The 112,837-nt window shown below is 36.1% G+C and overlaps 6 protein-coding genes across 10 annotated transcripts; 2 read left to right on the forward strand and 4 right to left on the reverse strand.

The window, feature by feature from the left end:
* Positions 1 to 7,832: 7,832 nt before the first annotated feature.
* LOC149078319 (transmembrane protein 47) lies at positions 7,833 to 42,072 on the reverse strand. 3 transcript variants are annotated; one of them, XM_089241967.1, is made up of 5 exons: positions 41,737 to 42,072; positions 37,814 to 37,871; positions 13,247 to 13,433; positions 10,866 to 11,015; positions 7,833 to 8,409 (listed from the first exon to the last, which is right to left on the reverse strand). In XM_089241967.1, exons 2-5 carry the CDS (start codon positions 37,862 to 37,864, stop codon positions 8,183 to 8,185), a joined length of 615 nt encoding a protein of 204 aa, XP_089098093.1. In that variant the 5' UTR covers positions 37,865 to 37,871; positions 41,737 to 42,072; the 3' UTR covers positions 7,833 to 8,182. The 3 variants fall into 3 exon arrangements, with proteins under 3 accessions (XP_089098093.1, XP_089098092.1, XP_089098091.1); XM_089241966.1 differs by having other exon boundaries at positions 41,854 to 42,068; XM_089241965.1 differs by lacking the exons at positions 37,814 to 37,871; positions 41,737 to 42,072 and adding an exon at positions 31,681 to 31,937 and having other exon boundaries at positions 8,063 to 8,409.
* A 3,666-nt stretch (positions 42,073 to 45,738) lies between these two features.
* ND-B16.6 (NADH dehydrogenase (ubiquinone) B16.6 subunit) lies at positions 45,739 to 51,397 on the reverse strand. Its single transcript, XM_089241968.1, has 4 exons — positions 51,160 to 51,397; positions 49,025 to 49,103; positions 47,589 to 47,660; positions 45,739 to 46,084 (listed from the first exon to the last, which is right to left on the reverse strand). Exons 1-4 carry the CDS (start codon positions 51,302 to 51,304, stop codon positions 45,877 to 45,879), a joined length of 504 nt encoding a protein of 167 aa, XP_089098094.1. The 5' UTR covers positions 51,305 to 51,397; the 3' UTR covers positions 45,739 to 45,876.
* Positions 51,398 to 53,812: 2,415 nt separating this feature from the next.
* Positions 53,813 to 79,139, reverse strand: Vps35 (Vacuolar protein sorting 35). 3 transcript variants are annotated; one of them, XM_089241969.1, is made up of 17 exons: positions 78,889 to 79,139; positions 78,598 to 78,646; positions 75,062 to 75,260; positions 74,528 to 74,651; positions 70,975 to 71,157; positions 69,327 to 69,543; positions 68,549 to 68,742; positions 67,511 to 67,607; positions 64,430 to 64,578; positions 63,136 to 63,343; positions 62,084 to 62,242; positions 60,559 to 60,681; positions 60,179 to 60,358; positions 59,828 to 60,067; positions 58,884 to 59,027; positions 54,243 to 54,445; positions 53,813 to 54,039 (listed from the first exon to the last, which is right to left on the reverse strand). In XM_089241969.1, the coding sequence occupies exons 2-16, from the start codon at positions 78,598 to 78,600 to the stop codon at positions 54,266 to 54,268; spliced, it is 2,400 nt and encodes a 799-aa protein (XP_089098095.1). In that variant the 5' UTR covers positions 78,601 to 78,646; positions 78,889 to 79,139; the 3' UTR covers positions 53,813 to 54,039; positions 54,243 to 54,265. The 3 variants fall into 3 exon arrangements, with proteins under 3 accessions (XP_089098095.1, XP_089098097.1, XP_089098096.1); XM_089241971.1 differs by having other exon boundaries at positions 53,813 to 54,058; positions 78,889 to 78,928; XM_089241970.1 differs by having other exon boundaries at positions 78,760 to 78,890.
* Positions 79,140 to 79,172: 33 nt separating this feature from the next.
* AspRS (aspartyl-tRNA synthetase) lies at positions 79,173 to 94,984 on the forward strand. Its single transcript, XM_089241972.1, has 14 exons — positions 79,173 to 79,334; positions 80,538 to 80,631; positions 81,024 to 81,201; positions 82,724 to 82,826; positions 85,009 to 85,111; positions 85,953 to 86,027; positions 86,262 to 86,439; positions 86,987 to 87,121; positions 88,050 to 88,266; positions 90,477 to 90,597; positions 91,329 to 91,409; positions 91,538 to 91,649; positions 92,567 to 92,638; positions 94,711 to 94,984. Exons 1-14 carry the CDS (start codon positions 79,300 to 79,302, stop codon positions 94,800 to 94,802), a joined length of 1,596 nt encoding a protein of 531 aa, XP_089098098.1. The 5' UTR covers positions 79,173 to 79,299; the 3' UTR covers positions 94,803 to 94,984.
* A 4,964-nt stretch (positions 94,985 to 99,948) lies between these two features.
* On the forward strand, positions 99,949 to 104,136 carry LOC149078323 (transmembrane protein 170A). The gene is made up of 3 exons (XM_089241973.1): positions 99,949 to 100,199; positions 102,737 to 102,907; positions 103,595 to 104,136. The coding sequence occupies exons 1-3, from the start codon at positions 100,145 to 100,147 to the stop codon at positions 103,723 to 103,725; spliced, it is 357 nt and encodes a 118-aa protein (XP_089098099.1). The 5' UTR covers positions 99,949 to 100,144; the 3' UTR covers positions 103,726 to 104,136.
* A 1,942-nt stretch (positions 104,137 to 106,078) lies between these two features.
* ND-B22 (NADH dehydrogenase (ubiquinone) B22 subunit) lies at positions 106,079 to 112,373 on the reverse strand. The gene is made up of 5 exons (XM_089241974.1): positions 112,178 to 112,373; positions 109,715 to 109,857; positions 109,549 to 109,604; positions 107,235 to 107,387; positions 106,079 to 106,226 (listed from the first exon to the last, which is right to left on the reverse strand). The coding sequence occupies exons 1-4, from the start codon at positions 112,279 to 112,281 to the stop codon at positions 107,250 to 107,252; spliced, it is 441 nt and encodes a 146-aa protein (XP_089098100.1). The 5' UTR covers positions 112,282 to 112,373; the 3' UTR covers positions 106,079 to 106,226; positions 107,235 to 107,249.
* Between the last annotated feature and the right edge of the window lie 464 nt (positions 112,374 to 112,837).

Consider the following 112,837-nt stretch of genomic DNA (forward strand, 5'->3'; position numbering starts at 1 on the left):
AAGGATCAAGACAAGTTTCAAACAATTCCGATATATCCCTGATCGAAAGTGACTGCTATTTTCTGTGTAAGAAAAGACATTGCAATGTGGTAAATCACTTCACAGTGACAACAACTATGACAATTTTATTAATCAACTGCAATTTTTTGCAACTGATTTAGAAGAGATTTCAACAACAGCATGAATTTGATAGCTCGTAATGATAATTTTGCCTCTCGATAATCCCTCTACAGCGGTGTTTTTTCAAATCTTGTGTGGAATTACCCATAGCACAATGTTATATAATCCTCTTTGATATAACTATATATTTTTCTTGAATAAATTCCTCTAACAATAGGATTTTGAAATCACTACGTTTTTTTTTTTTTTGAATTTCATTCAAAATCGTCTTGAATGTAATTTTAACTTTGTCACTTGTTTATGTTATTCCAGGGCAGAGTTATATCGAGGTTTCACTGTATTTTCTGAGACTTAGAGCCCTTATCCACGCTGATAGACACATTGACATAAATTCAGAAATATTTTGTCGTCTACAGACTCCAATTTCGTCATCATATAAATGTTTAGGAGCGAAAATGAAATTTTTTATACAGCCACCATGGTGCAATGGGATTCGTTAAGTCCTGACTTACAGTATTCACAAACTCCGCTAACATGGAGTGTCTCTTTTACTTTCTAAAATCAATCAGAAAGTAAACCATAAATTTTTTCATAACAGCTGCTCAAAGTGAATTATAGTAGCAGGCAATAATAACTATTCTTTTCAATCATTTAATTAGCCTAGACGTAGGATTCAAAAGGGGCATATAGATTTATTTTGTAGCCCCTAAGACAGGGCAAGATATGCATCCGAAGCCCCGAGAGGCGAAGATGTAAATTTTCACCAATGGGGATCAACTGTATTTTTTGGAGAATAAAAAGCACAAATATCATTGGATCGACTAATATTTTTTGCAGAGAAAGCGAATTAATATTTTGAAGCAAATCTACCGCAACAGGATTGGAGGAACTAAACCTTGCAAAATTTTAGCAGATAGTTATAGCAAACTGTGCATTCACACCCTGAAAATTATAAATCAAAGAAAGTCTCTTACTATGAAATACAATATCATTGTTATGAGTAGTAATAATATTAAAATATTTGATATGTGTCAATTCATCGCTTGAGAATAGGAGAAAAAAAATCGGGAATTTGAGGATACCTTGAAACAGGTGCCTTCAACTGTTGACACAGTGCAGGCCACATTTAACAGTTTAAAGCGAAAGGCCAGCTGGCCTATGTTACAGACGTTACCATAGGGCTTGCAGTCCATGCGATGAAGATCCCTGCCTTAAGGTTTTTAAAATTCAATCTTAAATATAGAAAAAATAGCATCTTGATATAATAAGAGAAAATGTATAGATTGTGAAATCAAGAAAAAAAAAATCGGGTAAAATAACAAAAACAATCAAGCTGAATACAATTTCTTTTTCAGCGTTTCTTCTTTCCGCAGGAACTTAAAATATATTTCAATAAAACGAGCAAAATCAACGACAGCCATATTGCCTAGCAAATTTTGAATTAACAAAATATGCATACTTGCACGAAATGGCCAAGGGTTTCTGGATACCCATCCACAATCGACCTGGCTGCCAATTGGCTCACCTGGTCTACTAACCAGTCTGGCCTGATTCCCCCCACTCCCTTCCAACATGGCATATAGTGCTGAGATCAAAGTGAATATTGGATTGTATATAATGACTGCTAGCTTCAAAGCCGTTTTCTGTGTCAATGAGCTGTTCAAACCGAATATTTACTCCCAGATCAATGTTGGTTTAGGTAATTTTTACTTATAAATTGAATTGCGAGTAAAAGCATTTGTAGCTCCAGATACCATGATATTGGCCAGGGGTGCACAACCTCTGGCCTGCGGGCCAAATGTGCCTCCTTCCTAAGAAGTTTCATCCTGCCTGCAAAAGGTGTTCCAGTGGAAAAGTATTAATACACACATGATAAAAAAGCACAGGCTGACTATATTTTTCCTCATGAAAATTATGGGAAATCGCGATCCATACGGTAAATATATCTGTAATTACCGCAAAAAATTACCAAGGCAAATAAAGTTACTAATTATGGTAAAAAAAAAATATCAAAGGCAAGTTGCCAATTGCAACCAAAAAAAATAGACAAAACCAAGTGACGTTGCCAATTAGAGCCAAAAATATTGTGAAAGTGAGTTAAGTTGACAATTACAGCCAAAAGAAAAGTTGCTAATTAAAGTCAAGAAAACTGTCAAAGACAAGTAAAATTGCTAACTACAGTCAAAAGTTAGCAAAGGCAAGTGAAATTGCTTTGAGGCGAAAATTGCCAATGGCAAAAATGCAATTCATAAAAAAAATTTGTATATTTTGACAAACAAAATGCGAAATGAAAATATTTATGACTATAATTGATTACTATTAGTCATAGTTATAATTTTTATAAGCCATGAACATAATGTCAATTCTTAATTTCAGAAATTCAAATAAACCTTATTGAAAGTAAGGAAAAAACTAGCATTTTATAAAAAAAAAAAAAGTTAACAGCTAAAATCATGGGAATGTCCCATAAAATAAAGGTCATATAGTAACCCTATATACACAAGTTTCTGGCCCATGGAAAGAAAAGATTATGCAACCCTTATATAGTCCGTATGAATTGTTGATTCTTTTGCGACGGGTGTCCAGAAACCTTTGGCTACACAGCCTTTCAGTTAATTTATGTATTATAACATGTTGCATTAATGCATTCTATTATACAATGCACATTCGAATCAACTCTGCTCACTTACATAACTACGCTGGACAAATCCAGACCACACACAAATATATATATATATACTTACTTTGCTTTCTCATAAGACACTGCATCATCATAATCTCTCACAAGCCAACTAGACGGAACGAAACACCTCATATTTCAGTTTCACCTGCGAATGTGGCAATTCTAAACTTTCTACAAAAATGCTATCAACTAGCATACGGTATAAACATCAGTGTTCTCCGCAGAAGTTATTTCACAAGGTAGATCGTCGGAATAGGATTCCATTCACTGAAATGATAAATTGCATTTTTCCTCTATGCAAAGCTTTCACCCAACTAACCATCAGCGAAACAATTCTGTGAAGAACACTAAAATATGCATTCAAATTAAAATAAATACAAATATTCACTACATCAGTTTATTATTTTTTTTCAATCTTCATAAGATTGTGCTCATCGTCTCTCTCTTACAATATGTTCATACTCTATGAACGGAACATACATTAAAAAAAAAAATGCTTCGCTTTGATTTTAAGTAAGGAAAACGGCACCAGACAAACACATACACTAAATAAAAGCATTTAAAACAAAATTCCAATCTTGTCAAATTTATTTTCAGTAGTATTCGATCCCTCACATAATGTTACATAAAAAGATGGTTTTTTGGATTCATACATTGCCAGCAAACTTAAGCATGCAGTGGAGCCTCACAGAGTTCGACATTCAAATTTCTCGGGATCGCACAGTCTTGAAATATTGCTGGATAGAATTACGGTATTTTAACGTGTAAGGAACACCCCCTTTTTAAGAAAAATTGGATCCCAAAATTAGGAGGGGTTTCTTATAAATGGATAGTATTACAAGATATATACACAGGGTGATTATAATTAAAGTTCCCATATTCCGATTAATTTTCCTCAAAAACTGCTTATTCGAATGAGGAAAAATTTTTAGGATATCTTTCCTATAGGAAAAAGGAAAATAAAAATGCCACTTTTTCACCTGGTGGTTGAAAATTGAAATATATATATTTTTTTATTTCATAAATCTCTTTCCCATAATCTGTTAAGATATTCTAAAAATTTGATTTCATTCGGATAAACAGTTATTTTTCCCGTGTACTCAGAGTACCACCCTGTATATCTTTTCAAATTTTTTTCCAAATTTCAATCCCAAAAAATCGGGGGGGGGGGGATTCTTTAAACACATTAAAATACGGTACACAGAAAATACTGTCCTGCAAATTGTAAGGCACCATTGCATTAGAAACCTGTCATTTATATGGGACTGATTATTTTTATCTATCAGGTCGCGTGTTCAATCATGAAACTGAAGTAACTCTGACTTTGACAGCCTTAGCTCTCTACACATCCCAAGATACATATAGCATGATCAATTCACACAAAAATCTCTATTAATCACATTTATAACAAAATGTAAACCAAATGACTAAATCGTAACTTTGAAAATATTGATTCTACATACAGAGGAATGAAATACTCTAATACCCGAAAATAAAGCAATACTTCACAAAAAAAAAAATTTTTTTGATCTTGAATCATACTTAACCCATGAGCACTCATGCCGGCCCTTACAGACCATAGTTGCTTTGAAATATCGCCACTAAAAAAAAAAAGACAACTTTAAAGTGAAATATATCATTTCCAGAGTGGCCAAGTTGAAGGTCATCCTCAATGAAATTAATGGTTTTTTCCGTTCCTTGGGGTAAAAAAATTGATTCCCCAGGTCACATAGACCCAGTGCAAGCATTCACGTTTCATATCAGTACAATTTAGGATTGTTGCTTCTACAGGCAAAATTACTCATAATTCAACTTATGAATAAGCAATAAAACGTTAGCAGACATTACTGGAAGTAGTATCCATTGATGAAAAATTGATTAATAAAGAGGATAAAGCAGAGCTGCTCCCTCCCCCACAAAATACATGAAATTTGGGCAGGGGTGGTCCTGAACATTTCTGGTGCTCTAAAATTGTTGAGACGTATCTGGTAAGAGCAAGAATTATGTTCTGGTTTGGTGGTGGTAAGACTGGCCCTGGGATTAAGAATTTTCCGACAAACAGATCAGCAATCATAACTTGTCATCTAAGGTCAAAATGGAATCTGATCAAGACGAAACTGACTGGGTTTTTTTTTTTAAAAAGATGGGTAGTTTATTCCCCCCGCTTTTGCGAACATGAAAGAACATTTGATTAATGTCTTCATAACCGGCAATCATCAACCCTTGGAAATAATGATTCCTGCATTTAACTGAAGAAAAATTTAATTGGCCTCCCCTGGGCTGGCGAGAGTGCTTTCAGGTTTTTTTATAGAAGCAACCAAAGTAGAAAGTAATAAAGAAAACTGGTTTGATAATTCCTGTCCATAACAGTCCAATTTTTTTTTAAATTTTCTCCCACCCTTGGAAATTAAATAAAAATTTTAGATATCTTGCAGCACCTTTGCCTGATCTCAAGGCACTTTGACCCCCCCCCCCCCAAAGTAGGGTTACCATACTGTTAAATACCCATGGCAAATCATACTTCACTGAGAAATAGTTAGTCATCTCAAATTCGTGCTCATATCATCCAGATTTAAAATAGCACTCTATCATTTTCAAAAAAAATTAAACCACGTATTCCGAATTTCTTTGATCGATAGTGGGTACACATAAATAGTTGAGTGGGTAAGGTTATCTTATCTAAGAAAGGACTCGGAAATAACGGATGTGTCCCAACTCGTGAAAAATAAAAATATTAAAACATAACCGATTTATAATAATCATGAAGAACACTGTGTATGATACACATAAATATATTTTATATATGGACGGATAAAATACTTCCCAAATAATAATCAAAACTGGCCAAAAAAAAAGGAAAAACATTTCATGATGTCATAAACTAAATACCACAATGTCCTAAGATTAACCTCTATCACATAAGTACATCCTCGAGACAACAACTAATTAAAAGTTGGTATCTCCAATATACATGCTGCTTCCAAGTCACAGTTTGATTGCGGGGAAAATATAACAACGCAGGCAAAAATTAAAAGTTTATCAATAAAATAACTCTACAATATCTCGCTTTATAATGGATTATTTTGCACAAACAGAAATAAATAAAAGTTTTATAGGAGGAAAGGGTTTGTTTTTTTTCTTTAACCCTTTAAGTGGCAGAACAGAAATCACTAAAGCCCCCTATAACCTATAAAATGCCATATCTTTTTCAATTAAATAGCCTTTCTTCCGATTATTATTAGATGCAACGAAAGGGGAATAAAGAAAAGTGTTTCATTGAGAAATCAACATTACAAAAAGAGATATCTCGTCAACGCCACTTGAAGGGTTAATGCTAGTTAAACTTTCACAGCACACAACCACATTTTTTCAATCATGAAACATTACAGCAATTTTAGAATGCTTTGATTACACTGGAAAAAAATATAGCTATGCGATATGAATGTTTCGAAAAGCGGCCAGTTTTATAAAATCAGCCCTTTGAATTCACTCATCATACAATTTTCTTTTCAGTGGCTTCATATTACTCATAATTTTTACGCTCACCCCTTTGCCTTTCTAAGACAGAAGTTATATGCCTCACACGTTTCCTTACAAATCCCTCTGCGCTGTCACAGCAACATGTGTTGCATTAACGAAAACTACTAATTCATCCAGTCATCAAAGATCCTCTTGATTTGAAGCAGAAGGGTGACCAAAAACAACTTGTCCTTCCAGTCACTATTTCCAGCTAAATTTTGCACATAATTTCAGTCAGGCGATGAACCCGGCTAGGTCAAATAGATTCTGCAGTCACCTAAAAGACTTTGCAGTTAGAAAGTTGATATTGAATTATGTCTGTCATCATGATTATATTATCAAATTCAAAGACTATTGGGCAGTTAGGAGCAGGAGCGTTCAAACTTTTTTAGAGTTGCAAGCACTATCTATTCACATCGTCAGAAGAACAGCATCCATGTGGGACCTCTCACATCGCTGAAACTCAAATCAATGTGATGCTAGTCCTTTGATGCAACTCAAATGAGATGTTCCAGTTTGTGAGTCTATGGATATCTCCAGCATAGACCCCCCTTCAAGGGTGGAGCTGAGAAGGCTCTAGCCCTGGAGCTAGAGACAATTCTCATCATTTTTTAGTTTTTAACACTTTAAATTCACTATAGATGAAGCCCGTAAAAAGTCTGACCTGGGGGTGTCTGTCAAACACCCCAGCCTAGGGGCCACCATCTCCACAGTATTAAATTGAGCACAACCATTGAACACTCTTGGGTGATTTAGAGAGCAAAGTAGTGCTCGTGAACACGAGATGTAAGATCCCTGGTTTGTGAGAGCAAAAATGTCTTTCTCACCATAGTGACCAGAATCTGAAAAATTGGAAAATGACTTTGCCATTCCAATGTCACTCCATTGCCATTATTATAAGTGTGCCAGTGTCAATAATAACCAAATAAAGCTTAAAAAGAATAACTTTTAACATAATTCAGTCATCTGCACAATTCTTGATGTCCTATACATTTCAGTTGATTTAAAAATATGGGAAAAAAAGCACATAAACTAAGTACACAACAAATGCAATCGTTTCACGGGAAGCTCTAGCAAATAACAAAAAAAAACCCATTAAAAATTTGATTAATAAATAATTAAATAATGCTTCAATATAATTACAATTTCTCCTCCTTAAACAAGTCTTTCCATTCTTGCTTCCAATAAGAAAAGACATAGACGTCCAATGCTAATGATTTCCACACACTACTAAAAATGTAATTAATAAAATCTAATTAGCAATTAAGCTTCTCTAAAATATTTAACATTCAGGTTTGAAAGTTCGCTGTGATAATCAAATAGATTCAAATTGGAATTAAAAACTTCTGAATTAGATAATTTATATTTAAAATAACGAATCCTCACAAAATTGATTCAAGTTTAAATCGAAGAAAGTTTGTATATGGAAAAAAAATCTGCCTAAAAAGCTATAACATCAAAATCACAGCACACATTTAAATTTGTAGACACTAAAATTGTGTTCTAATGCTTTCGAAATCATTGTCGGTATGAAAACACCACAAGTACACATACATACATTCATACTCACAAACACTGAAGCACGATAAGAAGGAAAAAAAACCTAAGAGCTAAAGGAGGTAAAAAACATTCTCAAATAACAATTCGTCTTTTTTTCCCCCGTTAAACTTTTTTTTTGGTGATCCCAGAGTCATTGTAAAGAAAGCTGATGCAAGTGTATACGAACAACGTGAAAATCGACAAAGTTATTTAACAAAGAGTCATCAATCAACATTTTGTGGTAAAGAACAATGATGAAAATGTAGAACTGGACATTTTGGTTCTTGGATGGAAAAAAATGAGTTTTTTTTTCAAATTGATTTATGCTCTTGAGTCATTGCACTCGTGGGTGATGGTCCGCTCTTTATAGTAAATTTCTTCTGTTTCCTTGTCGCATAACAACAGCAGGATGGCACCGAATAAGAAAATGGCGCAACCCCAACCAACACCGTATGCCCAGCCGAATTCCCATAATGAGCGGTTGCTCTTTTCGATTTCTGAAGCAAAACATGCTGGATATATCACCAAGGCAATTAGGATGGACAGCACTAGAACAAAAAAATAGAAATATATATATATAATTTCCATCACTGTTATATCATAACAGCTCAGCAAATTGGGGACTTATAATCTGCAACCAATTTTCTTAAAAAATTTAGCAAATTAAAAATTCTGTTACAATAATCTTTTTTAACCCTGTTCCAACTTATGATGAGTTAAGCTCAGACATGCACATATGTGTTACTGCCAAAGCCCAAAATTGGCCAGTTTGCAACCTAACTGACCAGGCCAATTTCTGGCTTTCGCCAGACCCTGCCTGGCACCAATATATCGATTCCTACGATTCGATGCCATCGCCATGTAGACTTATTTTTTGTGATAATTATGACCATTCATTATTATGGTTATCTATGACAACCCTAACAATTAAAGGAATCGGAATATTAATATCTTAGGAATCAATATATGGGGGGCCTTTTTTATTCCCAAAATGCAGACATTGGCTGGATCAATTGAGACGGCCAGTTTGACTTCAGGGTTTGACATTCTAGCTCATCTAGAGCTAGATTATTATTTCACAGTTCAAAAAATTGATGGTGGCACTGCACAGAAACAAATTTAATGTTAGGTTCACAACATGGACATTCCAACATGTACCAATTCGTTAGAAGTTTTGCAGGGGAATATGGACGAGGTGCATGCATGGTTTAGTAGCTCACCCCTTGAGCAGAGAAATTTTATACTGTTAAGATGTCTTTCCTACACTGTCAAGTATCAGTATTTTACTCACTTTTCAACCTTTCTGGCCAACAGAAAGTAGCACTAAAGATCAGGTACAAACAGAAAAATTTAGGGGCGGCTTAAGCTAGGGTGCAAGGGGGTGCGGTGCATCTGGACGGCAGCTGGGCTTTAATAAAAATTCACAAGATTCACACCAAACGCTGTCACTATTTTCAGCCATACCTTGGCAACAAAGATAATCAAACGTGAGTGAACAGACAAGGCTTTGGGCACAGGTACGAGAAACAAGCCACTGTGTGATCGCGTGATCATAGTGAAGGAGCAGCATTGCAAGGACCCAATTTTGTAACCCATCGATGGCAAAATTTTTGGTTGGCTAAAGTGGGTTTTAAATTTTGAGGAGCGTGAATGTTAACCCATCTCACCATTAAAAAGTTTTGCCACAGAGAGCAAAAAGTCTACAATGGTACAAATATTCAATCATTACACTTCACTCACCTTAAATTCACACACAACACTAGCTATGCACTCACACTGTTAGGCACACATGCACACTTCCGGCACAAGTCATTTGGTAGCAAACTGCCCATGACGATAGACTGAAGTTATTGCTCGGTTTTAAAGAAAGACATACCAGAAACAAGAATGGACTTACATGGGGAAAGTGCATTTTTGTGCTCCACCCAGTAATTTTTCAACAGCAGTCAAAAAAAGACAAAGAATTTGGGTTCTCATTTGACTAGGACCTGAACCTCTCACTCCCCCAGTTTCTACCCTGGGAACCTTGGAGTAGGTATTTTGGCGCTAACAAGATTTCACTCTATACAAAGACTTGAGATTTATTAAAAAATTCAATCACAAAAAGAAGGAGAAAATATTATAGCTCGCCAATAAGAACTGTTTTATGGAAAAAGTTATATGGCATAATTAAGAAAAATGAAATAATGGCCAAAAACAAGGCAGTTTCTTTGTAAGCAGGACCTATGGTCCAGGGCATTTTGTTAGGCAACAATGATGTGAAGTCCGCCTGGCAGTCGAGTGGTTAGGAAACTAGTTTCTCACTGTGCAGGTCTGGGTTCGAATCTCAGTTTAGGCATGGATGTCTACTAACCTAATATTAATGAATTCTGTGGATGGATCATGCTGATCTCTTGGGAATACGTGAAGATCATGTTACTTTTATAATAAGAAAAAGTTCAATCTCAGCTTTCCACTAGGTTGTATTTATGGGTAGCGTATGAGCTTTTGCACCCGGGTGGTGAGCTCTAACTACCCCTGGGTACAAATGACTTTTTTCTTGTAAAAAGTCCAGCTCACTAGCTGGATTTCAGAATCAGGAAACTGTATAAAAAACATGATGAAAGTAAAGCATGTTGCTTAATGTAAAACTGCATACACATTGCACAGTAATTTAATTCAGATCTAATAAATCCAGTACTGCAAACTTTACAGGTGTGAATTTCACTATAATTAACTTAAAAGTTGTTCTCTTCAAATAATTTTTAGAGGAAATTTAGTGCCAATTGCGCATTACTGTGTTAAAAAAAAATGTGTGATCATAAAAATAAACATTAAAATTTATTTGCAATCTACATTTATTAATGTAGTAATAAATGTAAGTATTAACGATATAATCATGAGTAAGGTAATTAAGAATGAGAAGATTCTATGCAACAATCTTTTTGTTTCATCCCTATTCATAAATAAATAGACCTGATATAAGCTAATTGTATGTTTAAAAATACAAATCAATAATACTTACAAGCACCAACCATCACATAGAGAGCAAATCGATAAAGAGCATATTTGCGCACAGGGTCTTTACTGCACAACCCCATTCCAGTCATAACTGTAGCACCAATATCCATCAATATAGTGATAACACAGAGTGCGGCAGCAGCCTGGATATAGCCTGGAAGTACAGAATGATTTAAATTTATTTGCAGGGCAAATGAACAAATCATATGCCTTACATGACATTGAGAGCGCTCTCAGTTCAGTTTGATCACTTTGGTCATGCAACAATCATTTTCTGCACACAATCAGACCAAGATCTATAGTTTATAGCTCATTTGAAACAGCAGCATTCAACTTTTTTTTTTCATGTGGTTCATACGCTAATCCCATTATCAAACTTCCTATGATAGCAATCAGTTCTGCTGTCATCTAGTTACAATTCTGCTCAATGAGTGAGGAACCTGATTGCAGTGGCCAGGTCAATAAGATACTTACCTAAAGTACTAAAAGATATTAAAGATGTTATGAGTTTGATACCTGATCAGAAACTTTCCTGATGAGTAGGTACAACCCAAACGGCAACAACATGACCACAGAAAAAAATTACTACAGCAGGAGGGTACAGAAGGGTAAATGCACCAGTCTCTCGTTGAGTATAAAAAAAAGGTAAAATATCAACAATGCTGCCATTCGGAATCAGAAATAAACATCCTGGTCTAATTAGCCCTCGTGTTCAGAAAATGACCATGGTGCAAAACAAATGATCAGTAAGGAGCCCAAACATTCTTTCATTCTTTGCTTCCCCCCCCCCATCTTTAACACTGATTTTGTATTTTTAGAGCAGTGTTTCTCAACCACCAGGCTCTGGCATCAGCCAAACTGGGCTGTGAGTGTGGTTCACCGTTTCAATTTTACCCATTTCCCATCAGTCATGTGCATGGCCAGGCTTTCCCCTCACAAAAAGAAATTAACTGGGCCATGGGCTTCCAAAAGTTGAGAACCACTGTTTTGGAGGAAATCAATATCTAGAAAAATGAACAGAAATGTAAAAATATTTTACTCATACGAGTATAGTTATTCAAAGTCAAATCCTGTAATAACAAACTTTGAAAGACTAAAAATTTAATTTGCTATATATCCAGAGATTCAATTTAATAAGAAAACGTCCGATGGGAGAGGATCAACAACTTTGTTCATCATATCTGCAGGTTTGTTGTAAACCAAATTGACTTTAGTATGGTTTTTGGCTGTATTTTATTTATATTTATTGTTTAATGCTGTATGCTTAAAATTGCCGTTGACAACAAGACCTCTTGGTTATCTGACGATTTCACTTATCCAAGTACCCCTGGTCCTGTGAGTGTCAGATAGCCTGTAATGTACTACTACTTGACCATTAATGCTCCTGGCACACATTCTTCTACGGAATTTTCTACGAATTGGTACATGCTGAAATGAATGTTCTGAGTGTATGTGTGGCCCCTAATAAAATTATGTTGTCAGAGTTGTGCTTGTTTCATGTTCTTCTGATGCTACTACTACTAAACCACACATGCACCTCATCCAGTTTCCTCTGCAGAACTTCTAATTAATTCATACATGTTGGAATGGGCGTGTATGTGTTGTGAACCTGATGTGAAGTCTGTTTCTATGTAATACTTGTTGTGTAGTCCTGCCACTAATTTTTCTAACTATGAGTGAAGTGTAATGATTGAATAATCGTATCGTTTTAGGCCTTTCTTCTGATGTTGCCATGTCTTCCATGTTTCAAAGTCAAGATGGTAAATCTAATTCTACTACTAAACCACACATACATCTCATCCACATTCCCCTGCACAATTTCTAATGAATTGGTAAATACTGGAATGTGTGTGTACATGATGTGAACCTGATATGAAGTTTGTTACTGTGTATATGCAGTAATACCATCAACTTTGACCATGCATGAAGTGCAATGATTGAGGATTTGTATCATTGTAAGCCTGTTGCTCTCTGTGGGGACATTTTTTCACGGGGAGATCAACTCACATTTGTTACGCGAAGTTGGGAACCACAGAAAACCAACTTCAGCTGCCCACCACTTTGGTGAAGGTGGGGTTCGAACTCAGGGAATTGAAGTGTATGGCAGTTTTGTTTGCAAGAGTAACAAACAAAGCACAGAAATCACTGTTGACTTCACCTTGTTCAAATCTTCCCACAGCTTGAATGCGCCGAATAAGCATTTTCTTCTATGTTGCAAGTTGAAGCATTATTGGTGAATATTTTTTTATCGTAACTTGGGTGCCTTGTAAGTCGAGACATTCAAGTAACTTTAGATACCACTGTACCATTTCATTACGCAACAGAATTTATTAATTCAGACGTATATTCTCATACATATAAATTACTAGTAAATGTTTTGCTTACCAACTTCTCTTGCAGGATAGCATCCCGGTTTCACATTCAATTCGAAAGGTAAAGGTAATTGAGCACCTTCATCTACACACTGTTCCCACAGGCCCTGACGAAATTTTTCTGCCGTCAGCCAGTTGGATGACGCAAGACACAAGATCATTAAAAGAATAACAATGAGACCACATATGAACGCAATCACCTGGAAAAAAATAAGTTGAGAAATTGAATACAGATTTAGAAAATTACCACACTACCCATATCAAAATATTGCATTAACTACACAATAAGCATTAATAACTTGAATAACTGTCTACTCAGAGACTTTGATATTAAAGGACCAGACATATCCTGCTTCCCATCTCAAGGAGATATCGAAGTAGATATATATATACTCGGAGGGAGACTACTAACTCTACTATGAGAAGGCTGGTCTTGCACTCAGAAACCTTGTCTTTCCTTTTATTCTTTAAATCAGAATTTGATTGTTGGTCCTGCCTGGACAGGTACCTAGTTGGAGCCAAGTTGATGGATATGATGCACAATATGCTGACTATTTAAAAAAATGTACCAAACTTGAAGAGGTAGTAGAGAACATACGGAAACAATAGGGTTTTTTTTGTCGTCACAGGATGGATAGTCAGAAATGTCTAATCTGGGATCTAGAGCATGGGTTTCCAACTGATTTTTTGCAGAACCCTAGGGTCTGTGACAGCTTTTCCGGGGTTTTGCATGATCAAATGCCTTGGAACCTTTAAAATTCCGGAACCCAGAAAGCTTTCGAAGAATTTTCTTCTTTGAAAGCTCTCCAGGTTCCAAAAAGAAATTTTTTTAGAAAATTTTTTAAACAGATTTTTTTTAAAAAAATGTAAAAGATTTTTTTTTTCAACGACACTTGATTTCAAATGTTCAATGAGAGAAAGATAGTGCTGTTAAAAGAAAAAAATCATACCACTTTGATGACTAAATAACTTAGAAACAGTAGTTTCACATCATCAGAAGTTTCAGAACTTGATGAATTTCATTTTCCGTTTCATCATAAATATTGAAAAACTTGCTTGTGTTTTGTAGAACAACCTCATTATCATCAAGGTTCCACAAGAAAAATTTTACATTGGAACCCCCCCCCCCCCACTCGAGGGCATAGAAATCACCCATTTTTTAAACATTTTTGCCATTTTTTGCTACACCTTTCCGGAGCCTTTACATTGAATTTCTGATCACGCATGGGGGCGGGGGGGGGGGGGGGGAATGTCCCTATTTAGAAAAGACAGGGCCACCTAAACCAGTGTTGCTCAACCACCGGGCTGGGAGCCAGTACCATTTCCTGACAAATTCATTTTGTTTCATTTTCTCAATTCATCTCCCATTAGTCAGGAGTATGACCAGACCTTCTGCTCACAAAAAGAACTCAATCGGGAAGCAGGCTTACAAAGATTGAGAACCACTGGTTCAAATCCCCCTAGCGAGGGGGGGGGGAGGAAACTGATCGCACCCCAGTTTATGTTTGTTAAGGCCTGATTGGTCCCTGGCAGATTGTTATAAGAAACAATTTACTGCCATTGTCATTAAAGACAGAGAAAAGTAGGAAAATAGACCACACCAAACCCCTTGGTGCAAAAACGGCAGATAACTATTGTTCTATTGTTTTAGGTCATACCAAAATATCAGTTGCCCCCCACCCACCAACATAAATTCCTCGATGCGACTTGCACTGACTGTCTTAACAGCATCAGGGAAAGGAGTAGAGTTATATTCTTGGGCAAAGGTTCACAAATACTTTTATATATATAGTCATGGACCCCCACCCCCCAAAATCTTGGTATCTGTGTCATGGTTCTTCCATTCATAGCAGCAAAAATTACAGCCATCTATCAGCGAGAATGTTCTCGAACAATGGGGAACATTTCATCCAGTACTAGTAAATGAGGGCCATGAACCCCTGGGGATCTAGGCACCTCTAACTGAGAACCGCTGTTCTAGGGGCCTTTTAATTTACTACTACTGAACCACACATGTACCTCATTCATATTCCTCTGCGGAACTTCTAACGAATTAGTACATGTTGAATGTGCGTGTCCGTGTTGTGAAGCTTGTTTCTCTGTGTAATGTTTGTTATAGTGCTGCCATCTACTACGTACATATTTTTCGAACTATGAGTGAAGTGTAATGTTTGAAGCTTTTAATTGACTGAAAGTACCAACTATTTATCCTCTAAAATCAGTGAACAGATGTCATTATTATAAAGCCCCCTTCACTCCTCCGGGAAATTCTCGGGTGGGCCACCTATGCGGCAACGCGGCTCCTTCCCCATTCTGTGGCTGTAGCTTATATATTCGATGGACAATTTTCAAGTTCATCGACTTCCGTAATACTGATCACAGCAGAGCTTCAAAAAGTATTAAAAAAAAAAATTCATAAACCGAAAAATTCGGAAAAGCGATGAGGATGACCATTCACTCTCCCCCTCCATAGAAAAAAAAAAGTGATCCTGATATCAAAAACTTCACCTATAATGATGAAAGGAAAAACAGGCCAATGGTGTTCTCGGAAAGTATGCGTTAAACTATTCGGTCATAAAACGGTAATCGGGCGCCAGGCCGATATATCGCGTCATATTCTTATTTTTCGTATCATAGAAAGAAGGAAAAAGAAAACTTTTCTGCAGTTCTTTCTTTTTAAAGTAAAAAAAAAAATTCCAAATAAGATGAGCAAATATTTGAGAACTTTTTTCTTTTTTACGGGCCGATATTGGGGGGGGGGAAGTTCTTTCCCGATAAATATGCGAAGTTTTAAAATATAAGTTTTATAAAACAAAAATCCTCTAAGAGTAGGTGAAACAATGCGCGAAGCCGCTCACAAATAATTCCGATTAGTACATTATATGAGCTTAAGCAAAGCGCACACTGGTTTAGGCAAGACAAGACAGCTTCAGACAAGCTTAGTTCATTGTTGTTCACGTTGATTTGTGCGGCGCAACGCACACCGATTAGTTAATATAACAAATTGAAACATTGTACCATAGAAATCAATGTGAAAAACAATGACTCAGCTTGTCTAAAGCTGTCTTGTCTGGCTTTTCTAACCGGTGGGTGCGCCCAGCCTTATATCTGATGAGAAGAAAACTTCAAAGAAACTTTAGTCTAGAACAGAGTTCAGCGCACACATGGTCCGCCGACCCAGGGCCTGTTATCCGTAAGTTCGGGCTGAAATGACTTTTTGGGGCCATTTATATCAGTGGTTCTCAACCTTCGAAAGCCCGCTGCCCGGCAAATTTCTTTTGTGTAAGTGAGAGGCCCGGTCATACAATAACGAGAAATTAATGGGAAAAATGAAACTACGAATCACTCAAAGCCCGGTGTGACTAATGTTAGGGCCCGGTACTGAGCCGCGGCCCGGCGGTTAACATAAGCTGATTTATAGTATATAGCATTCCACGCGAGACAGACGTGTATGCAAGCTCACTCACTTAAGCGGTCCACTGCATTTTCATAGATAATTTTAGTGGCCCTTTACACATTTCCCGATTATTTAAGTGACTCGAAGAGCATTTCCGTATCACTTGAATTGCTCGCGGCACATTTCCAGATGTCTCAATTGGCTTGCGACAAGATACAAATACAACGCCACAACAGGCAAAATGCCCAACGAGGCGGCTGATAAAAAGATGCCCATAAAAATATGGATGTCATATATTTCAAAAATACAGCAACCCTATTAAAAATGCAATTAATAAAAATTATAAACAATATATACACGCGATAAAATACTATACAATGCCCATAAAGAATGCTTATGGTTGTCTTATTCTAAGAATGGATAGCTTCTCGATTTACCCCAACATGTTTATCGTATTTCTTTTTAAACGTGTCAATTGTGTTACAATTTACTACCTCCGGGGGTAAGCTGTTCCATTTATTAACTACCTATTACCTTACCCTATTAGAGAAAAATTCTCTGCGACATCATAGCCTTGCATTGTCCCTCACCAATCGATACTGGTGTCCCCTTGTAAAAGCAGTCGATTGGCGGTGTACTAAAAGTTCATGGTCCATCCTATCCATCCCATTGAAAATTTTGAAAACCAATGAAGTGGCCCGCACTCCTCAAAAGGTTGAGCACACTTGACATAAGCAGACACAGTTTCTTCGAACGGGGGAATTCGGAGTGTGCGTAGTTGAATAGAAATGATTTTTTTTATAATTTAAAAGTCGGTTCTCGGTCGGGTTATTTGTGCGGTTATGTTCGCATCCGTCGGTGGAGTGGTTTGGTGTCTTGGTGGTAGGGTGCATCGGATGAAAACTTGGGCGGACAATACGTTTATTCTTTTGAGGGGGGGGGGGGGGTCTCTTCGATTTTTCAGGTCTTTCCACCATGGCTCACTCCCTTTTGGGTATCCAGCTTATATCCCCTATGGGAACAGAACGGGAACCATGGTTGGTGTAGGTATTCACTTATGGAGGTTGAACATGCCTGGTCTAGAAGAGTTTGATATCGCGGACCCTCTGTAGTGAAGGTCAATGCACCGCTGACCAGGGGCGTACGCAGAATCGACCTTTGGGAGGCACAAAAGGTTTGGGGAGGAAGGTACAAAATTTTTCTTCCCGAGAAATTTTGAGTTACCACCATGAAAAAAAAACCATTTAACAGAAAAAAAAATATCTGTATTTTCTATTTTTTAATTTCTTTCACTTTAAACTTTTTTTAATTTTTGGTCGGCTTGGGAAGATGGGGTACACGGGCCTCCTCCTGTGACTACTGCAGTGAAGGTCAATTTCGAGCAGTTCCCCACATCCTGCAGCAGGGCTCCTAGGCTGTAATCTCTGGCAAACTCCCGAACTGATTTTTCATGGGCCTTTCTATAGTGAATTTATAGGGTGGGGAAAAAAAATCGTCCCGGACTCTACCCATGAGGGAACATGCCAGAAACAAGTAATAAATTAAAATTTCACAGGTCTAAACGTGTCATTCATGTAATGGAAGTACGTATCGACGAAAATGATTCCTTAAGGCCCCTACACAAGCTCACGGGGTTCGTGGCCCCACAGGCTAAAAACACTGGTTTAGAATAATATTTCCTAAATGGGAGCATGAGCGGATTGGAGCAATGGTTACTCGCCGCTGCTTTAATCCCCTTCGGAAAAATGAATTTTGGGATTATACCCCAAAAAAATTTTGATATTCTCTAGCAAAAAAAAATACACCGCGCATTTTCGATTCCCTCGATCGGTCTATAGCAGCAGCAGCTTATTTTCCGGAAGGAAAAACAAGAAAAATACAATGGAACATAGTAGAAAATGCACTTCCTGTAAAACCAAATCAAAACATGTCAATTCTTTTCCTCTTCTTCCCCAACGATGGTTGAAAAGATAGCGTTGACGACTCATTGTTTCGACACGAAGGCGCTCATTTTCAAGAAGACTCAACTCAAGCGCTCAACCACAGAATCACCGTCTCGTGGTGGTGGTGGTGAACGCTCTAAAGAGGATAAAAGTCACATTTCCTGAATTCTTGGTAATCAGCCAAAATAAGAGAGAAAAGAGTTTTGTGAGAGAACATTTCTCCTCTCATATTCGTGACGTTATACAGAAACAAAAGCCTGTTTTAGGAAAATACGGCATAATCTCGAACGTCACCGCCCACGCACGCATAAAGTAGTTACTCCTTGACAATTCTGTGTGGGGTGGGTATTAATAAAATCTCCCGATACGCTTTTCTGTTCAACCGTAAATCGATAAGCAATGAGTAGGAATGCATATCAACAACAAAAAATGCCGACTGTACACGGGAAAAGTATAAAAACACATCTACCGCATTCAATGTATGCGTCGGCGAGAAACGCATGAGCACCTTCAGTACTCTTATAACTCAACATTTTTTTCTTTCCCCGAACTTAAGCGTTTTAATGGCTTATACACATTTTTCACGATTAAATAAGTCTTATTCAGCTGTTTCGACGTTCAAGGGATTGCGAAACTGTGTCGTTATAACGAAGGTTGAGGTTTTCGAGACACTGGTATGCACGCCATTTATGAGAAATTTATTACTGGTGGGGGCGACTTTGAAAAAACGGGCATTCAAAGAGGGAGGGGCGAATTCTAAGGCATACGCATTAAGCAAGCAGCAGGCGACACATTTACAGATCACGTAATTAACCTGCAGCACAGTTTCAGAGCATTAAAGCGGCACTAGGTGCAATTCCACATCACATGTTTATGTTACCCACGGTATAGTTCCTGATCACTTAAGCGGTCCGCGAGTAGTAGTGATTGGTGCGTTTCTGCAGTGGTCCGGTTCTATTTTGGTGCGTTTCTGCAGTAAAAACAATGAAATGGCACGCACTTCGATGTTTTCAATCCAATTTTATAACCCAAAAGATTTCGCTGCCCATTCTTGCCGAGAGACCGATGGCCAATCTTATGGCACCTCAGGGAACCGTATTGGGAAATTCTCTGTACTTTCATTCAGTACTCATCTGAGAACCCTTGATCAAACTACAAAGGAATCAAGAACCCTCGTGTGCTGCATCGACCGCCTAGAAATTTCATTCCAATTTACGCTTTATATTTTCCGAGATACTTCTGATTTCCTAAAAACATCTTGCAGTGGTACATGGTCCACCTTCTAGTAACTTCTGACTATGGCTACGTCAGTTGACCTTTGGTGGTCCAGAAATTTAGAGTACCTTCGTTAGTACAGTTCGTACTTTATTGCACCTCCCTCGCCAGGCTCATCATTTAGAGGGGGGCAGGGAGGCCGTTGGCCCCCCCCCCCCGGCTTTTGAAAATACACTAAAAATTGTATATATATACAAATATATGTATATATACATTGAGTACATGTGCTTTGCCCCCCCCCCCCCCGGAAAAAGTTGAAATGACGGCCCTGTACCTCGCGATGAGGAAGGCCACAGGACGTTTGTCCTTTTGCAGTTTTGGTATATAACTTATGAGTTCTGCTAAGAAGCCGAATTCACAGGGCCCTTCCTATTACCGTAATAAGCCGTTGTGACGATGAAGTACATTGTTTCCTCGCCGCAAAAGGTCAAGTGTCCCTGGCCTGTGTTCCTGTATCATGGGGTTTCAGATGAGAATGGTTTCAAAAATTGGTATACAGCTGCGAAATCACTATTGATATTAAAAGGTCACCGCCAGTAAACAGTTTTTTTTCTCTCTCTTTACTGGTGGGCTAAATAGAAAGTCTAGTGGGCTTTTTTGGCCCAATTAGCATATTAAAAAAGGCTTTGCCGGTAAAAAAAGACTATCTGACCCTAATATGAATCCTGCATGAATTAAAAAGTATGAACCAGGCCTCAGGTGAGGTCTTTCTATACAGAAATGCAAAACAGATAATTTAAATCTGAGAATTGATGGTTTAAAAAAAAAAGTTTTCAACCGTATTTCTTGAAAGTAGGTTCTGTGAAGTGAATTCCAGCAATCCCTTTAACCGAAAGACAATGCTTATAAAGATCAAAGCTGCATTAAAGAGTAACCTTTCAAACGGCTTTGATAAAGATGCAAAGCCGTCTCAGCGAGGCCGTCGCGATTGTGGAGGGGAAGGGGCAGACCGTCAAACCGAAAGATACCCAAGCCACATCGCCATATGGCAATATCGGCTCATTGTCCACACGGACTAGATACCTCTGGCAATTTATTCATAAAAAAGCATACATTACAAAATATACATTACAATCATAACAACTATAAAATCATAATCTAAGTATAAAATCAATTGCGAGATCACAAATCTACGTATACAATCGGAGAAATCAAACATATAATCCTATATATTCTATATTAAATCTTAATTCGAATATAAAGTCCTAAATCACTTATTGAAATCAATAATAAATCAGATAAAATTCATAATCGATTTCATCCTCAATTTAAATCGTTCGATTTCCATGACATTATACTAGTCTTGTGCTATCAGTCTTCTTTGTAGTTGATCAGTTTCTGTTTTCTTTGTGAGCGGCGAGGTGGTGCAGTTTGTGCTTGTGCTATAGGCTGATAAGGCGTCCGTGGGATCACTTTGTCTTCTATCCATCTAATTATTTTCTTGACTTTATTTATTCTACTTTTGTTTTTAAAAATCTCTCTGATCCAGAGTGTGGCATTTTCAGCAGCGGGCACAGCCATGTGCTTTAGATGTGCAGTTAATGTAAATGTTGTCAAGTAATGGATGGGAGTGCCGATTTCACCACAAAGGCAATGATCTGTTCCTCGTTTTTTGAAGCGGTGAAGGTAATTTGGAAAAGGAAGGGGACAGACCCCCCAAGTCCCCCCCCGAAATGTGAGGAAATGACCGAAAAAAAGGGGCAATGATAGCCATATTTTGATTCCCCCGAAATGGAAGTGGTCCCCTTCCGAAAAAGAAATTTGTCTCAGCAACATCATTATGTACCCCGTGCAAGGTAACATTGCGTGGCAGGCCGCCCTCACCAGACGCGGGGCCAGAGGCGTCTTAATAATTTTGAGGCCCCTTAGCCCCGATTTTAAATATTCTATGGGAAAGAGGAAAATCGGTACATCAAATAAAAACATTATACATTATAACAAAATATACAGGGATGCTGTAAAATTTCCATGCAAAAAATAGACAAATAAATTTGCTTAACATGAAAATTTAATGAAAATTTTTTACTGGAAAAATTTTAAATTGATGAAAGAAATTTCAAAACCAATTAAAATTGGGATTTAATGAAAGAAATGGTCTGAAAACTAATTAAATTCAGAATCAATGAATCAAAAATGAGAAAAATTATTAACAGAGATAATCTCAGCATCCAGGAAAATTCAGAATAAATGAAAGGAATAATTCCAGATCTAATAAAAATTTAGAGTAAACAGAATAAATGAAAAAAATACTTCCAGAATTGATGAAAATCCAGAATTCCAGAAATGAAAATTCAGAACTCCAGAAATGAAAATTCAGAACTGAATAAAATCCATGATAAACAGAATAAATGAAAGAAATGCTTCTAGAATTGATGAAAATTCAGAATAAATGAAAGGAATAATTCCAGATTTAATGAAAATTTAGAATAAATGAAAGGAATAATTCCAGATTTAATGAAAATTTAGAATAAATGAAAGGAATAATTCCAGATTTAATGAAAATTTAGAATAAACAGAATAAATGAAAAAATACTTCCAGAATTGATGAAATTCAGAAATGAAGAAAATTCAGAATTTCAGAGCTGAATAAAATCCACGATTAACAGAATAAATGAAAGAAATACTTCCACAATTGATGAAAATTCAGAATTCCAAAAATGATGAAAATTCAGAATTCCAGAAATGATGAAAATTCAGAATTCCAGAAATGATGAAAATTCAGAATTCCAGAAATGATGAAAATTCAGAATTCCAGAAATGATGAAAATTCAGAATACACGAAATAAATTATCATTTGTGCGGCGCCCGGTGCGACCACACCTGTCGCACACACGTAACAGCGGCTTTGTTCTGCGGCAGGACGGGAACTAAAAAGGGGCAAAGGTAGCAACTCCCTCGGGCGACTAACTTTAAGGAGTAGCAAAGTTTTGCAGAGAACAAAAATATATAATAAAATCATTGAATTTCAAAGTGGTGGGAGAGAAAAATCATGTTTGCCCTCCCCCTCACAAGAATTCAAGTCATGGCCCTGTTCCGGGGTCACCCTTCTTTTTGGCTAGAAATACCAGCCTACCAAAATTTAAATACTTATAAAAATCATAGCACCAGATCTCATCGTCATGGAGGCCCCGAGCCTTGCCCGCATGTGTCGTTCTGTTAAGACGGCCCGGGTGGAAACAGAACAACGATTCATTGCAAGAAACCATGTAAAAAGAATCCTATTTTTATCTCCATAGTTGACAGAAAAGGCCAAAAGTTTCATCAATGTGTTGAGAGAGAATTCTAAGAAATTCTTGAAAAACACCACATGAGCAAAAGTGTTGAAGAAAATTGTTGCTATATCCGAGGTCGTTGCATTTCGTTGACGTCAAAAGCGGGAGGAGAAAAATTCGTTGCGAGGAGACGGCAGTTCAACCAAGAAAGCCTGTAAATTTTTCTTTCAAAAACTCATCTTCACGTCATAACCGGATGCAAGCTGCTAGTCGAACGAAGGGTTTCCTTGAGGGTGTATAGTGAACGGGAGAGAGGGGCGAATTTGTCCACCTAAACCCGCCCGCCTATTCCAATACCACAACACAGTTTGTTAATAAACGGGAGGAATCCCCCCGTATTCGCCTATGCTCTCTACACTGTATCCAGTTATACACTTTGCATAATAGTGGAGTGTGCAATTTTCTCTTTAAACATGCATACGACGTCATGTGGCCAATGTCATAATGAGCTGTCAGCTGAGTAGCATCAAATTGTCCACTGCGCGGTCCCGTTCAACTTATACAGTATACATTTCAAGAAAGGAAAGGATTAGTGTCTCTGCAGCCTAGTGCATTTCGTTGCACACTCACCCACACTCGAACCTAAAGCGGATAGGATACAGGCTCCTCGAACGGGGCGGGGGAGACGATCAGTGCCGTCTTAACGCGTGGGCTTACCCTGGCACGGCCAAGGGAGCCTCAAGAGAAGAGGAGAACTCCCAAAAATGGTTTGGACCTGTAAATTTTTCTTTCAAAAATTCATCTCCACGTTGTATCCAGCTTTGTCAAAAGCGAACTGTATTGACATAATCGGCCGAGACGAACGTTTATTGGCGTTATAGGTGAGGTTTCATGATAGCGCGTGCCTTTATAATCGAGTTTAACTGCAGGCTCCAAGTTCGCTAGAAAGAACCGAATAAATCTGTAGAGGAAGAGTAGGCGAAAATTAAAATATGCATTTAGATTGAAACACTCCCACTTGATCAATTATTCAGAAACACTTGTGAATAAGTATGATTTTCCTTTAAGATAACAGGGAAACCCGTTCTTTCTAAAAGACTCAGTTTGCTCAAACGTATGATTAATATTTTTATTCAATTTGTCCTCGTTCCGAATTTATTTTTCCTAAATAACGCTTTTTGTGAGGACTTCGTCACTCACACAGAAACTTCGCAAACATCACACATACTTGATCGATGACAAATCGCATCAAATGCTTTCGACTGTAAAGTAACTAAACGTCCCCACCCATCGACTCAAGCTACCACAAGTACATGCTCTTTTTCCAATGATGATTTTTAACAATAAACTGCCTTTTCTCTCGCAAGCACGCCCACGCATTAATCCCGATGCATAATTCATGACATGTCCGATTGATGTCGATGACTAGCATTATTCCGAAAATAATGGAAGCGTGGATGGAACGGACACGTAAATAGATGTCGTATGTAACATTTTCTATTAATTCATAAATAAGTATTGTAAGTACACGCAAAAATATAATGAAAATGTACGTGTATATAAGTTACAGGGTGTAAGCTAATGCCGCAAATTACTGGCGAACCGTTGATCCTAGATGCATACTTCCAATGATAAAAAGTATCCAAATAACGTGCACACTTCAGATACGTCATTCATAGTGCGAGGGATTGTGTAGTTATTAAAATAAAAAGAATATTAATATTTTATACGGACATCCTGTCCTCAAACACGCAATCAGAAAGTTGTTTTGTCGCTCCTGAGGCACAAATCCCCTCCCTCCCCAAAATCCATGTTTCGAAGTGCAATATTCAAAGTACAGAAAATTTGGGAAAGACTAGCGTAATCTAACGGACAATGCTTTTCCCTTCTCGTTAACGCTGTACTTTCCCACATTTCCTCATGTTTTGAATTCAAATATCTCAGCGACCATTGCACTTGGAAATGTTCTTTTTTGTTGGCCGTGATAACATCGATGTATTGCATCACATGATCACCGAAAATGTTCATCAAGCTGTTGGAATTGCCCCTTTCTCTGTAAGACACACTTGAATACGGTAAATTTCTTTACAGGGGCGATGCATTTCGTTAATCAACTAATTAGTTTTTCGAGACGAATACTTTAAAGAGAGCATTTTGCAATGGTAACAACAAAGCAGATTTAGAAAAGATACCAACAGCATAAATTTGATGGCACTTGATGACAATGTAGCCTCTAGATGCAACGATAATCCCTCAACAACGGTATTTTGCCTAGTCCACGAAATATCGTTATATCGAGGTTTCACTGTATTTCTTTTGAACGTTTGTGCCGATGAATAAAACAAGCAGTTTTATATACAGGGTGCATGGCATTTTACTGGCGAACCGTTGATCCTAGAGGCATACTTTCCAATCATAAAAAGTATCCAAATAACGTGTAGACTTCAGATACGTCATTCATAGTGCGAGGGGGTGTATAGTTATGAAAATAAAAAAATAACTTTTTATACCGCCTAAAGGGGGGGGGGGATTTAACCCGTAGAGGCCCCCCCCCCACAAAAAGTGAGGTTGACAGGACTTTCGCCCAAGGGTTCTGGCGATCAATCTTATTTCTATAATTTTTGTACAATATAAATTATCCAAGAAACAAGGTCAAGATACAGAAAGGGTCTTCCACCTTCTTGTGGGAAGGAGTGTTAAGGGGCCGTTCAAGTATTACGTAAGCAAACTTTTAGCCATTTTTTACCCCCCCCCCCCCGTCCACCTTGTCAGCAAAATTTCGTCATCAGTACTGCCCCTCTGAATCCTAACGCATATTGGTGGGATAAGAGACGTACACGGGGGGGGGGGGCCCACGATCAAAAATTTATTTTTTTAATGCAAAAAAAATAATTTTTTTAAAATTGAAATTTCTGAAGAAAATACCTTTAAATGTTATTATAATCAATTTCTGTTAATTTCAATGCTATTTGAAGGCAATGAACTCAAAATTTATCTTTAATAAATTCATTGCGACTCACCCTCTATAAGCCATATAATGATAAATCACATAAAGGTCCTTGGCCCGCGGACCAAATATGGCCATGGGGGTTATCTGATGCGACCTGCCCTCTTCAAACCTAATTTTATAAAAATGAACTAAGCGGCACATTTACGGATTGCTTAAGTGTCCCGTGGTAGAACATTTAAGCGGCCCGTGGCACATTTTCAGATCACTTAAATGACCCGGGACACGGTTCCAGAACACTTAAGCGATCCGTGACACATTTAGAGATCCCTTGAGTGGTATGTGACGTAGTTTTAGAGCACTTAAGTGGCTCCCCCCCCCCCCAGTGCGGTTCTACATCACTCAAACTACCCGCGGTACATTCTCAGATTATTTAAGTGATGCGCGTGGCACAGTTCCAGAGCACTTAAGCGGCCCGGACACATTTCCAGATCACTTGGATCAGCGAAAAATTTAGAGATCACTAAAGTGGCTCTGTGTAGGGCACTTATCAATGGGAGGGGGATGTTACTTCAAATGCCCACAAACTATCGAAAGGTTTTTCTCGTTTTTGGCGCGCCGAGTAAGATGTCATTAAAAATATTTCATATTTTCATAAAGGGTGGTTGATGACGTAAGCATTATCGGAACCTTCCTTCGATGATGGCGTAATACTTGAACGGCCCCTAAGATTGTGTGATGGTATCTAAAAATGCATTCACTATATACATATAATACGATTTGGATAAGGTACATGGCACTCTTAGAAAATTGTTAGAATCGACATCGAATTATTTCTGCAGCAACAGGTTCTCGGAAGTTAAACGACGAATTAGTTCAAGCATTAGGGGGGCGCTAAAAATAAACCCCATCTTCTGACGAGTATGTCAAGAATTACTTTCTCTAGTTGATTGGATTACATCCCGATATCTCCGGAACTAAATTCTTTCATGATGGGCAAATTAAGTAAAAGAGAGGGAGGAGGGCGGAGAATTTCCTAGAGACAGGGGGGGGGGGGTTGAGTGCAAAACTACTACGTACTCCTTGACGCGGGGAAGCGAAGTGTTAATGCCATATTGAGAATTCCGATCCACATCCCTTAGCAACACACACACGTAGACTCTCACGCACAAAGGGAAAAAAATACACTGTACATATTATCGCGGATGGAGATAGTCTGTGTGTGGATACTGTGTACGTCCATCACAGCCTTCGACTCTTTTTTCACCGAGAAAATTCCTCCAAATTCAATTTTGCCGGTTTCCGTATTTTCAAAGATCCGGAAATGGAAGTTTTTCAATTATAAAGATACACAAAACTGGCGCCAGACGCGTACAAAAAAATTCTACCAATAGTTGACACGAAAGCACAATCTTTGAAGCTATTTGTATTGAATGTATCTCTAACCAGAATATATACAGTATAATATATAGTAAAATCTCTCCTTTGCGGACACCGGCGAGACAAAAAAATTCGTCCGTAAAAGAGATGTGACCGTTAATGAGGGGTTTGAAATGCATACTTTTAATATACAAAGAAAATTATTATTTGACTGTAAAAAAAAGTCTGACCTTATCTGGGGGGGTGTCCGTTAATAGGGGGTTTCACTGCATTTTCATAAATACACTGCTCAAAACAATTAGGGGAGCACATGGTTTTAACAAAATTACGCAAAGATGTATACCGATAAGTAACATAAAATGAATCATCCATAATTTAAAGCCTAGCAGGAAACGGAAGAAGAAAACTTCATATGCAAATCAAAGTTCATGACGTCAAAAACCAGAAAAAGGAGATAAGGGCAGAAATCGGGATGTTGCAGAAACGTCTGTTTTACTGCCGTAACTGTGAAATTCGATTGCGCAGTATTTTTTTTTTGAGACAAGGTGACTTGAGGATGTCTCAACAACGTGATTTACCGGAATCCACGGCATGGCGTGTTATAGGCAGACTGGAATCCGGGCAAACACAACGTAGTGTCGCGGACGCTGTTGGAGTCGCCAGAAGTGTTGTTGCAAGGCTGTGGAATCGATTCCAGGAAATGTTAGACGTCGACCAGGGCAAGGTCGGCTACGCGCCACTACAGCAACTGATGACCGGTATGTACGGTTAACAGCCCGTCGAAACAGAACAAAGAATGCTACGCAGCTGCAAAGACGGTTGCTCTTGGCAACAGGACGAAGGGTGTCCAGTCAAACAGTACGTAATCGGCTTCATGAGGGAGGGCTCTATGCACGTAGGCCAATGGTCTGCATTCCGTTGACCCCACGCCACCGTGCGGCCAGAAGAAGATGGGCTGCTGAACATCGAGATTGGGAGCAACATGATTGGAGCCAAGTGCTGTTTACAGACGAGTCCCGATTCAGTCTGGAATGTGACACCCGACGTGTTCTGGTATGGAGGGACAGGGGCACTCGAAATAACCCCGCATTCGTTCGTGAAAGGTCACAATACAGACGAGCTGGTTGGATGGTATGGGGTGGAATCAGCATAGGCGGAAGTACGGACCTGTATATCATTCGGAATGGCACTTTGACGGCCCGAAGGTATGCAGACGAGATACTGCGACCTCATGTCATCCCTTACGCTGGAGCCATTGGAGATTCCTTTGTTTTCCAGGATGATAATGCCCGACCGCATAGAGCTCGTCTGGTGGAGAACATGCTTGAAGCTGAAACAATACAGCGTATGGAATGGCCAGCGTGCTCTCCTGACCTGAATCCAATCGAGCATGTTTGGGACATGCTCGGACGACGCATTGCTGCACGACCAAGGCCGCCTGTTACTGTTCGAGACTTGCAGATTGCACTTCTTGAGGAATGGAACAGTATTCCCCAAAGTCTGATCGATAACCTCATCGCATCCATGGCAAACAGGTGTGCAGCAGTCTCAGCTGTTCGAGGAGACCACACGTCCTATTAAAACTTGTGCATCATGTCTAAACAGTACTTTTTTTATCGTTTACATGTAACCAAATTGTTGCCCTAAATCATCTTTTCATGTTTTTTCCATATTTTCAAAGAATTAAAGCTTAATTCCAAATTTTTTTTACGTTTTTTTTCTGTATTGCGCATTGATACGCGTGTACTATCCATTGTATGCCAATACGTGGCTGTCTCGCACGGTTTTCTTCACTTTTTTGCTTGCTCCCCTAATTGTTTTGAGCAGTGTACTAGATATCCTGTAGATAAGAGGTAAAAAACGTAACTTTATGATTTTTTCTACAAAATCAAATTGTCGCTAAAATCTGTAAACGTCAATTCCGAATTTTCGTCGAATATCCACTTCGAGGAACGCCGATTTCAGCGATGTATTATAAACAAAAGGCTACATTTCTCCTGAAGTAGATCATCGATAGGGTTTGTTTATTGTGGGTTCTTTCGAAAGCGGGTGCAATGGACAGGTTTTTTTGGTAAATTTGACCGATTGTACAGTCGAATCCCGTTATAACGAACTCTAAGAGACCAGAGAAATTACTTCGTTAAAACGAAATTTCATTATAAAGGAATTCCAACTGTTCGCTAAACGAGATTTTCGCAATAACAGTATTCGTTAAAACGGAATTCAACTGTAGTTATAAGGATGTTAGCGGAAATTTTGGCGAAATTCGATTTCGAACTTTGCCAATCTTTCAGCGCTTGTAGCTCGCCATTGAATCCAGATATTTCAATGAAATTGGTGTCACCTCTTATAGGATTTTTTCCCGTTCTTTCCAAATATGTGTTTAATTTGCGTGTAGGCCGTTCAAAATCCTCACAAATTCGGGTTTTTTTTGACTAGACAAATTTTTTTTTCATAATTAATTATTCACCATAACTCGAAAACGGTTCGAGACAGAACGGGTTGGTAGGGTGTTTCACGTTCCACTCGGGCTCGTCTATCACCTCCCACCTCCCTTTCGTTTAGCAGAAAGGTCACATTCACCCTGCATTTTTGATCGTTTCGTTACTGGAAATCATAAATTAGCGTCATCTATCAAAACAAGTTGCAAAAACTGTTTTTTGCAATTTATGATGTTTTATGTTAAATAGATACCTAACAAACTCATTTCAATGCCTAAAAACTTTGTGCTACTCCATAAATCCTTATGGTCCTGAAAGGGTTAAGAGTTTAGTGTCTCTGAAATAATTATTTGAAGCTCATTGGTATACAAAAAATGATGTGATAAATTTCGATACGTATATGAAATACGCAGTGGCGTCCCTTCATCGTATAAACCGCACCGGTAAAATTACAAAACTTGCAGCTGTGTTCTCAGCTAGATGGAATGCATTAAAAATTACAGTTTTCACTGCAAATCATTCCATCCAAAACACATTCTTAAGGCCGGCATCACACTATAAAAGTTTGGCAAAAGTTCTTTTATACAACTTGAAGAATGCAACCAATAGGCGTATCGGTTATATTTGAGTGAATGTAACCAAAAGGTTTATTAATTGTTTCCTCCAAGTTGTGTAAAAGATCTTCTACCAAACTTTTATAGTGTAATCCCGGCCTAACTAGAATTTTTACAAAACATTTTTTTCTAAATTTTTCAGCAGTTGTTTTTTAATTACGAATAATTGGTGTACCCTCCTATAGCGGCACCCCATGACGGTGGTTATAAAAGTATATATATATATATTATTATTACGGATATGTAAGATACTTGCACATACTTGTATACCTACAAGAATTTTTAAAACAAAATAGAGCTAAAGGAAGTGGGGTAAAAAATGCTTGCGTTTCGGTGCCAACGAGCTCGTCTAGACGGCTTAAACCAGAAATTCTTTAACACGGGTACACACGGACCCTCTTGGAAAGGCTTCGGGGGTGCATGAGCTTGAATTAGAAAGCAATGAACCATAACGGTAGCCAGAAATTTGTTTCGGGGGGGGGGGGAGGAGGCGCAAAGTGATAGAGCAATAGATAAGATCATATTATTACACACATTTTGACTCCTTTACTGCATTCCGGGGGGTGTTTTAGCCTCTTTACGTACAGGATTTTCACAACAAATTTGGTCGACGTGCAGTTAAACTAGCGGAGATAAATCTCCAAAACTGGTATTATTGTTGACACATTGGAATGAAAGGAAAATAAAGGATGCGGAGCAGGTTTTCAATTCTTTCTCTCTCTCATCCTTCCTTTGTTTCGCATTTTGAACCCTCTTATACAACATTAAACATTTCAATGAATAAAGGGGATGATTCCTCAATAGAATTAGCAGAATTTCGCTAACAAAAGCCAAGGGTCCGCAAGCCCATATCACAAGACAATTATGTAATTAAGTGAGGAAAATAACAATTTTTTCAGATTCTGTCGACAGAAAATTATTTGTATGCAGCATAACAAAACTTATATAGTACACATAAATATTGGTCAGGGTGCAAATTTTGGCCTCTAGCCTATAGACCCCATGCAGATTTTCTACTACAATATTTTCTTCCTACCAGCGAGATTTTCAACGCAAAAGTCGCTACTTTAGCAAACTCCATTGTGGATCGCTTCGCAGAGTTCAGAGACTTTTGAAAGCACCAATTGCGTCAAATAAGAAGAACCACGTCGACGTATAAGCGCTACTACTCTACTAAGAATGCAAACACTCGCGAGTGCTAAAAGTGCGTGATCAGAATAAAGGTTAAAATCTGATACCTGCACACAATGTTGTCGATCGTAAACTTCATTGACGGGGCTGCTGGACCAAGACCTAACCACGTCAACGTGGTGGTGGTGGTGCGGCGGCTGCTGCTGTTGTTGTTGCTGTCCACCGTAACGGCACGGAGCACTGACCACGGCAGTCGCTCTACTGTCGGGACCATAAAGCCGAACATCCATGCCGTGGTTCATATTCGAAAGAAAGATCCCTGATCTTGTCTCATCAATTCTAAAATGATTCTTCTCATTCAATGCGGAGAAACGCAGATGTAAATATATTCAGTTACTTGGGGTGTTCGAAATCTTGCTGACAGTAAACTTCGTGATCAAGCATCATCAGATGTCCAAACAAACACGACGGAATAAAAACGTGAAGCGGAATACGAGACCCCATCGCCACCAATACATCTTGATAAATAATTTATTAACAAACACAACATAAAACGAGCGGGAAAAAGCTGGAACAGCACCAGCAGGGATCATAAAAGAGAGAGAAATGTCAGCGCCGGCGCACACATTTTCATTACTTCGTTCCGTCGTTTACCCCTTTCCGCTCCTTATCCGAGGATATTTTTCTAGAAGTTATGAGGGATTATTGCTCCTCCTCCATCTCTTTTAATAACATAGCTATTCCATTTTTTTTAATCAACATCGAAAGCAAGTTTCTGCTGATTGAGGCGGTCTTTTGAGCACCAAACGGGAGTTCATACCAAGATCATAGATGGCGAAAATGTTTTTATTAAAATTTCAAAGTGGGAACGATCCTAACGGAAATAAAATTAAGGCACCTAAGCTTTCTTTTCCTCATCAAGGATTTTTAAAAGCGAATTTATGAAAAAGAAAAAACTCCACGACAATTTCCAATGGACTGAAAACCATGTAGTGATCACAAAAAAACCCACCAAACAATTTCTACCTTATCTATGCACTGATTGGTATGAATCAGCTTTGTGTTTTATATGTGTGAATGTAATTTTAATTTTTTATCAGATCTTCCCCCATCCCTCTTAGCGACGGTCATTTCATGCCCACGAATTCCAGGTGCCCACTCTACAATTAAAAGTCTATTCTAAGCAAACGCGGATCCAGGTCTATGTGTCGCGAGCGGGGCAAATTATGTAAATTCTTTGAATCATCCCGTATTTTACGGGACACACAGAAAAACTCTTATATTATTCGGCTGTTGGGAGGGGCGATCGTTCCCACTCCCACTGGATCCGCGCCTGAGCAAAGGCAGCCATCTTCAGGTGCGATTATAGCGGAAGCAGACATCTTCAGCTGCGAATGGAGCGAAGGCAGGCGGATCCAGGGTGATGTGTCGGAAAATCGACTTATTGTGTACGTGCATTATATCATCCTATATTTTACGCAACAAACAAATTAATCCCAAATTATTCGGCTCTTGGTAAGGACGATCGCCACCATCGCAACCCTTTGGAACCGCGTTTGATTCCGAAAGGAAATACTTTAACTCACGCCCCTCTCAGGAATTTGAACACAACTGGAGTATGTTCAAAAACATCGCTTTGTTGTTTTCTTTTTTGCAGGGAGTTTAAAATTTTTAATAATTTTCGCATCTGAATCTAAACAGAAAACCAAATAACACCACTTGAGCAGGGGAAAAAATAGATAAACAACCTCTACCTAAGAAAATCCTGTATTGCTTGTGGCACGACTTGACAAACCCCCCCCCCCCCCCAAGAGCCAGTTCGCCAAGGCAACTTTAAAATTGGTATTGGCGACTAAAATTTCTTATATTTGATTGCTAAATCAGTCTCAGAATAACACAAAATTTTCTGATTTCATAATGATGTACCTTCCAACATGAAAAGGGGTCATGAAAAGGACCTAAAGTGATATTTAATACTTGAAGTGTGTCTGTGATTGTCTTTATTTCGGAAAAAAAATGGCTCTACTGTGTTATGTACAATATTACATTACCAATGCCTTCAAAAGCTTTGGCATTTATTCTGCAGTCTGAAGGAGTGCAAAATAAATGCATTGTTACTCCCAAAGTAACTACACTGAGAAGCTATGGCTACACTGTGTTAAGCTATTGAAAATATTTTAGGGGAAGGATCAGGATATACAGGGTGCATAGACAACAGGACAGCATACACAGCATTTTACTGAATCATTGATATGCTACAGGAATACTTCCAACTAGAAAAAGTATCCAAATAACATGTGGAACTTGGAACTCAGATACATCATTCATACTGCAAGGAGTTGCATAGTTATTAAATTATTTAAAAAATTAACTTTTTATACAGGCACTCTGTGCCCTAAAACCCAATTATAAAGTTATTGCCTTGTCTCCCCGATGCCAACCAAAAAAATCCATGTTTCTAAGTACAATATCTTCTGAGATATTCAAATTCAAAAAACATAAGGAAAGCTGGAGAAAAAAAAACAGCATTAAATTTAGGGTAAACCATTTTCCCCCACTTATCTGTTTCTATGTTGCAATGCCATTTGTTGTAACATATGTAAGAAACATAGCTGAAAATGCATGCACATGTCCATGAAAAAGTCTAGGGATTTCTGGTAACCCTACTTTAATGCTCTCTCTCGCATATTGAGCCAGAAAATAACAAATAATATTGTCACATTGGAATTCACATTATTTATGAGCTTTAAAAAATGGCTATTTATGAAATATAAAAAAATACTAATATTAGTCCCACCCCAGCAGAACACAAGGACCTCATTTGCATAACCCCCCCCCCTCCCATCATGAATTTATAATGTGAAAAACAAAAAATTATGAGAATCATACCGACTGTCCAGGTGGAGCCCTGCCAGGCCCCCCCCCTCCTCCTCCTGGGAGAGCCATGCAGGGATCTCAGTTGAATAGGAGGTTCCATTCAGCACAATGATTTATGACAAAAAATGTTTATATTAAGAGGTGGTGCCTAAGCCCTTTTAAATTTTGCCCTTGGGATTTGCTGTTGAAATGGAACAGGGACACACTTTTTTTGGATAAATATTCAAAAATTTGGTTGAGTTCCATGGAACAGCCTCATTATCCTCAAGAGTTAGGCGAGAATTTTTAGGGTGGAAACCCTTGCTTTAGAGCCACACATACCCCCCCCCCCAGAACATGCATTGCAACATATACCAATATATGAGAAATATTCCAGAAGAATTTTCACAAGGTGCATGGCATGTATGGTTACGTAGTTAATTGCCATATATGCTGGAACTACGTTTGGTTGAACACAGAACAGTGGTTTTCAAAATGTGCACCAAGGCTCCTTAGGGCGTCATGGTGAGCTGTCCTTCAATTAATGGTGTGTGCCAATTCAATACCACGAAGCGGGTTTTTGTTAGACTATTCTGGGAAGCTGCTGATAGGGCAAGGGAGCTGTGGGAGACAAAAGTTTGAGAACCAATAAATATGAAGAATTAAAACAGTATTGGACACATGCTTTAGACATCTTATATCCATAAGCAGTTATATAGGCTCTTTGAATAAAGATAGGTTGAATCACTGAGGGTGTGTATCGTGAACAGTAGGGGACACAATCGTCTGTCTCCACCATCCTGCCTTTTCATAAACAAGTGGAAACTCACCCCACCCTCTCTGTAGCCACCTTAGCTTATGTGGCAGTGTAATTAATACAATTGCTAATATCATCACAATAAAAAACACTATAGTCTGTCGCAAAAGTTTAAGCACAAAAGGAATATGAAAAATACAAAGAAATTAATAACAAATAAACTTTTGATGTTTTTGCTAATTAGGTACCTTAATATTGTGCCTATAATTTGGATGAAAAGTCACAAGTAATCATTCATTCAATCATGATTTTTGATGCAAAAAACAGTTGGATATTTAAATGTCTCAAAAGTTTTAAGCACAACACAAAAAAAAACCTGGTATAACACGCAATCTCAAAATTATGTATCACTAATGGTTTTTGTTCCTGCATCATTTTGGAAATAAAATGTGCTCCCATTGCAAAGCTGTAGTGGGGGGGAGGGGGGGGGGAGACTTGAGGATCTGTGTCTCCCCCCCCCCCCCCGAAAATGACCAAAAAAGAAAAAGGGCCAAATCTATTATTTTATCACTTTGCCCCTCCCCACAAAATGAAAGTGGGCCCCCTCCGAATAAAATTTCTGGCTACGGGCTTGTCCCATTGATCATATGTTGAAGGATTTCTGGCTTCAGAAAATGCAAGCATTCTTAATAGCAATAAGTCCTTCTAGAAGATTTTTTTCACTCTCCATGCTTATTTATTAATCTTATGCATAAGAATGCGACAAAGATTCTTCATCAGGTTTAGACCCAGATTTCATGTTGACCAATTTGAAACTAACAAAATTCATTGTGAGAGCTACTGTTTTGTGCATGTTGAAGTAGGAATGAAAGAATTTTGTCATGCTGAAACTCTCACTCAGATTCACAAGAAGCTCACCAAATGGTAGCAAATGTAGCATGAGTGCTTCCTGATTCGTCTTGATTTCCCTCAAGAATTAAAATAAAAGTCTGACCATTCAAACCAAAAATCCTCTCCAAATCATCAGTGATTCCCCATCTTTTCATAAAAAGAGGACAGTCCTTGGCTCTTACTAAAAGTCATGCCAGTAAGTGTTCAGGTCATCATGGCCATCTGAATTTCCCTTTTTCTCCTCACTGAATATTACTTTTCAGCCATTGTCTCCATGAGACATACACTTTCCAGTCTCACTCCATTCTCATCTTTCGTGACATTTTTTAGACATGGTATACATACCATTTCTTTTTCAGTTTAATGTAGTTGCAGTCCCTTATATATCTATGTACTGTATTTTTAGACATATTCAGCCACAGACTATTTTTCACATTTTTTATTTTGCACAAACACATGTTTTGAGTTGACATCATTCTCTGGACCAGTCTGTCAGATCTGTTTTTCCATCAAAAACATTCTCTTCAGCAATAACTTGACATACACCATGATGTTACAATTGGTAAAGAACATTAGACATTTGTCCAAGCTTCCGATTTGCACTCGATGATTCGAGGCAACTCCTCCCTCATGAACTGTGATGAATTAGGTGTTTTGATGCACTGGCAAAAACTTTCCCTCTCCTTCATTCCGCTCTAAAAACCACATCAATTTAGCCGGAACAACACGTCCTCTTTAAAATTGGCATAAAGCGCTTAAACTTTTCAGACAGTGATTTCCCCACCAAAAATAAAATTATATATTATTCTAACTGATGATCAATGTTGTATTCAATAAAATACATTTATTTTAATGGATTTGTTTTGGCCTTCAATTATATGCCTATGAATATTATTTTGAATTTGTGTTTTTGATTTTTATCACAATATTTTTATTTTGTGCTTAAACTTTTGGGACGGACTATATCAGTGATACAAAGAAAAAATAAAAAGTTAATAGTAAGCCATTTTGAAGTTTAAAAATATATACATATTTCATCTCATCATTTTACTGTCAAATGTAATAGTAGAAATGGAAAGGGGGAAAAATAGCAGTAGCAACTAATAATTCTATTTCCAACAAGCATTTCAGCATTCACATTCTAAGGAACACAGAAACAGCTTCTGTTCCAAACAGATGGCAACACTATTACAAGCATAACACAGAAACAAAACTTCTCGTTAGGTTCACAACACATACACTCACATTTTCTAGCACGGCCCAGGTCTTGTTCGACCACCTGCTTGTATCGCTTCACTGAGACAAAGTGGCGGGCCATGATCTGGTTAGGAGAAGGAGGTAGAAAACGTGGTCAGAATGAAAGAGCAACTGCTGAGCCAGAAAAAAGTTTTTCTTGACTTATATCGTCAGTCTTGGAACAATGTAAGTAAGGGTATTACTGTATTAGCTACTGCTATTATGTTTTTTTCCCATTTCTAGTCTGAGGAAAAGTTATAGATTTAAACATGTAATGTGTGCAACTGTAATGCATAAACATATAATGCATATAAAGTGTGTAACATGTAATGCGTGTGAAGTTTTGAATAAATATGTGACTTTGCTTAGAAAGAAATGTGAGGTTTTTCAAGTGATTTTGTTAACCAGGTATATAAACAAACATTTTATTTCTCCTTGTTTAGATTTTTTGGGTTTTTTTTTATATATAATATTTAGCGTTGGAAGAATTCTCGACTTACCTTGAGTGGTCTGACAACAGTCACAGTCTCAATAGTCGTTGTAGGTGCCATATCCTCCCTACCAATGGTGAAAACAGGTTAAAACATGAATGAAGACAATATTTATGAATGAGAATATAGTTCCAAATAATTTATGCAAAAGGAGGATTGGACCAGGGCAGAAACTTAAAAATAAAATTCTTCAATATATTTTTACATGCAAATTGATTATGGCAATAATTAACCTGTGATAAATTTTCTAGTATATGCTTTAAAAAAATTTCAGTCATTTTATGTGATAAAGGGGGTACCTAGACTTGGAGTTCCTTGTGATACCAGGCTGACTCATCCACCATCTTTAAGCAAAAGTGTGACATCGTCAGTATTAATGGTATGGCTAGTCATTGTTCCTGATACTATTTTATTAACGATTAGACATCACCGGACATCAGTTTTTTCTTCAAAAATGGGCAGACAACGAATCTGCTCCCTTTTTATAGACATTTTACCTAGTATTAGAAGGACTGTAAATATATTTATGGGCCAACCATAAATATATTTTATGGGCATCGTATAATATTTTATCATGTAGGCCTATATATATATATTGTTTCTAGTTTTTGTAATTGCATTTTGAATCGGGGGTTGCTACTACTACACCAGACATGCACCTCGTTCCATATTCCTTTGCTGAACCTCGAACGAATTGATACATGTTAGAATGAGAGTGTATGTATAGTGAACCTTCTGTGAAGTTTGTTTCTGTGTAATGCTTGTTATGTGTAGTGCTATGATCTGCGAGCAATTTTTTTTAAACTATGGGTTTTTCTTGAACTCATAGAGCGTGAAGTGTAATCAATAAAGAATGGTATGGCTATTGCATTATTTTTTAAATATATGACATCCATATTTGTTATAAGCAGCCACCTCGTTGGGCAGCCACCTTTCTCAGCCACCTCGTTGGGCATTTTGCCTGTTGTGGTCTTGTATTAGTATTAATCTAGGTAGGTCACCTTAAAATGCACGCTCATGATATAAGTTATATTATAATTTTAAAAAGCATGCAAATTGATTGGTAGGCTGATTTTTTTTTTTTTTTTTTTTGCCAGGTGTACAGGACCTTCAGAACATCACTTTGATCAAAACAGATGATATTCAACCTTTAGATTGAAGAATATCCAATTAAATCAGGGCTTGAAAATTAAAAGAAAAAATTATGTGCCAGTTTCCAAATACATAAAAAAATAGACCTTTTTGAATTTACTGGAGAATATTCTTATTGAAAACAATAAGAATTTTGATTTTCTGTGTGCCTGTCTGTGTGTGTGTTCTCTATACAAATCTACAATTTTTGATCGATCGTCACCAAATTTTACATATATACCAAATGGGACCCGACTTGAACGATAGGCTACTTTAAAATTTCACAGAGCAGGGCAAGTGCTCCAAATGGACAAAAAACTGTCGGGCAACAATGGTTTTGGGTCTCAACAATCACTTCCGAACGTTTACTTTGGTTACCGTGGTTCCCTAGCGATGCGTTTCAGATATGTATATGCCTTTACAACGGTTTGTTACTTCTTTAACGATGCCAGTATATGTATAATAGTTTATGCCTTTATAATGGTTTGCCACTTTTTCAATCCTCCCAGTAATGAGGCTTTTTGAATAGACGTCAATCATCATCAGCATCGCTTTGAGGGCCAGGAAAAGGGTGATCCTCATAGAAATCAGTGTTAAAATTGCCGATTTTACTGTAGAAATGCTGAAATTTGGTGGGGTTTTCTGCCCCATCAATAATTTTAAAAATTGTATAGAATTCTCGATTTTTGAAATAGTGAGTTCACTTAGAGATATGCGAAGCCCAGGATATTAATTATGAAGTAATTTGCCGGACCTTCTTTTGAGATGGATATTCGTGCAATAACATTGATTTCAACCTTTTATTTATATTGTCTCAAGCATGAAAATTAATGTCTCCGATATTTATTGTCTTTTGATATTTATTTGCATAAATTCATGTGGGTTAGGATATTTTAAAATTAATTATGGGTCCATAAAAAGTGCATTGAAAAAATTCCACAGCTTTAATTAAGCATTTTTGAAAGTTGAAACAGGCAGATGGGTAACTTGAAGTTCAGGGGGGTTATTGAAATACCTAGCGCCCCTTAAAAAAATGAAAAATATTTATTCATTTCTACGTTTCTGTAAATCTAGATTTGTTTATTTCATGAATCGTGCAGGAAGTCGCCATATTGGTTAACTTGGACACGGTTTGTATGTCCGTCAAGAAAAATAGAGGGAGATATCACGTGATCCACAAAAGCCTCATTGAAGGAAACCCGGGCAGCGCCGGGTATTATAGCTAGATATTGAATAATATAGTCCCTCAATATTGATCATTTATATGAGAATATTCTCAAGTTTTGTATGGAGATTATTTATTATAATACATGTTATTACAAATATTCTTGAGGATATTCTCATAAAGTCATGTATAGAGATTATTTATTACAATACAGAGGAGTATTGATTATCAGAAACATTTGGAGATGGTGGATGTTTGGATAACTGATCATTCACGGAAAAAATTATACCAATGTCATAGGAGCAATATGAAACAAAGAAACAGTGATATTAAACACGAAACTGTATTTTGTATCAAATCTTACAAATAACACGGGGAACTGACACTAACCTAATTTGACAAGTTGAAAATGGTCATTAAAGTAGGCCTAGGCTTATAGTTTAGGAAAAGAAGTTCAAAATTTTCTTTTGTTTCACTAAAAGCACTAAATGGTCCCAGCGAAACTTCTACATAGAGTGAAAATTTTAATTCGCCAACTGGAACGCTTTCAGTGAACCAATGTTTCAATTGATCAGTATTCAGATAATTGATGCTCTACTGAACATGTTATAACAAATATTCTTGAGAATAGTCTTATAGAGCGAGGAAGTACTAAGTTCATACTGTTCATATTTGTTTGAGTTCCATGTGAACTAAAGCATTACAAACCTCCATCTACATTTCAAAGTCAGCTATATCATTTGTGTGAAACAAACCATGGCAAGACATTTCTTCGAACAAAACATCATACAAAAATATCATGTTTCATAAAAAGTCAAATGCATGATCAAGACTATAATTAATTCTCTACTCCCATTCACTTCAGGTAAGTATATCACAGTGCACAGTCAAATAACTTCAATTAATTTATCATAAAAATTTATTAACCAATAAATGTATTTGTATGACGAGTATAAACTATAGAAAATTTTAGGTATCAATACTGATTTTCTACTTGACCTGGCCCCTGGGATTTGTAAAGCCCTGTATATCAGGAAATATTCATGGTTGTTTGGGTGCATGGGAGTCTCCTAATCATTAAGAGTTCCATGTCCACTAAAGTGTATATAATTTTTTAAATTTAGCTATTCCATTCACGTTGAAAAAAAAATATCATGGCAAGACATTTCCGAACAAACATCATACAAAAATATCATGTTGTACAACATCAAATGCATGATCAAGACTATAATTTTAATTCTCTACTCCCATTCACTTCAGGTAAGTATATCACAGTGCATTGCCAATTAACTTATCTCAAAAAAAAAGAAAGATTAACTATCAAATATATATATATAGAGTGCAATTAGAATTTTATTGGTCTTTATCAGCTAATCACAGTCAAAAAAAAAAGTAGTCACGAGTGCAGTGCCGCACGGCGAAAGTGGACTATTCTTATCTTAATCATTGAAAGGAATAAAGAGAAGCTGTACGATTGCAACAAAAAAATACGTGAAGCCATAGATTTTTACGTTAAAATCGGGCCATAAACTAGGGCTTCACTAAAACAGTACGCAAAGTAAAAAAAAAGAGATCAAAGAGAGAGAGAGAGGCGGCTATTTTTATGTCCTTTTAACCCCCTTTCCCCAATACATACCTGAAGTGTAGGGCAGAAACCAGGCCACTATAAACAGCTCTAAAGAAAAAAAAAAGATCTATCGAAAAAAAAAAAGGTAACACAATATTCTCTTCTTAAAAATTATGAATCACATACATCATGTTTGTTTGGATGGAATGACTCGATATGCCCTTTAGGGGGGAACAACAACAAAAAAACTGGAAGAAAGTTTTCGCTGTCAAAAATATCTTCTTTTTTTTCACATCGCTGCTCTGAAAAGATATCTTTCGTCGTATCTTCGTTTAAAAAGCACTTCGGTCAATCGGTAAAAATTTCACACACACACACAAACATAAAAACACATCCCGTTTACGCATGCGTGCTGTTCCAAGAGATTACGATTTTGCCGTCATCGTCGCCTGAAAACCCGCTTCTCCCTCCTTCTCTTTCCTCTCTTCTAGAAATTTCGTAAAATTCTCTCAAACTGCGTCTTTTTTTTTTTTTGTTATTTTAAAGATTTTTGATTTTACATTTTTGGAAAAATTTGTAGACTGATTTTTCTTGTTTGGTGTTCGCACTTTAAAGAAAAAGACCATCATCTTCTCTTTCTCTCAAGCATCTCAGCAGATGTGTTTCGCTTGAAAATGTGATTTTGCCCAACACGCTTGAAGAATTAAAATATTTTTTAGCATTGTATTGTAAAAAAATTGTCTGTTGCGCCCGATTATCTTGGTGATTCGATACGATTGAAATTCGTTGAAGAAATTCAAGCTGATCATTTTTAAAAAGGTGATTGCGGTTACGAAAACCGTTGTTCACACCGTTGAGCAAAAGGAGAAGTTTGTTATCCGACATTGGAAAGAGCATCTTTTTTAGAGCAGTACATCTTAAACGTATGGGCCGCAATCCAAACTTGAATCGCAGTGGCTTCTGAGAAGAGTCGTACGAATTTACTTTCAGCTAAGGGCTCGTGAGCTATGGGGAACGACCCAAACTTGATTCGGGATGGGAGGGGGGCTTCCGAGAAAGGCGAACAAATCCACTAACAGCCAGGGATTCTTGAGCTATGGGACGTGACCCAAACTTGGATAGCAAGCAGGACCCCCCCCCCCAAGGGTGGGGCTGACAGGGCTCCAACCCTGTGGCCCGGGATGATTCTCGTCATTTTTTATGCAAGCTATACATTAGCAAAAGAGGGGCTCGTGAATAGAGCCGCAACGGGGAGCAAACGGGTCTGGTGCCCCGGGCGCCGTACTAGAAGGGGCACAAATTTTACGCTTTAGTCTTTCTTTCAACATAACAAGGGGGGCACCAAAATCTGTGCTTGCCCCGGCTGACCAAGCATCTAGTTGCGGCCCTGCCCATGAAGTTTAACCTGGGGGCACGCCAAAGATTTCACCCTAAAAAAATGTACTCTGCTCCAGTATGTGGGCATGATCGTAGGGGCATTCGAAAAGAGTTGTACAAATCTACTCACACTCAGATTCCCCTACGAGCTCCGAGTCTCAACCCAAACTTGATTCGTGGGGCTTTCGAGAAAAGGGTCATATAAATCCACTTACAGCCAGGAACTCTTGAGCTATGGGTCACCACTCAAACTTAATTCGCAGGGTCTTCCTAGATAAGTCATTTGAATCCACGTCTGCTATACTGTAGATGCACTTATATTGCGTCACTGGTTTTACTAATAGCGATGAACACGTTCCATGATGATGATGTCTCATGGGTCGCAAAGCTGATCTTATTGCTGCTTTTGGATCGCGGCTGATAAAGGTTAAGAACCCATGTTCTAGAGCAGCAGTTCCCAACCTGCGCTCCGCGGCTACCCCAGGACACGGCCTCCGCATCCGGCAGCAGGGCCACTAGAGACTAGGATCTTTGTCGGATCCCATTGCAGTGAATTTGTAGAGTAAAAGCACATAAAATGAAAAGAATTGTCCCGGGCCCACACGCTGGAGCGCTGTCAGTTCCACTCTTATGGGAGCATGCTCCCGAAAAATAAAAGAATTTAGTAAATAAACAAAAGAAGAGGCCAGGGGAGCGCCTTCACAGAATGATTCTAAAAAGGGCTTCTCTTGAGTCAAAAGGTTGAGAATCGCAGTTCTAGAAGAACGTGCCCCACCCATCATCATAAGAGTAAGGCCCATGGCATCCTTGGCAGGCTCCTAGGCCTGGATTTTTCAATAATAATGATGGGATTCATTCCCAAGCTGGAGCACTGTCAACCCTCCCCTATGTAGGGGACCATGTACAGTGTCGTATTTACTGGTGGCCCCGTGGGCTATTGCCCCAGGTAAGCAAGTTCGGTGGACAAATTATAGTGCGTAATTGGTGATCATGAACATTAAATTAGAACCAATAGAAGGGCGGCAAAACAATGAATCCACCTCTGACCATGAAACACTGTACATAAACTTAATAACGCATGCTCCCTCATCCCATAAGGATGGGGCTGAGAAGGCTGTAGACTAGAGAGATTCTCGAACTATTTTTTTTTTGTTTTCACACTCTGTCAAGCCTATACTGGTGGAAAGGCCATTTTAAAAGCATCATGTCCCCACCCCCTTCCCCCCAAGGCAGTGTGATTTTTCTGAGACCTATATCTGACTAAAAATGCTTTTCCACCAATCACATGCTCTCAAAATTTTTAACCAGATCTTATTTTTTTTTTAAAATAAGGCCCCTCCCTCCCTTACGATCCTGGGCCTATCCATGAATTAAGATGACACTGTCTGGGGCCCACTAAAGATCCCAGCCTAGGGGCTCCACTGTAGGATGTGGGAAGGGGAAAAAAAGCAAATGAAAGAGTAAAACAATATAACATAAGTTGATCATGAATGTAAGTACAAAGTAGATTTCTCTTTTCATCCGCACCCCCATCTATTCTCTTTCACTCTTATATGTATATAGTAGAAAGATACATTATACATGGGAAAAATCACTATCAGGGTATAGAAAAAACGAAAAGGGAAAAAATTATAGGATTAAAACAAAGCTTTACGAGGAGAGAGGAAAGAAAACAGAGAGAACTTGCTTGAATTTATTTCACTGCCAATACAATACTGCGTTCTTGATCGTAAAGTGGTTAATGCATGGGACCTACCAAATACGACCTGAGAGAGCCCTAGGTGCATATGGGTGTGAAAATGAGAGCTGGTATAATTTTTGTGGGGGGGGGGGGGGCATCCACAGGCAGTAACGGGAGGGCAATTGGAGCAATCACCTTAAGGTTCCCCCTGCAGAAAGGAAATCACTGAGCTGCACCACATCAATACCGAAAAATATAAACTTGGTCAATAAACTACTACTACTAAACCATACATGTACCTAGTCCATATTCTTCTAACGAATTGGTACATGTTGGTATGTGCGTGTCCATGTTATGGACCCTAACATTAAACTTGTTTCTGTGTAATGCTGGTTATAGTGTTGCCATCTACCACTAATTTTTCGAACTATGAGTGAAGTGTAATGTTTCTACTGTTGTAGGCCTGTTGCTCTCTGCGGCGAGATTTTTAATGGGGATATCGGCTTGCATTTGCACCTTGAAGTTGGGAACCACAGAAAACCAACTTCAGCTGACTACCACTGCGGCGATGGTGGGGTTCGAACCCGGGACCTCACGATGAGAGTCCGTCACTATGACCACTGGACCACCACAGCGGCAGGCCTTCAATGACTAGAGGATGAGAAATTTTTTTTTTTCATTAAGAAACTTCAAAGTGTGTGTGATTAGTACAGATTCTCTGATGGATTGATTCCCAGTAGTTAGTAAAACAAAGAATTTTTGTTCATACAATAAGTAATCGTTTGAAATAGTTTAGACTGCATCAACATGTCTCATTATCATATTATTTTACTAAACCTAATGTTATCTGAGATAAGAATGAACAATTTTTTTAGTACATATTTTTCATTTTATAGGGCATATTCAGTTTTTTAAGAGCATATATGCATTTTTGTAGAGCATTTTTTAGAAGTTTTCAGGGCATAAAAAACCTAGCCATAGCAATTACCATATCAAAAATTACAGTCCAGATATATTTTTGAAATAATTTTAATGAAACAAAGTTACTTAGAAAACAATGCAATTGCTAAGAAGTACATTAAATGTTTATCTTTTCTCTGAACATATGAATACTCCCAATAAACTGCAATCAGAAGAAAACAAACTATATCCTAATATGAAGCTTCATAGTACATAGAATAGTATTTCCATAAAGGATTAGAATGAGCGAAATATTCTTCCTTCGTAGGATGCATCAAGCTATCTTGGCCAATTGTTTTATACACCGGTTCACCATAATATGTTCCTACAATCCATCCAGGAACATTCTTCATGAGCTCACCTTCCTCCTCCCGATTTTTACGCAGTTGATTCAGGTACCTGCACAGAAAAAGAAAAATGTTTGGAAAAAAACAAACCAACAAGAAAAGATGAATTGCCAAAAAAGACGCAGATAAAAAAAATTGATTTCATTATAGACGTTTTTCCCCAGAAAGACAATACTGAATCAGCAAGTGGAAATAACCACGGGCAGAGCCATTTTTTTTTCATTAGCACAGATTTATTTGCCAACAACTATGGAATTTCCGTAGTCTCTACAGATTTCTACAATAAAATACGGAACTACAGCAAATTGTGAAAAACTACAGAAGTCCATTTTTTAATGAACTTCTTTGGTTCAAAAGGATTCCTTTGAATTCCATTATTCTATTGAGTACAAAATTACATCATGCAAATACCGCATTTCAAAAGAATAAATATCAAGCCAAGAATAAACATAAAATTAATAACAGGTCAACCAATTGACATAAAAAGGTGCGGTTTACACTAAGATAACTTATCATAGCCTGGAGTTCTTTTGATGTAAAAGAAAAAGTTCAAATTTCACTCACAGATGGCACTATAAAAGGAAAAACTCAACATCTATAAATATAATTTATTTTCTGTTTCGATCGGTGACGTTGATTATGTTGTAAAATGTTGATAAATATGAAGAAAGCATTACAATGCTGATAATAATTCATGCATTTTTATCCTCATAACACTTATTTCCATTTAGTTTTTATGGCGAAATATGTGTAGTGCACCCATCACGTATGGGAGAAACTGATAAGTGGTTGAATTTAAGGAATATTTCTGCATGATTTCTTTCACATTTATCATAATCACCAACTTCAATCAGGAATCATGCATAATCACCCATAAAGAACATAAATGAAGGAATAATATACCAAACTTACTGAGACGATTGGTAACTACGCATAATTACTTATTTATCTCACATTTACTGTATATCAATATGATATGTATGATATGTCAATATGATATGTATATAAGTATGAATATTGTATCACATATTTATAAAATTAATAGTTTTTTTTGTAAAATTTGATTTAATCCACTGTGATTTGCAGTAGTGTTTCATTCCCCGCCATTGGCAATTTTCTGCTGATTTTAGCAATAATTGGAAACTTCGCTTACTTTTGCATCATATTTGGCAACGATTGCCGATTTAATGCACTTAAAATCCTAATTTCCCACATTTCTATGAGATGGCCATTGCCAGCCTGGCCTGGGATTGCAAGGACAGAAAGCATTATCTTTCACAAATCACATAGTGAGCACAATGGGATAACTACTTTTGTTTCATTATTTTCAAAAGATATGGCAAGCCAGAGATGTGACTTAATCAAATCTGCCATACATCGAATAAACGTCTGTTGTTATGTGTCATTAAAAGATCCGACAAGAAGCATTTCTTCTTTCAGCAAGTCTTCTGTTGCAATCAAATGAACGTCCAAAACTCTATACGTATCCTCTGCCAAAAAAAACCCTTAATGAAATATTCAATCATAATTATTCAAAGGATCAGAAGATTACTTACATTCTATCTCTTTCGGCAATGAGTAAAGGTTCCAAAGCAACATTCACATCATCATCTTCTCGTTTCCAATATCTATGATAAATTATGAAAATTATCAAAATAAGTCAAATAAAATTTTAACATAAATTTGTAAAAAAAAAGGACACTGAATGTCATGTAATGTGACCCCCCCCCCCATATCCCAGGCAGGAAGGTCCTGGTTATTCATTTATAGTCACTATTTTTTGTGAAGAAATACCTTTAAGTTCCGCTTATGATCAGGTTCTGATGATCGCATATTAGTGATTGCTGCCAATCTGAGTGAACTGTTGCCACCTTGAGACATTGTTTATTTAATTTGAACTACTGTGATTGTAAACTAATTCACATTTTCTATCATGACGTATTTATCCGATCCATAGATGGAGTTAACAAGTAGTCCATCTGGACCAGAAGCAAAATTGGTGTTCTCTTGTATAAATAGTGTGTTCAGTCAATATTTTATTCCTCATTTGAAACCCAGTTCTTTACCTAAAATGAGTTAGTTGTTTGAACGATTGGGCACTGGTTGAACTGGTGGTTGTTTGAACTGGTGGCAACCGGTTCACGTTGTTTCAAAAATTTAATCACTAATTTTATCTCCAAAGCCTATTGCAGAGACATGACTTGGATATACTAAGGTGTGTGACTTGTCTAAGGTTCGATGATCGGCATGATGTCATGATACACAATACGCTATGACTTCGATCGGAGAATTATTGATGTCGTGTAACTTCACATTTGATGCTCGACATTTCTATCAGGATGATTTATAATCAGAAGATTCCCATAAATTGTATTGCCTACTTGATGTCAGTTTGCCTACTGTGTGACGAACATTGTCGATAATTCCAGTTGGGAACTATCAAAATAAGCCATAGTGACTTCCCTGGACGAAATATTGTTGTGAAAGGTGAGATGATGAACGTTGGTGAAAGAAGTCTATTTGTTTTCTTGTTCAGAAAATATTTCGGCAAATTTTTCTAAAAGAATACGTTAATCAATGTGCAAATTTGATAAAAGATTGTAAAGTGTAAAAAAAATAACTTATTAAAGATAAACAAACTGCTCATGGTATAGAAAGGTTTTATTTGTTGGGTTTTTATAGGTTGTTTTATTTCATTATGTTGTCTGTTTAAATGAAAAACATGCAGGAAATGCAAATAAAATGTTGCAATAGAACATAGTTTCCCAACCTTTTTTGTCCCATCGCTTCCTTCTTCAGAAATTATTTTCTCCCATCGTCCCCAACACAATCTAACCCATAGGATCCTATGTTGTACCCGTAGCTTCTACCCCCCCCCCTGGAACTTTCCATCACCCCCAAGGGGGCGTTAATGCTAATGTTGGGAATCACTGCAATAGAACAAAATTAATGTTAAAAAATAAATAAAATTAATGCTATGAAAATCTCTTACACAACTAGCTTTCGATTTTGATAGTAGACACAGAAACTGGCCACAGTAACAACGGCCCAGATGGTAAATATCTTGTAGCCTATAAAAGAAAGGACAACGATCTAAATGTGAGATTATGTTCAACGAAAACAAGAATAGATTATAGCACCAGAAACCAGGATATGTAGCCAATTCTTGCACTAAGTATTATTTAGGATTGGCTCACATAATATCTTCTCCCAAGATTATTCAAAAATTAACTGATATATACCTGGTCTATCTAATATTGTTAGCCTCAGGGCCGCAACTAGGGGAAGCAGGTGGGTCTCATGCCCTGGGTGCTAGACCCGGGGGGGGGGTACAAATTTCATTCTGAAACCTCTCCTTCAACATCACAAGGGGCATCAAAATGCATGCTTGCCCCAGGTAACCAAGCACCTAGTTGCGGCCCCGGTTAGCCTACATAAAAACAGGCTACACCAGCAATCTCCAACCTGTTGCTCATGAGCAAACCACAGTGCTTTCTGGAACACCAAGAGTGCTCAATTGCTCACAAGCACTTGATCAACATTTCAACTAAAGGCCATGTAAAAATAGCATTCAAAGATTACAATTAGGCAGATTTCATGTAGGCTCATGTAAAAAATTGTGGTGGCATGGAGTTCAGATACCCTTTCAGAAAGTTGCCAAACAGGACACCTTGATTAAGTTTGTTTATTTTCTCTTGCCTACTCCCACTGGATTTTACTGTCTTGTTTGTCTACCAGGGCTTTAAACCTGTTTATTAAAACAATAATAGCACCATCGTTATAATAATAATACTGATGTGATAGCAAAACAATAACGGTTTTTCTAGTTTAATCTGAATGTGGTTGAGGTGTATCAAGTTGACCATGATAACGGCTAGTGAAGCTAGTGCCTAGCGAAGCTGTGTCCTGCTATCATTTATTGATTCATAAATGTTTAAATACCTTTTGCATTGTGATAACGCACTGCATTTCTTATTCATTTTTTGTTATTTATGATCAAAGGCGATTGGTCATTGAAAACAAAATCACATCTACGGTGCTGTAACGATTTTACTATACTCTCTCTCAATGTCTCATATTTACATACAGGTATGTTAGCTATCGGACGAAACGTTTACTGCACTATTGCATTGTTGAATTTTACATCATTTCACTTTCATTGCACGGTGGTTCTCTGTTCCTGTATATTCTGCTCTCAGTTACGTTTCAGGGCAAACCCCCCCGTCACAGCATTAAACTGTTTCTGTTCTGAGGAGGCTTTGCCAGGGCCGTCTTAAGAGCATCATGGGCCCCGGGCCAAATGATTTTTTTTTTGAGGCCCCAGCTGACAAATTTTCGAAAATTTCGACCGGTTCTAATTTCCCTGAGGCTACTCTTCTCTTGAGCCATGCGTTACGATGGCGCTGGGCTTCACAACAACTTCAAACCCTGCAGAATTTTTTTTTGGTGAATGTGATTTTGCATTCTCTTGTTTTTTTAAAATTCAGTAGTGCCAGTGTACCATGTGTTCAATTCTGTGAGTGCCCTTTGGATTATTCCGATTTCTAACGCCATGGGGAAAGGAGGATAAAATAAGAAGGAAAAAAAGGTGAACTGTAAAAAAAAACTTTTTTATTTCCCTATGTTTTGCGGCGGGTTGCACTAGGGGTCTTAGCGCCCATAGGGATAATTAATTAAACTCTGTTTTTAACAAAGACCCCTGAGCACTATCTAGAAGAACCAGAGTAATCACAGTATAGACAGGGCAAAGGAGCCAAAACACCAAACTAAACTGTTATCGGGGGGGGGGGGGAGAGAATACTCCAACCTAGCTTTCGAAATCGTAGTCCAGGCAGGGCCGTCATTTGATGGGGGAGTTGACGATTCCTTCCCCCCCCCCTACGACTTTATACAAAAGAAGCATATATATATATATAAAAGCAAATGGTAATATATAAATATACATACATTGAATATGTGTTCTTTGCTCCCTCCCCCACCCCCGGAAAAAGTTGAAATGACGGCCCAGGGACCCCATCACAGGATGAAGGAGCGAGGGTATAATGCACACTAAAAATATGAAATTCACGAGAATTCATAAAATAAACATGATAGCAAAAACCACGTGAATGTGAATAGGAAACAAACCACTCCATTTTTGCTTCAATCGGATCCGATCGTATGCAATGTTTGCATAACCACCGCTAGGAGGCAAATCTTGACGAAACGCCGTGCTCGCCATACGCATTGGCACCCGAAGCGTGCTTGCAATTAATTTGCTAAAGATGGCCATTTTTTGAAAACCCCGGTTAAAATATTACACACTAAAGATGCTACTATGTTTACGACATTTTAAAGGTCAACAAAACTTTAAAACAATTTTTGGGTGTACAAGTCTGCTTTGGTCAACCCGTCAGAAATGGAGGGAATCAGATCTTTATGAGATGACCATATTTTGTGAGGACAGATATAAAACATATCTGATTGTTGCTTAAATATTTATTAGTAATGCCTACAATTGTCAAAATTTGTTTAACATTGTGAATAAGTCGTTGATTAGTGGGAAATTTTGTGCTTCATCACATTTTGAATTCAAACAGTGAAATCATGAATACGGGTCATATGGTCATGATGATTTTCGAGTATCAAATAATTTGTGCTGTCATCTGTTGATCAAAAACAAACTTCGTGACCAACCATAGGCAAGCGAAACACATGCCCAGGGCCCACAAATTTTTGGGACCCATTCGTATGCCAAAACTGACATTTCTTTTTTAAAGATATTTTAATTTTTTGCTAAAATTAAATCCTTTCTGCCCCCCCCCCTACGTACGCTTTTGACTCCAAGAATGTTATATATGAAGGGGCCCCAAATGATCGTATTTGCCTAGCCCCCGATTTAAAACCACGGAATTTGATGCACCAGCGTGTTAATTCAGGGCCCTTCGGGGTAGTCCAACCAAAGGGCCCATACCTGTGCGACAAGTATGGTGATATCCCTCGCTTAGAATGGCCCAGCATTCTTGGTAATAGTGATGATAAACATATGGCAGCAATTACATGCTTGGTCAGTCGGGGCAAGCATGCCTTTTGGTGCCCCTTGTGATGTGGAAGGAGAGGTTGAAGAATGAAATTCACGCCCGCACTAGTCCGGCACCCGAGACACCAGACCCGCCTGTCCTCTCCCCTCCCTCTAGTTATAGCCCTGATAATAAATACATCATTTTCTGTAACAATGCCACTTGAACTATGAAAATGTTTGAGAATCTAACTATAGGAATAAAAGAAAAAAAAAAATTCTCGCGTCTGGTAAGACGTTACAGCCAGGGCCGCAACCATCAATGAGGAACAGAGGCACGGTCGCAACTAGAAAAACAAGATTCGTTCTGCCACCCAGGATTATAATATAACGCCCCTCACCCGTAATTTTTAACGAGGAAAAACAGCAAAGTCAGCACCCTGTCCTGATGATCCAGCGAACCCCGGCCTTCCCTATAGTTGCACCATCGAAGGGAGGGTCTAATCGTTTTTCCAAACGAAACCATTTCTTTCCTCAGCAGATGTTTTGGAAATTTTTGATTAAAATTTAATTTTTTCCCATTAAACTATTAATGATTTTGAAAGGAGGATTTCGGTTTAAAGCATATAATATCATTTTTAGTGTTATTAGGTAAGGCATTGGCTTATTTCAAAGAGGAAAATAGTATGTGTATGCAGAGAGATGGTCACATTCTTTACCCCTGGAAAAAAATCTGGCCTTTCTTTCTACCATTAAAGAATAACAGGGCTATATTTATCGAAGAAAAACACATGCTTTATCAAACGAAAAGGGGCACCGTAAAAGAAATCTACCATAAAAAAGAAAGCACCATAAAAAAATGCAGATGTCTAAAAAATCTGCAATACAGCAACCTCCCAAATAAAAGAGAAATTATGAGAAACTATGATAATTAAAAAAAATATGTTTTATGCACTGCCTCCAAAAAAACAATTATAGTTGTTTAAGGATGGGTGCATACTGGTTAGACAAGATAAAACAGCTTTACACAAGCTTAGTCATATTTAGAGATAGATGGCTTTTTCCTCAGCCTCACATGTCAAGGAAACAGATATTTTCTCGATTTTATGCCGAGGTTCCTCAGCAAAAGCACAGAAATAAATAATTTCTACAACTTAGTACTATGTATCATATCTATAAAACATGCATAGTCATTAGCAAACTGTTTCTTGGTGTGAAATGGATATAAAGTCTGAGAGTATTGTTTGTATTCAGAGAGAGAGAGAGAGAGAGAGAGAGTTTCCCTTAAAGAAAGAGCCGGTCCCTACCTTGTGAGAGGCAGTAATAAAAATGGGGTATTTTTTTTGTTATAATTGATTCAGCAATGAAAATTTTTAATTGAGAAATTTTACTATTCTATCTCCTGAAAATAATTTACTGAAGTAGATTTTGGGTACACTCTGCTGTCGATAAAAAAATCCCTGAGGATAAATTGTTAGAAATTTACATGAAGAAAAACAAGTAATTCACATGTGATGTCATTCATTCTCCCATCTCTCAGAAATAAGCAAATTTTTTTACACGAAAAGCAAACGAGAGGGCAGAAACGATAAATTAATATGAAATGAAAAATTTCTGGGCCCTGCTTAGGTGAACCTATTGTTAAGATAATCCTGAGTAACATGAACATTTGACTACATTTGTTGAAGTATGCAGTTATTTAAATATCAAATTTAAAACACTCATAGCTTATTAATGAAAAATTATTGTTCCAGAACAGAAGAAAAAAAAACAAAATTCAAGTATAATTTAGGACATTTATTCTATATTTTTTCTTATCACTTATTAACATGTATATATGCAAACAAACAATCAAACTAAACAGTAACAAAACAATAAACAAAACAAAATTTTCTCTTCATAGGCAGCAATTTTATATTTACAGTTCCTTTCATATGGAATGGCTTCTCGAGACATTTTTCAAATTAACAGCATGTATGAAGAATCTCTCTCTCTTGGACACAATGCTCCTAAAACACAGATTCAACACTACACAATAATTTATGTAATGAATTTTAGAACCAAAAAAATAATAATAAATAAATAAAGACAAATTATTACATGACATCACACGTCATATAGTGCTCATGATAATGATCACTTTAAAAGAATCCTCAAGAAAGGAAAAATATAATATGAATGCAACTGAGACAGGCAATAGATTTTAACTTACCGATTTGAACGGCAGGAAAAAAACTATAGCGATAATCCATCATATATGCGACCTTCACTCTCAGGTGCTTCGCTTCTCATCTTCAAATGTTCAACAGTATTCTGAAAATATTTTGTTACGTGCTCCGTTTCTCCACTGGTTTCCAAAGATGGCAACAGCTCTTTGATTTTTCCAAGGAGCTGGTTGATTATCTGCACAGTCACCTAATGTTTAAAAAAAATGAATGAAAGTCTAAAAAACCTGACCCTCTTAAGTATCAAAATATGTATAATATTTCAAGATTAGTTGTTGTTTTGGACTCAAGCAGAATACCGCTTGATTGGGCAATATTGTTCTAATTACTGTATTTTAATGTGTATAAAAAGAACCTCTTTTTTGCCAAAAAATTGGGTCCCAAAAAAACGGGGGGTTCTTATACATGGATATTATTATAAATATGTTGTTTTCAACTTTTTTACAAATTTTAAGCCCAAAATATCAGGGCGTTTCTTACTACTACATGTTAAAGTATGGTAGATTCCTGTCTTGATACTAAAATACTACAGAAAGAAATTTCTTAATTTCAGTCATGAAATCAAAATAAAATACAAGGTGAGCAAAAAATTCATGACACAATCTAAAAACTAATGACAAATCAACCTTTTGACATAAAAAGTGTGGTTTGTACTAAAATATTTATCCTGGCACGTAGAGTTTTTTCTTTCTGTTAAATTAAGAAAGTTAAGAATTTCACTCCCAGATGGCACTGTATCACATAAAAACTCGATACAATGCATAAAATACACTATGAAAAGCATGTGAATGGCTCAAGAGATCAATCAGAAATTCTCCAGCCAATGGATTGGATGAGATGAGCCCTGTTATAATCACCTTGGTCTCCAAATTTAACTCTCCTTGATTTCTTCTTGTGGGGATACGTACGTAGGTGGAGATAAACTTAAAAGTCTGGGAGGCACGATGATGTCAATTCATATATACATATATACATTAGATCAGTCGACTCCACCTTTAACGCTGGGGGGCAGTGCCCCCCCCCCCCACAGTATCTCTGCCCATGAATATGTAAAAGACAAAGTTCACTCCTCAAGTGTTACCAACACCAAGGAACTGAAGACAAGAATCACGGAAGTGATTGATATTCTTTTAAAATCAATGTTAGCAAAAAAAACACTGGTTGAAATTAGGTACTGCTTAGACGTAGCCCAAGCTACAGAGGGTGCTCATATTGAAAAGTGGCATTTTTATGTAACAGAAATCGTAATAAACATTAATTATGTATTGTTTGTGTCACATTTGGTATGTTAAGCAGAGTTTTTCATGATACAATGCATGCCATCTGTGCATGAGGAAACCTTTTTAATTTATCAAAAAAAACCTCTGAACATAATAAGTACAGTCAACCGCTAAAAGGACTAAGCCATAATCTCCCCACACTGTCTCATTCTTCCATTGATGCATCCATACACAGAAAACCACCTTCTCGTAAATGTCACATTCACAGTCTTGAAAATTGATTTTCAAAAAATATTAAATTAATTTATATTGTTTACCTTTATTAATCCTGTCATTAAAAATCATGAAATATTATAAAAGCTAAAGATGAGGTCTCATCATTTCCCATATGATGAGCACTCATTATTACATCTCAGTTAAATTCATCTATCTATTTCATTGCCACAGATAATTATTTTTTTCCATTGTTCTCTATGGACCATTAGAAACCAGCAACAAAGTGCTCACTGTATCAGTGTTTGATTAACAAACACTTTACAGTGAAACCTCGATAAGTCATCACCCAAGTTATTGAGAAACTATGACGCTTAAGCGAAGTGCCATCAGTTTTAATGAGCAATGTTGTGAAAATTGTTTGAATTTAATCTAATACAACATTTACAGGGCCCCCACTTGAAAAATAAAAAAGAGTAGGATGGTGGGAGGTCCCCCCTCAGACAACATAATCATAGCATAATTTAAAAAAATCCCTGAAATGAAGAAAAAAATTTTTTTTGAAAAATATATAATTTTTTTTATGGCACTATTTCAGTATCCTGTAAGATTGACTTGAACCAAAGCAAAATGACAAAAATGATTTGGTTACAAAAACAATTTTTGGCCAAGATAGGGTGTATTAGCAACCACACATATAATTCTTTTGTCTCTCCTCACAATATATATTACATACTTTTTTTGGAGCCTTCCACAGTCCAGTCTCAACTCTCTTCGACAATGCACACATCAAATTATGAAGACATGTAAGTTTTTTAAGAATGACGCTCTTTCTAGACCACTTCCAAAATAACAGTGCAAAATGTGTAAATTACAAGGTCTGATATAATTCTGAGTCAAGGTGAACCAGATGGTTTTACCGCATCGTCCATCCCTTTTTTTTTAAAGGATTTGTTTGAATTTTAGTACTCAATGCCAGTAAGCGCTCTTTGTTGAGCATTGTAAATTGTTTGAATGCCTCTGCATGCCCTAAAAATACAGAAAACAACTGAATGCTAGTGGGTATCATCAGAGTCACAAAACCTAGAATAAGCCTATGTATCCAACTGCTTTGAAATGCAAACTGTTGTTTCACCTATACACCAAATGTGCACCACAATTTTGAATGATGAATGTTAGTTACTGTACAAGACCATGAAGTAATAAATACAAAATAACCTTTTTTTTTCAACCAGGCAGAAGTTTTTAATCACTACTCTACTTGTTGAACCCTCAAACTAAGCAAATGAAAAATTAATAAACCACCAAATGGTCCACATACACCCCCTCCCAAATATATTTAAAAACCATACACTTTCTGCTTTGGCAGAATCATTAATTGCAATCTATTGCAATCTTACATTTGCATTATTTGGCATTATATCAATGATTCCTTCCTCAATTAAAATCAATTATACAAATTTTATTTGATAGGTTTTGGTAGAAAAAGTAGGACAAAAACTAGAAAGTCAGACAAAAATAGGATATTTCACTAAAAAGTATGAAAATTGAGAGCCCTGCATTTATCAAAATATGAATTAAAATTAAATAGGCATTAAAAATATATAAATTACAAAAATGAAAAAAAAATGGAATTTTTGTCTTTTTAAGTTTTTAGTATTTAGCTTTTTAGGGTAAAATACAATACACTTAAGATTTATACCAGTATTTTTTACATATAGACTAATCAGAGCAACTGTTGGAATAGTTGGCATTTCTTCACAACACAATTAATGTACATTAATTTTACATGTACATGCATGATGCATTTAATTTTAGTGCGTTAAATTCTGCATCAATAGTTCATGGGGTAATCTGGAACATAGGGCCAGATTTTGATTTGAGGGGGCCCTGGATAGGGCAAAGCAGACATTAGAAGCCTTAACTTTGTTGAAAAATCCAAACATTTTTTCCCCAAGATATTTTGCTTAAATCTGAAGCTCTAAATTAGAAGGTGTCTTATGCAGAAATCAGGACCAGCTCAACAGTCTCTAAAATTTCAAAACTGTTTTTAGTCAACAAATGAACTCCATCAGTATCACTTTTGTTATTTGAGCTGCTCTATTTTGGTACATAAGGATTGTATGGTCAGTTTTGAACATATAGCAGTGCTGTTTCAAAGGGATTTCTCAGTTTCTTTCTTCAAAGGGAGCCGTAGAAATCATCTGTTCCTCTCACAAACTATGACTTAACCGAAATTAGCAAAGAGTAACCGAGAGTTTAATAACATTTTTATCTATGAAAGCTGAATGGGACTAAAGAAAAATTAAGATTTAACCAAAGTGACAACTTATTAGGGTTACAGAGGGAAGACTTTTTACTGAGGATTTACTGTATTAAGAAACATACCTGCCATAATTTCTTGGCTACAATCTGTGGATCACACATTAAAAAAATCTGAATTTTTTAAAGAGAATTATGAACCACATATTATTGGAAGGTTATTTTTGTCTGAGAGAAGTTAGAATACAAAATATATATAACCATTTTTTCAACAACAAAAAAAAAAAAAAAAAAGAGAAAAGAAAATGTAACCAAACAACCACTTCCATTATTTAAAATTGAATTAGTGGTGATGCAGATATCTACATGAAATTAGCTACAAATGAAGATTATAGGCAGGAAATTTTAAAATGCATTCTATTTTTTCAAAAATTGCTGAAATATGTAAAATACAACAAAAAATTCCTATGTATATTTTGTATTTTTTTCTTATGAACAAACTAATGAAAAAAAAATGTTTTTATACTATTTTTGTAATTTCAAGAAAATTTTATATTTATACATTATTTTGCTACTTACATTTCTTGTTTATTAGTAAATTTTTAGTTAAAATTATTCAAAGTTTCAAAGCAAATGCCATGGTTTGAAAATATATAATGAAGCCCCTCTTTTGCAGACACCGGCAGGACAAGAAAAAATTGTCTTTAAAAGAAGGGGTGACCATTAAAAATTCTTATTGAAGGCTTTTAAATAAAAATTATTATTTGACTATAAATGAGGAGTGACTGTTAAGAGGGGTTTCACTGTATTTCACTTTAAAACTTAGTAAACATAAAATATATTTCACAAAAAATTATTACAGATAAACAGTATCACACATACATCTTCTTAGTTACCCACCTTAGAAAACAGCAAAAATAGAAGTAAACTTACATGTTCATTGCTTTTCTCATAAAAGTAGACATACTGGTTCAATATCTCTACGAAAAGTAACACTTGAGCACTAGAGTCCATACACTGCGCTGCAGTTTTCGTTGCTCTTTTCAAACAATCAACAACAGCCTTTCCATCATGCATCTATGAAGTAAAAATACATGGCATATAAAAACACTCAATAGATGTAATAAAGCCATGCAGATACACAGATGTATATTGAAGCAAAATGTTTGAGGAAAAAAAATTAAAAATAGTGCTCTCTCACTTATGCATTGGTGCAAAGGAAAAAGACAAAAAAAAAAAAAAAGACTCCTAAATGAGAGAGGTGTATAAGTGAATAGTATTATTATGATGCATCTTTGACAGGAAGTGCTGAAAATAGTCCACTACTAAACCAGACATGCACCTCATCCACATTCCTCTGCAGAACTTCTAACAATCGGTGCACATTGGAATGTGTGTGTACATGTTGTGAACCTAACGTGAAGTTTGTTTCTGTGTAATGCCTGTTGTGTGTAGTGCCGCCATCTGCCATCAGTTTTTCTAACTATGAATGAAGTGTAATGATTGAATAATTGTATCATTGTAGGCCTGTTGCTCTTCGCGGCAAGACTTAGCAGGAAGATCAGCCTTCATTCGTGCCTCAAAGTTGGGAACCACAGAAAACCAACTTCAGCCAACCACCACTGTGATGATGGTGGGGTTTTAACCCTGGTCCTTGCAATGTGAGTCCTTCACTATGACCACTTGACCACCACAGTGGCAGAAAATAGTCTTATAACTGAGAGAAAAATATAAGTGTGAGGTGCATAAGTGAGAGATTACTGCATTGGACTTTCTGGAAAGTTGTCAGCCTGCTTGGCAGTAACAAGTTTTATCTGCAAATGAGTTTTTCCTTTGCCATTGAAATTATTTTGAAGTTTAAATTATGAAAAAATAACCTCTTCTCCCTTTGTTGATTGATTTTTGCCGGACCAGAAGAGACGAGAACATGCACTTAGTCCAAGGCACTGGTCTGGTTTTTTCAACAACTTGGCTGCAGCTTTAGCAAATTTTGTTCTGAGAGTTTCGTGGTCTTCTTCACTGAAACAGTGCATCTGCTCAACGGTGCCGACAATCAACGTAATTGCAGCTAGCTGGGCTTTGCTATCTGATATCTCTTCTTCATAAATTGAGAATGCCTACAGAAATAAAGTTACAGATCAGAATGATTTGTTTATAAAAGTGATGAAAGCTGGACGAATAACTAGGTATGTTATAACTGAAATTGAAGTTTCATTCATTAAATTTACCTGTGAAACAAACTCGTAAGCAGTGGTTTCATGACTTTTGTACTCAATCATTCCTGAGGCCAATGCTCCTTGTAAGAACAATCTAAGGGACAACTCAGCCATTTCTGCTTGAACAAGAGTGTTTATAGTCTGCAGACAAAACTGGAAAATTTTATAACACTTTTTCTCCCATTTTTCATCCTATGAATAAGAATGAACTTGAAGTAAGCTTCAAAATCAAGATTCAGCGGTCATTCTGATCATTTTCTTCATCTTAGCAAACAAAAGGCATATGAAGTACTAATTTAAGTAATTTAAATCACTTTATAACAGAAAAAGAGAAATATTAATATTTAATTTCCAAGGCTTGATTTTTTGTGTTTATTTTACAAAGAGCATACCTCTTCACTGCAGTTCTTGTATCTGAAAGCCAATTTATATGCTTGAAAGACCAAAGGTGGGAGAGTATGTTGTATACGTCGATTTCCACCATTAAAGAAGTGCTTTCGTGAAGTGTTCAGCATCTATAAATCACAGGAGAGATTCATTACTTTTACTACAGATTAATCACATCATCACATTTTTGCCCCCCCCCAAAAGAACATAGGGTAAGAATAGAATATCAAATTATTTTATTATAAATAAAAAAATCATGTTACAACAAATGTGCATAAGCAAATGAAAAATATCAAAATATAAAAAAAATTACCCACAAACTAAAGTTCATGACCTCTTCTTAGAGCATTAAAAACAAGACTTTCATGGATCTAAGAAATACCAACAATTTCAATCTTGAATCCAGTGGGTGCAGAAATGCTTATATCCCCATGGGACAGAGACTAGGTCATGTTTGGTCCTACAGTGGGTGTAGGAAAGAGGCCAACAGTAAGTAAAAGATTGAAAAATCAATATAATGGCAGAACCAGTAGAAGAGTTTTCGGAATGCCCGTCTATATAGAAGGTCCATTTTGATGCAAGGTAGATATAAGAATTCTCCTGGGTAGCTAGCATGATGTCTTGGCACAAAATCGGTTTTCATCGCTGAGTTGTTTTTGCGATTCTGTCAGTGCCGCTTTTTGCTCGAAACGTGCTTTTTGAACATCAAATTAAAAAAAAAAATCTTTGTATATTTTGAAAATCGTTAGTTTCTTCTGTAATTTCACTTATATCATTAATAATTTCATTTATTTTATTAATAACTTTTTTTGTAATTTGAATGAACTTTTCCCTGCTTGACCAAATATTACGATTCACACCACAACTGTAAATAAATATTAACCCTTATATGCATATTTTTCTTCGATAAAATATTTAGAAATCACAGCAAATATATTCACAATTAAGATTTTTAAAAAACCTAGACTAGGGAATAAATAAATGCTAGAGTGCTCGAGATTCTTTCTAAGGAATACAGTGAGTATTCTCACGCGAGAACCTGATGTTTAAGTAACAAAAACACTGCGATGAGACGATGTCATTGAGTGTGCTGACCTGGTGTTTTAGTGAAATTTCAAGGACTAAATATCACTAAAGTTACCAAATTAGAAAATACAGAAATAGTTAAGACAATTCTCAATGCGCAGTCCCTTTACCTAAAACAAAAGAATATAATCATCCAACATGCCGTCACCAATCTGCATCTCATGCTTGGAGAACTATACTTACCACCTGCACAAAGCTAAACAGCCCACACAATATATTTTTGTTCTTCTTAACCACTATATAATATCTATTTCAATAAAGATCTACATATAACCCTGTAATTTTTTATTAACGCCATTCAATATTGCATGATTTTTCTTCAAGTAAAATATTCCTTGACATAAAGAAAACAAATTTCACATCATGTACAAGGAACTAAATTACCATAGAATCAGCATCAATTGGTAAAAATTATTTGAAAAAAGAGGCAGAGCGTATATATACCAAGTACTGCTGATCTGGTGATTCAGACTGAAGTAAATTCACAAATCTACCCATCAACCCTTGCTCTTCAGCAAAGTCCTCTGGGTCATCATCACCATCAGAAACCTTATCAGCCTGATCTTGTACAAGAGGAGATACTATATCTAGTATGCTTTCAACCTGTAGGTAATAACCATATAAAATAAGCACGATAACATGTATATAAACGTCTATACAAGTCATTTATACAATTTTTTCCCCATACTGTTCCAACAATGGGTCAAGGCATTAAGTATTAATTATGTTAAATTAAAAATAAATGGAAATAACAATTCCCATTAGCTTATCAACTTATAAACTACAGCAAACAACTTATATACAGCGGAACTTTTGAGAATAAATTTGAACTTGTAAACAGTTAAATTTTATTAGAAAATAATTAACCTCTAAACACACATTTTTTTTATGAGATTAATGGTAAAAAACCATGACTTTCTTCTCATAGAATTATGACCAACTTAGACAAGTTTTGTACACTTTTATCCCGATAGAACAGCACACCTCAAGTATATTTCAAAAGCAGGCTTAAACATTCAAAAATCTGGTGCTGCTCAAATTTTACAGAATGCTAGCTATGACAGGGGGAACAGGGCCAGAACTAGAGGGGGTAACTGCTTCAGGAATGAAACTTTAGAGAGGGGCAGTAAATTTTAGGAGGGAACAAAACTACTGTCATAAATATACATAATCATCAAATTTCACAGTAGTAGGGCATCACAATTATGTCTTCCTCCCCCCACAAAAATACTAGTTATGGCCCGGAGGGGAATATGGTGTTTTTCTTTCAATTTCAATACAGTTATTAAGAATTGTAAGACAAGGAAAGCATGACCAATATCATTTTCCAGAAAATTGTAGATCAAATAATTTCTACCAAACCAATCTCTGAATAATAAGGTTTTTAATTATTTTTTGAATTAAACTAAGATTGGAATAAAACTTAATATAAGACTGCTTTACATAAAAATACACAAAATGATCAAAGTCAACCTTATCAGCTTGAATTAAATTACCTGTTCCTGTGTAGATATGTGCGTTTCATTTTCAAGCGCATTCGTCACCAGAAAACACGACATGGATTTCCGGCTTCTATAATCACAAAATCCCATCAAGCGACCAAAGTGTTCAAGCTTTAACACAGTCAATATGTTGTTGTAATGCTGCACAGGTATCTTCAGCAGCCTCAGTAGCTCTTTCGAAACATTTGTGTTGTAATCAACTCTATAAAAGGAAAAACTAAAAACTTAAAAAACTTAATCTAACAAAAGAAATATGAAATCAATAACACTGTCAAAAAGTTAAATCAAACAATGAGCAACATGAAAATTGTATGCTCAGCTCTGAAGTGAGAGTCAAATCAACTTTAGGTTAATCAATTTATGAAGAGGGTTCACACCAGGGCTATATAGTAAGAGCTGTTTCATCTATTTGATGTTGCTCTTGCCACCTTGGCCCAGTGACTGTGGTCTCAGAGCTGCTCCATGAAGTCTAACGGTCCTGAACTTTTTTCTCACAGACATCAGCTTACAAAACATACTGTATTGAAGAGGATTATTTTAAATTTTAGTTGCTTATAAGTGTGATCTCTCCTTCATGGTGTTGTTTTAGTGTCACTGGTATGCATGGGTGATACATATATATATATATAATTTTTTTTTTTGTGATTCTCGGGTAAATCAGTGATAAACAAATATAGGTTCTTAAGTGATTGCAATATGCAAAAAAAATTCTCGGATGACAAAGAAACTTGGGACTCAAATCACTTATCATACTTTTTCTAAAAACCCAGAGACTTGCAAAATATGGATGTCCAAATGTAAGAAGCTTGATCGAGTAAACTGTAAGTATGCTTATATTTGCTTCCCATGTTTTTGTTATAGTTGTATTGGTAATAACATCTATAGAAAAGAATAATCACCACTTCACTGAAGAAAACAAAACAAAATAGTCTAGGTGGGACGTAACGCTAATAAAGGGTGGAGTGTTGTCCTCTAAAATCAATTACTAAAATTCATTTACTTCTTGCCTGTGATCATTGGCGTACGCAGGAGGGGGGGGGGGGATCCTGACTCCCCTTGAGCCAAGATTATAGTGCTATTTTGCAGGAAAAAAACGTAAAACCCCCCTTAGAAGGGGAAAAATCTGAAAACTCTCTAAGAGAAAATTCTGCGTAAGCCTATGATACATAAAAGTTATACTCTCAATATAGAATATAGAACATTGAGGGGAGTATTATACATCTATATTAATTCAATAGCAGCACATACTCATGAATAAAATGTACCCAAAAAATAACAACAAACATACCTTTCCATCCCCACCTTGTTGAATATATTCACTGTCGATTCCAACACTTTGTCAACATAATCAACCCTGTCTGGATAGCATTTAAGAGCTAGATTTATCAAAGACACTTGCAGGGCTACTGTATCTTCTGCTGGCATACCTAGACGGGACTGGAAAACAAATGAAAAAAATAACATTAAAATAAGTTTAAAAATTTATACATAGGAAAGAGGGGAGAAAGAGATGAGTGAATTTGATCATTCTTTTGTGATTAATCAACTCTCCTTTGAGCACAATTTCCTTCTTCCTCTATTTCTTCCGTGTTATACTGTATATATATATATACATATGAAAGTGTGTGTATATATATATAACAATACAAATATATATATATATATATAACAATATATATATATATACATAAGAACTAGTCAAAAAAAAAATTCCAAACCACACCCTCTAGTTGATGAACAATGATAGTTTATACACAATCCTTTCAAATAGACTTGGACAAGTTAACTCAGCCTTGTAGGGGAAACTGAGATAATTTTTAACTAGATAGCATTACTCAATATGAATCATACATCTATTTATATAAAATTGATTTTCTGTCTGTCTGTGTGTGTGTGTATGTTCTCTATACAAATCTACAATTTTAGATCGATAGTCACCAAATTTTGCATATATACCAAATGGGACCCGACTTGAACGATAGGCTACTTTAAAATTTCGTCAGCCCAGGGCAAATGCCCCAAATGGACAAAAAACAGTCCGGCAACAATGGTTTTTGGGCCTCAACAATCACTTTCCGAACATTTACTTTGGTTACCGTGGTTCCCTAGCAATGCGTTTCAGACGTGTATATGCCTTTACAACGGTTTGTCACTTCTTTAATCCTGTTAGTATATGTATAATAGTTTATGCCTTTATAATGGTTTGCCACATTTTCAATATACTCTCAGTAATGAGGCTTATTGAATAGACGTCATAATCATCATCAGCATCGCTTTGAGAGTCAGGAAAAGGGTGATCCTCATAGAAATCAGTGCTAAAATTGCCGATTTTACTGTAGAAATGCGGAAATTAGTGGGATTTTCCGCCCCATCAATAATTTTAAAAATTGTATTGAATTCTCGATTTTTGAAATATTCAGTTTGCTTAGAGATATACGAAGCCCAGGAGATTAAATATGAAGTAATTAGCCAAACCTATACTTTTGAGTTGGATATTCGAGCAATATCATTGATTTCATTTATATCTTCTCAAGTATGAAAATTAATGTCTCCATATTGTCTCTTTTGATATTTATTTGCATAAATTCATGTGGGTTAGGATATTTTAAAATGAGCCCGTAGTTATGAGCCCGTGAAAAGTGCATCGAAAAAATTCCACAGCTTTAACTAAGGATTTTTGGAAGCTGGAACAGACAGATGGATAACTTGAAGTTCAGGGGGGGGGGGGCGGGATCGAAATGCCTATCGCCCCTTAAAAAAAGAAAAAAATATATTCATTTCTACATTTCTGTGTAAATCTAGATTTGTTTATTTCATGAATCGCACAGGTCGCCATATTGGTTAACTTGGACACGGTTTGTATGTCCCTCAAGAAAAAGAGAGGGAGATATCACGTGATCCAAAAAAGCCTCATTGAAGAAAACCCGGGCAGCGCGGGGTATTATAGCTAGTAATATATAAAGCTGATTTTCTGTCTGTGTGTATGTTCTCTATACAAATCTACAATTTTAGATCTATTGCCGCCAAATTTTGCATATATACCAAACAGGACCTGACTTAAACGATAGGCTACTTTAAAAGTTCATAAGAACTGGGCAAATGCCTGAAATGGACGAAAAACTGTCTGGCAACAATTGTTTTTAGGCCTCAACAATCACTTTCGGAATGTTTACTTTCGTTACCATGGTTCCCAAGCAATGCATTTCAGACATGTATAAGCTTTTACAATGGTCTGTCACTCCTTTAATGATGCCAGTATTATGTATAACAGTTTATTCATTTATAATGATTTATTACTTTTTCAATTCTCTCAGTAATTGAAGAAAATCCAGGAAGTGCCGAGTATTATATCTAGTCATAAATAATTTTCATTCAATAGATTTCGTGCTTGAGACACACTTAACTTTACTGACCGTACGAAGATCTGGTCTTACCACAGAAGAAATTTACTACCACTTTACTGCCAAAAAAAAAGTGATTCTGCACCTGCAGGCAATTGTGTACCTTAATGTAATTTGATGCATGCATGTATTCATGTTCTGCTGCTTATCTTGTATAGGCAAAACTGACAAAATGAAATTAATATTGGTCAGAAATGCGAACTGCAAACTTTTGGAGTCCAGAAATTCTGAGATTCTTCCAGGATGGGGGGGGGGGGGGGAAGGCTGCCATGGCCCCAATCAAAACAATGTTTATTTTTGTGAATTTCTTTTTCAATCGACTGATTAAAAAAAGTGAGAAATTCACGAGCCTGCAAATCGGTTTTTCAACACATCTATAACAATATGGGAAAGAATCAGTTAAGCTAATGCCAGATGAGCGTGATTATCACCATTTGCCGAAGATGACGGAATATCTACAATCAGTTGCAGTCAAGCACTGTTTTCCATAGAGGAATTCATTTCGTAGCAGAAAAAAATGCACGTCCATCAAGAGCTGTGCAATTTTTCTGTACGCAATCATCTGGCAACTCCAGTTTACTCTTCATCCCTCAAAGCATATGCTGAAAATGACATGTGCAGTTAACACTTGCAATTTTTCCACTAAAGTCAAGAGAAAATCTAATTTTTGGCTAAAATCAGGAGAAATTACTAAAAATTCCGGAGAGCCAGGGGAAAGGGTAAAAAATCTGAAGTTTCGTGCTTAAATCCAGAGAGCTGGCAGGTCTGATATTCTTATGAGTACAATTGAAATACTGAAAGGCCAGTTACTTGCATGACAAGGTTTTTTTCAAAGGGATGGGAGTTCACCATGGTGTGCACATGATTGCACAGCTGCAAGATACCTTGCTGATTGAATGAGCAAGCTCAAAGCTTCATTCCCCCCCCCCCACCCAAAAAAAAAATTACAGACTAAAACAAGAGCTTACCTGAATGATTTGGGCCACTTGTTCTGAGAAAATATCAAAAAGCCTGATTTCTGCAGGGATCCCAGTTCCATCATCCTTCGAAGCAAAAACGGCTAACCTAGTAAAATAAGAATAAAAAAGTTAGGTTTGAGATGAATGCCCACAAAAAGAAAAAAAAACTAGAATATTTAAAAATTTATTGGATTCAAACGCAATCAAGTATGGTCAATATTGATCAAGAAACCTCAAAACATCATGACTAAAACAAAAATTGAACCAGTAGCATTAGACTGAACTGATATTAATTTGTGGTGCGCATAAAGTAGTTAAATGAGAAATTAGTTGTGCATGATTATAGTATATAGCTGCAATTCCCCCTCAGGGAGAGTACATTGTGAAACCAATAAGAGGTGCCATGAAAAATTTTGGAGATGAAATTATTTTGCATGGAATGATAGGACTATCACTTTGAAGCAGTGTGCCCTGGCAATAATTTAGGTTACCACTGAAGTGCCTCAAAACCGTCAAGGTTGTGCCACAAGATGTTAAAATTTTTTAAAGATGCAATGAATGTAAAATTTTTAGGAATCTGTGGTAGAGAATATCATCTTAATTGCTCTAAAACTTGTTAACAAATGTTGAGCAGCAATTATGGATTAAAATCAAGGTTTTCGGAGGCAAAAATGTTTCAGAATGTTATGAAGGATAATGTAAAACATATTATAGTGACAATTTTTTTTATTATACTGAATGGTTGCATGATGGGCCTTGTTGAGCATATCAAGAATGACACTATCCAAAATAGTTGAATTTGTTTTCGACTTACTTTTCAAATTACCAAACAGGCAGTAGCAAATTTCTAAATAAACACAATAGATTTTGTCAAATCGAACAAAAATTGGTCAAACAAAACAACTAAAAGTCAGTAGCTCAAAATTAATATATGCCTATTTTTTGTTGAGGAGAAACAGAATAATAGTTCTGCACACACAAATTTAGCTCTTGACCAACTTTGTATGTAGGCTATACTTGATAGTAATAAGTGTACAACATATGCACCTGTCAATCATAGCGATGATGATGTTCTTCACATTCACATTTTGATGTAATTCGGCACAGGCTTTAAGGAAATTATTCAAAGTCTGAAGGTGAAACTCATCTGGAAAAACTTGAATTATGCATTCCATCAGATACTCCTGGGCTATAGCATCTCGACAGCTTACAACTTGCTCCAGAATGCCTGGTAATACTATCTGGAAATAAAAGTAGGAATAGAAATAAAGAAATATATTAATATGTATGTACTATGGCAAATGTGATAAATCTGGTTATTATGCATAATCACTGAGCAAATTTCGGTAAGTTTGATAAATTTCCCTAAATTTCACTTTTACCTGCGATTATGTATAGTACCCAAGCATTGTGTGATTGGGTAAACATGATAAATCATACTATATGATATACTATACATACATGGCAATTGAGACATGTATTATTATATCAGGGTATGATCATAAAATTTGTTATCATTATATCAGGGGCCGACTATTCGTTACACATACTAGACTCATTTGGTTTTTTTTTCATATTTATCAAATTCACCAATTGCACAAGAGTACTATATATAATCACAGATAAAGGCAAAAAATTTCAAGCATTTATCAAATTTACCAATGACACTTGGTTATTGTGTACGTGGGCTCGATTCCCCACGAAGTGACAAATTTTAGGAGGTTGGCAAGCTAAAAACGCAGTTATAAAATTATTTATGCATCAATCATAGATATTTTTTACATATAACTTGAGTCACAGTGAGTAAAGTATGATTTCTACTAACTCTTTTATATTTCTCAATGTCAATTGATTCAAGCTGTGACAATCGCACCAAGTTAGTTCCAACAAGCAGTCTCAAATCTTGTCTTTCCCTCTCTCGTTTTTCTTTATCACGAGAATGGCCTTGATGCTGCATACGAACCCATAATTTATTCATTTCAGCAAAATTCAATAAGATGAAATCTACAGAATCCTTCACAGTGCCTATTGTTTCAGCATTTCTGAAAGAAAAATGAATTGGAAAATAAAATATATACTGAATATAATTCTCGCCTGGCTTTAAGACACATTTATAATCATTTCTACACAGTTTTCATGTTCATTTTTCATTTGAACGAACAAAAATCTCGTTAAAATTTTACGTACAGAATACTTTGCTTGCATTGGGCTTTTTTTATAGAAATGCCACTATTAGTCATGACTTAATGAAAAATATAACTTGTGTGTATATATATATATATATACTTGGTCTATGAGAAGCATAGTGATGTAATTAATGTAAGGCCCACAATTTCGCCAGTGCTTTTGTGAGCATGCGCATCCCCAGACAATTCTGCCCTTAAATTTCAATTGCACAGACATGTCTTTTTAGCTGAGTTTTTGTCTCCTGCTTTTATGATGCACCTGGTAATGGTTCACACTTGTTCAAGTTTGGTTACAGGTCTATTCTAAAATCAGTTGTTGGTAATAAGTGAAAGTATGAGTCACAGAGAAGTGTTTATCGTCCACATGCACAATTAAACCCCACATTCATCTCCTCCGTCATGTTGGAATATGCGCGTTCGTGTTGTGAACCTATCTGTGAAGTTTGTTTAGTGTAATGTTTGTTATAGTGCTGCCATCTTTTTTGAGCTACAAGTGAAGTGTAATGATTGAAGATTTCACCATTTTAGGCCTGTTGCTCTCTATAGTGAGAGTTTTTAAGAGAAAGATCAGCTTGCATAGTGCCTCGAAGGTTAAGAACCACAGAAAACCAACTTTAGCAGACCAACAGTGTGGCAATGGTGGGGTTCGAACACAGTTCCTTGCAATGCTAGTCCGTCACTATGACCACTCAACCACCACAGCGGCAATCCATGTGCACTGTAAAACACAATCAACAGAATCATGTTTCCTTCACGATGTTCTGTTTTTTTAATCAAATATTACATTGAGGACTTGACAGGCAATATCTTGCTCTCTCCCTCACCCAAAACAAAAAAATAAATTGTTACTGACATGTCTTTACAGACCTGTTTTTTACATGTAGATGATGAACACATGCTTTTAAACGTAAAACTGACTCATACTGTCAGTACTCATGAACTGGTTTTTCACATGAACCTGCAACCGAACACAAACCACAATCAGGTACATCACAACAGCAGGGACAAGAACTGGGACTGAAAGACTGTGCCCGTGCAATTGACATTTAAAGGCAGATCATCCAGATGCATAACCCCATGCAAAAATTGAAGAGATTGTGGACAACTTTTCCACTTTTCCTTTTGCTACATGACTGTAGCAAATTCATCACCTATGACTAATAATTTGATTTTTATAAGCAAAAACTTGTGGCCCCAAGAGTGAGTGAGACACCCTATATATCCTAAACAGATCTTTGAAAAAAAAAACTAAATAAGGATGAAAATAAAATGAAAATTGAATCTTACGGATCATTCTCATCGGTGTCTGGTAATATGTTTCTTGTACACTGTAGCAGATAATGCCTTAAAAAGAGTCCTCTCAAAGGATGCTGAACCCCTCTGCACATCTCGACTATATCTTTCAAGATATCTCTCTTTGAATGTTCATTTGTTTTCATGTACACAAGACCGACTGTGATCAATAAGTACCTAATATCCAAAATGCATAAATAATAATTATACAGGAAGAACTATACATGAAACATTGAATGGTATCCAAAAACTCAGATCAACTGTTCATTAAAAAGAATTATTGTGTTGGAAAGTTGCATTTGTGTGAAGTTGAGAGGAAAAATCAATTAAATGGAAAACAACAAAGTGAAATTTCTGCCCAGCTCCTCGTTTAATAGTATTTAATCGAATCTAACTAGCTTTAAAATCAAAAGAATACCATTTTTTCCCCTCAACTGCGAAAATGCATATTCTTTTTCAATACTCGTTATGTCATTGGATCTGATTACGTACATTAAGTACAGCTCCGATAAATAAGTTTAATTTTGAAGGTGACAAAATCTATATTCGGTTTTGAGTACAAATACAGTATTTACTTCAGAGTACATTAAAATATACACAGTAGAAGTTCATTATAGCCACAATTCTGTTATAACAGATACGGAAAGTCCTATATATAAGTGGGACCATTCCATGTTTTTCTTCTAATATGACCGCTTAGTGTTACAATGAACATTAACTGCATATAGTCTTCAATGTTTTAAAAAAATTGTAGCAATTTTCAGTGGGTGACTAATTAATCACAATATATATAAACTTGAGAAGCTCTTATCATACTTGAAATAAATACTTGAAGAACCTTAACCCTTAAATACGTAGCTTTTTTAAAGGATCTTTTCCTGGGTCTTCATCCCATAGCCCGTGGGCCAAATGTGACCCTCTAAGCTTTTTGCTGTGGCTAATGCTGTGCATTTGATACTTTGAATGGGCCACATAATGAATTTGAGGGAACTCTGAGGCGAAACATTTTTTGGAAGCTACAATTTCATATAATTATTTTGAGAGGAAAAGTTTCGTATCCAAAAGATATACAGAATTTACAGAAATGCTGAAAAACACCTTTATGAAAGATTTTTTCATAATTGTGATGAAAATTTGTAATTAATGAAAAAATAGGAAGATAATTACTGAAAGAAATACTGTACTGTAATTGCAGAACTACGAATAGAAATAATTTCCGAATTACTGAGAGTAATTTCAGAATTGTTAAAAGTATATATATAAATACAGTATATATAAATTGATAAAATTCATGAAAAAAAATCATGAATTGGTGAAAAAAATTTCATAATCAATGGAAATTTAAAATTAATACAAAAATAGTTTTGGAATTATTGGGGCAAATTTCAGAATTAATAAAAGAAATAATTAATGAAAAACTGTAATCAGTGAAAAGTTATTTAAAAAAAACAATTTTAATGAAAGAAATAACTTCAGAGTAAATAATTTTTTTAAATAATTTAGGAAATCTGTTTTACAATGGGGAATAAATACGACCCCTGCTTTAGACTATCATTACTAAAGCCAGTTTGAAGATAAAAATCCAAAATGACTTTACATACAAGCTCTTTCCATTTTATGTTTTGAAATTGGCTGGTAGATGTCTCAATTAATGACAACTCTTTGTCTGTTGCAGAGCACATGTGTGGCTGTGATTTCGCTCTCATTTATGAACCCTTTAAGCAGCACAGGAGAAATCCTTAAACCCCCCTGTAAAATGCCACATCTTTTTTTAATGAAGTAGGTATTCTTCTGATTTTCAGCAGGTGTAAAGATAACAGTGTAAGAAAAAGTATTCCATTGAGAAATCAAATTTGCCAAATATCTGGGCTTGTCAATACTAAAATAAGAGGATTTTCAAGCAGGTGAGATATGCCGCTAAAGGGTTTAAATGTTTTGTTAGCATTTCTTTTTTTTTTTTTACTTGAGGTTTGCAACAATCTTTTTTTCTTACTATAGTTCAAATCACAAAGAAGGTAGTTATATATTAAGAATATAATATTACTTCAATGCATTTATTTTAGGGGCACTTTTCTAAGCTCTATATTGCCTCTTTAAGGCCCTGTATAATCAGTACAAATTGAGACAGATTTTTAAAAATCATATATTTTTCAGCTTTCTCTATATCTATATATATAAAATTGATTTTCTGTCTGTCTGTCTGTCTGTGTGTGTGTGTGTGTATGTATGTTCTCTATACAAATCTACAATTTTAGATGGATCGTCGACAAATTTTGCATATATACCAAATGGGACCCGACTTGAACGATAGACTACTTTAAATTTTTATCAGAGCAGGGTAAGTGCCCCAAATGGGCAAAAAGCTGTAGGGCAACAATGGTTTTCGGGCCTCAACAATCACTTTCCGAACGTTTACTTTGGTTACCGTGGTTCCCTAGCAATGCGTTTCAGACGTGTATATGCCTTTACAATGGTTTGTCACTTCTTTAATGCTGTCAGTATATATGTATAATAGTTTATGCCTTTATAATGGTTTGCCAATACTTTCAATACTACACAATACTACTATTCAATACAATTACATTTCAATAATCTCAGTAATGAGGCTTTTTGAAGAGACGTCATAATCATCATCAGCATCGCTTTGAGGGTCAAGAAAAGGGTGAGACTCATAGAAATCACTGAGTTAATTAAAATTGCCGATTTTACTGTAGAAATGCTGAAATTTGGTGGGGTTTCCCGCCACATCAATAATTTTAAAAATTGTATAGAATTCCAGATTTCTGAAATATTGTGTTTGCTTAAAGATATACGAAGCCCAGGAGATTGAATATGAAGTAATTAGCCGGACCTACTTTTGAGTTGTGTATTCATGTAATAACATTGATTTCAACTTTTTATTTATATCTTCTCAAGCATGAAAAATTAATGTCTCCGTATTATCTTTTGATATTCAACTTCATCAATTCATACAGTTTAGTTTGTTTTAAAATTAATTATGGGCCCATAAAAAGTACATTGAAAAAATTCCACAGCTTTAATTAAGCATTTTTGAAAGCTAAAACAGGCAGATAATTAACTTGAAGTTTGGGGGGGGGGATAGAAATACATAGCACCCCTTAAAAAAGGAAAGAAAAGTATATATTCATTTCTATGTTTCTTTAAATTTAGATTTGTTTATTTCATGAGTCGCACAGGAAGTCGCCATATTGGTTAACTTAGACACGGTTTGCATGTCCCTCAAAGAAAGAGGGAGATATCACGTGTTTCTAACAGCCTCATTGAAGAAAACCCGGGCAGCGCCGGGTATTATAGCTAGTATTATATATGCATGTGTCAACAACTATGAAAAAAAAATGATTAGCTTAAAAAAAAAAATGAGCATTTAAGGGTTATTGTATAGATCTTTCAAAATTTCAGAATCTCTTGCATTTCCCCCAAGAAACTTTGTCAATTTACGAAGGAAGTAAGATTCAGTTTGGAAATCCCCTTAAATAATTAAAAGGGGGAGGAAGCTACAGCAGAGTGTAAATAAATGAGCACGTACAAGCGAGGAATTATGCTACCAGCATACTGAACAAGCTCATACAAATCAGCAACCTTCCTTCCTCTTTGAAATTCTTCAAGAAGATACAGTTCGAGGTGACGCAGCTCATCTGACACGGCCATAACTTGATCTTAGTAAAGGATTATAATCGAAATCCAATAATATAAAAATACAATATTTGAAATTTCAAATGAAATATTAAAAAAATTAAGATGATAATGGCAAAGTGCAGAATCTTTCTAATAATACAATTTCCTTTATCCAGCAGAAACTCTACCATCTGACCCTCATTCATCAAGAATTCTGTTAACTGATGTCTGTTTCCTCAGCAAAAATGTTTGCTTGCAGTGGTGAAGTAATAATTGTAGAAGTATGAATGTCTCCTACTGGTAAAAACTAAAATCTCAGTTACATTGGATAATCAAAGTTTCACTGCATAAAATTTTGCTACCAAATGATTTTAAGCTAAAAATTGGGTATATCTGTTCAGAATTAATGCATAATTGATGCAAAAATGTAAAGTAGAAAGGATACATAGTTCATAATAACTTTTTGGACTGAGAAGAGAGGTTCTGAGCTCTCCAAGCATGCTCGATGCGTGTTTCAATGCATCCATCAATTTGTTTTTGTCGAGGCATCTTTTCATTTGGAAAGCCTGGACCTTGACGATTCCCAATGCCTCATCGAGGAGTTTTTCTTGCTCTTCTTGAGGGGACAACTGTGGTGTTTGAGGCTAGGAAAAGACAAAAATTACAATTGTTACACACAGCTGACCATAAGTAGATACAGGCTCCTTGAACAGAATGGGGGCATCAGTAAGGAGGGTGTGTATAGCGAGCAGGGATCAATGTTCACTTTGCCTTCCCCTCCACCCGCCTATGCCAATAACTAAATTTTTAACTGAATGGGGGAGAGGGGACAGTGAAGGCAATGATTGCCCTTCCCTGTATCAGCCTGTGCATGTATATGTGTTGCATAACAAAACGTTTACATAAAAAATTAATGGAAGCATAATAAAACCAAAAAGAACAATTTTCATATTCCTTAAATTCTAAATTCATCAGATTCAGAGCTTAAATTTTCTAGTTTGCCACTATTAATAATTTAATCAATTGAAAGTGGGCAAATTGTAAATAATCATAAAACATATTGGGTTTTGCTGCCATCATACTGTGAATACAATGATAGAAGGATTTTGGATGATTTGGTCACACTTGATGGGGCAAATAAACTCAATGTTTTACTTGTACCAGTGAGGGTCATCTGCAAAAGTCATGACTAAGTTGTGTGGTGGTAAGTCTGTACTAATGCACTGGGCCGCAACTAAATGTTTCGTCAGTCGGGGGCAAGCACAAATTTTAGCACTCCCTTGTAATGTTGAAACAGAGGTTAAAAGGGTGTGCCCCTCTGATCAGGTGCCTGAAACACTAGACCTGCCTGTTCCCCACCTCCTCAGTTATGACTCTGTTAATGCATATTACTATATAAATCATAGACTAAAATGGTATCACAACTAAAAAAAATATTTTTTGGACCACTAAATTCAATGTTACAGGGGCATGGTGCCAAAACTGCCACAAATAACAAAATTCATTTTGGTATCAAATTGCGACCCTGTTTGGTACCTATCACAAAAATTGCATGGCAAAACTTTTCATCGAAACTTCTTTTGTAAATGGAAAAATGGTCGAAATTGTGATTATCATTGAATTAACAGAAATGTGCGCACAAGTTCTTTTTTCTCTCTATATAAAAATTATACTAAAATTCTTTACCTTGTCAACACAAGAGACTTTCTAGATATAAACGCTGAGATGAATTTTGGAAAGGAAATTTTGTTGTCTCTACCGGGAATTGGGGCCCCTCATCCTCTCATGATACTAACTACAGTGAAACCTGTGTACAGAGATACTGTCTATAACGATAAACCTGTTTTTATAAGGATATTTCCTTTGGCCCCGGTAGAATTACTATTCAATACGAAATAGCACAAATACTCAAACTGTCTATAACAATATCTTTTCTAGGTCCCTACAGCATGATTATAGACAGGTTATACTGTAATACACTATAGAGACACAGCTTTCCCCTTCACAAAACATACCCGATGTGATCTGCTTAGCAAAGACTTTGCAGCTATCCATTATAAGTCTGCCTTTCTCAGCTGAGAGTAGGCAGACCTTCAACATGATACTGATGCAAAATTGCATTTCTAATTTTCACTTTAAAATATGGATGACAGATGGCAGTACAAATATGGCTCTGACAACATAAATGTCTAAGGGCCTCACATATATACACAAGTTTCTGCATAAACCAATTATATATTTTCCAGAGGAATATTTACGAGGTGAATTGCATGTACAGTCAAGTAGTAGCAGCCTCTTTTAATTTCAGCAATAAGCCCCACCCCCAGATGGAGACAGTACGGAGAGCTGTTTTCTCCACCTTTGATGTGATGAGGACTGTAGCACATCTCTTTGTACTTGAAAGGGGAGAGGATATTGCTGAAGTTGAGGGAGTCTGTAGTCTCTGATCAGAGCATCCCATTACTGTATGTGTTACAAGGAAGGGAAAAATTAGTTTTGATAATTTATTATTATTAATAGTATTTCTATAGCATGTTTAGACTACCGTAGACTCTTGACAATCCATCCAATCCAGTTATCTGCCATTTTTAGACTGGTTTTCTTTGAGCATAGAAGAGAAAAACATGTCACTGTATGTCTTTGCGCAGAAGTTTAAATTATTTAAATAGGCCTTTTCAATTGATTCCAGTAATCAGGCGATTTCAATGATCCAGCACACCCCTGATCAGACATGTACAAGATTAGTGAGAGTCTAATAAATTATTAAGGCTAGTTGCACAGATTTTCAGAAGTAGCATTGCTGAGGGTATTGTCCCAAGCAATAGCTAATGTGGTTCTGATATTTAAAAAGGGCAGTAGAGAAGCCATGTGTAATTATCGTCCAGTGAGTATGGTGAACTCCCTCTCAAAAATTTTGGAAATTATTATCAAAAGGCAATTGGTGAATCCTATAGAAAAAAATAATATATTATTGGAAAGTCAGCATGGGTTCAGAAAGAGGGAAGTCATGTGTAACCAACCCCTCCTTTGCTTCTATGATCACACAACTAAGGCTTTGGAAAATGGCAAAAATGTCAATGTAGTTTATCTTGATTTCCAGAAAGAATTCGATCAAGTCCAACCGAGTAAACTCTTGAAACGTTTACACAAGATTGGAACTGAGGGCAACTTGCTAAATCGAATAGAATAATGGTTAAGAGATAGGGCACAGCAGATTATGGCAAATTTTCTAATTGGACAGGTGCCACAAGTGGAGTATCAATTGGTAAGGAACAACTCCATATTGTGGTGTCACAGGGAATTTTCCCCTAATAAGTCTGTGAACAAATGGAATAGCTTACCTCCAGTGGTCGTAAATTCTAATACAATTGACATGTTTAAAAAGAAATACAATAAACATAATAGGGTAAATCGAGAAGCTATCCATACTTAGATAAGACAACCATAAATACTTTTTTATTAATGTATTTTATCATGTGTGTGTACATAGTTTTTAATTTATATTATTGCACTATTAATTAAAATGCTGTATTTTAGTAACATATGACATCCATACTTGTTATGGGCATCTTTTACTCAGCCACCTCGTTAGGCATTTTGCCGGTTGTGGCCTTGTATTTGCGTTCAGTGTATTTGCCTACATTTCAAGAGAACTAGGGTTTAATTTCAGGTGGAGACAACAATTTTTTTTTTCGAGGTTCATCTCTGCATTATCCAGAAAGTCTCTTTTCCCATATGTATTGTGGGCTGAGGAAAATAATCTTTTTCTATACTTTATGTTAATGTTACTTCACATTCAAATGCAAATTTCTAAGGATTTTATCAGTAATGCTGTTTTATATTCAATATTAGATTGTTGACATGAAATGTAGTTTGTGTTTTTACCCACAAATTCAAAAACAAAATATATCAGTCTTTATCAAAACAAATATATACTAAAAAACACAACTTGGGAATGATTTCAGATTCTCTGATACTGACCATGATGAGTTTTTCTTAATCTCTCAGGACTGAGTCAAAACAGAACTGCCTGTAAATATATAATAGAAAAAAATAATTTTTTTATCGTTTTTTTTTGTTAGCAATTCCCACAAAACAATTGTGAACATGTAACAATTTTTGAATATGTATGATAAAATAAACCGTAAAAGTTGGTGAAACATGAAATAAATGTTTATTGGTTACTGTCGTGAGAAATTGAATTCATATATTAGCTTTAAAAAAAAAATTAATTAAATGATAAAAGTTTGTTTACACAACACACCTACTTACCCGTGAGGAAGGAAGGGATGACGAGTTTCACTGATTTGCGGGACGCAACATGATATGATCATCAATCACAACTTCCAAAATTTAAAACGTAAAAATCATAAGATTCCTTAAAATATCATTTCTAAATAGTTTTAACTGATTTTTCATGTTTTAAGTTATTTATGTCATTTTATTTGCGACAAAAATAAGTCAAATGTGCACTTTTCTTTATCCAGTAGTAACCGATAAATTGAACAAGACAGGGCGGAAAGATCGCGTATTTCAAACCCAGCAGTGATCAACAGAAGAAAATCGGCTTGTTTACACGTGTTTGATGTGTTTACGGGTCACTTTGCCACCACTGTTGGGTCCATTGGAGTTTTAAAACCTCAAAATTTTGTTTCTTTATGATTTTACTCTGAAAGAAACCATATGATGGCCAATGAAACAGAACCAGAACAAAGCGGGTTTGCATTTTCCATCATATCTTCTATTTACTTAGTATTGCTATTTATAGCTAACTTAAAATTGCACTAATCTTGGTACTTACGAAATCCATATTTATTGTGTAAATATCACACGAAAATATTATTTAACTATGTTTTATCATTTAAGCATAGCAGTAAGTTGTTTATTGTTTTGATTTCTGTTGTTGAAGTCACCAGTACAGAATAGCTGAGAAATGATGCAATGATATTGCATGTTGCACTCGGTCCGCGTTAAAGAATCTTGATAAGGGGGTCATTCAAGTATACGTCAGCATCGAGGGGGTAGGGGGGATTTCGGATTTGCTAAATTTTGATGACAAGGAAGGGGGGGGGGGTTTGAAGGTTGCTTACGTCATCAACCACCCCTTTTTGGAGATATGAAATATTCTAAGCTGCTGACAAAATTTTGCTGGGAGGGGGGGGGCCCAAAATGGCTGAAAATCTGTTTACGTAATACTTGAATGGCCCCTAATTGAAATCATGAAGTTTAATACATGAATCATTTTATTTGATCATTGCTTTAGTTCAGTAGAATTTTCAGGCCTTTTAGTAGAATGACAATAATACACATTTTGCTATCTTACATCTATGTCTCTTGCATGATGATGCAATCATGAAGTTGAATGTATGAGTTTCGCTCACACAAAATAATGCACACTCATATAGCAATGCGGGAAAGCTGTAGTATAATCCCTTTTGGTCATGTGTTGGAGATTATTTTCATTAGCGGGAAAAACGTCTGAAAGCATGATGAGAAGTCGCCAAGAGCGAAATGGAGTCATGCTTTCTGACATCTTTCTTGCCAAAGGAGAAAATAATCAACAACACATCACTAAAAAGGGATCAAGGTTGGCATGCTAATGTATGTCACGCCTTTAGGTCTCATCATTGTGTCTGTCGTTCGTCATCATTGAGCAATGTAGACCGAACCCCTGTGTTTGTCATCATGCTTTCTTTTGCTCATGAATTTTTCAATTTTTTTCCTTGGGTGATATATGAAAATCAAAATTTTTATAGTGAAAATTAACCTCTGATCATTTTGACCAGCACTAGTCGTACGTGGAATAAATGTCGGCTCTTTTTCATAAAAATGATTTTACTACTATTTATGCATTAAAGTGGGCATAAGTTTGAACTTAAGAATAAGCACTAAGACATGATTATTCATTCTTGTAATGATAGGCAACCCGAAGGTGCGGTATCAAAAAAGTCGCTGAAGAAACAAGCAAAGAAAGAAGAGAAGGCATCAAAGAAGAAAGCCAAGCAGGAAGAATTGGTAAAATGAAACTTTTTTTTGTCTTAATGCAGGATTCCCAGTGAATTTTTATGTGTAATTAGGGTCTGAGTCATCTAAAGTCTAAATTAAAGTTTGAGGATAACATGAAATTTTCTGGATTTATGTTAGAGCTTTTGCTGGGGTAAATATAACACTAAGTCCCAGAAAAGAATATTTTGGATCATTTCTTTCTCGAAACAACAAAATTTTATCTCCTGAACATTTTTTTGCCTCGTACCTCTTTTTTTCTTTTTTTTTAATTTGTCAATCAACATATTGGTAACAAGGTGGATAATGTTATTTTTCTAACTGAATCAAAATTTATTTCTATGTTTTATGAAACAAACTGTTAGAATGCATTTTTCATTGATCATTTGATATAAATTTTTCAGAATGCTACATTGGATGATGCTTCAACTGACGATTGCTCCAAGGAAATGTATGGTAAATTGCCTATGATACAGTCTACTGAGAAGCTCTCCAGAAAATTAGAATGTGTTTCACTGATGAATGAAGCTCTGGAACATAAAATATGGCTGAGAGGACGCCTGCACACCAGTCGAGCAAAAGGTACAATTTAGTATTAGGGGTCATTCAAGTATTACGTCAGCGTCAAGGGGGGGGGGGTGTTTCAGATTTGCTTACTTTTGATGACAAGGGGAGAGGAGGGGGCGGTTTGAAGGTTGCTTACGTCATCAACCACCCTTTTTGAAGATATGAAATATTCTAAGCTGCTGACAAAGGGGGGGGGAGGGTCAGTGGTTTGCTGACAAGAGGGGGTCAAAAATGGCTAAAAATCTGCTTACGTAATACTTGAATGGCCCCTTATGTATTATGATACATTCCATCATTAATTATTCACTATCATCATAGCCTCTGGATGATAAATATGTTTCACAAAACTAGTGTTTAATCTCAGTATGTCGAAAATTAAAATTTAAAGAAATGAAAAGAATTGTAGTTTATCTCTATGAAATATCATCTGCTTTAAAAAAGGAGTTATATTCTTTTGTATATATTGCAGTCTATGCTCCTTTTTATGAACTGGTACAAACATAATTATTTCACAAAATCAGAAGGTGTAAATGGAAAGTAAATTCTCAAAAAAAAATGACATTGTTCATGACCAGAAGACTAGTTTGTGTTCATTTATAAATTTTACGCTTCCTTTCTTTTGATCAAAAAAATGTTCTGTATTTTTGAATTCACGTATACAGTCGAAGTTTGTTATGTACAATGTTTGAAAAACAAAAGCTCTTAGGAAAACTTGTATTTGGATGTGAAATAGAAAATTACAGGAAAGTTATAATTAAACTGACACTACTCAGGCCTAAGTAGGGCTTGTTCTGGTGGATGTATTTGGTTGAAACACATTATATGTACCATGGGAAAAAGAAAACAGCAGTAAAAAAGCGTTACTTTTTTACCCAGTGGTCCAAAATTGAACTATTTTTCTTCTTCTCCATGGTCCATATTACCCACACACAGTTTCGATGAAATTTATCCACCAGAACAGGTGCTACATTGGTCTGATTAGTGTCAGTTCAGTTATAACCATCCTGTGTTATTCATTTTGTAAGCAGTTGCAATGAAAATAGAAAATAAAATTGTGTTAGGAAATGATAATGTATGTGATCTAAATACAAAATTCTCCAGTATCAAGTAACAAGGTTAAACACAACTTTTGTAACCAAAAAACATGGATTTTGTACATTTCCATGCAAAAAGGGGCGGGGTTGAGCCACAAAGCAATGTGTTAACAACTATAGAGTATTCTACATTTTTCTCTATAACAAAAATAGATCTTTTTCCCAAGAGAAGTAGAATGTTCTACAGTCCAATTTTGTTAAAAAGCTAAACATTATAAAAATTAACATTTAAAAGGAGTAAATCAATGTCAGTCCCTATAGTATCCATTGAAAGTTTCCACTGCAAAGTAAAACATTTATTATAAACACGTACCGTTTAAATAAAAAGTTAATACATGAAATCTTCAATGTGTTTCATCACTGTTTTCATGATAGTTAATTGTGATTCCTGTTAATTTATATATGTTCTCTGGATTTGTTGTGAATCATTCAAATATTTTCAGGCAAGCAATGTTTCTTTGTGCTGCGACAAAGTCAACACACCATACAGTGCCTCCTGTGTGTATCTGAGACATGTAGTAAACAGATGGTGAAGTTTGTTGCAAAGTGAGTTAGCTTAAAAATGACCATTTTATGATTTTTTTTAAAAATATATTTTGTATGTTAAAATTTGTATGTTAGTTTTTCGTGGTTTGTTGTTCTTCCCTCTCCCCTTTCATGTATATCAATACAGATGCATGACCCGTCAAACCACAAAGCATATGTTTTATGGAGAATATGCTTTCAAAATGAAAATAGTAATTTCTTATGTAATTGAGCATACTGAACATGAATTTATGCAAATACAACAGGCAAAATGCCTAACGAGATGCCTGAGAAAAGATGCCCATAAACAATATAGATATTAAATATAACTAAAATACAGCAACCCAAAATGAGTTATTATCATTGAAAACTAATGCACAATAGAATAAAACTAATGATTGTGATAAGATAAAATACATTGTCCATAAGAAATTATTGTTGTATTATCTGAGTTGAATAAATTCTCAATTTACCCCGTTATTATAAATATATATTTTTTTAAACTTGTCAATGGGAAATGAATTCATGACTCCCGGAAGCATTGGCATACGCAAAGGAGTTTTGTTTTGGGGTTTTAAACTTTCCCCCCAAGATTATAGTGTTATTTTGCAGGAAAAACTTGACCCCCCCCCCCCAACCCTGAAAAAAATTCTGTGCACGGTCATGAATGGGAGCAAGCTATTCCATTTGTTCACAATCTTCTTGGAGAAAAATTCCCTGTGAAACCACAACCTGAAGTTGTTATATAACTACTAATTAAATACAAAAGCCACAACAGACAAAATGCCCAATGAGGTAGCTGAAAAATAATGCTCGTAAAAAATATGGATGTCGAATGGATATCTAAACTATATCAAAAATTATTACCGTGAAGAAGCTACTGCTCACAACCTCAGTAACCCTTGGACGAACATTCTTCACTTTCAATACTAGTGTCCTCTTGCCCAAACACTCAATTGATCATGCTCCATCCTATCTATTTTGTTGAAAATTTTGGAAACTTAATCACATATCACCCAAACGTCTTCGTTCGTACAATGTAAACATTCAAAAATACACTCGCATATCTCAGAGTCCCTCTTCATAGCTCAAACCTAGTGCACCAACAAGAGCGCGCAAGGCCTCTTCTCTGCACCCCCCCCCCCCCCCACCAAGTCTATGTTCCTCTGAAGTGTAGTCTGCAAAATGTTACAGCACAAATATGTAGAAATGCAGCAAAAATACATAGAAACCCAAATGTATTACAGCATAATAGTTTATTTATCGGCATCTGACACATACTTCATTTTGCATTGCGCTTATACTGGACATAAGGAGTATCTCTTACAATTTTCCAACATTAGTCAGACAGCATCGAGGTTGACAATTTTCCCTGGTAACGTTGTTCTATAATCCTTCCCACTTTCTCATCATATAATAGCACTTTATAACTGTTAACAGGGTAATATCTCAAAAACAAGAAGCAACAAAACTTTTTTGTTGTGATATTTATGTTTAATAGGTCAAAATTATTCAGAATTTTATATTTTCATGTGAGACACTATTTCATTGTTTCCCTGAGTACTTCAGTCACTGTCATAAGATTGCAAAACTTCATCTCCTAGTATGTGTTTTGTGAAAATTTGAAGTTTTTGTTTCTGGGTGTATTGATGAATAAATAATCAGTATTGAACAAAATTTAATGCTAATATCTAAATCTAAACGCTTATGCCATGAATGATAGTTGGAATACATGGGACTAGTATAATTAACTTCAGGGAAAGCAAATTTACCTTTTTTAGTATGTTTTTTTGTTCATGTCACTTTATAACCAGAAAATTTAATTTAATGAGGGAAATTGAATTGGTGCAAAATAATTATTGTACAGGTGTAATGAATTTATTGAAATTCATAATTTATTGAGGAGTAGCATAAAGTAGTAGTTGCATTTATAAAAACTAGAATATTATGTTTCATGAAGTCATCCGGACCTTATGTAAATTAGACCACTTATGATACAAAATATGGAACAGAATTTTTTATGACCGGTTTAGGAAAGGATTTAGTTAAAGGAGGGGCTTCTTAAGAGAGCTTTTACTAAAAAAAATTTTTGTTCAAGGAAAGGAAATTTTTATTCAAAATATACAAAAAATATTCTAGCATACATTCCGAAAAAAGTTTGGTATAGTCTATGTAAGTTTAGTGTGCATACTTTTTCTTGCAGTATCACAAAAGAATCTATAGTGGATGTTGAAGGATACGTTCGCTCTGTCCCGCAGAAAATCGAAAGCTGCACGCAGCAAAATGTTGAACTGCATGTCACACAGGTGATTACTTCAAACTAATATGAAAAGAAATTGATTTGTAACAGAAAAGTTTTTCTTAAGAGTGGTTAAAATAAAATATATCAGATTAATCGTACTTGCCACTGTGCAGTCATGTGGTCATAGTGAGGGACTGGTATTGCGGATACTCTGGTTTGAATCTCATCAGCAACACTGCAGTGGTCAGCTGAAGTTAGTTTTCTGTGGTTCTCTCCCAACTTCAAAGTGTGAATGCGAGCCGATCTCCCCATTAAACAGTCTCACCGCAGAAAGCAACGGACCTGCAACAGTACTAATATTCAATCACCACACTTCACTCATAGTTAAAAAAATAGATGACATCACTAAAATTTCCGCTCAGCTCTAGATACCTCCAGCACAACTAATTCTTTAGTAAATTGTCCATGGTGATGGACCAGGTTTTTTCTTGGTTTGACCGACACATTGGGTCAAAAGATTGCATATAAATATGGCAAGATTTCATTAATGGTGATAGATTTCTACCAGAAATACTTGTATGGATGATGTTTTTGCTTCCTCTAGAAGTAGTGAAGTTTGGATCTGCTAATTTTACTCTGACATGGATCATGAACAGGAGAATACTTTATTTTTATATTAGTGTTTACCCTGGTTTTAGGATTTGGAAAAATCCAATTGATATTCAAATTTTTTCATATGTACTCCTCATCTGATTCTTTTGAGTTTTCATTGTTTAGGTTCAAATTTTTATTGTATAGGATGTTTAACCAGCTATTGACTACTGTTTGCATTTATGAATAGAAATATATTTTGAGTTGGTTGCCACTTTTATTTGTTACTTTTTTTAAGCAATCATTTTTTTTAGGTGTTTGTTGTAAGTGCAGCAGATGCAAGATTACCTCTGCAGATAGAAGATGCTTCAAGGCCTGATGTTGAAAATGTGAGTGAAATAATTTGATGAATTAATGTCATTCTTATTATTAATGTCATTAAAAAGTTATGGTGCGTGAATAACATTGCTTACACGTAGTGAAACATGTTGAAATAAAAGTTTCTCTCCCTGATTCCCACAAAATATAGCATTACAATCACCGGTGAGAATTTTTCATGCAAATATATGAAATATGCATCGGCTCTTCAGAGAAGCATGAAATTTTGTTTTGTTCCATTTCAGGAAGAAGGTTTGAACATCCATGTCAATCAAGACACCCGTTTGGACAATAGAATTTTAGACTTACGAACTCCTGCTAATCATGCTATATATCGTGTACAGGGTGGTGTCTGTGACTTGTTCAGACAGTCTTTGTCTAAAAGAGGTTTTGTTGAGATTCATACACCCAAAATAATTTCAGGTAATGCATTATACTATAACAAGAAAAGAGTATATGTATTTATGTACAGTACATTTATTATGTCACTGTAATTTCTAGAAGAAGTGTTGCATTAAGCGTTTTGCATCACTTTAACCACTGCAGTTGCAAAATGTTGCCCAATAAACTGTGTAGATGGTTAGTAAAATTTTTTTTCTTCAACTTTTGTATATTAGGTTAGGTATACCAATCAGGATGGTGTCTTGAGTAAAATCTGATTGCACTCACTAGTTCCAGAACGATTTCTGCAATATAAAACTTCCCCCAATTAGCATTTTCATGGAACTTTAATTGCAGAAAACTTGAAAAAAAAATTTCAGAAAATAAATTGCCTGATCATAATAATAAATAAAGACTGCTCTCTATCAGTAATCACTGTTAGCTTGTGTGTCAAAATACTTTCTCATTCTTTTTAGCTTTTTATTGATGAAACTATAATCTAAATTATTTCCCATACATAGAAATTTTTCTTTTTTCTAAGTTTGTATGAAGTTTTTTGCTGTTTTTAGTAATAAAAATGCTTTTTCAGCTGCAAGTGAAGGAGGTGCCAATGTATTTGCTGTAACTTATTTCAAAGGGAACGCTTATCTTGCACAATCTCCACAACTGTACAAGCAAATGGCTGTTGCTGCTGATTTTGACAAGGTGTTTACAATTGGTGCAGGTGAAATAATCATTTTCATTTCATAATATTTTGGCAATTTTGGAGTAAATCACTGATGTTTGAACATCTTTTTTAATACTTTGTTTTGACACACACGTCTTTTGTAGCAAAAAAGTAGTGAATTTACATTACATGGCAATGGCCAGCTCAAAATACCAATACTTTTGCATGCTGAATGAGCTTTTTTTCCATAAGTTGAGAGTAAAAGCATTTTTAAATATTTTTTCCCTTGTAATTTGAGGTACTTGGTTCCTGGGTAGCAGCAGCACCATGGCCCCCACATCCTGAAGCAGGGCCCCTAGGCTGAAATCTTTTACACCCCCCCCCCCCGACCAGACTTTCACAGGGCCCCTTTATGATGAATTTATAACGTGAAAAACAAAAAAATGATTAAAATCACCCCGGGCCCCAGGGCTGGAGCCTTGTCGCCCCCCCCCCTTGTGGGGGGCCATGAGCAGCACTGCTAGTAATTGCAACTATGATCTATAGTAGTGGTGCTGTGGTGGTTAAGTAGTCATAGTGATGGACTCACATCGCAAGGACCTGGGTTTGAGCCCCCATAGTTTGCCACAGTGGTCGTCAGCTGAAGTTGGTTTTCATTGGGGTTCCCAACTTTAAGGCAACAAATGTGAACCAATCTCCCCCTTAAAAAAGTTTCACCACAGAGAGCAACAGGCCTACAATGGTACAATTATTCAATCATTACACTTCACTCATAGTTAGAACATTGATGGTAGATGACAGCAGTACACCGAAACAAACTTCACTTTTGTTTTGCACACATTCCATATGTACTAATTTGTTAGAAGTGCCGCAGAAGAATGTGAACAAGATGCATGTGTGATTTAGTAGTAGTAGTGTATTGTAACTCTCAATACATCCTGAATGAATACCAGTTGAAATTTGATAATTGCTTTGAATTTTTCAGTTTTCAGAGCTGAAGATTCGAATACGCACAGGCATTTATGCGAATTTGTTGGTCTGGACTTGGAAATGGCTTTCAGCTATCATTACCATGAAGTTGTCGATGTAATAGGGGAAGTCTTCATTGAAATTTTCAAAGGGTTGAGAGATAGGTTTGCTGAAGAAATTGGAACCATTCAGAAACAGTATCCATCAGAACCTTTCAAGTTCTTGGAACCCAGGTAAGATAATATATCATCCTCTTCATTCCAGAAGCGTGAATGTGCAAGTTGTCACTTTTTGAGTTTATCAGCTGGTTGAATCCCTTATTTTGCTATCTAAATTTTGTCAGAAACATGAATATTTTACCTCTATTTAAACACGTGTTACAAAGTATTTTATGGAAATGACACTCGTAGTGTAACATGGATAGAGTAAGTATTCAAACGTAATTTCTCACGTTTTGGAAATTTGCACGTTCATGCTTCTGGTAATTTCAACAATTGATGTGTTCCATTGAGGTCAATAAAGATCCTTTGGTATAATGGTCAGCAGCTCAGATCATGAACATGGTATCTTTGAGTTCACCTTATATCTGCAGGTCGCTGCACATACAACAAAGACAATCCTCTTCCAGTTAACACTTGTGCGAAAAATGTGACTGGTGGGAACTCTTTATTGGTACATTGTCAAGAACTTTACCTATTGTGACAATATGAACTGAACTCTGAAGTTATTTATTGATTTACTACTGATTTACTGCCAATTTTTATTGATTTATTACTGATTTTATACATGTGATTGGTTTTATTTGGTACATTTTATTTTGATTTAATTAGCTGGAAAACTCACTGCGATGTGCTTGCCTATGTATAAAAATTTGTGTTTGCTGCCAGTGATGGCCGGCGATGTGATTTTAATATTCAATAAATCTCCGGAGGCACCACCACCAGTTCCCATGGGACAATGCGCTTAAATCACAATGAGTTTCTCCAGTCATAAGTCAGTTAATTCATAAGAAAAAGTTGTTTTTTCACATTTATGAAAAAATATAGAACTTCTATTAATTAAAAATGAAGTTTTGAATGTTACAACTTGTTAACATTTTGGCATTTTTCCTTATGAAGTGTTTCCTGATCATTAAAGTTTCGATTGACTGCATTTTTGGTTATCTGAGGTTGTTTTCATGAATTTATTTTAAAATTTTTGTGCAGTGAAATGACCTAGCATTGCAGCTAACTCCTTCAGAGAATGCTGCAGTGCTTTAAAGAGCTCCATGGGTGGTAAAGATTTCATTTTTAAAAAGGGGGATATCACCCTTTACGAGATCAGAATGGCGGTAGAAGCTACAGATACAACATGAGATATTATGGGTTGCCTTGGCTGAGGGATGGGGTGATGAGAATTTAATTTTTTTTTTTTTTGCGGAAGTCAATTAGAAAAATATAAATTTAGAACATTCTTGACTAGATAAAAATTTTAAGCCTATTTCTTGTGCGCACCCTGGTGCACACTAAAGCATTTTAGTGCTCAAAGACAGGAAGCATTGAAAGACTATATTTCAAATCACTGTGTGTAATCCTCGAAATGTTGTAAAATGTAAATACATTGCAGTATTTCATGTAATGTTACTATAATTTTTAATTTTATCATTTTTTATTTCACTATACAGTAATTACATATAGCTTTTGTGTAAACTTAATTTCTGACTTTATATGTTTCATTTAACGTCAAATTTCTGTAAGGTCCAGATTATCCGTGATTTCAGTTATCCAAGTTAGGTCTGGTCCACATTAGCTTTAATAATCTGGATCCTAGTTCTAGTGTACTTCAAAACTCATAGAAGGAAAAAATTCACTTTTGTTGCTTAGTACAGTAGAACTTTAATTCACAGAGGCATGTGGCCAGAGTAAGCTGGTGAAAACAAAAAAAAACCAAAGAAAACTGAAAACTTTTCCCCTGATAGACTAAAAAACGCTTTAAGAAGAAAGTACATATTTAAAAAAGCTAGATTTGATGAGCTTAGCAAAGCTGTTTTTGTTCAGTTCAGATGCTAAAATGATCCAAAGAGTTCCTGTCCAGAGTCCTCTGGTTTCATAAGAAAGAAAACGTTCAATGAAACTGATAGTAATGATTCATTCATAGCAAGTCAACACATTCTGGTTTTTTTGACAAATTTCAGAAGGGATTTGAGTGCAATAGAGCTAGCTGGTAAAGCTACCATAGCTACCATTTCAGGCAGAATAAATTTACCTATAATTTACAGGCTGTTTTTTTTTTTTTTTTTTTAATTTTTGGGAATCATCTCTAAGAGATTCTTAACCCCATGCCCAGTTAATCCAGGTGCTTCTTTTAGCCTATATGGATTGTGTACATTCTGTGAGACTCACTTACTCATATTGACCTTTTTTAATGTGTTTTGTATTTATTTTTTTTATATCGAAATGTTTAGTTTACGGCTCAACTATTCTGAAGGTTTGGCTCTGCTACGTGAAGCTGGTGTTGAAATGGATGATGAAGATGATCTCAGTACTCCTAATGAAAAGCTACTTGGAAAGATAGTCAGAGCAAAGGTAATATGGTGATGTTTAACCCTTTAAGCAGTTTTTAAAATTTTCCTAATCTGCATTATAACTGCCACTTGGAAATCACTAAATTTCTAGAAATTGCCACCTATTTTCAAGAATTTTTTTTTTTTCGGTTGCACGAGCTGATAAAGACTCCTCCTCTTTCCCCCCCCCCCCCAACACAAAAAAAATTTTAAAACAAGAAAGAAGAAAAAAACGATCATTTGCTATTTATGCTGCATGTAGTAATACTATACTGGCTCACAGGAAAAAAGAAAAACATAGTCTCTCTCCCCTTATGTTATAACACTTTAAACGGAAGCTGACTCTGTCCACTGGGGAAATGAGGAAAACGTTATCAGGAGAAGGAAAAATTACAGCAGCATTTGGGTTAGGGGTTGGCGTTTTGATAGAGTTTTAAGCACCTCAGGTATCTCTGCGTCGCCGCTGTAAGGGTTAATCTTAATATGATTAAAATTCTAGCATTTGATCTTAATTAGTAGCATATTAGGTTTCTGTACTTCTTAAATCAATATTAAATAATGAAAAAATAGTTGCTATTCCATTTTGTTCTTGGTAAATCATACTCACTTATTGAATTTGTTGTTAGTAAAATCATGAAGTATATATTTAGTGTACGTGGAGTTATTAAATCATCAGTTACTTACTGCTTAGAAATTATTTTATACATTAACTTTGTCCTGTATTGTTGATGGGTCTTTTATTTATCTTTTCAGTATGATACTGATTTCTACATACTCGACAAATATCCACTAAAAGTTCGACCATTTTACACTATGCCTGATCCAAATAATTCAGTAAGTTATGATTTTAAAGTTCGAAAAATACATAATGATTTTTTAACCAGTTTTTCTAAAATTTCTTTCTGATGGTGCTTGGTTTGTTGATGATGATTTTAAATAAAGTCGTTTTGTAATATTTTCAGAAATTATCAAATTCTTATGATATGTTCATGAGAGGGGAAGAGATCATAAGTGGAAGCCAGAGGATTCATGATCCAGACTTTTTGACATTAAGAGCAACAGAGCATGGCATCAGTAAGTATAAGAGAGTTTTTTTACTTTCAAGTTGAAATTTTGATGGAATTCAAAAATCACACATAATGATCACTAAATTTAAATATAAATATAAATAATTTTTCTTTCTGGATTGCACTCAACATCATAAAGAGTGAATTGTGTTGGAAGGTCTCTTTTAAGCTGGTCTGTGATGTTTCAAAAACAGATGAGTGTCAGCCATTCCGATTGTGAATATCAGTGAATGACTTATGAATGATAGCATACAGGGGATCCAAACCTTTATGTGCCTAAAGGCAGGGCTTAAACACTAAAAGATCGCAAAAGTGGTATTGGCACCTAAACTTTCCCACATTTTTAATTAGTAGGGATGACTTACAAAATGTTTGATTTCATTGCAGTGTGTCTTCCAACAACGAAAGAGTCATTAATCTTTTGCCTGCTTTACGCTTGCACCGTACGGGTGCTATTTTCAAGCGCTTACTGATTTGCCTGTTGAGCATACGAACAATCTCATTTCTCTGTCACATACTGTTTTACCCATATCTCTTCTATTTTTCATATTAAATTTGTCATATAGATGGTGGTAGTTGACCACCAAATGATAGTTTGCAATGTAATTGCATTTTTTATATGCACAACCGTAAATGCAACTTCTCTCTTAGGCGCCAGTGTCTTCAAAAAAAAGCTTTGCAGTCTCGTGTGTTGGAGGTTATAGTGTTAGCCTCCATCCATAGAGGCAATTAAAAGTAATCAATTTCCAGGTCTTATCTGATAAGAATGTTCATTGAATTTCATTCGAATGTTGCTTTCATTTAAAAAAATTAAAATTTTGACACATATTCATAACTTGTATATATTAACATATTTGTTCAAGTAATAGTTTGTTGAGTAACAGTACTCAAGTGTTATTAATAATTTTTACCCTCATCTCTTAGACATAGAAAAGATAAAGAGCTACATAGAATCCTTCAGATACGGTGCACCACCACATGCTGGTGGAGGAATAGGTAATAGTTTTTGTTACAAATTATTTTCTACATTGTGTTATCTAGTTATTATTTATTAATGTAAATGAGGCACGTATGAATCTGGTGGTACAGAATCAATCTTAATGATGTACAGTTGAACCTCAATACTTCAAAGTGTTTTCAGGAATCTATATTTTTTTGAGTTATTTGATTTGTAAAAAATATATAAATTAAAAATACTTCATGGCTCCCAAAGCAGAATACACCAAAAACACTATGTTGCACATAATACAACAATCAGTGCAGCTGCAAAACAATTTCTGAATAAATTTTTAAAAAAGAAGGAAAAAGAACTCTATACACTGCTAGGAAGATTCACTAACCAACTATTCACTTAAAATTCATGAAAAATTCACAGACTACAGTTCGATATGAGTGAATGATCGAGTGAGCAAGTGAACGAGTGAATACATGATCAATTGTGCAAGTGAGAGTGAACAAATGAATGATCGAGTGAGCAAATGAGCAACACATTTGTCATGCCGCTAAAGTCTCAAACATAACACCAACAGGGCAAGAGAGAGCTAAAAATTTGGGAGCAACTGCTTTATTTAGTCCAACTTGCTGGATGTAAAATTAAAGGAGACTGCATGGCCTGTCACTACAACTAGCTTGCTTTCGTTCCCACTCACTCACTAAGTCACACAGAAAATCACTAGGTAACGCACATTCTATCACTTAGTCTGTAGGTCACTCACTCAACAATTTTGCTCACCATGTCATTTGATCACTTTCTCAGGTCAGTCACTCACTTGATCTCTAGGTTGCTCACTTGATCTCTAGGTTGCTCATTTACTCTCAAGATCACTCACTCACTAGGTTGCTCATTTACTGTCAAGATCACTCACTCACTAGTTTACTCACTTTGTTACTTCCTGACTAGGTTGCTCAATCACCAGGTCATCACTTACTCATTAGGTCACTCCTCAGTCTACCACTGTGTAGTAGTCACATATTCACTATGAACACTCACTCACTAGGTCACTTCCTCTATCTCTAGGTTGCTCATTCAGCCATTCCTCACTTACTCGTGTTGAAATGTTGTCTGTAAATTTCCCATTGATGAATTGTTGGTTGGTGAATTTTCCTAGCTGTGAATTTTCGGTAAACTGTTTTTGAGGTACTGAAAGTTAGACTTATAGAAATTTGACTGAGATGGTACTGATTTATCCATGAAATAAAGAAAAAAATAAATATATGCTAGAACCTTGATGATTTGAACCCTGTAAAAAAAAACAAAATACAAATGACTGGAAAAAAAGGGCATCGTATCAGAGGTATGACCAGACTGTATAGTCCTGTTTCAGTGAAAGTTGTTTTCCTTATTTCTGTGAAAATGGTCATTAATTTAGTGAAAAATAAGTGATTTTGGATAAAGTAAGACAATCTAGTTAATTTGTCATAAAAGAAATGAAATCCTTAATTTTTATCTTATGAAGGGTCTGTTTTTATATTTCAATTTTTGTGAAGGATCAGAGAAACAAACCCAAATTTCAGCTGGGCAGATCCCTGCCTATGTGCAGAACCATCTACAAACGTCATGGAATCCTGGTTAAAACAATGAACTAAAGTTTCTTCAAAACAGCCTCAACTGATGTAAATTGGAATGTCAGGTTATCACCTTAGGTCATGTTACCTCGCTCACCCAGAGTTCCTGACCTGTGCCCTTACGTTAAGTTAGCACATGCACGTTTTTACTTGCATACTGAATGTTCAATATTTTTGAGAAATTCCATCTACATGTATGATATTACCAAGTTTACCCGCTGTCTGTCATTGAAAAATAGAATTATTGGTTCTGTCTACATCAATTTAACATTTAAAAAATTCCTTTTTATAAGATGAGTCTTGGTAATCTGAACAGGTTCCAGTGTCAGAATCCAAAGTTGAGTTGAATATAGTCTTGCAACATATTTCAGATTATGACAGAGAAAGTATAATAAAATATTTTTATGCATGTGAAAGTTTTTTTTAATTATTTTTATCAATATTAAGAAAAAAAGAAGTGAATTCATTTGAAAATTCGTTTTTTTTTTTCTTTTAATTTTCAGGGTTGGAGAGAGTTACAATGTTATACTTGGGTCTGGACAACATCAGAAAGACATCCATGTTCCCACGTGATCCTAAACGTCTCACACCATAAAGAAGCGGACTAACGGTTGCTGATCTCTAAAACTTCTGTTTTGCCAACTTTTTATAGAATGAATTTGGAACAAAAAAAAAATATTTATAGACACTGATATCTTCAAATATGTAGCATGTGTGCTCAGGAAAACAAATTCCTTGTATGGATTTATATACATTAAATAGAAAATTTGAAATTTTTATATTTAGTAATTTTTTTCTTCAGCATACACATTGTAAGAAATGAATATTGCAGAAGAACCTTGTTCATCCATAACTCTGGTTTTGAGAAAATTATTGTTGAAGTCAAATTTCTTGCAACAAGGATGCTTTTGAAAGTAATGCTGCTGAAAAACTTATGGGGCAGAGGGACAGCAAAGGATGACATTAAACTGTCTATGTATCTGTTGAATGCAGATCCGTGCTTTATGGATGTGCGACAGGTGCAATCGCACCAGGCCCCTGCAGTTTAGGGACCTTGCACTTATGATAAAAGAAGAGTGAGAAAAAATACATTTTTTTCTTTTGTATATAGTAAACAAGATGTCTGAGCTACAACTGATTTGATTCTGGGGTTTTCATTGATTCTGGAATTATTTCTCTAGTTCAGCTGTTCTCAACCTTTTCTGACTCGCGGAGCCCTTTTCAGTGAATAATTTCTCTGGCGGAGCCTTGTTTACCTCGAAGAGCCCTTTTTAGTATATCATTTATATCGCGGTACCCTTCAGGCCTCTTTTTTGTTTGTTTATCGAATTTATTGATTTATTTTATTATTCTCGAGTGGCCGCGGAGCCCCTGGGAAGTGCACACGGAGCACCGGTTGAGAACCACTGCTCTAGAATACTTTAAGACATTCATTTTTAAAAATATTGTTGGTACTTTGAAAATCAGAAGTGCCTTATGTGGTGATGACGAAGCTCAGGTATAAAAAAACTAAATTCTTCATTCAGCTTTGCTCCTTATAAACTGACCTGAAAGATCAAACTTCCAGTTCAGTAATTTTTTCATGACCCAAGGAGACATCCAAAACAAAGGACCTCTTCTTCTTCAATTATACAGCGCTTTATGCCTTCGGGCCATCCAACAAAGGACCTCCACACAAGCAGACGACAGGTAAGATCGTAAAAAGTGAATTTTTCCACACTCTACTTTATAGTAATGTGCTGCCATCTAATCTCAAATTTAAAAGCGACTCATGTGGTGATGATGAAGTTCAAAGTAAAAAAAAACGTATTTTTTATTCCGCTTAGTTCCTTACAAACAAAGCTCATAAACTGAACTGGAAATTCAAACTGAAAGTTCGGTTATTTTATTTGAGCATAAGGAGACGTCCAAAACGAAGAACCTCTCAATGAGCAGACGACAGACGGTTTGTCCGGTTCCGTAGAAGCTTAGCTCACAAACAGAACTGGAAGTTCGAACTGTCAGTTCAGTAATTTTTTCCGGACACAAGGAGACGCCCAAAACAAGTGGAGAGAAGCAGACGACAGAGATTCCGAGGCTTGCATCGAGCTTATATTACTGGAGGGAGCGCGACTGCAGCGACATCAAATGCAAGGAAATCACGTGAGTCAGTGAAAACAAAGTTCCCGCCTGGCAATTTGCACATTGAAATGTACAGTTCGGTCTCTAAATATTAGATTTTAAAGATTAAAAAAAAGGATAAAGAACTCATATAAAGGTGAAAAAAAGATAAAATTATTTATTTCATTAATACTGGAATCATTTCTTTCATTAATACTGGAATCATTTCTTTCATCAATTCTTGAATTTTCCTTCATTATTTCTTGAATTTTCCTTCATTATTTCTTGAATTTTCCTTCATTATTTCTTGAATTTTCCTTCATTATTTCTTGAATTTTCATTCGTTAATTCTGGATTACTTCTGGAGTAATTGCTTTCATCAATTCTGGATTACTTCTGGAGTAATTGCTTTCATCAATTCTGGATTACTTCTGGAGTAATTGCTTTCATCAATTCTGGATTACTTCTGGAGTAATTGCTTTCATCAATTCTGGATTTGTTTCTTTCATTAATGCTGAAATTATTTCTTTCATTAATGCTGAAATTATTTCTTTCATTAATGCTGAAATTATTTCTTTCATTAATGCTGAAATTATTTCTTTCATTAATGCTGAAATTATTTCTTTCATTAATGCTGAAATTATTTCTTTCATTAATGCTGAAATTATTTCTTTCATTAATGCTGAAATTATTTCTTTCATTAATGCTGAAATTATTTCTTTCATTAATGCTGAAATTATATCTCATTAATTCTGGAATTGTCTCTTTCATTAAATTTGGAATTGTCTCTTTCATTAAATTTGGAATTGTCTCTTTCATTAAATTTGGAATTGTCTCTTTCATTAAATTTGTAATTATCTCTTTTTCATTAATTTTGGAATTGTCTCTTTCATTAAATTTCGAATTATATCTTTCATTAAATTTCGAATTATCTCTTTTTCATTAATTTTGGAATTATCTCTTTCCTTCATTCTGGAATTATCTCTTTCCTTCATTCTGGAATTATCTTTCATAAATTTTATTATTCATTAATTCTGTCATTAATTTTGGAATTATCACTTTTATCAATGCTGAAATTATCTCTTACATTAACTCTGAAATATTTCCTTTCATTAACTTTGGAATTATTTCCTTTCATTAACTTTGGAATTATCTCATCGATGCTGAAATTATTTTTTCATTTATTGTTTTAAACTCCTATTTATGCCATAAGAAAATAACGGGGGATCGTGTTTGTTTTCACCGAGTCACGTGATATTACGACGAAAGATGTTGGGAGACAGGGGTTCTCAGTATAACTACTATATAAGGGCCCTGTCCTTCTACAGTCGCCTTAGTTCTCAGCACTGCCACAAGGCGGAGACCGCTGAAGTGACGTCATACTCTCTCCAGTAATATTAAGACGCCTTCATATACGCGTATTAATAGTGTATTAAGGAGTTCTAGTAATATAAGCTCGATGGAGGCTTGATTTATATACTGTTGGTGCTGCCATCTAATCTCGAAATTTCAGGCAACTCGTGCGATGATAAAAAGAGAGAGAGAGAGTTCGTTATTTTTTAGCATAAAATTTTTTTATGAGAGGAAAATTTCGCTAATAAAATTTGTAAATTTGCAACAATCGATTTTATGTAGAAAAAAATAATTATTTCTTTCCACAAAAAAACTCGGACAATATGGATGATCGAACAAATAAGTGAAAATACTGATTATGTGGTCTTGAGATAGGGTCACCAGATTCAAAACTGAAAAAAGAGGACGCCTGGTGCGAACCTTATGCAGTGCCGTCTTAATGCATGCTTCCCCCACCCCGGGCCGTGCCCGAAGGGCCTCAAGAGAAGAGGTGCCTCAGAAAAACGAGACGTAGTGTAATTTTTGGAGAATTTTTCAGGTAGGTCCTCCAAAAAATCCCTTGGCTCGGGGCCCATGATGCTCCTAAGACGATCCTGCCTGTCAGTCCCACCCTTGTGGGCGGGGTCATGGAATTCCAGTACTTGATTCCTTTACTTCTATTAATTTACATTAATTAAACAAAAACAATAAAAAATTCGAAAAATGGTCAAAGTTATCGAATTGCAACGCATATTTGATAAAATAGATGATGAGGAGCTTTAAAAGTATGACAAAAATTTATGTCTGTTCAATATGGTTCCAGCCACGATGAAGTGTCAGCAGGTAGACCACGCGCTAATTATTATTAATAATTTATGAATTTTGTAAAATTAATTTAAATGCCATTCACTCTCAATGGATCGTGTTTGATTACGATCTCGACCAGCGGTTCTCAACCATTTTTGACTCGCGGATCAGTGCATAATTTTTCCATCGGAGCTCTGTTTGACTCGAGGAGCCTTTTCTGTATATAATTTTTATGGCGGAGCTCCGTAGGCCTCTTTTTTATTTATCTGTCAAATTTGCATATTTATTTTCCTTGAGTCGCCGCGGAGCCCCTGGGAAGTGCACACGGAGCCCCAAGGGCTCCACGGAGAACCGGTTGAGAACCGCTGCTCTAGTTAATTCTGAATTTTCATCTCTCTCTCAATTTTCAGATTTTTCTCTCTCAATTTTCAGATTTTTCTCTCTCAATTTTCAGATTTTTCTCTCTCATCAGTTTTGGATTTTCATCAATTATGTGAGTTTTCTTCACTCATCAATTCTAAGAAATTTCTTCACTCATCAATTCTAAGAAATTTCTTCACTCATTAATTCTGAATTTCTCTCTCAATTCTGAGATTTTTTCTATTATCGTATACATTTTTCAAATTTTTATCTTATTAATTTTCAATTTCCATTAATTCTGGGATTTTTCATTAATTTTGAATTATTAGTTTCAAGATTTTTTCTCTCACATCAATTCTGGAATTTTTTGTCGAATCTAGATTTTTTTTCATTAATTCTGAATTTTTCATCTCAAATACCTGTGATTTTTTCTGAGTCCCCAAGCTGAGATCTTGTGCAGGTCTCTTTACAGTGGATTTATAATGTAAAAAAAAAGATTTGTCCGGAGCTGGAGTCCCCGTGGAGACTACAAACACAATTCTTATCTCTTTTTTTTGCACTAAATATTCACTATAGAGATGCTTGTGCAAAAAGTCGGGCCTAGGGACCCGCCAAAGGTCAGCCCAGCCTAGGAGCCTTGCTACAGGATGGGGGAGAGGGCAAAGGCCAAAGGCAGAGATAGACTTGAAAGTCTGGGGAAGCATGATGATGTCTATTTATATATACACATACAGTAGATCAGACCGCTCCACCACAAACGCCGGAACCCTGTATCTCGGCCGATGGAGGGGGGGGGGCATGAGTTATGAGCTTGGCTGTCCTGACAGTTCCGATTCAAAAGGGTGGGTTTCAAAGTAAGATATTTTTTATAAACCCATGGAGAGAAGCAATTCAAATAAATATGTTGAAAGAGTGATGAATGTTTAGTTATTGCAGTGGTGCCATTTGTTTAATACAGAGGCTAACAGTTCTTTCAAGATTTTTTGACTCCCCATCCCACATTTCAAATCAGAAATATGGCAACAGTAATTGTAGATTTGTATCCCCCCCCCCCTGCACATTTGAAATCTGGCAAAAAAAAAAAAGCACAAAAAATGAAAGGTTTTTTTTTGGCTGGTGGAAAGACCACGCTCTCGACTTGTGCCGAGTCAAGTGTAGTACAGAAAACAAAACAGCTAAAGCCGTCTGTAAATAACAATTGTTGTTTATAATGAAACCTGAAGTATCACTTCGATAAAGCAAAGCTTGATACAGCTTTAAGTGTTTCTTAGTACAGCTTTACGACAAAAACATGTGCCTACGATCATTTCTCGACATTAAATAACTCTTGATCTCATTATGGACACTGATGATTATGATAAAGATGGGTACATTCCCTTGGAAACATTTCCGGGTAATTATGTATTTCGTATTGATGTCTTTCTGACTCGAAGTGAAATATGATTAATTTTCCATTTTGCATATCCATTAGCTCGTGGTGTGCTAAGGAGAAATTATGAATAGAGAGTGTGCTATTCGAAGTGTGCTTTAAATAGTTATTCATCACAGTTGTATCGACCCGTGGCTCCCCAAAACGGTCGGTCTAGAAAAAGTACCACTTCAAAGCAATGAATAAGCGCACATTAATGTCGCCAGCTAATCGCGATGCCCCTAACAGAAATTGGTGGCGCCCCTAAGAGCCGCAACGCATACTTTGAGAAACACTGTTTTGACCTATTTAGATTAAAACACTTACATTTTTCCCCAGTACGGTTAATACCCCGTAAGCGGAGCTGTGTAAAATTTGGTGATTTCAAATTCAACCTTGGCGACATAGAATTCTATTTGCTCGCCAAACATCTTCAACATTATGAAAATCAAAATTGCCGACAAAAACGAAATTCTGGCTAAGATTCTGTGAGCGGGATTGCGCCAAATTTGGCGGTTATTTTTTTGTGGCCAACAGATTACCTCGGCGCTTTAATTGATTCTGAAGATTTTCCATTGGTGATAGCAATGTTTTTCAATCTAACATGCCATCCTTTTTTGTCATCATTGAAATTTATTGAGCAATAGGCCGAAGCCCTGTTTGTCATCATATACATCCTTTGCTTGTGAATTTTAAAATTTTTTCATGGATTCTTCAGTCAGACAAAAAAGCACTTTTATTTTTGACATGAATGAATGAACGCCAGGGGCTCTGCCACCGGACTTATCCCATTGCCGAGATTTCTTCCAGCCCAGCTTCATGGCAAAGTCTGGGACAAAGTGAGTGTACCTAACAGTCTAAGTGCGCAGCTAGTGTTGTGTTTGATATTTCAGTGCTGCCGTCTATACTTCAAATTGTGAGTGAAGTGTGATGATTGAATATTTGTAACGTTGTAGGCCTGTTGCTCTCTGTGACGAGACTTTTTAACGGGGAGATCGGCTCGCATTCGCGCCTTGAAGTTGGAAACCACAGAAAACCAACTTCAGTCGACCACCACTGTGGCACCGGTGGGGATTGAACCCGGATTCTCGCAATGGGAGTCCGTCACTGTGACCACTCAACCACCACAGCGGCTTTTATTTTTGACAGATAAGTGGGTGTGATATCTGCAGAAGAAATAATTTCTTGCCCAAAATATGGTGCTAGCATTGTTCCGAACAGTGGTCACACCAAGAAATCAAGTCGCTTTGGGTTTGCTGGAATAGGAACACAAAGCCCAAATGTAATAGGGCAGGGAATCCTGTGACCACTTTCTTCATTGGTTCCAAAATTCCTCCTTGTGATGTTCTACCTTGCCAAAAAAAAATTGCCATATTTGTCTTTTTTTTGGCCTCCTTGATTTTCACGATGTTGAAGATGCTTGGCGGACAAAAAAAATTTAGGTTGTGAAGGGGCAAAAACCTTGACGAAATTTGAAAACACCAAATTTGGTGCAACCTTGCTTAAGGAATCTTAGCTGAAATTGTGCAATTATTTTTTTAGCAAGCTGGAACATAGCGAGGAGAAATTCTACAGCCATCGAAGAAATTATTGGCCCCAGGATTTATACTGACCCATTAAATTTGGATTCTGTGTTCCTATTCCGGGAAAGCTAATGCTGACAGGAATTTTTGATGTGACCACTGTTCGTAACCATACTAGTGGCACATTTCTGGTAAGAAATAACAGTTTCTTTCTCAACTACTGTCAGAAACCTTTTCTTGTCTGACTGAAGAATGCTCATCTATGAAAAACTTCAAATACTCACAAGCAAAAAATGCATGATGACAAATTTGCTAGAAATTCATTGAGGAAGATGCAATATAAGGTACATGTGTAGTTAAGTAGTAGTGTTGTTTGAGTTTTTCTGCCATTTTGTCAAAAACCAAAAATGTGACACCGCTCACTTACACACTCATCAACGATCTGAACGTAGGAAAAAATTCAAGCACTAGGATCACATACATACGTGCACCAAAAACCATGCCTCTGTAGCTTTATTGAATTACACAGAACAAATATGGTGAGATACCTTTTTAACAAACCTTGAGTTCAAGTCTTCACTACTATTGTCATAAGCTTTGTTATGGGGGCCATCGGTTTCATCATTTTTGAGTTTCAAAATATGATAAACCCCAGATTTTAGTGAATATCTGAATGTATGCATATTAGGAAAACAATTCATAAATTAATTAGAAAGAGCTAAATTTTTCCGGGATTTTTATATTTCCCAAAGCAGAATGTTTTGCGATGTTCTGCAACGAGCCCTCAGGTGACTGAAAATGTTCTGCGGTAAAAATTCGAATATACAGAATAGCGTTTTTCTACACTTTTCTTAAAATTCTTCCAGATTGTTCTGCGACATACGTCGCACATTTCGGCATATTCTGCTTTGGGGATTTGTGTTAGAAATAATTAAGCTTCAACCGAAAATTCATGTATTCTGCTTTTTTTTTAAATTTTTTCAAAACCTGTATTTTTAGAAATGTGGTACAGAATCTTCATGTGGGTACTCTTCTCGTCAGTATTTGTGCACACAGTAGCTGCTGCAATAGCGTTTGCAATGCTGTGGAAACACAAGCTTGGCCGTTTTGTTGCTGCTTCGATTCTAGTCTTTGGGATATTATTTCCTATAACCTGTGGTGTCATAACAAGTATGTTTTTTTTTTTGTCATTATTTTGTTTCTTATTTCTCGCAATTAAAATTGCAAAGTTATCATAACCCAGGGTTGGTCAAATCTCAGGCGCTAGGTCACCATGGCAATTAGAAAATTAGTATTGGCACATAAAATTTTTTAAAAGGGTTGCTAAATTGGAATCCAAGGATGACACAAAATTTTTTGATTTCATTATGCTCATTTTCCAACATTGGAAAAGTGAAAACATTATTTAGGACTGTTTTTCATGAGCAAACTACCATACTTGGCTCCTGAGACATTTGGCTGGCGCCCAAATATTTTTTTGATTTGTCAAGCCCTATCGTAACCCAGCCTTTAAGCGTTTTTATGGACGGTTTTGCTTGCTTGGTGCAGCAAGCACACATTGCGGCTCATTAGAATAAAGGTTGCTGGAAATGCCTCGGTTATAAAGCTGCACAGAGTAAAGGATGGCGAATGATTATGTATGTTGGATTGTAATTACATACAGGTGGTTATAGATCTCATTTTAAACTAAAAAGCATCAGGCTTCCAAAGATTAACCACTGTTATTAATGATACTGGAGTTTTACATCGATATATATTTGATCATCTGAAAACATATATCAATGTATGCTTAAGTTTCAATTATTTGAAATTGTGTAAGATTATTTTACTGTCTTTTTTTTAAAATTTAATTTATAGGTGCTGCAATAGCTGGAGTATACAGGGCTTCGAGATTTCAGATGATGCCCGATTATGCTCTAGTGTGGGGAGTAGGCCAAGTATTCTTAGCAGCAGTTTTATCTTACACTAGGATACTTGCTACATTGTGATTCTCATGTTTTATTTATTTGTAAATACTGTGCCATTATTTATTAAATGTAAATATGTGGAAATCGATTGAATATTTTGCCTTTTGAATGAATTACCTAGCAGATATTCAGTGTGTGTGGGGGAGCTTTCTCAGAATTTTCTTTCAAGCAAGAGTTTTTTTCCATTCTTTGATTGGTTGCTCAATTTCTGATGAATCTGGTGACAACAGTGAAACACTGCCATGTATAAAGTCTTCTAAGAGTTAATTATGTGACACTTATTAGCAAATTACCATAGCACTAAATGATTATTCAATCAAATTCCGTTCATTATCATACTGTGTACAAGGCGGTCACTTTTGAAGTACGGGTTTGAGTGAAAAAGTGCAAGTCAAATTAAGTAAATAGAGTGAAGTTCATGGTAGGTGAAGTGTCCCCCAACTTCAGGACCACCAAAATCACAATAAATTGAAAACCGTGTATGAGCTGACCCCTAAAACTCCGTGCATTTCAGAGAAAAAACATTCTTATATTTTCATGCAAAATGAACAGCTTACGGAAATTTACAATAGAAAATGATTCAAACTTCTTAATTCGTTTCTTCTGAGTCTCCAAGCACATCGTAATCCATCAGATCATCATAGGGGTGCAGCATCTTCGTTTTTATCCTCATCTGGGCTTTCATCGCCATTGTCACTTTAAAAGAGGATAGATATCATCTTCAGTTCCATCCATAGCATTGCTGATGCAACACTTTTTGAAGGATCGGATGATAGTTTCGGTGGAAACATAGAATTCCACGCCCCATGTATCCATTAGCAGACCAGGCCAATATCAAGTTTCTTCAAGGCACCACTTTTTTTGGGTAGTTTCTTTATCTTTGAGAGGCTTGTTAATGCTCGCGTCTAAGGCTGTACAATCAACGTTAGCCACCACCAGTCAATGATGTTTTCGATTTCTTTGCCTCGGCTTTCACTATCAGTTCTGTGGGGTTTGAACATATCTCATACCAATAATGCCGGTTTATAGAACACTGTTAAAAAAATGGCTACTGTTTGCGGGGGTCGATATTTTCTCATAAAAGACTGACCCGAGTATAAGCCGACCCCCCCACTTTGGGAACAAATTTTTCCACAAAAAAACTTGGCTTATACACAAGTATATATGGTAATTCTGAGGTGCTATCATAATGGTAAAGCCAAAAGTGTGATGGCAACAAGGATTGCTTTTCTGTGCAATTCAATAGTAAAATCATGCACGTGTGGCCATGGGGTATAAGCTACATGGAAACAGGCTTTATATCCAGCTTTAAAAATCATATGTGGCCGTAGTCTTACACCTATATTCTCAGTACAGTAAAATGTCTCTTCAACAGAATTACAAGGGACCAAGATTTTTTTTCCTGTTAAACACGTTTCCACACTTAATAAAGGTTCGATTGATATGCGTATAAAATTATGTAAATACCTTGTGTGTGATTGAAATAAAATAAAAATAAATTTATCGAAGATGAAGGAAATTATTTAAATATAGATGAAACAATTACTCCAATTATACTAAATACTGTATTTAGATTTTGAGAGTATCTGTATAAAATTCTGACCTACGCTGTTTTTCTTCTAAAATAACGACACTTGAATTTTTTTGCTTCCTCAAAAAATTTCAATTAGGGTGTCACTATCGTCTATGTTTATGTAATCCTCAGGGCCATAACTAAGAATTTTGTGAGAGAAAGCAACATGATTTTGCTGCCCCACCACTGTAAAATTCAGTGATTTTATAACTGTTTTTGTCACCCCCTAAATTTTGCCAAAGGGGGCAGTTGCCCCCTTTGCCTCTAATTAATTCCGGCCCTGCTCAGTCTTGCAATCATGGAATGCGCACAGCTCGTATACAATTTTGTAAGTTTTGCAAAGAAAATTCATTTTGCATTAGAAAATTCAACCCTTACACTGATTTTTCCCGTGGGAAAATTTTGTTACAATTTCAGAAAGCAACTGCTTTACTACATGTGGCTTATTAAAACCACAGTATCAAGTACAGAAATGAACTCTCATTTGCAAGCATAGAGTGCGTAAATAATTTCAGTGTACCACTTTATAATATTTTGTATGGTCTATTGGTCGTCAAACAGTTTGAGTGAAATTTTCCATTAATGGGTACAATTTTCTTTTCCACATTACGTTCCATTTAATCCAGGTTTATGAGTATTTATTTTGACATTCAAATCATAGAACAATTTTTTTCAGTTGAAGACAGGTTTCTGCTTAGTACAGGTTCCGTTAAAGACAGGTTTTAGCGTGAAATATGTAATATGTATATGATATAAATATGAAATACAAAAAAATTGAGGGAAAAATTTTAACACAAAAGATGTTTTCAAAAATTTATTTTCAATCTGTACAATACTAATAAACATATCAGCAAAACTACCATTTGCAAACAGTGGTATCAGCTCCATTTATTACACCATTTATTATTACGGGTTTATCTGCCAGAACTTGGGACAAATTCCTAGTTACCTGGAATAATAAAAAGATGTTATCAATGTGCAAGTGCGAATAAATATAGTTCTTTCTTAAAACTTAATTAACCTAATGATAAAACAATTTTCCTGCAATTTCAGAAATCTTACCAAATGTAAAATAAAAAGAGAAAACAGTTTGAATTTGCTGTAAATATAGGGTTACCAGATGTCCTCCTTTTTCTGTCATTTCAAGCATCCTTTCATTTTTTGCAAAATTTATCCTCCTTTCTAGGTGTCTCGAGTGATTCTTTTTTTCCCAAGGAAAAGTTTTTTTCCATCTGAAACATCTCTTCATTGATGCGAGAGTTTTTTTTTTTGTGGTTTTTTCCACACGTTCTTTACACCCTTTGACCAATCACCATCAAAATTCCCACAATAGAACCGTTGCTTTCAAACTGAGCAGATGCTATTCTAACCATAGCCAATCTTGCCTCGGGACTTGTCACAAATTAACCATCACAAGCCGGCTAGAAGTACTGTCAAGCTACGGCGATCAGCATCAAAGTGTGCTTCGTAGAACAGCCAACTTATACACGGGTATGAAAGCTTTTAGAAATGGCAATAAATTTAACAAAAAACAAGATTCTTGGTCAAAGAGAATGTTGCATGTTCCAGGAGAAAGTCACAAAGCAATAAAATTGACAGCAAAGAGAGACATCAATACAGTATTTCAAATACAGCAAATCAGTATTTGCTCTTTTTGTAGCAGTTCTGTTTTAGTTGCAAGAAACTATTGTGGTGACCTACATTCTTTTGGGTCCATATAGTGGTGCCATCTGTTGTGAAAATTGGCAAAACTGACGTTACCAAGGGTGCACGGCAACCCTTTGTAAATGACAATTTTGAATTTGCAGCTACATATTTTGTAACTTGTGTCTAAATGGATGCTAACTAAAAGATTTTACAATTAAAATGAACCCAAACCATAAAATGTTTTCTTCTCACCATAAATAATGACAGCACATAAAATGCCTGCATAGAAATTATCACAAACAATTTTTACCTTTGATAAGGAAATTTAGTGATGATCATCTGCGAATTCAGGTTTACCATACTTTTTCTCCCATCGTTCAATATACTCTTGCTTGCGCTTTTCTCTGGTAGCAAAATATTTGGGATACTGCGCTTTTTCCAGAGGATGCCACTGATCCATTACCTGAAGAAAATTATTGAAATATCAACATATTAGGATTCAAAGAAAAAGAATCGTTTAATCAGCAGTATAAAAAAAAATGTATTGTCACTTCAGAAGGTTAAGGCCTAGGGGGCAGCAGAACATAAAACACAAGCAAGACTGATCTATATGTTGAGGGCTACACATACACTCAGGACAAATGCTTTAGTATGTACTGATTCATTAGAAATTTGGCAGAGGAATATGTAGGAGATGCATGTATGGTTAAGTAGACTCTCAATAATCCAGCCACATGCTAGTCGGGCCTGTCCGGTAATCCTATGTTTTCACAGGTTTTCTTCGAGAATAGAAATTTTTTTAAAAGAATGTCTGTATGTAGAAGTTTATACTGCTCAAATACGCTTTTATAACTGATTTCCAGTAATCTGGCACACTCTGGTCTAATAAGTGCCAAACAAACAAGTCTACAGTAGCGTAAAAAATGGCATCTCTGCAGAGAGTAGCGACACTTTCAACATGATACTCGTACAACATGAAAATTCAGACATTTGTCATTTTCACTTCAAAATATAAAAGCAAGGTGGCAGCATCGATCTAACACGAAACACACACAATTCTGACAACAAAACTATGTTAGAGCCATACATATACACGTGCAACACATTCATGCACCAAATCATTGCCTCAGAAGAATGTTTACAAGATTCATGTACGATTTAGTAGTACAGTATAAAAATGGCACGTCTAATAACAAATGTGCAAGATCTCAAACAATTTTTTTTCTTTTATTTTTAGTTTTTTGATTAGGTTCACTACATCAATTATTCGCCTCTATATTGTAAGGTTAATTATTCAGTCTTCTGTGGGTGCAGACCACCCATGCCCTCTAAAATATTTTTCACCCGAGTGGATTTGTTACTATGGGCACAATATTTCGACATCTGCTCAGCATGATAAAACATGTTTCTGCATACAATGTGAATTTTTTCTGAGCAGCAGGAAATTTGTGTGCATAAAAGCATTTTCAGTCGTGCATGACCATGCACACAGAGGCAACTTAAGCTTGGCATAATGCTTTTGAGTCATATTTTGACGGAGATATTGAGAAAACTTGAGGGAACAGATAGAACCTGGGATTGTAACATTGTGAAACAAGAACATACTCTTTCATAAAAAGGCAAATGTGCATTTTGGTACCCACCCAGCAATTTTTCTGGAACAGTCAAATAGAGACAAAGGAAAAATTTAGCTTCTTACATGTCTGGAGTACAAGAAACGCATTTAAAATAAATTTCTTAATAAAAGTCGCCTAGTTATATTTCTTCTTTACAAATAAGTATAATGAATGGTCATGACACTCACGAGGGTGGGGTTTGCGCCCAGGAGAATTTGCCTCATTTTTTGTTTTTTCGTGCTATAAATTCACTCTGAAGAAGACTGCCTATGGTCCCTGTTACAGGCTGTGAGGCTATGGTACTGATGGCTCATCAGTAAGAGCAATCAAGTAATCTGGCGTGATTAAGAACGGTAAAATCCATAACCAAAATGTAAGACAGTTTCCTCAAAAGCAGAATACGTCGCTTTGTACTTGGAAAAATCAGATTTGACCTGTGTCACTTCGGCTGAAGTCCTGTCAGCCTCAGGGCAATGAGACAGGGCCGTCATTTCAACTTTTTCCGGGGGGGGGGGGAGCAAAGCAAATGTACTAATGTATATGTATATGTATATATATATATATATATATATATATATACACACACACACAATTTTTAGTGTATTTTCAAAAACCAGGTGCCCCCCTAAATGACAGGCCTGCAATGAGAGAAAAAAATTTCCAAAGAATGGGGTGATGGAATAAAAGGTGAAACTATGACTTAAATGTTGATTTAAAACTAATCCAAACCATTTTCAGAGGGTGCCAAGCAGAGTTTGGCATAACAGTGTTATCCGAAAATATAATTTTGAAGAGTAATTTCACTCCTCTCCAAAATTCTAAGGAGTATTTTTCTAAAACGAGAGGTCCTTTTCCTTTCTTATCAGTGAGAATAGAGTCTATTAAAAACAGTTTGCTGAAATGTGAAGGAGTGATTTTCACTCCTCAACGAAATTCAGGAGTGAAATTGAATTTTGAAGCGTGAATCGCACATCCAGATGCATATTGAAAAACACTGGGCATACATACCCAATCTGGAACAATAGGTATTCTTTCATAGTTTATACCACCAGGAGAATAAGCAACTGAAAAAATAAACCACAGAGAATTAGATAACACATAAAAATCTGTATCACTCTAAAATGTCACTGCCATGCATCACAAATAATAAATAAGTACATTCGAATCAGCTCACATTTACGAGATTGATAATGCAACTTTTCGGCATACTCTTTTTCACCTTCCTGAAGGTACATCTTAGCTTTCCTCATATCCTTCTCATCTTTATGATCGTCAAATCGTTTTCTCAACAACACAGAATGGTAGCGCAGTTCAGCTCTGAAATTAAAGAATAAATAATAATATCCAATAGCCATTATTCAGGTGCGTTGAATCACTTTTAGATCATGAATATTAAATTTGGTGTCTCTCTTTAAAGGTCCACCTCCTGATAAGGCGGAATTTTTTTCTACACATTGGTTCATCTCTGTGAAAGGACCACATCTAGCTTTTTCTGGAAAAAGGAGGATGGTCCCCACTCTCCCAAAAAGAAAGATGTGAAAAGGCAAGAGATCTTTTGGCTCAGTTGCGATTACAAGATGCTCAACAGATAAAGCCTCTCTAGTCCTCACTTAGGAGGCTTTGATACATGTAACTAATTGCATTGCAAGAGATCGTTTGTTTATCAAATCAAAATTCATTAAAATTTTGCTAGACTTGCACTAATAAAAAAAGTTACTCATCCCTTTCAAAGTTTACCTTAAATTTAAAGAATCAGGAAAAACTTAATTCTGCAAAGGGACCTCACAGTTATTTCGTGTCTATCTCCTAGATCCTATTTAGAGCACCCTGGTAAAACATTTTAAAGAAAGACCACCATAATTCCTAGCATAAGCATATAGTCTCCTAGAATGGTGGGTGGGGGCCTACCTCCATTAGAGCGGCCAAACCGGACTGGTTTGAAAGAAGTTTCGCTGGAAATTCTTGGCTTGGCAGGTGGCAGTATTTTTTGGGTGGTTTTTACTAACAGCTTTGGCGGCGAATTTCTATCTTTCTTTGATTGAGAGTAGATGAATTTTTTTTAATTCACTTCAGTCCTCATCTATTTGGTGTTTTCTTCTTGACAAGGAGGGGTACAGAAAGAGTCAAAAAGAAATAAAGGCCTGTGCAACCCCCCCCCCCCAAAGGCTCCAGCAGCCAGGGACAAATTTTAATACTTTTTTTTTGGTTTTTCAAACTATAAATTTACTATGCAGGGGGGGGGGGGCAGCCAAAGATTTCAGACTAGAGCCTTGCTGCAGGATACGGGGGCTCATGTCAAGAATTTGAGCGAAAAACGAGATACAGTCACGCTTGATACAACAACCTCCTTGGCCCCACTGAAAGAGGACGTAATCATTAGGAGGGCCGTTATATCGAAAGTAAAACACATATCATAGTTGTTCTATGAAAACATTAAGGACTTATTATCCTACTAGTCATTGTAATGAAATGGTTGCTACATACCCAACCAACATAGACAAATTAGAACCTATTCAAAATAAGTCCACTTGCTTCATTTTTAACTGTTGGTCTTTATTTGTCTCCATATTGGAGCTCAAGCGCCAACTCAATATCCAACCACTCTCCTCTTTCTTCAACTTATCTCTCGTTTAACTTTTCAAAATCATCCATGGGTTTTCTTAATATTGACACTTCCAACATTCTAATTAAGCCCTCACATTTCTCTGTTAGATGCAATCATTCCCAAAAATTTCACATCCCATCTTTGCCTCTTCAGATTGTCACAAATATATCTTCTTCCCAAGAAACCTACCACTAAATATAGTAGATTGTACTACAATTTCCGCATTTTCCTGTGCCATCAATCGTCATACATAACTTCAGCATCCTCTTGTATAGGCCTCAGCCAAACAGTATTGAATAAATAAAGAGCGTTGACTGTACGATATGGAAAAAAGTGTGATTAACTGCTTTTAGAATCCAGTAGGACCCCCACAACATAGTGGGTAGAGGGCAGTGCCACATTAATGCATGGGCCTCATAAAAATGAAACCTTAAAAAAATTTTCAATTGTAAGCATATGCAAATTGAAATGCAAATTTATTGCCATGTGAGGGGCCTCAGAAAAATCAATTTTCATGGGGCCTATCATGTTCTTAAGATGATCCAGAATGAGTATTGGGATGTCTCAACAGGACTGGCGGGGCCACTTAACCTGAACGCTAACCCTCTGCATCCTGCAACAGGCCCCTCAGAACCACAATCTTCAATCTGGAGTGTGCACAAGCATCGGGCACGAATCCAGGGCGATGTGTGGGGAGGGGCGACTTTTGGTTTGAGGGACAGTCTCCTATTTTACGGAAAATACGAATTTTCCCTATGCAATCAAGCACTTGAAGGGCGATCGCCCAACTCTGGATCCGAGAGTGACCAGAAGAGCAAGGGCTCAGGTCAGTGAGCTACAGCGCGTGCAATCATGTAAGTGACCACAACAAAGGCAAACGCATATTTAAAGGGAAGAAGACTAAGCGGGCGACGAATGGGTGGGTCAAGAAAATTAAACTAGAATGGTAGAAGGGCGGTAAAACCACAAATGCGCCTCTGAGCATTAAGTACATTGAGTGTCACATTGTAAACAAACATAGGTCATTCATACCTATCCTCGTATTTACTCCATAGATCGCGAAGAGCTCTCTTGTAAAGGCTGCACACTTTTTCAGCGTGGGTAAGGAAACCTGTTTGAATGTGTCGAGCCGTCATTTCAATGTTCTATACGGCTCTTATTCATATAACATCACAAGAGTGTGTTCTCCTCTTAAATCCACAAATTTTTCGTAATAAAATATCTGATTGGGGATAAAACCATGCGTAAATACATCTGCTGCTCTTCTACGATAAATTGTTCACTTTTAAGATATTTTGAGTCGCAAAAAGAAGAAAAATCGTAACTTCCGAAATTAAAATATCACTCTAGTGACAAAAATTGTAAGTTTTTCTAAAGGAAAACTTGACCTACTATAATGTTTTAGCCTTTTTTAAATTCTGTAGATGGCAGCAAAACTTCATAATTAGTGACCATAATAGTTATCTTCATAAATGATGTGACCATACGACCCACATTTCTCGCGATATTTCCTATTTTCCTACAATATTGTATATCCGAATGTTTTTTTAAAAAAAATTTCCTGCTTTTTAACCCGAACTTTCGACGAAGCACGAGCAAATTTTAATTTTTTATTGAAATCAAAGTTTTAAATTCTTTCCTCAACTTTTAATGATTTACATTATAACTGTTATGGGCCACTCGAGTATCACG

The sequence above is a fragment of the Pholcus phalangioides genome, unplaced genomic scaffold (assembly GCF_987345545.1).
Source record: "Pholcus phalangioides strain wild (caught in Gottingen) unplaced genomic scaffold, Ppha-v1.0 ptg000014l_1, whole genome shotgun sequence".
Classification (NCBI taxonomy): Eukaryota; Metazoa; Arthropoda; class Arachnida; order Araneae; family Pholcidae; genus Pholcus; species Pholcus phalangioides.

Excerpts from the sequence above, each read along its gene's own strand:
- LOC149078319 (XM_089241965.1), bottom strand. The coding sequence starts at position 31,875 with ATGAACCACGGCATGGATGTTCGGCTTTATGGTCCCGACAGTAGAGCG. Across the intron at positions 13,434-31,680 it reads ATCGACAACATTGTGTGCAG|GTGATTGCGTTCATATGTGG; the intron begins GTATCAGATTTT and ends ATTTTTTTCCAG. Across the intron at positions 8,410-10,865 it reads CTATGTGATGGTTGGTGCTT|TGCTGTCCATCCTAATTGCC; the intron begins GTAAGTATTATT and ends TTTTTGTTCTAG.
- ND-B16.6 (XM_089241968.1), bottom strand. The coding sequence starts at position 51,304 with ATGGCCATCTTTAGCAAATTAATTGCAAGCACGCTTCGGGTGCCAATG. Across the intron at positions 49,104-51,159 it reads ATTGAAGCAAAAATGGAGTG|GCTACAAGATATTTACCATC; the intron begins GTTTGTTTCCTA and ends TTTCTTTTATAG. Across the intron at positions 47,661-49,024 it reads CAAAATCGAAAGCTAGTTGT|ATATTGGAAACGAGAAGATG; the intron begins GTAAGAGATTTT and ends AATTTATCATAG.
- Vps35 (XM_089241969.1), bottom strand. Across the intron at positions 74,652-75,061 it reads AAAAAGTTATTATGAACTAT|TTATGGCCGTGTCAGATGAG; the intron begins GTATCCTTTCTA and ends ACTAAGATCAAG. Across the intron at positions 59,028-59,827 it reads AATCAACAAAGGGAGAAGAG|ATGCATGATGGAAAGGCTGT; the intron begins GTTATTTTTTCA and ends TTTACTTCATAG.
- AspRS (XM_089241972.1), top strand. The coding sequence starts at position 79,300 with ATGATGGCCAATGAAACAGAACCAGAACAAAGCGG. Across the intron at positions 80,632-81,023 it reads AAGCCAAGCAGGAAGAATTG|AATGCTACATTGGATGATGC; the intron begins GTAAAATGAAAC and ends TAAATTTTTCAG. Across the intron at positions 86,028-86,261 it reads CAAGGCCTGATGTTGAAAAT|GAAGAAGGTTTGAACATCCA; the intron begins GTGAGTGAAATA and ends GTTCCATTTCAG.
- LOC149078323 (XM_089241973.1), top strand. The coding sequence starts at position 100,145 with ATGGACACTGATGATTATGATAAAGATGGGTACATTCCCTTGGAAACA. Across the intron at positions 100,200-102,736 it reads TCCCTTGGAAACATTTCCGG|AAATGTGGTACAGAATCTTC; the intron begins GTAATTATGTAT and ends CTGTATTTTTAG. Across the intron at positions 102,908-103,594 it reads AACCTGTGGTGTCATAACAA|GTGCTGCAATAGCTGGAGTA; the intron begins GTATGTTTTTTT and ends TTTAATTTATAG.
- ND-B22 (XM_089241974.1), bottom strand. The coding sequence starts at position 112,281 with ATGACGGCTCGACACATTCAAACAGGTTTCCTTACCCACGCTGAAAAA. Across the intron at positions 109,858-112,177 it reads TGGAGTAAATACGAGGATAG|AGCTGAACTGCGCTACCATT; the intron begins GTATGAATGACC and ends CTTTAATTTCAG. Across the intron at positions 107,388-109,548 it reads TACCTATTGTTCCAGATTGG|GTAATGGATCAGTGGCATCC; the intron begins GTATGTATGCCC and ends AATTTTCTTCAG.